General features: G+C 34.5%; 9 protein-coding genes and 1 long non-coding RNA gene across 45 annotated transcripts; 3 read left to right on the forward strand and 7 right to left on the reverse strand.

Moving 5' to 3' along the window:
- Positions 1-4,481: 4,481 nt before the first annotated feature.
- LOC18440782 (transducin family protein / WD-40 repeat family protein) lies at positions 4,482-29,925 on the reverse strand. Of its 3 annotated transcripts, XM_011627478.3 has the most exons (19): positions 29,460-29,925; positions 28,938-28,965; positions 24,823-24,923; positions 24,133-24,336; positions 23,311-23,554; positions 21,970-22,145; positions 21,762-21,844; positions 19,899-19,971; positions 18,872-18,937; positions 18,695-18,737; positions 13,904-14,046; positions 13,451-13,663; positions 12,867-12,951; positions 9,378-9,672; positions 7,058-7,310; positions 6,468-6,702; positions 6,079-6,293; positions 5,238-5,407; positions 4,482-5,010 (listed from the first exon to the last, which is right to left on the reverse strand). In XM_011627478.3, exons 1-18 carry the CDS (start codon positions 29,583-29,585, stop codon positions 5,255-5,257), a joined length of 2,736 nt encoding a protein of 911 aa, XP_011625780.1. In that variant the 5' UTR covers positions 29,586-29,925; the 3' UTR covers positions 4,482-5,010; positions 5,238-5,254. The 3 variants fall into 3 exon arrangements, with proteins under 3 accessions (XP_011625780.1, XP_088703844.1, XP_088703851.1); XM_088847718.1 differs by lacking the exons at positions 23,311-23,554; positions 24,133-24,336; positions 24,823-24,923; positions 28,938-28,965; positions 29,460-29,925 and adding an exon at positions 23,132-23,247; XM_088847725.1 differs by lacking the exons at positions 21,970-22,145; positions 23,311-23,554; positions 24,133-24,336; ... (1 more) ...; positions 28,938-28,965; positions 29,460-29,925 and having other exon boundaries at positions 19,899-19,931.
- A 3,417-nt stretch (positions 29,926-33,342) lies between these two features.
- LOC18440781 (glycosyltransferase family protein 28) lies at positions 33,343-40,250 on the forward strand. 11 transcript variants are annotated; one of them, XM_088847758.1, is made up of 6 exons: positions 33,347-33,691; positions 35,937-35,967; positions 36,650-36,837; positions 37,189-37,370; positions 39,126-39,225; positions 39,851-40,250. In XM_088847758.1, the coding sequence occupies exons 3-6, from the start codon at positions 36,780-36,782 to the stop codon at positions 40,105-40,107; spliced, it is 597 nt and encodes a 198-aa protein (XP_088703884.1). In that variant the 5' UTR covers positions 33,347-33,691; positions 35,937-35,967; positions 36,650-36,779; the 3' UTR covers positions 40,108-40,250. The 11 variants fall into 11 exon arrangements, with proteins under 11 accessions (XP_011625777.1, XP_088703884.1, XP_088703909.1 ...); XM_088847783.1 differs by having other exon boundaries at positions 33,349-33,691; positions 36,650-36,976; XM_088847771.1 differs by having other exon boundaries at positions 33,370-33,691; positions 36,650-36,976; positions 37,174-37,370.
- Positions 40,251-49,207: 8,957 nt separating this feature from the next.
- Positions 49,208-54,673, forward strand: LOC18440779 (myosin heavy chain-like protein). The gene is made up of 2 exons (XM_006850917.4): positions 49,208-49,572; positions 53,555-54,673. The coding sequence occupies exons 1-2, from the start codon at positions 49,494-49,496 to the stop codon at positions 54,394-54,396; spliced, it is 921 nt and encodes a 306-aa protein (XP_006850980.3). The 5' UTR covers positions 49,208-49,493; the 3' UTR covers positions 54,397-54,673.
- A 2,538-nt stretch (positions 54,674-57,211) lies between these two features.
- Positions 57,212-61,441, reverse strand: LOC18440778 (Ras guanine nucleotide exchange factor K). Its single transcript, XM_006850916.4, has 3 exons — positions 60,467-61,441; positions 59,302-59,587; positions 57,212-57,445 (listed from the first exon to the last, which is right to left on the reverse strand). Exons 1-3 carry the CDS (start codon positions 61,439-61,441, stop codon positions 57,309-57,311), a joined length of 1,398 nt encoding a protein of 465 aa, XP_006850979.4. The 3' UTR covers positions 57,212-57,308.
- Positions 60,721-68,380, reverse strand: LOC18440777 (molybdopterin biosynthesis MoaE family protein). 2 transcript variants are annotated; one of them, XM_088847790.1, is made up of 2 exons: positions 67,460-68,301; positions 60,721-60,834 (listed from the first exon to the last, which is right to left on the reverse strand). In XM_088847790.1, the coding sequence occupies exon 1, from the start codon at positions 68,297-68,299 to the stop codon at positions 67,490-67,492; it is 810 nt and encodes a 269-aa protein (XP_088703916.1). In that variant the 5' UTR covers positions 68,300-68,301; the 3' UTR covers positions 60,721-60,834; positions 67,460-67,489. The 2 variants fall into 2 exon arrangements, with proteins under 2 accessions (XP_088703916.1, XP_006850978.2); XM_006850915.4 differs by lacking the exon at positions 60,721-60,834 and adding an exon at positions 66,062-66,232 and having other exon boundaries at positions 67,460-68,380.
- Positions 68,381-71,572: 3,192 nt separating this feature from the next.
- Positions 71,573-81,373, reverse strand: RPN13 (regulatory particle non-ATPase 13). Of its 6 annotated transcripts, none has more exons than XM_088847799.1 (14): positions 81,251-81,373; positions 80,643-80,691; positions 79,768-79,860; positions 79,567-79,626; positions 79,349-79,387; positions 79,176-79,250; positions 79,022-79,088; positions 78,850-78,940; positions 72,985-73,103; positions 72,767-72,790; positions 72,540-72,634; positions 72,378-72,455; positions 72,240-72,294; positions 71,573-71,862 (listed from the first exon to the last, which is right to left on the reverse strand). In XM_088847799.1, the coding sequence occupies exons 2-14, from the start codon at positions 80,679-80,681 to the stop codon at positions 71,714-71,716; spliced, it is 984 nt and encodes a 327-aa protein (XP_088703925.1). In that variant the 5' UTR covers positions 80,682-80,691; positions 81,251-81,373; the 3' UTR covers positions 71,573-71,713. The 6 variants fall into 6 exon arrangements, 4 of the variants coding, with proteins under 4 accessions (XP_088703925.1, XP_011625775.1, XP_088703926.1 ...); XM_011627473.3 differs by having other exon boundaries at positions 72,240-72,302; XM_088847800.1 differs by lacking the exon at positions 81,251-81,373 and adding an exon at positions 81,017-81,242.
- A 9,550-nt stretch (positions 81,374-90,923) lies between these two features.
- LOC18440774 (Pseudouridine synthase family protein) lies at positions 90,924-99,775 on the reverse strand. 13 transcript variants are annotated; one of them, XR_016041393.1, is made up of 10 exons: positions 99,442-99,766; positions 98,825-98,875; positions 98,422-98,527; positions 97,619-97,800; positions 97,141-97,255; positions 94,872-94,963; positions 92,959-93,284; positions 92,761-92,830; positions 92,623-92,685; positions 91,621-92,248 (listed from the first exon to the last, which is right to left on the reverse strand). XR_016041393.1 is itself a non-coding variant. In XM_088847805.1 (10 exons), exons 1-10 carry the CDS (start codon positions 99,585-99,587, stop codon positions 92,063-92,065), a joined length of 1,368 nt encoding a protein of 455 aa, XP_088703931.1. In that variant the 5' UTR covers positions 99,588-99,766; the 3' UTR covers positions 91,621-92,062. The 13 variants fall into 13 exon arrangements, 9 of the variants coding, with proteins under 9 accessions (XP_088703938.1, XP_088703931.1, XP_011625774.1 ...); XR_016041391.1 differs by having other exon boundaries at positions 97,123-97,255; XM_088847805.1 differs by having other exon boundaries at positions 97,110-97,255.
- Positions 99,776-105,226: 5,451 nt separating this feature from the next.
- APEM9 (3-phosphoinositide-dependent protein kinase-1) lies at positions 105,227-118,415 on the reverse strand. Of its 6 annotated transcripts, none has more exons than XM_088847831.1 (8): positions 118,271-118,415; positions 117,431-117,538; positions 117,071-117,165; positions 116,492-116,573; positions 108,103-108,180; positions 107,693-107,981; positions 106,193-106,569; positions 105,227-105,608 (listed from the first exon to the last, which is right to left on the reverse strand). In XM_088847831.1, the coding sequence occupies exons 4-8, from the start codon at positions 116,542-116,544 to the stop codon at positions 105,479-105,481; spliced, it is 927 nt and encodes a 308-aa protein (XP_088703957.1). In that variant the 5' UTR covers positions 116,545-116,573; positions 117,071-117,165; positions 117,431-117,538; positions 118,271-118,415; the 3' UTR covers positions 105,227-105,478. The 6 variants fall into 6 exon arrangements, with proteins under 6 accessions (XP_088703957.1, XP_011625772.1, XP_088703959.1 ...); XM_011627470.3 differs by having other exon boundaries at positions 116,492-116,656; XM_088847833.1 differs by lacking the exon at positions 118,271-118,415 and adding an exon at positions 111,289-111,361 and having other exon boundaries at positions 117,431-117,539.
- A 4,896-nt stretch (positions 118,416-123,311) lies between these two features.
- Positions 123,312-126,927, forward strand: LOC110007807 (uncharacterized). Its single transcript, XR_002282011.2, has 2 exons — positions 123,312-123,608; positions 126,548-126,927. It is a non-coding gene; the product is annotated as an uncharacterized LOC110007807 (long non-coding RNA).
- Positions 125,446-126,554, reverse strand: LOC110007806 (uncharacterized). The gene has a single exon (XM_020671140.2). It carries the CDS (start codon positions 126,528-126,530, stop codon positions 125,544-125,546), a length of 987 nt encoding a protein of 328 aa, XP_020526799.1. The 5' UTR covers positions 126,531-126,554; the 3' UTR covers positions 125,446-125,543.
- Positions 126,928-142,659: the final 15,732 nt, after the last annotated feature.

Genomic DNA, 142,659 nt, shown 5'->3' on the forward strand with positions numbered 1-142,659 from the left:
CTTTATTATGATATATAATTTTGGTGTCCAAAATTCGTAGGATAGTATAAGAATCTATGTTTTAATCTCTAATTATAAAATTTATGCTATCAAAATGGTTCAAATTAAGCAAATGTATAAACACGAGAAAATATTGGAAATGAACGATCGTAATATGTTGCAATAAGTACCCTTTGAAGGACTTGAAATCTCTCTTTTTCTATACATCTATACATCGAGATGATCAATTGGATGTTTTTTCAACATCAAAACTTCATTTTTCAAAATATTTTAGAGGTGCAATTTAATTCTACATTTTAAGGTGTCAGCCTTATATAGAATTTTCACTTTATTTTTATTTAATATATATAGGATAAATAGATATCAAAATAATTTATAAAAAAATTGGTTAAAATCTTGAAATCATAAATAGCGATTTTTATATTGTTGTTATAAACAAAAAGAAGTTTATATGACTGAAACTAGTTAAAAATAGAAAATTAATTATTTTTTTCAATTAAAATTTATAAATTTGGCACTACTTTTTTTACTCTAGATTTATATTTTTATCGGCACAAAATTACAAATAATAACGTAACACGACAATAAAAATAATGCCCCTTTTAATTATCATTGCATTGTGAACAGAACACAAACAAGTGTTAAAACTCAGAAATTCCAACGTTTATAATGCATGAAGAGTTTAACATATTATTGATGAGAATAACTTAATTTTATCGTTTAACTGAATTAAGTTTATAAATTTGAGAATCTTTTTTTCCTCAGGCTGCAGATTAAAGTTTAATTACCACATAGCTATAAAATCTTATATATGTCTTTGTGTGAGTACAAGCATGATTTTCATTTCTACCATAAAAATAATGCCCCATTTTAGAAATTAATCTAAAGTAACAATAGTACCCAATTTTTTTTAAAAAATGGTTAAATTGAACTTTGTTAAACAATAATTTTAATCAGCATTATTTTCTAATTCACAAATAATTATTAAAAAATTTAAAAAAATCAGCATTTTATAGTTCTAATTGTAAGGTTATATATTATTAAAGTTATTGATTAAGATTCAAATTTAGATTATAGTACTACTGGCTATTTAATTTTTTTAATTATTGGTTTTGATTCGAGGAACACAATAGCAATATTGAATTAATTGCCTAAAATGCTAGATAGATTATCAAAAACATGTGTGATTTTATGTAGGGTGCGGCTTGTATAGAGCCAACGCTCTAAACAATCAAAGTAGAGCACACCTTCAAATACTGTCGACAAATTTGGTTTCAATTCTGGATATCCTTGTGATAGCCTTAAAATATATTTGCATATCTAATCATAAAATTTACAGCTTCAAAAATAATGTAGATCGAGCATATATATATATATATATCAAACCTGGAAAATCATGAAAAATTGACGGTCAAAAACTGCATTACAATATGCACTATTTCCAAAACGTGAATTCCATTTTTTTCTCCTGCCCATGGATCTTGATGGATGATCAACTTGAGGATATTTGGGCATCAAAACAATTTCTTCTAGTGAAAGTTTTGAGGTGCTCTCTAATTTAATTGTTTAGAGCCTCGGCTCTATATAAACTTTTTCCTTTTATGTAATCCCAATAAAAATAATTGCTCGGTCATAAATTTAAGTTTATATAATTGCAATATTAAACTAGATAAGATTTATAAAATAAAAACAAGTTTAATAAGATTTGAAAACTTAAACTTTTAAAATTTAATTTATAATTATAAGTTTAAGCTCATGTAGGTTATTAAATAATTTTTAATAATTTGATATTTTAAAGTTATGCTTATAAAATGAAATTACTTCCATTGAGATTAAAATTTACTGTGCTCCTGAGTAAGTTTATTAAATGACATCTCGTAGTTGATTTTAATAATACTATTATGAAAAAAAAAAATTCATAACATAAATGGGTTTCAAAGTTTAGTTTTAATGCTACCATGCAAATAAAGTTATAAATTTGATGGCATTTTTTTCTTGAGATGGAATTTATGATTTTAAATTCATACTTTTTTAGTGAAATTTTAGATTGCAAAACTATAAATTCTTGTTATTTTATTTTTTAAAAAAATACAATAATTAATTTAAAATAATAGTAGTTCTGAAACTTTAAACAAATAAACTAATTAAAAGTTTTGAAAAAAGAAATGTGTTATAGGATACACTATTTTTAGGACTTAAAATCATATTTTTATAATACAATATATTTATACATCCACATATATCAAAATGAGAATTTTCAGCATCAAAGCAACATTTTTCAACAGGTTTTTAAGGTGCACTTTCTTTGTTTGGTATAAGGTTGGCCCTTTATATAAACGTTTTTCTACGGTTTCTCGATAAATTTCAAAATCCATTTTAATGTGTCTACTTCTTGGCCTATTTGAAATGTGAATAATGGGATATCTTAAGTTAATAAAAAATATGGGTTAAATAGTTTGAAATTTTCAGGCAGTTTAATAATAAAAAATTAAAAAAGAATGCAACCTCTAAACATTGATTAGAAACCATCCAATTTCATACCTAAGTTTTTAAGAGCCGAAATTCAAATTTACTTTCTAAAAGCAATCATATGATGATTAATTGGATCCTAAATATAGAGTGGAAAAAGTTCTCCAAAGTAGCTCTTTCGCACGATAAAAGTGAGTACACAGTATGATCCGCGAGAGTACGCTAAATACAGTAAACAGTCACGTGGTCAGATATTCTTAATTGCTTAGACGCTTAAAACAAATAACGAAGTTGTCCTCTCTCATTTCTTGTTTTTTCCCTTCTTTATCGAATTGTTCCTCACTCCCTCCATTTTTTTACCATTCTAAACCAACCTTTGAAATTTCAGACTAACAAATCTTTCCCCTTTAAAGAAAATAAGAAAATTGCTGGAAGACTGGCTTATTTCCATGTGCATGCATTTCATTTCTATAAATGCATGGTGGCGTTTGGTAGTTTTGACCAATTATACTTCAAATGAAATTATATAGTGTTTGGATGCCTTATCATGACTTGCAATTATTTATTATTATCATCCACGTTTTATCTCAACTATTTCGATCGGCTACACGAATCATGTTATGTTATTCTGCTCTATCAAGAGCTATACTCTCAATCACACCACATGCCATCATATATCTTCTCATTACTTCCATCTATGTCTACCTTCCATCCATGTCTACCAGTACGGTACATCACTTATGAAGAACTTCTTAGCATGAGTATGTAATATTGATCTATGATTCACGAAAAGATATAGCAAAGTTTTATGTTAGTAGCCTGACACAACCCTCCTTTTTTTAAGCTTGGAAGTAGCATAACCGGTTTGAGACTAGCCATGGCAGAATTATCATGGCTTGCAACTCGCATATTTTGAATGGCTTGATAGTGGCAGTGATAAGATTATAGCAGCACTGATGGCAGTGGTAGTGATGTTGGTGGCTGTGTTGTGATAGTCGTAGTGGTGGCAGCGATGTAACAATGGCAACGATGACATTGTGGTGTTGATGGTGACGAGTGATGTGGATGTAGTTTGGCAACAAGTGCACCAATGAGGCTGGTGGCCGTAGTAAACACTGCGGACAAGGGGGGTGGTGGTTGCAATTGTAATAACATAGTAGCAATAGAGGTGGTAGCAGTAAAGCATGTGTGGTGGTGGCGGCAGAAGTGGAAATAGGCGTGATGTTGGGGGCAAAAGTCAGGTCTCAAGGTGATGGATGTGGTGTTGAGAGCAAAAGCAACGCTCTCGTGGTGGTGGAGGTATATTGATGGTGGCGGTGGTTGTGGCGGTGTATATGGACCAAGAAATACATGTATAGAATTTGTGGATCAGTCATGCCCTCTTACTAGTGGAATGAAATCTACATTTTCTCATACTTATACTTGGAACCCATTTACAAATTCCAAGTGCATTTGTAAATACCAAATGAAATCCAAATATGTTGCTAATATACATCCATTTATTGTAAAAATGCAACAAAACGGTTTGACAATGCATTCAAACAGGCTCGTATATTAGGCAACATTCTGGTGATAAACTATCAATTACCCACAAGGGTATCATAATGGTGGATGGGTTAATTCTAGCTCCATTTCAGGCAATATGGATTCTAAATAATTGAGGAAAAAAGACAACATAATACCCCAATAGAAAGAGCGAATAGTCGTCATTTTTTACTTGCAATGTTGTTTAAAAGGGACAAAAAAAAGAGAGCATTTTAAGCAATTGTTTCATCGAAGATGTATGAAATGGTTATGCACTTCTTCACACTAAATGCAGATTTTCTCAGGACATTACATTCAATGGGCACCTTTGATTCTTTACCACTTTGTTTCCGCACAAGTTCGGAACTGCACTCAAAGCGATTTCATACAATAAGTGGTCCAAAGCTATTGGTTTTGAACTGCGTTGATTCTTTACAATGAAAACAAGGGTATCTTAAAAAAATAAAAAATACAAAGAGAGAAGCATAAAATGTAAAAATACACTGGGATATTTTTTAATAAATCAAAAGGGCTGTCTATGTGTGTGTATATAATATCAAGAACAGAACGCCAATAAGCCAAAATTCAACAATAAATAGACTTTGCCCCGATATACCCTTATACATGGTACAAAATTTTCTTGTTCGATGCAATCCTCATTGCTAGGAAAAAAGAAGTCCGGAGTTGTTGCAAGGGCTCTCTCTCTCTCTCTCTCTCTCTCTCTCTGTGAACCCTGAAAGTTTCTCAATCTCTCACCAGTTGTGAACCCTGAAAGTTTCTCAATCTCTCACCAGTGCAAAGCTATCTTCGTTTTCCTTATAGGAAGTGTGTATGTCTGTATGCAGAGTCATGTAGTGTAATTATAGTTCAAGTTAACCAGCATGATTTAGATCCAAACTTTCAGTCAATCTCGATCCTGCATCTCGCAACCAGGCTCCAAGCGTGAAGTACATGCGTGTATCAGCCAAACACGCTTGCGTGGTCGTCAATGACCTTAAAAGCTTCTTCTTCTTCCAGCTAAATAATAGTAAAAATAAGATAAAAGGCCCAACTGGAAAATATCATCATGAAATCACCAAATGCCAAGTCTCTCTCTCTCTCTCTCTCTCTCTCTCTCTTGCACACACCCATGCATATGACAAATGCAAGCAGACAATATGCATGCATGACTGCACGTCCAATTATCCAAAAAGACAAGTATTAGACGGTAGCAATTAACAAGAATTAAAGCATCAGAAGGTTACCTCGTTTAATAGTTGTTTCAAAAAAACTGGGAATTGCTGAGAAATGTTACCATACACCTTGTACTCTGAAACATTGTGTCAATTTTCTGCCAAACAGAAGCTTGAATTTCCAGAAGTTTCTGTGCTTTCTTCTGCAACATGGCATGGCGTCTCACTGTTTCGCCATGTATCTATCAAACCAGAAAAGTTAAAAAGAATGGAAATCAATATTTGTGGTAGGCTTCTTATCTCTCGAGACAGTTCAATTTGGAGTACAAATAATGAATAGAAAAGTAAAAGGTTTACATTGAAGAAGTGACTCAATATAAAAGAGTACATATTAATATATCTATCTATGAAAAAAATGTAGTGACTTAATATAACCCACCAGAATTGCGGGGAGGTAAGTCATATTCCATCTGAGAGAGCAGTCTCAACCAAAAACATATAAGTTTCCTTACATAGATGTTTGATACACATTCTTTGAATGATTATGGTGATTGGTGGTACTCTTTATAGTTCTGGAATGAATATTTTGATCAATTCATGAATTCAAAAAGTCAAGAAACTAGTAATTTGAAAGAAAGTACTTGGTCATAACTTCAGCTCCAATGATCATTCATGAGTAGTTATATAATTTAGGGATAAAAGGCTTACAAGCTAATCAGATTTCAGCCACGTACAAATCTAAAGTCGATATACTAGATTCAACATTGAGAAAAACTTTAACCGCTGCTTCAATAAATCCAAGGGTAGTTTTCTAGTAGCAACATGAGACTCATAAAGAATGAAATATTTTAGCTGTTCACAAGCCCCATATTGATACATTATATATATAATGCATACATTACATATACAATACCTTCAGGAAAACTCTAATCACAGCCTGAATGAATTCAAAGTTGCTGCCATGTGAAACTTCCAGTATAAAATAATCCAAAAGTAATCCAATTGATAGCAGTTCTGGTCTTTGCTCAGGTTCTTGAATATCTTCATCATCAATGATCTGAAGCATTCGAATCTCCATGTCCAGAGTTGAGGGAGAGAGATTCTTAATGTAGTCTCTGAATTCATGAACTGCCATAAAAAAGGGTATTGATAAGTCAAATGATCAGGCATTAATGACAATAATTTTTCATAGATTGTAATAGTAAAAATCCTTGGGACAAAAAGTAATACCATACTTTTTTTTTTAAAGAAAAAAGAATTACCCAATACGAGTATGCATAACATGTTAACAAGTGCACTTACAGGTCTTCGTCTCTGAACACGAGTGCAGGAGTTGCACAAATAGAGTTGATGATTCATGTTCCCACTTACTATAAGGTCGTGAAAGCCCTTTATCATTTTCTGTCCCTTTCTCGCTCGTACTGTTATCAATAGAACTAGGCTTAAATGATACATCACCAGAGAGTGAAGGAAGACTGGGCAAGAAAAATGGAGCTTTCTCTGGTTTCTTAGGCGGTTCAATGGGCTTATTTCGTATCTGAAGATCAGTAAGAAACAAAATGAACAAAAGTCCATGAAGAGATAAAGTTCATGGCGGACATTAATTTATCATAGCCAACAGGGAAAGCTATTACTAACAGCCAAAAAGAAAAAGTGAGAAAGTAATCAAATACTTCTTTACATATTTTATTACTATAACAATATTTCCAGAACTAAGATTGCATGCTGAAGTCTGAAAGTAAACAGCATTCAATCATTCCAAGAAACAAGAAGTTGTCATTCTTTCAATGGTTAAAGTAGTTTGATCTCCCAGATTATATTTGCTCGCTTCTCCCATTTGGTAAGATAACACGGTCTTAGCATAACTTCCTGTGCAAATAAATGTCAGATACCTTTATGAGGTCAAGATTGATGAGGCTTTGCCATTGGGCCTTGGGCAGTAAGGACAGAGTAACTAGATCAGGAATTTGAGAGTTAGAATATGGAACAGAAGTTTCAGTGCCTTCAGATTTTTGCTCATGAACAGTGTCGATGTCCTCGGAACCTTGTTTCGAAGAGACAGTAGGCAATTGAACCTTCACAACCTCACTCTTACTACCAAAGGAGTCCACATTCAAGGAGCCACAGTATAACATTTGATTAACCCTGATACAAGCCGATAAAAGTGAATAAGTGAAAACCAAATAGACATACAAATCAACATTGCCTTCAATAAAAAAGGAACAGCACACATGTAGATGCATAAAGAACTGGGATTAACAGTAACAGTACTCAGAAGCCTATTATTTATTTTGTGTATCCATTTTAACAAGATAAGAAAGAAGCACGACATTAGCTGCTTTGTCAGAATCCAGAAAAAAATAAAAGTTGTATTTGTTTTAATAAGAATTCAGGTAATTGAGGATAAGCTATAACTAAACTTGGCTAAATTGAGGGAACATTTTTAATAATGAAATTGAGGGAATTTCTTTTTTCTGCCATTCACTTATATTAAGAATTACCAAACCAACTTATTCCAAATGTAAGAGAAGTATTTTTTCTAAAAGAATATGACATTCCATTTTATTCAACAATGCTAAGAATAATACAACCAAAAAGTCCCAAAGCCATGTCTACAAGGTAGAGCTTGCCAAAGCACCCACAGCCTCAGAATACATACACAACATTGACTTTCCTGTCAAACATTCAAGTCAGAGAATATCCAGACTTTCTGCTTCTTATATGCTGATAAATTGAAGTTGAAATGAAAAGGGTTTTGGGGTCATACTGGAAGCACCTAAATTAATGAGAATCAGGGTAACCAACTCGTTTATATCAAATGGGTTGGCTTTGCTTAAAACAGTGTTGCAAAAGGCGGATTTGGCCACCAAGGAAGCCAGGCTGCCACCTAGGCTTCCCTAAATGAGAAGGGGTTGGGGGTGTTGGTATATGTAGCGAGAAAGAGAGAGAGAGAGGCCTCAAATCGAACAATGAGAGGAGAGAGAGCACAAGGGTCTGTGTCTCTGAGAGAGAGAGAGACAGAGAGAGAGGCGCCTAGCATTGATCTCGAAGGTTGTCGCATTTCTTCTTCTTCATATATGCAGAGAGTAGAGAGAGAGAAGAGAGCATATGGGTCCGTGTGAGAGAGACAGACATCGCATTAAAAACTCAGAGGTCATCTTCTTTTTCTTCTTCTTATATGTGGACAAAGAGAGAGTATATGGGTCCTTGCACACGCACGCATGTGTGTGTGTGAGACAGAGAGAAGCCTCACTCGATCTGGCAAATGGCGCCTGGGTGAGCACCCTAGTACAACTCTGCATAGTATGCCCACCTTGGCCCATTTGGTGAGGATGGCTCCATGGCCCACCTAGAAGGCCAGGAGGCACATTTCCTTCACTGCTCAACAAGGAAAATCGATGCTAGTTCAATATATATGGTTAGTTAGAATGACTAGGCAAAAATTTCAAATCTGATCTGCTAAGCTTGCCAATCCATTTTATTTGGCCAGCGTGTTTTTATCCAGAAGTAATCATTAGACTAAGTTGTACATCTTCATCTGGCACTTCAAGAAACTTCACAAGAGATCTTTAGATAAGAGGCGACAACTCACGAAGATTCCTTCAATCCCTTCCAATGATTTTTAATAGCTAAGTATTAATGTCAGCAAAGGATAAGTAAATGGCTTTTGCAACCACCAGAATATCATAGGTCTTCAATATCATGTTAAAATCATGGAAATCACGTCATGTACTCCATATCCATCCAAATCCGATGTTTTTCAAATGCCATCTCTTTTTTTCTTTTTTTTTGAAAATGTTAACCGTAACGCCGTCTCTTCTTCCAATTTGAGTTTGTTATCATTCATGAAGCAGCTAAAATTTCCATAGTAGTCGAGCACCCAAAATAAGTCACAAGTGAGTGAGAAACATGCAAAAATACCTCAACTGATGGAAAATAAGGTATAATTCGATGGTCTATGCAAACCACAGCCCATTGGGTCATCACCATCCAATGAATGATGGACGATGAAAAGAGAGCGAGGGGTCCACCAGTTGATTTATTTTTTTGGTGGGTCCATTCTCCCTCCATCCCCGACCACCATTTCAAAGGACAATAACGACCTAACAGACTCTGGTTTTCCCCCATGGTCCAATGTATTATGATTTTCTTTAACTCCAATGATTACTACAGTTTCATTTCAACAGAGCTACCTGGACTAGTGCTACTCACCAAGTGTAAATTCCAATTTGATCGACATGCGTAGTTGCTAAAATATCCATTCTTGGAGACAGTGATAATGCTGTAATAGCCACATCAACATGTATCGCATCGATCTGCTTAGCCCTGATCACATCCCATACTCTAAGAGTTCCATCCATACTTGAAGACAAAAGCCATTTCCCATCTTCACTGAAACATAAGTCAGTAATACGGTCTGAATGTCCCTCAAATTTCCGAACCATCCTAACAGCAAGAACATCATATAAACGAAGAACCTTGTCGTCTGCGACAGTGGCCAAAAGACCTGTATCATGGTTCACAAACCCTTGTAAGAGGAGTAAAGTATGGATAACCATTTTCTTTTCACGCTAATCTGTAAGGCATATTACAGTGGCCCATGTTATTAAGAATACATAAAGTGAGATGTTTATTATTATGACAAATATCCTTTCCAATGCCAACTTTGTCCAATTGATTCCTAATTTATGCCATTTGACACCTTTTGTCTATCCATTTTATTAAGAATACATAAAGTGAGATGTTTATTATTATGACAAATATCCTTTCCAATGCCAATTTTGTCCAATTGATTCCTAATTTATGCCATTTGACACTTTTTGTCTATCTATTTATCTTTATCCTTAAATTAAAATCTTGCTATGTATCTTACAACACATTTCCTCTCTAGTGCTGATTCTGTCCTCTTGATTTTTACAATATATCAATTTGTCACATATATCTCTTTCCTTATTTTTTAGATAAGTTTATTACGATTTTGTCAAGGACATATTTTCCTCTTTATTAGTGAATTATCTTCAACTCTATCTTTATGTCTCCAATAGTATGAGCATCCTTAAACCTTTCCCAAACTCTCTGTATTTCACATTCTAAATCCTCATGAAATATAAATTTGTGTGTGTGCAAGAGTGTTATTATAATAATGATCACCACATATACTGGATTTGTCTACAGGTCCCTTAGTTCGCATATTTCCTTGTAGCTTTTGGATTTTGAGATGGCACGTGGTTGAAAGTACAATATCTATTAATATAAATATCTTATAAATTATACATATATAACAATTGTTAACATAATTTAAAAATTATAAATACCAATATTGGATCTATTTGTAACCCATATAGTTTGTGTCTTTTCTCACAGCTTCTGGATTTTGAGATGGTACGGGGTAGAGAGTGCATTATTTCATTTTATTTTGAAATTAGATTGCGAGGAATTCAAATAATATTAGTTGTAATTTGTAAACCATATGTCTTAGGACTTTGTAGATGGAAAAATTAAATGTTGGTATATATACATATACAAGAGTGATTTCATGCAACGGTTGTATAGTAACATAATGAAACAATCTTCAAAAACCATATTAGAGCCATTTGTTTGATCCAAATTTTAAAATATACACTCTTTTCATTCTAATGAACAATTGCAGAAAGAAAAAATTGAAAACACAACCTAGAAAGTGTTTTTTAGCCCAATTAACATAGGCCGTCCATTTTGGTGAGATGCTTAGATGTAGGCCTTAGAAGAATCTTTTTTCTTTCCAAATTTTTTAGATAACTTTATTATAATTAAATTAATGTAAAAAAGAAAAAAAATGATTTTGAATTCATAAAGGCCTAGATCTTGAAATTCACCAAATGCCAAATGGACAGTCTAGATTCATTGTTGGAGGGCACTCATTTTGACCATATTTAGGATGTAAATTTTTTTTTTTTTGGGATTGAGTATTGAGATGAAGAGAGTGTGCGTGCAAAATTTTGGGTCATACAATTACCACAAACATAGTTTTCTAGAAGTGTGGTTTCATTATATTATAATGGCATGTTGACATGATATCATTTCCCATATATATATATATGGGCAATGATTTCATACAACGGTTGTATAGTAATATGATGCAACAACCTTCAAAAACCATGGTATGGCCATTTGTTTGATCCAAATTTTGAAATATACACTCTTTTCATTCTAATGAACAACCACAAAAAAGAAAAATTTGAAAACACAACCTAGAAAGTATTTTTTTAGCCCAATTAATATGGACCGTTCATTTTGGTGACGTGCTAAGATCTAGGTCTTAGAAGGATTTTTTCATTTCCAATTTTTTTGGATGGTGTTATTATCATTAGATAGACAATGGTAAAAAGAAAAAAATGATTTTGAGTGTATAAAGGCTAAGATCTTGAAATTCACCGAATGAATGGTCTAGATTCATTGTTGAAGGGGACTCATTTTTACCATATCTAAGGTTCAAATTGAACTTTTTTTTTGGGAATTGATTATTGAGATAAAGAGAATGTGTGTGCAAAATTTTGGATCATACAAATACCACAAACATGGTTTTCTAGAAGTATCGTTGCATTATACTATGATACAACCATTGCATGAAATCACCGCCCTATATATATATATATATATATATATATATATAGGGTGCGGTTTGTATAGAGCCTAGGCTCTAAACAATCAAATTAGAGCCTACCTTCAATTAGTGTCGAGAAATGGGGTTTCAACACTGAAAATCTGTGTGAGATGATCAATTTGACGATATTTGGGTATAAAAACAATAACTTCTAGTGAAATTTTTGAGGTAGGCTTTAATTTGATTGTTTAGAGCCTCGGCTATATATATATATATGATGATAACATACAAACTAATAAATTTAATATATGTAGTGTAAATTAATTATAAAATAAAAAGTCTGAATGGCAGTTTGGTTAGATGGTCTGACTAAGGGTATAGCCCTTGATAGAGTGGAATGGGGAGCAGGATTTGTGTAGCTGATCCCAAATAGTTGATGACGATGACAATGATAGTAGGTTTGGTTGGAGTTTAGATTGGTCACCCTTTCCAATTTTTTAGGCATAATATTGCTTTCTCAAAGAGGTTTTATTGGAGATATGGGAAGAAGTGAGGTAGGTCTCTCGCTAAAACTCTCTAGGATCCTAGAGAGAATCTAGGATATTTAGGAAATGAGAGAGAGAGACTCTACATTCCATCCTAAATCCTCATATCTTTATAGAAGTTTCATATTGTAAGTCAATAAAGTTCGGTAGTTGATTTTGTTACATTCATCGCTTTTCCTATTTTTAAGAAATTTTATTTTGATTTAGATTTAGGAAACATAACCAAAATCATGGAAAGGGACGAAAGAGAAAAGATCCTTAAATAAGGGAGAGGAGTGCCTCCTCTTTTCTCCCTAGGTTGTGTTTACTCAAGCTCTTAGAGATCATTATATTTTATTGTTCACTATATTTTTATAAAAATTTTTTTATCAATATTACATTACATAAACCCTTTTAATAAGACCCGCAAAGCAAATGCATCTTACTGGTTTTAACTAATTGAAACATGAAGGCAATCATAACTTTTCACAGCCACCATTGCAAAGGCAAATACCAATTGACCATGCCCTCTGATTATCCTATTCAGAAAATATAACTATCATATATAAAGGAAATGAATGGGAAGAGTAGTACCGTTACTGCGATGATAGACAAACTTAACGACTGGGCAGCCAACTTCCCATCTATGTTTCACTTCAAGCCCCTTAAAGTCCCAAACCTATATACAAAGAAATAATAAAAATAGATACAGATCAATGAACAAGTCGAAATGAACAGTTGAAGTATAGTTTGAGCTAATACTTATGCTGCTACATTATATAAGGTACTACAAACAAGCATCACACTTATAACCAAGGCAGACATATTTAGAAGAAAACAAAGTGTACAAACACAAAACCCTGACTTTTTGGTGTGACGGGTGATGGTAATTACTAATGACAGAAAAATACACAAACAGGCACATGTAAGTGTATACAACAACAAAAGTGAGCCAAAATAGTTCTTCATGCATGAGGTAGCACTTGGATCCACAACAGGAGAGTCGAGCGGTATCCATATAAGTAGCAAAACTAATTCAAGATGTCAAGGTAATGTAGATAATAACCATTTTCTGACATCAGAACTGAAGTATGCCGCTGAGGGCTAAAAAAAAAAGAAATATGTATGTGCTGCAAAATAAAGAAACAGCACAGTTCTAGTAAAGAATGGTCCTTGACCTTTATATCACCATGATAACCTGCACTTATCAAATGACAGTTTGTGGCATCACAGGCAAGGCTGACTACTTCACCATCATGAGCCCACCTTCTTTGCTCGTAATTTTCCACATAGCTACCTCGTCTTTCACCAGATTGTAGATTAAATCGTTCAATCCAACCACCTTGTGTTCCCAGCACAGCAAAGTTACCACATGCACTGACTGCACACGACTATAGGAGACAATTCAAAGTCAGCTAGATAAACTATAAATTACTGAAATTTTCATCACATAGAACCATTCAAATAATCGATAGACAGCAACGGAGAGAAGGAGACCCACCAGAAGTGAAATGACCCCATTGATGGGTCCCACTCTATCCCAACCACTATTCATCATATTGATGAACCTAATGGACTGTGGTTCCCCATAATCCATTGGACTATTGTATACTTTTCCCAAAACCACATACCTTGACAGGCGTTGGGTTGTCAGGGCATGATGGCTTCAATATGTGTTCTCCCAGCACATAGTTCTGAAGGCGCCACACATATGCTTGTGGTGTATCCATGTGACAGGTTACAACGTTACACCAATCACGTTGACGGATTTCAGCTTTATTTTGCATTGGACAACAAACATAACCGATTCATCAAATTGAATAAAATAGTTTGCAACTCAACCAGCATGTTAAAAGAAAAAAAAATGCCCCAAGAAAACAACAGACAAAACAAAGTCCACATATAGTTGTGTGTGTGTGTGTGTGTGTGAGAGAGAGAGAGAGAGAGAGAGAGAGAGAGGAAAAGAAATGCATATATGAAACTGAACCTATAAACTATATCTGGGACATTAATAAATGTTTATAAGTGAAGCTGCAGATTTCAGAACATGCCAAAAAAAAAAAAATACATTGACCTTAGAAAAGGTTCACGCTCTTCTTCATTTTCTTTTCATGTGACAATGTAATATCAGGAACCCACTGCAGTTTCGTTGCAAACTAGGCTGCCTCACACATGAAGCCTTCACACCTTACATTTCTGTCTTACAAAAAATAACCCACTCTCCTCTCATTCCCATAGACGAGACATCACGAATAAATTCAACACGACTAGAGACTAGAAAAAAAAACGCCCCGCTTCCAGCTTTATGTTTTTGTACCACTTGTTCTTTAAGCATTCAAAATCCTAAGCCCGGTCCATCCTACCATGCACTTTTTCCACAACACCTTGTTAGAGAGCATAAACCAAATAACTTTCTCTGACCCCCTTCTCTCATAATTCAGAACTTGGAAACTAGTATGCTATACAAATTCTCCTGTTTGGGTGATGTAACCATGGCAGACATATATCAACACACATACAATAGATTCGACACACATACGGAAATATCCCTCTTCTCATTTATGAGATATCGATTACATCATTTTAGAGATTTAATCTTCTTTGTTGTTTTGAGTAGACCATGTGAAAGTGGAAAATGTCTATGGAACTTTGAAAATCCATGCATTCAGCCAATTAAGGTATGGTTGATTATTTCTTGCTGCTCATAATGAAATGGTGTTTTAGTAAAACATAACTGGGTTTAGTTCTCCATTCCTAGCCGGGTTGCTGAATTCTCTTACTCATGGCATGAGGAATCTAGCATGCGTACCCGTGTTAGACAATGACGCACATACAGGTGTCCAGGAAACATAGTTGCAAAGGAACAACCATTCTGACTAATGCATTGAGGTTGACAAAAAGAACAAGAACTCAAAAACTTGTACGTATGGAACTCTGAAGATCATTTTCAAATGTTATTGGAAATTTCAATGCACACAGTGAAACCCATGAAATCATTAAGCTACATGACAGTACATATAACATACATTTAACTTGTACGGAGCCATTGAGCTCTCTGCAACAAAACCACACACATGCATCTTCTTTAAATAAATCAGGGATAAGATTGGACATTAGGGATGTCAATGGACCAGGCTGGGGGAAGGACCTTGCCCTGCCCAAGTCTTGGACAATTTTTTTAAGGCTGGCTGGGGTTCAGCCCCAGCTCAAGCCAAATTTTATTTTTTTGAGATGGGCCCAGGCGCGGCTTGAATGCCTATAAGAAAGGCTGTGCCGGGCCCTGCCAGCCCGACCTTAATTTTTTATAACCCAGAAAAGGACACCTTATACAGCAACTTCCATCGCCTTCTATTGATTTCCTCTCGCTCTAACCTCTCCCTCTCACCACTGTGGTACTAAAGAGGAACATATAGAACTATTCTGATGCTCTAAAATTATTCCTCGGAAGAAAGGATGACGAACTAACTGATGAAAGTGGGGTTGAAGGATGGAGGAAGAAAGGGAATGGAAGAGAGAGAGCATGCAGAAATGGAAGAGAGAACAGGAGAGAGCGAAAGCATGCAGTAAAGTAGGGTTAAAAAGATGGAGAAAGAGATATATTTGAAGAGAGAGAAAAGATCAAATGAATGCTAGAGAACAGGAGAGGGAGAAAGTAGGGCAGCAGGACGGGTTAAAAGGTTTGAGCAATGGAGAGATTGGAAGATGGACAATGCAGGGACAGAGAGAACAGAGAGAGAGAAAGCAGCGAAGTGGAGGAGTGCGGATAAAAGGATGGAGAAATCAAGATTACAAGAGAGAGAGAGTAGGTGCAATGAGGAGTGGGGTTAAGAGGAGGGAGGAAGAGAGAGAAAGCAACCAGACTAGAAGATAGAAACAACAGTTGAGAAAGTAAGTAAGGCATATCTTGATTGTTGGGCACCCAAACTGCCTTCCTTTGGATTCATGGTACCTGGTTTGGGAAATCGAGAAAGCTAGATGCTTCCTTTGATATTTTCAGCTTAGCAGTTGCAGCTCCCATTGTATTCTTCCTTCCTTTTCCACTTAGAAGCCTATGAATCTAAGTAATTTGAGCTGACATTACTTTTCTTGAATTGCTAAAACTTGAACCCAAAAAGGACAAATTGAGATATTAAATTTGGGGACATTGCCAGAATTAGATTTTCCCTTACAAATTTAGCATTTTTGTTTGTTCCAGCACCAATTGTAGGTCACCATCCAACCCATGAAGCACTGGAGCCACAAACACTGCCTTTTCCAAGATGTGGTTATTAAGGATTGAAGCCAGGCTGTTACCAACACCATAATATGGGGAATCAAGCTGTTAACTAGCTTTGCCCTTCCTACTTGGCAAGGCGCACTATATGTTGTTTAAACTGAAGCTAACGAGTTTAGAGAAACCCAAAATTCTCTCTCTCTCTCTCTCTCTCTCTCTCTCTCTCTCTCTCTCTTTCTCACTCACTCTCTCTCTCTCTCTCAATCTATTACACCCAAAATGCCGTGAAAAACAGCGTCTTAATCCATCTCTAAATTCATTGCTTCCTCTGATTTTTGCAGTTCAAACTAGAAGCAGTGAAAATCAGCAGAAGAGGCTTCAGATCTGGATGTTACAGAGAAATAATAGACGGGAAATTGAATTGGGAAGAGAGAGAGAGAAGTTAATTTGAGAGAGAAAGAGAGGATGAAGAAAATTTCACAGAAAAGAAATGATGGTAAGATGCCAAGATATGAGAGATAGAGGAATATGAGCTACCACATCAACTACAGAGAGGGGTAAAAAGTGACATAAGGTGACCAAATAGGCATATCCTGGTCAATTTTTCAATTGGACTATATGAACTACAAAAAAATCTAATTTATAGACCATACGATATATGATCTACATATATAGAATGCAGAAATGTCAGTCGGGGTCAGGGTCGGGGCAGGGCAGGGCCCAAAATTTAAAACAGGTCCCAAAGTTCGGCCCCGGCTCAACACGAGGACCTTAAATTTTGGCTCAAATTCGACCCAAAAAGCAAGGCCAGCCCAAAAGCCCAGGGCCCAAACCGGCCGGTGGCCAGCCCTATTGAACATATCCCTAAAATGTAGATCAGGTTACAAATCATGGGCCTGTTTCGATGACAATTAATTTTATTAGACTATCTTAATTAAAATTAATATATATGGATCATAATTATCGGCAGTGTTTAAAAAAGAAAGGATAAGTGACTCACATCAACCATCCAGAAATTTGATCTCGATTGGAAGATTGATAGCTTGAATTGGTGATCTGGCAAAGTGAATCGCCCAATAGAAAAATAAATAATATAGAACAAAATAAAAATTGAAAAATAATAAAAAAATAAAAGGTGGGCTGGATTGGCCAATTCCTAGCAGGAACAAGTCGGTTCCTAAGATATGGTGGGAAACAGACCGGTCCCATCGATTCCCAATCCAGATCGGCACTTTTAAAACCCATTTATCAGGATCATACCGGTCATCGAACCAGTGAGGGGTCAAATCCAATCAAAACCGGTTCAATCGTCGCTCGAACCGGTTGGACTAGATTTTAACACAATATAAAAAAAATAAAAATACAAGCTTAAAGTATGAAAATGAAATATATGAGAAAAAAATCTCTAACTTTGTTTAGCCAGTCGAACTAGTCAAAACAACGGTCCAACAGGTCAAACACTACTTTTGACCAATTTTCGAACAAACTAGGTTTTTGCTTGAGAGTGGACCAGCCAAGGCAGCAGTCCAACCGTATGGCTAGGTGGTACAATCCAATCTTGGTAACAATGCTCTGGATAATGTTATTTTGTTAGTTGTTTGATACTTTTCATGTATTATGTATAGTATTATTTGATTATTTAACTTTTTCGGCAACTTCCAACGATTTTTAGCTACTTATAGACAAAAATATGTGATTTTCAACAAATTACTTTGAATAAAGTCAAAACAGCTTTTCAAAAGATAAGCTTATATATATATATATATATATATATATATATATATATATATAGATTGTGTTGTTTTTAAAAGATAAACTTATATATATAACTGCCTAAGAGTTTATCTCTATTAATTTTATGATAGATATCATCAAACAACAGGTAATTCACTATCGGAATTAATTTAATTGAAACAATGAATTATTAGTGATAACGAGTACATCCAAGCAGGCCGCATTTGTCAAGAGCTACACATCGATCCTAAGAATGCAACCAATCAAATATATAAAGGTTTGCACCATGTACCATATACACCCAAAATGCATAAAGCTGAAGAAATCAGTATTTAATTGCAAAGAACATCATATGACCATATTATTACTACAGCACAGGAAGAATGTGTTACCGTTTACACTACCAAAAAAAAAAAAAACAGGAAGAATGTGTTGCATGTAATAGATTTGAAGTCAATTGATAGGGAGAGCGTACCAAAATCAAATGATATTACAGGCTTTAACTTGATCTCCTCTTCCTGAAAAAGAATGAAATAAGCGCATCTAAACAAAACAGCCTTTATCTAACTCACCAAAATGAAAGAAACAGCATTCTATTCAATAAAGAACTGTACGCACAAAACTAGGAACAAAATTTCCCCCAAATCCATACCTTCAACTTAAGCCTTTTGGCCCTCTTAGACACATGGCGCTGGGATAGCTCTCTACTTTGATGATCCTACTCAAACACGATACATTCCAATACCCATTAAGGTTCAAACTATTAGAAATGGCATCAAGCATATTATTTGAATATTAAACGAAAGCAAGGAAAGTAAATACAATTTGACGAAACTATTGATTTCTTGGGCTGTAATGAAACGGTTGGCATGCACAAACATGTTCAGATCTAGCATCATTCTTATCCACACTATGCCTGTCATCACTAGTTTTGCAGAGTTCAGTGCAGCATTTTCACCCCATGTTTTTACAATGGCACAGGTGAGCGAACAATAAGCTCTATACCTCTGATCCCATCACTACTCCAAAGTTAAGAATGCATGTTAAAAAGTAAAACGGAGTCCAGCTCCTCAGAAGCCATTGCCACAGATCCCCATACTTGCATACAAATTCATACAGATAACAGCTTGGAGAGTATGTCCATTTAGTTAAGTTTCTTATTGTCTGGTTTGCACAGCCAACAACATCGCTAAGGAAGTGAGTTCCTTAGAAATATGTGAAAAAACAATTTTTTCAGAGTTGAGAGCTTTTTGGTGGGGTTTCGTTAATGAGCAAGGTTACAAAAGGGTGCTTACTTGTAATGGTGAGGGGGGATAAGCTGAACAGCTTTTCACTCCTAAATGGGTAGAGAGAAAATGGCATCATTCCTTCCAAATGGGCCCTTATTGAGCTCTAGTTAATAAGGGAAGCATAGTTATGTACCATTGTACCATCAATACTCTAAATTTATGTTTTACAAGTGCGAACAAGCATGTATGCAGACAAATGTCGATGCATATTAATAAATAACCAGGAATAGTAGATATCATGATCTCAAGTAAATCGTGCTAGAATAGTCAAAGATGAATTGGCAACTAAATAAATATCTTAGGCCCTGAGATTGATGCACATTGAACAGGCTAACTCATTCGCATGTCTTAATTTATGTTTTCCACAAAGAGAATGAGAGAATTTGGCACCTGGGAAATGGACAAAAATCGGAAAGCACGGTCCTGCCCAGCAGATAACAAGTGTCGACCATAGCCATAAAACCTAAAACGAATCAGAATAGTTCCAAGAAAAAAGAGCATGTTACTCATCTATTTCAGTAGAACAAAATGCAAAACAACTAAATCAATATTGACCAGCATTTTACAAACAAAACCAGCACAAATATTTAATTCCAGGTCCTCCTGGGAATCAATAATTCACTCAGATTTAGCAGAGATGCTCCCACTGCCCACAATTTCAAACAATGCCCAAAGCAACTGGCAGTAAACCAATCCAACCTTCAGCAGAATAATGTAAAACCAGAACACTATAACAGCACCAACCCTAGAACCCACTAAATCAGTCCATAACAGCACTAAATCAGTCCATAACAGTTAACGCATTTATGTTGAAATTATTTATAAAAGAAAGAGGAAATATGAAATATCAGCATTTGAGAATAAATGAACCTTCCTAAACCTAAATAGTTATATGCCAATCCAAAACACTTATGCAGCAAAGGAAACACCCTTGAAAGAGGCAAAACATACAACCATGGAGAAAAAAGAAGCAGCAAAAGATAATTATGTTGTCAATCACAATGAAGGTCAATCAGCAATATCAAATTAAGTGTCAAAATGACTCTCCTCATAAGGAATGATTGACTTTCCTTCTAAAAATATTCCAATATAATCTTGAATTCTTTCCTTTCAGGGGAGGTATCCAATATAATCTTTTTAAAAAAAATTAGCAAAGTTGACTTTATTATATTATAATGAAGTGCTACAAGTTTTTGACCCCTATACAAATGAAGGCAGGTTGTACAAAAACGAATTACAAGGCTTTGACCAAATACTCTTGCAGTAATCCAACTAAATCCTGAACATAATTATCTTTGAGCCCATGAATTACCAAAGCAAACACCAACATGTGTCTTTGAGCAAATACTCTTGCAGATTGAGTTGCAGTTATTTGTTCACCAAATATCAAGTACAAGAACGACAGAACAGATTACAATGTTACTGAAACCTGCCAATCAGAACCTAACTGTCACAGGGATCAAATTGGAGTCAAAGTATCAGGAGCACTCAAAGGCCATAGATAATGGCACTACTCTCCTCCAAACCTCCCTCTTTCCGGTATTGAATTGGGATAACCAGAAAAAAAATTCTAAATATCAGAACACTTCTCTGGCTCTGAAACCAAAAACCGAAAAGTTAATGGTAGGAAAAGAGCCACAACCGTCCTGTTACCCATGCATCCATTCTCTAAATGGAAGGTGCATGGGACATGATTCCCTAGACCATATCGGGTCGCATCTGAATCTGGGTCGGCCCAATCCAACCCAACCAGTATATATACACATAATACATATTTAAATTATGTCAATTATATATTATAGAGATTTAGCTCACATTATATATGTTTAATAATTTTTCATATATAGAGCCAGATCTAACCCCGTGGGTCAGCTCCAGAACCAATTGACTTGGACCCAACCCCAGTCCAGGTCAGGGCCGGGTTGTGATTGACCCAGACCCGACCAAACACATTTATAGTCCTGCTTACAGGCTAATGCCAATCCATCTATCCTTATTTTTCCAAACAAAAAAACAAGACAGCCTTTGAAACTTGACACGATGGATAGCCCAGGGTATTGAACAACAAGAATAAAATTGGGCCCATGAATTGGGGCGATTCCCTAGCATTGCCTTCTCATCAATTGATCTCAAAGTGTTTTTGTTTCTTCTTTTCTCTCTTTGGTAAGTACAGGAATTATTGGAAGCAGGAACAAAAAGTTATTAAGTACCCTTCTAGAATGATATACGAAGCTTAGAAACATGTCAGTTCACCTTATGCATAGAGGAGGAGCACTATGGCCACTTCGAAAACGTAGAAGACGTGCTTCCTGATCACTTGTATCAAATATCCACATCTGGTAATAGTGAAAAAATGTGAATAGTTCCGAATACCAGTTAAATAGACTTTACTAACAAATGAAAATTAAAGATCTAAATATAACTATCAGCTACTCAAGACAAATATAAATAAGGACCTCACTTTTATAGAATTGTCACTTGAAGAACTCATGAGGACAGGCTCATTGGCAAAGAAGTGAAGTGACACTATTGAGCTGTCATGGGCATCTTTTATGACTGAATGAATCCTTCTTTTATCAAGATTCCATATACTTATCACACCAGATGAACCCCCAGATGCGAGATGGGGCTGGCCATCTATCAAATGCAATACCAGCATGCAAAATTAGATATGAAGTTCAAGAGGAATCAAAGACTTAAAAGTAATAATCACTCATTAGATCACAGGTATAAATAAATCCGCAGGCATTGAGATCCAGCTCAAAAGGGTAATAGGGTTATATTCAACAATCTGGCCCCAAACAGCAGTTGTCTGTCTTAGTTCTTTTAAAGGAAAATACATGATGTAAATATTTGACTTTACTATAATAGTAAATAGAATAAGGGTTTGTCTAGAGTTAACAACCCCTCAAAATACAAAGGTTAAAGTTAGAGGAGGTTGTGATGGGTGTATATATCAAAACGATGATTACTTTTTGTTTAAAAAATTATTTTAATAGGTAACATAACTATTAAGCAAGGGCAAATTTGAAATTTTTACAAAAATACAATGGCATTTTGGAAGTTAGTGCCCTGGAATTTTATTTGTAGAGTGCCCTTGTCTTTTAATAAAAATTTCAACTTTACCCTTTATGGAGATTACAAAAGTATCCCTTGTCTTGTAGTAAGATTTACAAAATTGTCCTTACTTAACGATGAAGATATTACGAAAAGTAAATTTTTTTTAAAAAATAGACTACAGAATTAGTAAATCCACCATTCACAACTCTCTCTATCTTTTAACCTTTATAATTTGAAGGGTTGTGAAGTTTAGATTATCCCATAGAATAAATATACACATTTTTCTTGATAGATAGAACAATGGATCCATTAGGATCCCACCGAACTACATCAGAGAGGAGCTCAGACAGGTTCTGAGCCATTAAGATGACAACAGAAAAGGAGGAACAGAAGAACAGTTCATCCATTGAAATACAGCTAATCTGATCAGTTTGGCCAAAACTAGAATTTAACTGGCGTAAACAGTCCCATTTCCAATGGATAGCCACAAACCCATAAACAAAATCCTCAACAGACAACATTTCTACTTTGTTTCATAAACCAAGCCAATTCATAATGATCACCTTGTTTTGGGCAGGTACGTCAGCTGAGATTGAATCCTGGACATTGTGAATTTAATACTAATCGTTTCTAATGCCTCTTCCCTTTAATAAAAGTTTGCACATACTGGAATCAAAGACTGCAAAAGCATCTAATTAGCACAGCTACACCAGAAGTAATACGTGAATATTATGGACTTTACCTGTCCGAAAAGACAAGGCAGTCACAGCACCTCTAGTAGAATGGGTGAAGGAGACAACTTCTTCATCATATCGTAAATTGTGGATGTGGACTTTTCCATCTGCACAACCCACTGCAACAACATCGAGGGCAGATGATGAAACACAGCAGTGAACTGCTGAATTCCGCCCTTTGAAGTCATAAATTTTCTTCTGTGAGCTTATGTTCCAAAGCTGCAAGGAACCTTCACTGCTCCCAATAACAACCTATACAGCAATATCATTCCACAACATGTCAATAAGTCCTCTCTTACAAAATAATTTGAGAGAACCATTCAGATGACAAACTGAACATAATAATTTACTTTAGAAGTCAGGAAAAGCAATAACAACAAAGATTTTGAATATTGAAAATTATTTAATGTGGGGGGGGATCATAGCCGATCAGTGTGTTCCCTATAATTTCTTCATATTTTTGGGTGTTGGGGGACCAAAAATCTGCAAATACATTTGTTTTTCCACCCAGAACAGGAATCTGCCAATCTGATGAAAAGAAATGGATTTGGAGCCCTAAAAATGCTCCATCTTGGATGCCATCAAAACATATGAAATGGATCGTCCATTTCAATTGGACCCTATAGCAGTCAAATTTGCAATGTTTTACGAGATCCAAATCCCTTGCTGTCGTTGGAAATGGAGTTGCAGGGGCTTAGAGCGATTTTTGGGTTCTCGATCATCAAAAAAAAGGATTTTGAGGAGCCACAATGGGCTTGCATGTGGTGGAGATCATCACATCCTAACTCCACCCTTCTAATGTACTACAGAAACACGGTACAAGAGTTTACCTTGTTCAGATAAGTGTCTGGATGCATGATGCAACTTGGAGAAAAATTTTGTTCCAGCTGGATATGCCCTACTGGGGCAACACTATTTTCAAGATCTTTAAATGCCCATATGTAAAGATTACCTCGAATGTCCAGGCTCAGAATATGGTCACCAAACAAGAGCAACATATTAACCTTTTCGTTATGCTTGATCCAAGTGGCCACCTGATGAAGGCAGAGTTAATTGCATTAAATCAGGAATAATTAAATCGATGAAAAAGGCATAAAAAATAAAGATCCATATATTAAACTAGTAAATCTAAAAATGTTGTTGCATGATTTAGAAGTGTTCTTTGGTGTGAATGGCATTCATGGAGATGCATTACTAATACCACATGACAATGAACAAATAAGACTTGCGCTAGAAAGCAAAGCTTGCCCAAGAGAGGTTAGAAAGGGGCTTGACGAGAGCCCCAATATGACCCTCGCACTAAAACTCCTAGAAATTGAAAAGAGAATAAGTTAAGGGTGTGTTATCAATTCAAGGATGGGATAAAATTCCTGAACGTGGAAGACGCTATTTTATTGATCGATTACATACAGAAGATTTGACCAACTAGGAAAGTCATTCTTGTGAAACATGATTCAGACATATCAAGCCATGAATGCTAAAGACGAAGCCATTTAGACCTGGTAAGATAGTTTACAAACCTTATGAGCACGCTTGAAAATTGCAATCTCATTCCCAGTTGCAGCAAATGTGAAATCACGGTAGGATGCAAGAGCTCGTATTTTTTTTGGCAATTGAGGTCCTTCAAAAAGAATTTTCATGACAACAAAGAATTAATATAGGCACCATTTTTTAGCAATTTCATCAAATAGCAACTCCATGAAGCAAATACAGGATAATATACGTCATGAAACTTTATGGGTAACTAGTTTGATAATTTACATTTCAGATTCATTCAATCATATGGGTCTTTCAGATACATCTCCTATACTCATGAGATAACACAATTATTTCGTAATTGCTGAAGCAGGCAAACCCTGAACTAATTGAAAACAACAGAAGTTAAACTCGATTGCAACCAAGATGATAATTCTGATGCAAGGACCTTGCGTGTGATGGTTAGCATGTTGACATATGAAGCACCATGTCCCAGGCACAAATCCCACAGCAGACCGACCCAATTATAAAACTGGAATGCAGCTCATCTTGGAAACATTTCCTCTGACCCCTTTTCTTTTTCTTTTTTATAATGTCAACCTTTAATATATAAGAGAGAATAATACACCAATCCACAAGCAAGGATGCTCAAAGAAGAGAACAAACAAAAAGCAGAATCAAAATCCTGTTTTAAGAGGTTATAGTGAAGCACAACAACCTAGGAAAACAGGTTGATTCGAAAAATACGAGGAAAGGCCAAAAAACCAAAACAAAAAGATCTAAACGTTAGCCATTGCCGCAACTTCTTTAGCTAGGAATTCAGCATCCTGACTTCCTTCCCTGCAAGTATGCATCCACACGACGGACATATTCCTGCAAAGATGATCAATCCCGTCAAAGGCGTGTGCCAAAGACCAAGGAGGGGGTGAGGAAGAAAGACTTTGCCCAGGTAATGGTGTTTTTGGAATCACCCTCCACTACAAGCAGTGATTCAAAAAGTGGATCGCCTAGCGCCTAGGCGGCCAATCTGGGGCTGCCGGGCGGCCACCTAGGGCCTGCGCCCCGCCTAGGCGACCACCCCGCCCAGAGGTGGAAATTTTTTTTTTTCAAAGTTGACAAAAATTGATCAAGACATCATCCATTGATATTAGATTTAATTTTTGATGTTTTATAAATCTATTGGGGGGTTTTTTAGAAGATTTTGAGTCCTTAGAAGCATCTTTGACTGGGCATCCTTTCTGGATTCGACCAGGCCGCCCAGGTTCTGGGCGCCCGCCTAGGTGCTGGGTGGCCTGGACCCCCCAGGCCACCTAAGACCCGCCTAGTGCTTTTTGGAACTATGACTACAAGCGAATGCAGGTGAAGTGGTTGAGTGAGTTTGAGGCCGTCCAAGAGAGATAGTGCTTTAGCTTCCATGGAGCCGTTGTGGCTAATGTGTTTAGATGTTGTAGCCACAGTAGTACAGAGGCTGTCTCTGAGGATCTCCTATCCCTGACAAGCCAGGGTTGCCAAGAGAGCACCGGTCAAAATTCAGTTTTAAGATGCCCGGAGGAGGGGGTTTCCACAGGGAAGCCCTTTGCAGCCGTGATTGATGGAGTTTAAAAATATTTGTCCAGTCTTGGCTGAAAGCCAAAGCAGCAACTCCTTTGAAACACTGATGATTGGTTGCCCAAAAGATTATCATGGATGGAGACCAAATAATTTGATCTTGACCCGAGAGGGAGAGGAAGCAAGATTGAAGTTCTGCAGACAAGGTGGCAAAGTTTCCAATATCTAGGTTCGTGAGAGTCCTTTTGAAGACTGGGTTCCAAGAGCGGGATGAACCAGCTGAAAGCATTTCTTGGGCTACCGTAGCCTCTTGATTTCTAGCCAGAGAAAAAAGATCAAGATATCTATCCCTAAGAGGAAAATGGCCTAGCCAAAGTTCGTGCCAAAAAAGGATGTGGTTTCCTGCTCTCGGGTGAAATCTTATGTGAGATTTGAAAATAAAGCTCAGAAAATAGAACTCCAAATACCAGATGACCTATGATTTGGTCAATGTTTTAAAAAACGGTCCGCTTAGTGCCTAGGCGGCCTGGACCAAAAAATCTGCCCGGCTAAACCCAAGCAGCCCTACACGGGCGGATGTATCTGAGCGTCCGCCCAGGGCGGATGTACCTGGGCGGGCTGCCAGGCGGGCTAAGCGAGGGTGCCTAGGCGAGTGCCCAGGCGGGCTAGGCATAGGCGCATAGGCGGGCTAGGCGTTTCTCATTTTTTCAAACTTACGGGGAGCTCGAGGTTCTGGGCGCCCACCTAGGCATTGGGCACCAGGGCAGGCCACCTAGGGGCCGCCTAGTGTTTTTTGAAACCTTGGATTTGGTCTAAGATCCGGCAACCAAGGAGAGTTCGGGAGATGGTATTTGTGTCTAAAGACATCAATCCACAGCTGGTTGTTTAAAGTAGACAGTCTCCAACACCATTTGCCCAGTAGTGCCATATTTTGAGTTCTGAGATTCTTAATTCCCTCCCCTTTATGTGGTTTGGCAAAGGCAATTTTCTCTGCATTATCCTCAAACCATCACTTATGAAATTAAAAAGAAAAAAAAACTGTAATCCCAAGCAATTTCCTATTATACATTATAAAAGTTATAGGCTTGTATAATGAGTCTTTTCCTATAATGTATTATACAAGTTATGGGCTTTGTTTCATAACTTGAGCTCATTTCAAAAAGTCCCTTTTCTATCAAATTACAAAATTTCTCCAGATAAATTATGTGCACAACCATTTTTCCAGAGGCATATGTATTTTCGCAAGTTTGTAATAATTTAAAACTCTTTTAAGCTTCATTTGAGAGTTACCCACTTAATGGCAAAAGTTACTGAGTTATGCGCCTATTGGCTAGTAAATTGTTCCATGTGCCTTAAAGTGCTGGTGATATGAGATGTTTTAGCCAAGGAAAATGGTGGTCCTCTGTTTCATTATCCCTTTTTACTTATTAGTTGTGTTGACATGCCATATTGAAAGTGTTTCAAAAAGCGCTAGGCGGGTCCTAGGCAGCCTAGGGGTCCAGGCCGCCCAGCGATTAGGCGGGCGCCTAGAACTTGGGCGGCCCAGTCGAATCCAAAAAGGATGCCCAGTCGAATAAAAAAATGATATATAGTATAAAAAATAAAAATTAGGTATTCAAGGCACTTACTTTGATTTTGATTGCTCAATCTTCAAACTTTCAAAGATGCTTCTAAGGACTTAAAATCTTTTTAAAAACCCCAATAGATTTATAAAACATCAAAAATTAAATCTAATATCAACAAGTGATGTTTTGATCATTTTTTGTCAACTTTGAGAAACCCTTCGATCCTAAAGAAATCACCAAAAACTATTTGGAGGCTTTCTCTAAAATGGGCTCCGTAAGTTTTAGATTTCAAATGAACTTAAAACCATTATTCTAACCCTTTATATTTTAAAAAAGAAAATCAATACCCAAATAAAAAAAATTCGCCTCTGGGCGGGGTGCCCGCCTAGGCGGGTTCCGGGCGCAGGCCCTGGGCGGCCGCCTTAGGCTGGGCGCTGGGCGCCCGTCTAGCCGGGTTCCGTACCGCCTAGGCGGCCGCCCAGGAGCTGCCGCCCAGATTGGCCGCCTAGGCTTGGGCACGGACCGCCTACGCGCTAGGCGGTCCGCTTTTTGAATCACTAAATAACTGTCACCCTCCTTCTAGAAAAAAAGTTAGAGAGAAAATTAAACTCCACACAATCTCACCGAATTGGACAAAAATAATTTAAGCATCACTTAAACTTAATGCCATAATATCCAAAGCATGCATTTGGAACCGGTTAGAAAAAGCATGATCTATCAATATTGAACCTACAAACAAGTAATAAATGAAATGATAATGGTTACATGGAGCCTCTAAGTTCACATTAGTGATGAGGCAAACAATGTCAATCAGCCTAAACATACAGAGAGAGAAAATCCTCGATCATAAAACTATCGCCATCAGTAAAATTACAAACATAACATAAATATCAAACTCAATCAACCTAAACATACAGAGAGAGAATACTCAATCAGAAAACTATCCCAATCAGTAAAACTACAAACATAAAATAAATATCAAACTCAATAAAAACGCACGCACCATCAAACTAAACAAAATAAAACTGAAGAACCAAGAGACTCACCAATAAGCACCAAATTCAGTTTAGAGCACTGCAAAAAAAAAAGGCAGCAACCATTATTTTGCAGCATAAATAGTACAACCAAACAGCTCTGTACATGTAAACCTCATTTATAATTTACAAATATAGCATTTTTATTGAAGCAATCTAATTTATGCAATGTGCCCATAGTTATAGACATAGTAATCTCAAATTCAAATTTATGAGATTATAATTTAGGCCAATGCTCACAAATATGGCAATCTTAAAATAAAATTTGTGAGATTCATCCTCAGGCAACGAGCTAAAGATCCTAGAATGCAGAATATATTGCGCCAAAAAATTGCAAATCAACCAGGAAACCGCTAGTTTCCAAATAAAAACAGGTGCCGTTAACCAAAAATGATAACCCTAAAAACTCAGCTATCTCCTAGAGATAGTGAACCATATCAGGCTTTCATATTTAATAGAGGAAACCAATAACAATAGTGAGATATCGAATTCTCTATAAAAATAAGGGGAACAATAACGGGAACAAAAGGTTACATCGTAAATTTGCCATGCTTTTCCAACGCTGACAGTTACAAAAGTCTCTGTTCCCAGCTTCTGAACTGAAAACGGAACACCAGTAGTGATGTACCCAATTGCTCTATAAGGTTCAAAAATCCCCATCAAGGTCGAGATTTTCCAGTAACAAAAGAGCAAGACTGTAAATTTTAGAGTGAGAGAGATAAATTAGAGAGTAGAAACCGGAGCAGGTATCGTTCTTTAGGGTTTTGCAGGGACGAAAGTTTGAAGTTTCGCCTCAGCTTTTGACAGAGACTGGAGGGAAGGAAGAGAGACGAATAGAGGGGGAAATTTTTTCAGTAGGGTTCATGCCTTGTATTCCCGATTTGCCCTTGTTTTGGACCGAAATTACGGATATTGCCTACAAACGTCCTTCCCTTTGGGAAAAAAGGTTTCCTGGACCTCTCGGACCAGTGTTCGCAAAATCGTATAAGAACGGGTAACTGAAGTGGTTCAACCGGTCTAAAGGGTAGTCAAAAAAGTGTTTAAAAAATAAAAATAATAATTGAATAAAACATAAAAATTGTATTTAAAGCATGATTAAACGAAGCACATCTAAATGAAATTAAAAATTAATAAATAAAATATATTTTAATGAATCGATTTGTATCCAGAAGTATTTTGAAATTTTTCAAAAAAGATGAGAAAATACAAAAAATAAATATTAATTGTCAAAACAATTTCCAAAATTTTCTAAAATGATGAAACATATTAAAAAATACATTACAAAGAAAAATATTTATTTTTTTAGATTTTATATAACTTTTTTCAATTTTTTAAATACCCGACCAATCACCAAAATCGGCCAAAATTGGAACCAACCAGTGGCCATTTACGATTTAATCGGGCCAACTAGGAGGTTAAAATTTGAACCACCCAATTTTTCCTACACTATCTTAAACATGTAGATTACCTAAAAATTAAGAGAAAATTACGTACGGACATTTTTGGGAGGGGTCAATTACGAAATGGACAGTTATTTGTCCGAAATAACAAGCACCACCTCTTCTCCTATGCATAGTAATTAAGAGAAAATTATGTACGGTCACTTTTGAGATGGGTCAATTACGCAATGGGTAGTCATTTGCCCTAAATAACAAGCACCACCTCGTTCTTAAGTTGATTTTTGGATAATTCAATTACTGGACAAAAAGATGGCTAATTTTAAAAGTTAAAAAGTTATCCGACATTTCAAATACCAAACATGAAATAGGTTAATTTTAGTTGTTTGATGTTTGATGATTAACAATGCAAGCCCTTAAAAAAAAAAAACGCACAAGTGCATTGGTTGTCTCTCTACCCAAGGACAAACTTTGTCATTTCAGCCAAGCAAAAATAAAAGGGAATGGGAATGGTTGTGTAATGCCCAAACTTTAACATTAGAAGTAGAGAAGTAGCGATAACGGTGGTGCCCCTCACTCCAATTCTCAATGACCCACATGCACCCTCCTCCTGCAAACTACCTCTACTCCCCTAGTTAAAAACCACATCTTTCTCTCTCTAAGTTTATCTCTCTAAACCAACTCGAGATTTTAAGTTTCTCTCTCTAAACCGCGTGTATAAGTTCTAAAAATCAAGTAAATTGTAAATTTTGGTTTCTCTCTCTAAACCTCATGGACAAGTTCCAAAAATCAATCAATTTGTAAAAAAAAATTATACGATAAAAGAGAGAAAATGGCAAAAGATAAGTGAGAAACATGATGTATCAAATATCCCCATGATCTATAAACTGCAGAGGGGATGAACAAATTATAAGCAATGAACAACAAATATTTAAAATTAACTCTCGTCAGTCCAATATTTGAAATGTATGGTATTTGTAATGTATGGGTAATTATTTTACTTTAAATAGGGAAAAGATGGCATTAACCCATTAGCTCATATGAACATATGAGTTCAACGGTCCAGATTGAATCTGGACGGATCTGACGATCACGGATGTCTGGTCGTACTTTAATTTTATTTATTTTTCTACATATCTAAATCACTTGAAATTTTAGTTGTGTGTTCTTCTCATCAAGACGCACTTAATAAAAATATATAAAAAAAAATTATTTGCAATAAACAAAATAATCAAAATACCCCCTGAAACATTTCGGTGATATTTTGGTCAATTTATTTAATGTAAAATATTTGTTTATATATATTTTTTGAAGATTCACGTATTTTTTATGAACACGTTCCTGATTTGTATTTATATAAAAAAAACTAAAAATTAAATACTATCGGACATTTGTGATTGTCAAATCGGTCCAGATTCAATATGAGATGTTGGCTTCGTATGTTCATATGAGCTAATGGGCTAATCCCATTTTTTCCCTGTCCCTTTGTAATGCACTTTTGGACCATCAAATTTCAAGATTTTTAAGTTTTCATAAATCTCGATCTAAATTATTTTTGAAGCTTTAAACTTTATAAATAAACATGAAAATATATTTTAAGGTTATCAAAAAGATTTCCGGTGTTGAAACCATATTTCTCGACACTATTTGAAGGTAGGTTCTAATTTGATTGTTTATAGCCTAGGCTCTATGCAAACCGCAACCAAGGTAAAAATCCTTTACGATTCCAAGTTGTTCAGCATTTCTATTAGTTATCAAGCAGGATATTTATGTTATTATGCTAATGCCTCTTTATAGGGGTGACAACATGTTCGACCGAGTTCGTGTCGACTTGAACCTAGACCCGACCCACTTGCTTGCACATGGTCCCAAACCCGGTCTTATTTAGACCTAGACCTAGGTCAGCTCCAAGTCATTTGGACCGAAACCCGGGTCTAAAAATTCTATTAAACAAATATTTTATATATTATTTAGAATATATAATTTACATAGTTTATATACTTTATACTGGGTCATGTTGACCCAATTTGGACCTACCCGACCGAATAAGGGTTCATTGCTGGACCCAACTTGGGTTGGGTTATTTGGACCTAGACTTGACCTGTCAGGTCCAAACATGGACTCGGACCTAGACATGGTTGATTCACAACATGATTGCCACCCCTGCTGTCACGACCCCGCTCTCTGACCCCTACATAGGGTGACAGGGTACGGGATCGTGACACCTACGTCTTTACAATTTTTTTTCTCTAAAGTTCTCATTACTAAATACAGGTAATTTATAATTTTTTTATATTTATAATAAACTATAAAAATTTAATGGAAAAAGTTTATATAAAGTTGATACCTTACATTGTAGAATTAAGGTGCATCTCAAATTCATTCAGGAAAATATTGTTTTGATGCCGAAAAAACCTCTAATTTATCATCTCAACATGGAGATATAAGAATATGAAGAGAATGAGAGATTTCAAATCCTAAAACTAATACATCCTGCTACACATTATCTTACTGTCTATTTTTAAGATTTTATATTTATAAATTGGGTGCATTTGGCATACAGAAGCATTCGTAGGTGTAGAGGTACGGTGGCCTTCAAATTTTAGCATGGTATATACTTTTGATGTAAAATGTTATTAGGATTATCTCAAAATCTATTTTTATATCTAATTATAAAATTTTAAAATTTTAAAATGGTTAAAATCAAGTAGATCTACAAACATATGAAAATCCTGAAAATGGATGGTGTAGATAATATGTTGTAAAATACAATATTTTTGAGACTTAAAATCCTTTTATTTTTCATAGTTATACATCTCGATGTCGAGATGATCAATCAAAGGGTTTTTCAACAATAAAAGTACATTTTCCGATGGATTTTTGAAGGGCATCCGTAGTTTTATAGTATAAGGTAGGATCCTTATATAAATTTGTTCCTTATAAATTTGCTTGATGTGAAGTATTTTTAAAGTTTAAAATTTTATAGTTGGAGATAAAAATAGACTATTGCAGCATCCTAAGAATTATCGATATCAAAATTACTTCTTCTAACAAAATTTTGAAGATAACACTTTACTTCTTGTTTAAGGTTGCAACTTCGTGCAAACCACTTCCAAATTTTAAAGCAAAATCCCAAGGGCGTGTTTGTTGACTAGGACTTGTTGGTTTGGAAGCACCGTTATTCACTTAAATGATGTTTTGCCCTTATACTTGACTCATGGCTCGCACCTTACAATGAAGTTTTCGGCCCGTCGGAGCTTAAACACAGTGACCCGAACACTGCTGTGTCTTACTTCCCTCATTCTCTAAACCTTCCCCACCAACCAGGCTTCTCTCTTCCTTTTTTTTTTTTCATTGAACTTCAATAAGGTGAGTGGTTTGAAGCTTGATAATTTTTTCTTTCGTTATATTTTGTCGATTTGCTTTAATTTGAATCCAATTTGGGTAGCTTGCATTCATTTGGACATGTTTGTACTCTGTATAAATTAGACGATTTTGTTTCAATGCTCTCCAAATAATTGATGGATTTTTTTTTTCAGAACTTTTTTATATTAATGGGGTGCCTATTCAGAAGAGATTTTTAATCGGATTATTTACGCATTTTATTTATTTATTCTGGTAACCAAGTATAAATTATATATCAGAAATGGTGGTTTTTGAGTTATAGAAATAGAAAATTTTGGACCTCTTCCTTTTGTACTTTTAGAGCACAAAGATTATCACTCCTGATTTACGAAAAATGCTTCATATGTAGGGGAACTTCTTGATGGGTACAACTGTTCGTAAGAATTACTCCAATATTTTTTTTCCCTTGGTTTTTTCCTCCTATTTTTTCCCGAGGTCTATAATATTTCAGTTTTTTCATATTTCAATTTTTTGTTTTCCATGAGTATTTTATTGAAAACCTTCATTTTATTATTATTTATTTTGATTGGTGTTGAAATTGAAAATCTTCTAACTTGTCTAATGTGTATCCATAGAGAAATTATCTAATGGGAATCTCTGTTTTCTAACGACTGATACTGATTTAATTTCCTTTTTTTGATAATGCTTTTAACATTTAATTATTCCTGGTCCATTGTGTATCTAGTTTAGAATTCCTTCTTTTTTTTTTTTTATTGGCTGAATGTAGTGTTGTGATTCTCAAATTTGGTTTCTTTTTTATTTATTTATATAACCTGCTTAACCTATCGATAGGGAGTTGGAAGAATCAAGCCATAAATTTACCTTTTGGATGCAATAAAAGAAGCTTTTTATTTTTTAGAAGAGCTATTCTTATTGATAAATGGGAAACATCTCATTTGAATATTTTTCTCAAGAGAGAGAATGCATTCATGGTTCTTTTAAAATTGTTGTCATAGGACAAGAACTGTGCGTTGAAGTCCGGTATTTGTTTGGTGGCTCTTGGTATTGATTCTGCTTCTTTCTTTTTTTTTTCTGAAAGTGAACTTTTCTTTATTGATTGCACCAAAATTTACGTGTATGGTATCTTTCTGGACAACTATTTTTGTTATTAGGCTTTTGCTGTAGCCATGATTTTTAAGGGTGATGGTCCAAAATCATTGGAGCTTTTTGTAGAGAAAGTGGTATTTGGGGGTTTATTTGTCTACCCTGAACCTCATTTGTTTGCCCAAGACTGCAAATTGGACTTATCATCAGTGCTTAAACCCTCTCTCTCTCTCATTAAAATTTAGATGCATGGGTTGAATTTCTTCACTCCCCACTTCTTCTTTTTTTTAATCACAGGCAATATGATTGCTTTATTAATTTGTGATTTCATTCATTGCCTTTTGCAATGTCAAAATTATGCACATGATTTGTTTGATGAATATTGTTGTTTAAATCAGCCATGTCTTGAGAAATGTTGGTGTGTTTTTCTTCTTGCTTTTCTCAAGAAGGGTGTCTGTTTACTAGGGGATCAAGAGGGAGAACTTTATATAAATTTGTGGTTTCTTCTCATTTTTTTGGAAATATTTGCCTGGTTTATTTGCTAGTGGATTTGCATCTTAGGCTTCTCTCCAATCAGCGGCTTAGGTGAAACTTCTGGTACCTGTAATTTTATCTTCTGTTGTTCGTGGGGTTATAATTTTAGGAGGAGCTAAGCTGATTTAAGTTAAGCTGATTTAAGTATGGATTTGAAATCAAAGTGTGATAATTGAATTGCTAACTATTTTGAATTAGTGATCAATTCTTTCATGTTTGGACTAGGTTTAATTCTGGGGTCTCTAGCTGTTGAATCTCTACATTCGATGCAAGTAATAATTGTTGGTTTTGCATACATGCATTGCATGGTATATTTTTATCACCATTTATATACGTTGGTGAATTTTTAAAATATCTAATGCTACATTTCTAGTCATTCAAAGCGTAGCGAGAATCTTGTATTCTGTTTGGTTAGTCTGATTTTATTTGTTGGCTTCTACATTGGGAGTGATATGGGGTTCTTTGTTTGTTTATTGCGGGTTAAGCATTCTAGGCCAATAATTTTGTTGCTTTTATTTTCTTTTTGGTTTGTATTTTTTTTATTTTAAACCAATTGGTATCTATTCATAATCTTTATTTGTGATTTTTATGTGATTTTCCTCTGATTCATTTTATTGTGCGTTTCTTTTAGGGTAACTGGAATACATAACGGATAAAAAGAGGTACAAACTATCCATTTCTTCTTTCAATTATGTTAACTTATTTTCTTGGGATTCTGTATTGATATCACTTATCATCTAAGTTCTGCCTTTAGCTTTTAGCCTGGAGCTGGGTTGGTTCTAAATTGTTTATATCTTGTTTTGTTAGATGCGTCTTAATGGTATTCCTTAATATATTGATCCTGAAGCTTCCGTTCTTATATGACCAGCTATTCTTCAATCTTAGTCAATTGAATTGAGAATAGTTTTCTGACATTTCAATAGGAATGAATATTAGGCTTTGGGAACGGGCTCTAGGCAGAGGTGGTAAGGGTGGCAGTGCGTCAACGTGACATCTAGAGTTCTGTTCTGATCAAGTCCCAAGTTAACATTACTAAACAAGAAAAATGTGAAAAGGCTTTCCACCTTGTATGTCGTTGCCATATGACATATTGAAATGTAATAGTTTGGAACACTAGCCAATGTCGCATTTATAAGATTTGTGCCAAACTCCTGGCTACAGTCATGTGTGTCCTCTGCAAAACCCATCTCATAACATCTAACGATGAATCGTAGTTGTCGCCACATACAGTGAAGTCCTCAGATAAGCTTCCTATGTTGACCCGACCATAACATCTTACTCGTATAACTTTAGTAATCATATTTCTTCATTACGCATAACAGAAATTTAATGTTTAGTGTGCAGATTGCAGGTAAAGTTTCAGTCTTATTCTATCTATCAAAAAGGACAAAAAAAGGAAGAAGACAGAAAAATGTTATCTAGTGAATCAGAAGATTAGACTGGGTCATCATTTTTTCCATTATGCAGCTCAACCATGGACATAATTGTGGATAAGAAGGGCAAGAGGGTTTCTCCTGATCAATTTTCTCAAGGTTTGAAAGAAACATTCAGGAATAAGGAGAATCATCGACCATAATTGAAAGGAACACCTTGTCATGCTGCCCTCAATCCACCTTCTCTACTGTCCTAGGAAACTCAGCCTACCCAAAGTTTTATGATGCTTGAATATATGTAGGAACATGAATATGAGCTCTCATGTTTATCTTCATCCTTTTTAGCTTTACTGATCTCAATTTTAGGGCCTGGAACATTCGAAAGACTATTTATTCATTGTTTTGCAATGCAATTACTCTTATGGTTTTATTATTTTTTCGTTCTTTTCTTTTATAGTAAATTAATGGAATATTTCTTCATTCTGAACTTGATAGAATGTGCTTATGAAGGAATGGGAGAAGCACATGGAGATGTACTCGCGAAGAAAACAGTATTTGTGACAGTGGGTACCACTTGTTTCGATGCTCTTGTCCAGGCAGTTGACTCTCAACTATTAAAAGCAGAATTGTTAAGAAGAGGCTATACCAATCTGCTCATTCAACTAGGCCGTGGATCATATATCCCATCTAAGGTTTCTCTATGACTCCTTTTATAAATGGCTCTTATATATATATATATATATATTTGTGTGTGTGTGGGGATGTGCGTGCGTGCGTGCGTGCATGCGTGTGTGGGTGTGCTTTTCCATTTGTTTGCTCAGACAAACACACATGCAACATGGTAATAATGTGGTAGAAAAGAATATCATGTGATGGTTAAGAAAGACTGCAGATATGCTGTATTGGTCATTAAATTGTAGTTAAAGTTGGTCTTGTATCATGTAATCCATGTTCAATCTTTTAAAACCTGGAACCAGGGTCCAACTTGGTCCCCTTCTGAACCAAGTCGGATCAGAATCTGTGATCAAATATAAATTTTTTAAAAAGAACAAATAAACTAAAAGAAGGTGCAAACTGAAACTCATTTTAAATCCGTGATTTTTTTAAGTTAAAAGAAACGTATTTTTGTTTAAATCTATTGTAAATCATTTGAAACCAAAAACTCTGTCTATACATCATTTTTCTGAATGATTGTAAACTTCTTTTTTCTTTTGCAAAAAAATGATTGTAAAATTCTGTTTTACAATCATTTTTACAATTGTCTATATGATTTCAATGATTAGGGGTTGGTCATAAAGTTTTGTTAGCAATCTCTTATATTACTTAAAAATTCGAGAGAAAATAGATTAAAAATAAGAGACATAAAATTTTATTAGCAATCTCATATATTACTTTGAGAGATAATCAAACTGTTCCAAATTCGAGAGAAAATAGACTAAAAATGAGAACATAAAAAATGCTAGATCAGGACGGAAGAGGGAAAAGAGCCTCAAAATTTGGAGCTTTTGATTTCTATAAAGGATCTTCTAGAGCAAAGAGAGAAGATCAAAATGCAACAAATTTGAGAGAAACCAGAGGAAAAACTAGAGAAATAAAAAAAAAAATGGCGGATCAGGGTTTGGAAAAGGGAAAGAATCCCCAAATTTCGCACCTGTGATTTCAGTAAAATCAGGTCTTGATCCTAATTATATTGTAAGGGATATTGCAAATCACTCTCAAATGATCAAAATGGGACAAATTTGAAAACATAAGAGGAAAAATGATCGAGAAATCATAAAAAAGGAAGTGGGCCTAAAAAGGGTTTCAAAATGTTATGAGCAGTGAAATACAGGAGAATGGGTTGATTTGTCTGAGAATTCAGCAATCCCAGTTTTTTAATGGATTGTGCTGTTTCGAGTAATGAACCAGGCAATTCTCGGGCTGATTTCCGATTCCATATGGGAATTGGCTTGGTATAACTGATTCTAGGTTGAACTGGGTGTACTTTTTTTTTTTTAAGCACTGTGCGTGCTATCAGAGAGTGAAATGTGGCCGATGTTTGTAGGGATCTTCAACTCTTGCTGGTATTTGTTACTAGAGGAGATGGTCCCTTATGAAAGCTACTTTTATTTGGTGATCATTAATCAAAGAAAAAATGAATCGTTATGGTCAATTATTAAAATCCCATACTTACACACTTGCATGGTTCGTGAAGGTTTTTCATCCGGGTTGGCACCCTGCTGGGTCCAAATGACTTGTGTGGGTCCAAGCCCGAATCACCAATTTTTGAAACACTGAATATTGGTAGTCCTTGTCCTTTTCAGTTTATCTTGTTTTAATAGAAAAAAATGTCTCAAATGCTTCCCCCTCTCTCTCTCTCTCTCTCTCTCTCTCTCTCTCTCTCTCTCTCTCTCTCTCTCTCTCTCTCTCTCTCTCTCTCGCGCATTAATTTAGATCTTTGTTTTCAGTCTGCGGGAGAAGATGGGTCCCTAACTGTTGACTACTTCAGTTTCTCACCAAGCATTGCTGATCACATGAGATCAGCATCACTTGTTATTAGTCATGCAGGTACATAAGTAATTTAGAGATGTAAGACATTGTACGCTTGCAATAGTTTGTCAATCAGTAACTTGATTTTTTGAACGCTGTTCACATTTTTCGTCAAAGCTATGGATTTAGTGATGGGCCTTTTTCTTTGCCTGATATGTCCATCTGCATATTTTATTGTCCAGATTGGGAGAGACCTGCATATTTGTGAATACTGGAAAATCTTCTTAAATGCTAATTTCCTTTCTAATATTCTGCAGAAGAAAATCTGTTCACTACTTATTATTCCTTCTGTAAAATATGTTGAAGATAGTTGATTCAAAAGGCATATTTGTCATATTGGAGAGAGATGCAAACTCTAAATTTTCTTCTCAATTGTTGGAAAAAGAATAGGGGCTCTTTTGGTCATCAAGAGAAAGAAACAGGTCATATTATGCGAAAGGGAGCTTAGATCAGAGGTTGTGTCTTGGTGTCTATAGGTTGGGGCATGCTTGTGTGTGTGTGTGTGTGTGTGTGTGTGTGAGAGAGAGAGAGAGAGAGAGAGAGAGAGAGCTACTTCTTTTTTTTCTTTTAAACCTAGGGAAGAATGTTGTCTATATGTATATTTGTTGAATCTGTCTGATCCATTATTACATTTTACAAGCAGGGTCAGGAAGTATATTTGAGACGCTACGCTTGGGCAAACCCCTTATTGTCGTTGTGAATACTGCTTTGATGGATAATCACCAGAGTGAGTTGGCTGAGGAATTAGCAGAGAGAAAGCATCTTCTTTGTGCATACCCTGATACACTCTATGAGACCATTCAAAACATGGATTTGGACACTCTCGTTCCTTACCCCCCTTCAAATCCAATGGCAGTTGCTAAGCTTATGAATAAGTTTTTTGGCTTCCCTGAGGATTAAATTTTGAACAAAAATCCTGATAAAATAACACAGATATTGCTGTTATTGAGAAGAATTGCCTGCATTTTCATCCAATCTGACCAGAATGGAAAACCTTGTTGTTGATCTCTCTCTCAGAATGAGATTAAAGATTTTGAACAAAATCCTGACAAAATAACACCAAAATTGTTAATATGGTCGAGAAGAATTACATGCTTTTTCAATCCAATCTCACTGAAATAGAAAAATATGTTGATCTCTCTCTCTCTTCCCCACCTTTAGTGATACCAATTTGTTGTGCGATTGGTTGAACCTCCGTTATTGTGTTCTATTGTTTTTATGAAGGTGTTTCTATCAAGGTGTTTTACTGGATGGATTCTTAACTTTTTGGACTAATAACAGTTTTAGAAGGTGTTGTACTGGATGGATTCTTAACTTTTTGGACTCACAACAGTTTTAGACGGTGTTGTACTGGATGGATTCTTAACTTTTTGGACTCATAACAGTTTTAGAAGGTACTGACATTGATTGCTTTTTACTGAGTCCACGTACTGTATGCTTGATCCATTGATCAACAACGGTTGAAGCTTATTTTGGGGGGTCAATGATATTAAATTCTCATACAGAATTTTGTTTCACAAAATATTTGTTGAGTTGGGCGTTTTTGAGGGGCTACGATATGAAAGTTTGTATAGAGCCGAGGCTCTAAACAATCAAAGTAAAGCTCGCGAAATGTGGTCTAAACAATCAAAGTAAAGCTCGAGAAATGTGGTTTCAATATTGGAAATCTTTGTGATAGTTTTAAAATATATTTTCATTTTTAATTATAAAATTTAAAGCTTCAAAAATATTGTAGATCGAGCAGATCTATTAAAATTTGAAAATCTTGAAAAATTGATGGTTCAAATATGCATTGCAAGATGTACTATTTTCAAAACTTGAAATTCATTTTTCTCATGTCAATGCATCTTGATGTTGAGATTGAGGAGATTTGAACATCAAAACAACCTCTTTTAGAATAAATTTTGAGGTGGGTTTTAATTTGATTGTAGAGCCTTGACTCTATATTAACTTTTTCCTTTTAACAAAGATAATATTTGGGAGCGAGATAAGTGATAGAAAACTAAAAAATTCAAAAATTATTTAAAATAATTCTTAAGTGGTTCCCAACTCCTTCTATATGTTGTTATCATGCAGGAGTATAGTATACACCCTCAACAAAAAACAACTCCAACCCACTCAAGCAGGAGAGAGAGAGAGAACCGGCTAAAACAAGAGAGAAAAATCTCGGTTCGCCTTCCTCTTGATAGAGAGAAAGAGAGAGAGATTGTTTCTCGGTTCTTATTCTTCTTAATTGAGAGAAAGCGTTATTATTCTTCTTAATTGAGAGAGTACGTAAATTCTAAGATACCAGAAAGAGAGGGTAGTTAATTCTTACTCTAATGTACCAGAGAGAGTACTCAATATTCTCACTCATCTGATAACCAAAAAATGAAAAAACAACAAAATACAAAACAAAACACCCCTTATCCAAAGAAATCCTGCACCCCTCTTCCGGCAAAAACCCTATCAGAAATCTCAGCCAAAACTGCGTTCACCGTCAACAGCACGATGCTTGATCCAACGATTACCGCCACCACGACCCCTGTGGTCCCCAAAACCTTGTTAAATCCTGGCCATTCGATCTCCCTTGTCTCCTCCAAAACCCCATCCCAAAACCCACCACCACCACTCGTATTGGCGCCTCCTATCGGCGGCGGCGCTTCCACTGCAGGCTCTTCTAGGGTTTTGGGCTCCTCTTGCTGCTCTTCTGTAGGCTTATCCTGAGCCAGTTGCCCACTGCTAGGGGTGGGCTGATCGGCCTGAGATGACCTTAAAAGAAGGAATGGGTTCCTTTGGGAACGCAGGGGTTTCCTGGGGGCAAGATGGCAATTTGGTCGAGTGTAGGGCAGGGGAAGGTAAGAAATGTAGGGTGGGTTCCATAAAGAAGGGGGATTTAAGGTTTGGAGGCGTAGACAGGAGGAAGTTAGGGCGTCCATTTTTCCTCTGGTTAGAGAGAGCGAAAGAAAGTGTGCGTTTGGGCGCGGATTTTGACTGTGGGAGAGAGAGAAAACAGTTTTAGGGTGCAGATTTACGAGAGAAAGTTTTGGGGGGTGCGGTTTTGATAGTGGAGAGAGAGAGAGAGAAAGTGACTGAGCGAGTGTTGTATTTGAGATGGTTGGCAATATTAAGAAGGTTGAAAAACAAGTTACAGGAGAAATTAGAAGAAAAGAAATTCTCATAAAAAAGTTGATTGTGGATGATGAGGTTCAAAATGGCACTAGTGAAAAAGGTTAATGATAATCTATATAGTAATATGATAACAAGAAAATTTGAAAAATATGTTTTTAGATTAGAAAAAATAAGAGAGAAAAAAAATGTAGGGATATAGACCTTATAATTGCATTAAGAGTGTGGATCAAAGGGTTTTGGTGAATGATGATGATATGAACGAACTATGTAGAGCTTATTTTCAAAAATTATTAAATGACAAACACAGTGGGAACACATCGATTGAAGGAACTCTTGGCATAAATGAGGGTGGAAGTTATAGATGCATTTATAGGAATAAGATAACGGAAGTGAAAGAAGCTTTGAAGACGATGAAAATATGAAAAGCTTTAGGACAATATAGTATCCGATAGAAGTTTGGAAGTGCATGGGGGAGATTGGCACTGACTGGCTAACCAAAATTTTAAAATAGTTTTATTATCATTAGATTAACATTGTTAAAAAAAAATTTAATTTTTAAATTCATAAAGACCTTGATCTTGAAATTCGTCAAATTGATGGTCTAGTTTCATTGTTGGAGAGGAATCATTTTATCCTTGGGTGCGAATTGAATTTTATTTATTTTTTAGTTTGATTATTAGGATGAAGAGAATGTACATGCAATATTTGGGTTTATAAAAATGCCACAAACGTGATTTTTTAGTAGTGTGGTTTCATTATATTACAATAACATGGTGGTATGAGATTATTCGCCTATATAAACATCCTAATTTATTTTTCAAAATTTAAAATAGTCCCATATATTTTATATTTTACATATGAATCCAACTTTTTGAGATCATAAACAATACTTTATTTTTGTATTTTTCTATACATATGATTAATGTCAAATTTGGTATGTTCCTACTTTTCAGTTCACCATCACACACATATAAATAAGGAAATTTCATGCGGGCTGGACCGCATTTTTACATATGCAGTCCAGAAAAGTGTAAAACATCTATCTTAAAGATGGATGCAAGTAGATGTTCCATCTAAAAACAATGATCCAAATGTTTTTTTACTACAATTATTATTATTAGTTCTTAAAGTTTATTAATTTTTTCATATTTATGATCTCCATATTAGAAATTACATATCCTTAAAACTTAAGTCTTAAAATTCATCTCAAAAATAGATTTATTAAGGGGCCTGCATTTCTACATATGCGGATTTGGCTGCATAGAAACTGGGTCCTATAAATAATATTAAAAATAAGTCAAAATTTTAAAATATCAAAACACCCCTACAACATTTAGGGTATTTTGGCAAGTTTTTGTTTGTTTTAAGTTATTTTGAGATATTTTTCTAAATTTATTTAATTTGAATTATTATTATTGTTATTATTTTCGATGTGTTATGGTGAGAACCATCACCAAACTAAATTAAGCTCAATTTGTTGTACAGAGATAATGATAAAATTAGAATGCACTATATGCTATAAAAAAAGTAGAATTTATAAATAAAATATAACACCTATGAAATTATATTTTAATTTAAAAAATAAATAGTACTTTTATACAATTATGATCAGGATTTTAAAACTCAACTATCCATATTAGAAATCAAATTCAGTGAGTGGTGATCCCATTTCTTCCCTTGAATTCCCTGATTTAATTTTAATCTACTTTGAACAATTTAATTTAATTTTAATTTTTAACCAACATTTCCCCAATTTAACAAATCTCTATCGGCTGAAGTTGAACTAGATTGTTAGAATAGGGAAAGGTTTATATCCTTTCCCTATAGCATAGAAGTTCTATCCTCCCCCTACCATCCAGCCGTCTAATTTTGATTAAGAGAGCCACTCACCGTTTGATCTTAGATCCGACATCTCAAAGTATTTTATTTTTAGTTTTTTTTATAGCAATTGAATGAATATGATATTTGGTACGTACCACTTTCTCAAAGGGCCACACCTATTAAAAATATTAAAAATAATTTTTTGATAAAATATAATAACCAAAATACCCCTTAAAACTTTTAGGGGTATTTTGGTCATTTTATTTTATTAAAAATATTTATATATATATATTTTTCACTAGTGTGAGTTTAATAGAGGAATGGACGTCCAAAAATTGATTTCAAAATAGCTTATAGAAAAATAAATAAAAATAAAATAGTATAGAGATGTGACATTATGATTGGGGCACTCTTAGCCCTCAATTTAGAATGGACATTTGGATAAGGGGGAGGATAGAACTTCTATGCTGTAGGGAAATCATAGAAAGCTTGCCCGTAAGAATATGGCTGAGAGGTCTAAAATCCAATTCCAAATTTTAAATGAAAGAGGAAACGGGATCCAAAACCCTATCCGTGCTTAGTATCGGTAATTATATCATTATCAGTCAATACAATATAGGAAAAAGTTGGGAATGGGGTTGAGACCATGGTGGTAGCGTCACTTGAACATTAGCTACCGGTCATTCCCACTGACACATGTGAAAACTACTAATTATTTCTAAAAACGGGTAGGGATCTGTATTCCCCACTAATCTACCCCCCCAAAAAAAAAGAAGGAAAAAGTTTATATAAGGTTGCAACTTTAAAATGTAGAATTAGAGATGCATCTCAAGAATCCATCGGAAAAAGGTTATTTTAATGTTGAAAAACTCTCTAATTGTTCATTTAGACATCGAGATGTTTGAATATGAAAAGAAAAAAAGATTTTGAATCCCAAAAATAGTGCATCTTGCAACACATTATCTAGACCGTCCATTTTCGAGATTTTTATATGTTTATAGATATGCTTGATTTTAACTATTTTTTGAGTTTAAAGTTTTATAACTAGATATGAAATAGATTTTGAGATAATCCTGATAAATTTTTACATCAAAATTACATGTATGATAAAATTTGGAGGTGCGCCTTGGATTGTTTAAAGTTGCAACTTTATAGAAACCACACCAAACATATATATATCGTAATATTTTTATGAACATCGCGCTTCCTATTGGCTGTAGCCCAACTAGGTACATGTTTACTGTGATCTTTTCATGCTTTAAGCTTTCATTAATGAGGGCATGTATACTCTTGTCGGAGTATATAATGTACATCTACTGTCGCATTCAAAAGATCTATTTGGGAGGACTTTTTTCAACATGAAATTTGAGGAAATACTAAATAATCACAGAAAAAGTTTATATAAGGCTAAGGCTATAGAGAATCTAACTAAGGCGCACTTCAAAATTCGAAGAAGTTGTTTTATTGTTGAAAAGATCTCAAATCCAATCATCTTGACCTTAAGATATATGGACGTAAAAAAAAAAGAATTCAAATCTTAGAAATAATGCATCTGCTTTATTTAGATTGTTAATTTTTAATATTTTTAAGTGTTCAAAGATCAGTTTAATCTACGCTATTTTTGAGGCTCTAAAGTTTAGGTGTGATTTGTATAAGGCTGAGGCCCTAAACCATCAAAGTAAAGCACACAGTGAAAATAGTGTCAAAAGATGTTGTTTCAATATTATAAATCTTTTTGATAGCTTGAAAATTTATTTTCATCTCTAAGTATTAAATTTAAAGCTTCAAACATAATATATATATTAAATTGATCTATAAACACTTAAAAATCTTGAAAATTGATTGTTTGAAAAGTATATTACACGATGCATTACTTCTAAGACTTGAAATCCATTTCTTCTCATGTTCATATATCTTGAGGTCAAGATTATTGATTTGAGGATTTTGGGGCATCGAAACAACCTCTTCTAGTAAACTTGATTGTGGTTTGTACAAGGCTGATTGTTTAGGTGCGTCTTAATTTGATTGTTTAGGGCCTCACCCTTATATGAACTTTATCTTTACATTTAATAGGGTGTGGTTTGTACAAGGCTGATTGATTAGGGCCTCACCCTTATATAAACTTTATATTTACATTTAATAGGGTGTGGTTTGTACAAGGCTGATTGTTTAGGTGCACCTTAATTTGATTGTTTAAGGCCTCACCCTTATATAGACTTTATCTTTAAATTTTATAGGGTGTGGTTTGTACAGGGCTGAGGCTCTAAACAATCAAAGCAAGGTGCACCTTCAAATAGTGTTGAAATATGTCATTTTAGTGCCAAAACTCATTGTGACAGCCTGAAAATTTATTTTCATCTCTATTTATAAAATTTAAAGCTTAAAAAGTAGTGCAGATTAAGCATATCTATGAACACTTGAAAATCTCAAAAATCGACGATCTAGATAAAGCATTACAAGATGCACTATTTCCAAGACTTGAGGTCCATTTTTTTTTTTTTTTATGTATATGTATCTTAAAGTCGAGGTGATTGGATTTGATGGTTGTTTGACATCAAGACAACTTCTTCTAATGAATTTTCCAGGTGCATCTTAGTTTGATTGTTTAGGGCCTCAAACTTATACAAACTTTTTTTAATTTGATAATTAAAGATGAAAGTAAATTTTTAGGCCATCACAAAGATCTTTAGTACTGAAACTCTCTTACGACATTGTATTAAGGTGTGACTTACTTTGATTGTTTAGGACCTAGCGTTATACAAACCGCATGCAGTAATCACTAAATGAAATAGAGTTTTCTACCACTTAGATTTCACCTTCTAAAAATTAGATAGTCTCGAATCAATCGTAAGACGTTATATCTTTTAGATGGTACAATTAGGAATTCTTTTATTGAAGTTAATCTATAGACTGAGGAAGTTACATCCCCAAAATTTTGGGTCTTAAAATTAAGTCTATATGGGGTTTTACTTAAGGGAGTAAATGGATAGTACACTCCCATATTAAAATAATATCCTTTGCCTTCCTAAATTTCTTTTAGGATTATTTCCCTCTCCCCCATAATCTTTAACCATTATTTCTCACATCCAAAAAATGGTTCTCTCTCATTGCAAAATGACTAAATAGTTAACACTAACTTTAATGTGCACTACATTCTTCTATGTTGTTCAACCTTGATCATTAATACATGCGTGCATTAGTAGGCTATGTACCTGTGCCTGAGCCATTGTTACGCAAGAATACCCTAGCTTCTCCCACAGTCAAAACGCATGTTGTATTTAACATGAAGAAAATATATATCAAACCACATTGACTAATTATAAATATCTCAGCACATAAAATATTACCAAAATATTACTCTCAACTTATGTTCTAAGACTTAAAATCCAGCTGATTCTCTATAGAGATAATAAAATAAAAAATATTAAATTAAATTTGTTGAGAATCACATGATTCTCTGATCTGGACGGCCATTGCTTCTAATCGACTTGTCCGGTCATCTAACAGAACATGGGAAGTCTCTCCAAATCTGACTGATTTTCAGTTTCATGAAGAAACCATATAGCGATCCTGATCTACAATTTTTAAAACCACGTATTCAACTCAGAAGAAAGTCTGCGACTTGCCCTGTCAGTTCTTCTTATTAAATCGTCCATGCAAAACAGACGTCTCCCCGATTCGGATAATTACATAACCACGTCAGTCAATCCAGATCCGAGCAAAACTGGATTGGTCTAACCCCAAGTAGACCAATTTACAAGGTGGGTCAGTCCCCTCCCGATCCTAATAGGATATTTTCAAAACCAAGATTCAAGTCACGTAAAAAATTTGCAAATCGTAGTTTGACGAGTGGTCCACATTGATGCAAGCAAGCCGCTTGTGTTTCGAAAAGCTTCTCTCGCATCTCTCGTGCTGTGCACGTGCAAAGGAGAGTGCGCGTCAAGTGGCCAGCTCTTCTTTTTCTCTCTAGCTGTAGGCTCAAATGCAATCTCAGGTGCTCTACGTTATCTAGATAGGGCCCCGCTCCATGAAACTAGACATGGGCCATAGAAGAGCCGGGCCAGGGCAGGCCAGGCGAGGCCGAAGCCACCGTGGCGTGACGGTAGGGTTGGACTCTATTTAATTGCCATATCCACTTCGTTTCGGTCAAAGTTTTTGGGTTTTTGGTCTAGACCAAAATGAAGCAAAGTTTATGCTTCGGCCTGCTTCAGTTTGATTCGGCTTTTTCGGCTGAAGCTAAAGCCGAAGCATGGAATTATTACTTTTTATTGAATTTTTTATTTTTAAAATTTATATTATTTTAATATATAAAAATATAATTTTTTTTTAAAAATTCCCAAGTCTTTTCTTCGAAATGACCCAAACGCCCAATTGCTTTTTTTTTTTTTCCAAACGGACGGACCGATGAAAACTCCAAAGCAAATGTAACAACACTGTATGATAGCCTTGGGCAATCCCCTTACGCAGAGTCCATAAAAACCAAAGCCGGGACAGGGCTAGGTACAGGGCCAGGGCCGGGCCTAGTTCCGGCTGCCCTCTAGAGAGCCCCCACCCTTCAAGGGCATTTTCGTCATTACATCCCATCGCAAACAAAGAACACGTTGCACCCCTCCAGCTTCATCGTGGAGGTCGTTTTCGTCCTCTCAAAATACCGAGTAACGAATTTCTGGCTCCTTAAAACCAAACCAATTATTTGTCTGATTCTCCAAATTAGGTTTGATAGTTGACACGTTAGCCGGAAAATCTCAACCAAACAAATTTCAAGAATAATGTGGTCATTTCCCCTCTAATATCAAGCGCCAAACAGTTTTTATTGCCAATAAAAAATAAAATAAAATCAACTTCCCAACACCCACCCAAGCTCAAAACCACAAAACCAGATTTACTTCCCATATTATAGTTTTAGTAATTGCAAGAGGACCCCACGGCTGATGAAAAGGTCAATGTTCCCATGCATTGCATGGTGAGACAGAAGAGAGAGAAAGGTAGAGAGAGAAAGTGACAGAGGGAGAGTGATTGATAGAGAGAGATTTAGATAGTTAGAGAGAGAGAGAATGCATACTTCATAGGATATGGTTGGAGGTGGTGGGTCGGCTGGTTAGGCTGGTTCTCCTTCATTCAATCCATATTTAAAATCTTCATCCAAAACTCATTCCCATCTCTTCTATTAATTGTTCTTCTTCAATTTGCTGCTGGTTTCTCTCTCTTTATATCTCTTCTTTCAATAGTTTCTTGGGCTATTGGATTGTTGCTCTTGCTCTATTGATCTGCAAAATATAAAATAAAAAAATAAAAACATTGAGGATTTTAGGAGGACAAGGTTGATCATAGATTGTTCAATTTCGCCGTTTAATATGAGCAAGCTTCACGCGAATTCGTCGCCAGAGCTTCTACCTTGTCCGAGGCCTGACCGAGAACGTGCGACTATGGAAGGTAAATTTTCTGTCTCTGCAGATTTGGAGCATGACCAAATAGATGAGGATTTCATCATCTTTTCATGGTTGTCTTCCTTTCTCTAAACTTTGGATGGTTTCAGTTTATTTGTTATGTTTTGTATTTTCCTTGATTTAAAGTCTCGCAGGATTTGGTTTACAGTTCGTTTCATATTTATTCATTTTTCTTTGTTCAATTATTGTGATTGAATCCATTTAGTCCCCTTTGTGTATATATATTCATTCTTTTTTTTTCCCTGCAACTGAAATTTTGTGTCAAGTACACAATGAATTTCTTTGAATTAAGTTTGATTCGACTCAAAATTTTGAATTGATTTAGCGAAAAAAATTATTTGAAAATTTCGAAATTCTATTCATCTCTTCTTTTCCTTCAACAGGTTTTTGGCCAAGAGTTCATTTCATTAAAATTAGTGATGTTTCCTTCTTTAAGAGGAATTATCATCCCTGATCGTGCTAGTTTGGCTTGTTGTTGGTTCTATTTCACCGTTGTTTTGGAACCTACACTTGGATCAAGACTCGCTAGGGTCTCGAGCCCAGTCATTCAGTTAGGATCCTGAGCCCAGTCATCCAGTTCCACTGAGCTGAGTCTGAACAATACTTGTCTGAGTTTATCAAAAAATAACAAATAGATGCCCAAATAAGGTGGTTCTAGGGCATTAATCCGTGTGATTTTTTTAGAGTCACTATTGTGGCTTTCACAAGAGGTTTTGTTGTATTTAAAATGTTAGGAGGGATGTTTTAGAATTTAAAAGTTTTTAAAATTAGTAAGACTAAGAAATAATATTTAGAATTCAAGTTTAGTAATAATAGGAATAGAAATAAAGAAGTAATTAAGATTCATGGTCAATAACTCAAGATACATAAAATAGATTGTTTTTTTATATCTAAGATCGATAATTCATGAGAATAGAGAGATTGAAAAATATGTCGCAAATAGAATTAAGGATGGGTAGGTGAAATGGAGATGTGCATCTGGAGGTTTTTGTGATTGCTACATACAATGAAGATCAAAGGGGAAGTTCCATACGACGGTAGTCAACTTTGTCACAACTTAGGTAGTCAATATAGTAAAATATTTTTTATAGGGGTAGTTTAGTGGAGAAGGGTCTACTACCCATAATAGAAATGGAACTCAAAATGTAACGGCTCTTCTTTGATCCCATTCCTTTAAAGTAAAAACAGTAAAAACTTAAAAATATGGTAATAACACCATCTCCCCACCTCCGTTTCATGGAGTTCTTGGTTATTTTAATCTTTACGCTTTAAGATCTTGCACATCAATCTCCACTGAACAAATTGATTGACAGTGCAAATGGAAGGGGATTGCACTATTATTGTCCACTTATAGAGTTATTGGACAGTTTTTCCAAATACAATTAAATATCATGGGAGAGTTAGGTAAACTTTAATTCGACTCAGACTGCAAAACTCACCTTGGTGTGGTGTAGGATCAACTTGATTTAAAAAGAGAGGAAGAAGAAACATGCTCCAAATTTTCTTTGGTTTAATAAACCCAAAAGTATACCATAAAATTTTTTATATTTAATACAACGGGGTTATTTAGTTTGGTTGTTGGATTTTTAATTGGATAGTTGGAAATGTACTATTGACCAGACTCAAAATTCAAAAGAAAATTTATCAAATTGACATATCTAAGCCATTGGCTTTGACATCCATTGAGTCTGATTAAATTATTACTTGTACTAAAAATGTTGTCTTTCAGTATACAATACCTTAATAAAATGTTCTTTTCATTGGGAACTATCGACATGTCTTTCGACAATATAATACACTAAAAAAGTCCTATCCTTTTTTTTTATTTTTCTTTTTATTTGGGGTTGTTTTTTTCTTTTCTTTTTTTGGTCTAAATAGTTAATCTAATAGGGGTGTTTTGACAAATTTCCTCCTTTCTTTTTTTTTTTTTTTTTTTTAAGAGGGGTGGGGTATAACATTTTAAGGGGCTAGAACCTATTACAAACTCATCAAGGGGTCAAAACATCTTAATTAACCCTAGCGAGACTACTTTTTAATATTCATTTCACTTAGATGGCTCTTAAAATATATTTTCAAAAATACTCAATCATTTATTTAGGATTGAGAATCTTAAAAGGATGTGTTTTGCTTAAGGTTTTAATGTTGTTTGTGAAAATAAGGTTGCAATATTCTACACCATTCATTTTATTTGGGTGAAATAGATTTGTCACATCTTTAAGACATTGTCAATACATGACATGTCTTTTAATATAGTGCCCAATCTACGTGCAATCTAAATCGTCTAAGTAAAATAGACGGTGTACATTATTGCAAATTTATTTCTACATATAGGGTTTTAACCTTATATAATTTTCTTTTTTTAATCTTAAAAAAGCAAGGCATTTGAGTTAGTTAAATACCTCTTCAAATAATGTTTTCAAAAAATATCTGAAGTATCCTTGTTCTCGATTGAGAACCTTTAATAAGCAGGGTATTTAAATTCTATCGAAAAAGGTTGCTTTAATGTTGAAAAACCATCTTAATTTATCATCTCATCGAATATGAAAAAAAAAGAAGGAATTTTGAGTCCCAAAAATAGTGTGTCTTGCAACATATTATCCAGGCCGTTCATTTTCAAGATTTTCATATGTTTATATATCCACTTGATTTTTATTATTTTTGGAGTTTAAAATTTTACAATTAGAGATAAAAGTAGATTTTAAGATAATTCTAAGAATTTTTGGTACAAAAATTACATGTTATGATAAAATTTGGAGGTGCGCCTTAATTGGATTGTTTAAGGTTGCTACCTTAGAAAATAGATTTTTGTAGTTTGGATAAGGCCAAGGCTCTAGAGAATAAAAGTAGGGCGCACCTTCAAATAATGTCGAATGATGTTGTTTCAATACTCGAATTCTTTTTGATGGCCTTGAAAATAAAATTTTACAACTTATTATAAAAATTAAAACTTCAAAAGTGGTGTAGATTGAGTAGATCTATGAACTCTTAAAAATCTTGAAAATTGACGGTCTGAAAATGCATTACAAGATGCACTATTTCGCAGATTTGAAATCCATTTTTTCTCATGTCCATACATCTTGAGGTCGAGGTGATTAATTTTACAATTTTTGGACTTCAAAACCACATCTTTTAGTGAATTTTTAAGGTGCGCCATAAATTGATTGTTTAGAGCCTCGCCCTTATATAATTTTTTCCTTAAATTATTGAACCCATCAAAGAGTCCCAACCAAGTACCTTTCCTTGTTCAGAGTGGGCCAAATTATTTAAGTACTCTTGTTCCTGGTTCTAAATTAGTGTAGGAAAAATCGATCGGTTCAAAATTTTAACTGTCCGGTTAGATCGGAACTGGCCGGTTCCAGTTTTGGTTGGTTTTGGTGAACTAATCGGGTATTTAAAAAAAAAAAAATAAAAAAAAATAAAATAAAATATATATATATATATATATAAAATCCAAAAATAAACGATTTTGTTTGTAATGCATTTTTAAATGTTTTCCATCATTTTGACAAAGATTGGAATTTGTTTTTTATATTTTCCCAATTTTTTAAAAATTTCAAAAATACCCCTTATCACAACTCAATTTTTTAAAATCCATTTTAAAAACTTTGGATGTGCATTGTTTAATCATATTTTAAATATATTGTTCATATTTTATTAAATTTTTTATTTTTATTTATATTTTAATGCTGCCCAGTTAAGGCCGTTTAACCTCGTCTGGCCCCGTGCCCCGTTTCGGTTCATTTTTTCCTACACTGTTACCAGGTAATTTGGGCATTATTTATAATGTAAATCAAGTTTAATTTTCTACAATTTCTGGAATGTCACTCAATTTCTTCAATTCGAGTTTTCCTGCGGTAAATTGGGTATTATTTAAAATGTATATCAAGTTTAATTTCCTACAATTTCTGGAATGTCACTAAATTTCTTCATGTTTCTTAGTCTTGATTCTGGCATCCAATGTGTATCAGGCATGATGATAGCTGCAAAGCACCTTACCAAATCGATTGAGGAAATAAATGGCAATGACACGGATAAGCGAGATCTCCTCGCTAACCTCACAACCCTCGTTGAAAATTTCAAATCCACCCTTACTGCAACCAGCCCCGACCGGCAGGGTCGCCCCCCGGCACACCACGATCCTGCCTCCTCTGAGCTCCGTCGCTGCTTCACAGATCCCCACGCCAAGCCTGATGAGCCCACTGCAAGACCCCGTGGCCCCGTTCATGAGGAGATCCAACGCCTCCGTAAAGAGCTATCTGCAAGCATGGCAGCTCGAAAAAGCCTCGAAAGGATGTTCTCGAGCTTAGGCAAAGAGAAAGAGATCATATCAGCCGAACTCGCACGAAAAGTTCAAGAGATTGGAGGTATGGAGGAGCACCTTAATGACTTAAAAGCGCAAAATGAGAAACTCTTGGCGAAAGTTCAGACATGCGCTAACGAGCACAAAGAGAGGAGGGGGAGGGGGGGTGGATCTAACGAGAAGGTTGCCTCTCTGCAGGATCGGAACCAAAAGCTCTCAGACCAACTGCTCAAGTCGCTGGAGAGTTACAGGACGTTGAAGAGAAGGGTCAAGGAGGTGCAAGAGGAGAATGCAAGGCTTAGTTCTCAAATAGCTAGCCAGGGAATTGCAGTTTCCGGCAAGGAGGAAGTGATTTGCAGCAAGGACACAGTTGGAATCACGCAAAAAGACACAGGAAAGTCACCAGAAGACCTCTTTGTCGATGACTTCAACTCTCATAAGGGGAAGGGGTTGGTAATGGAGAAGGGGTCCGGGGAGCTGTCGGCTGGTAAGCAGGCAATTGTCACATAGATGGTCGTAAACTCACCAATGTGGCTGAAATTTTAGCCGGAGGTGATGGTTTCGTCAGTGGCTGTGCCGGAAACTGGTCAGTGCGACAAGCTTTTGATGATTTTCATATGCTATGTCTAACTCTATGCATGATGGCTGGGTTTCTTTATCAAATGATCCAGATTTTGCGGAGCTAGAATGGGCGGTATACCGATGATTTCGAGAAATCTGAACCGTTCATTGTAATGTGGCAAGAATCCTTGGTAATTACCATTAATAAATTACGTCTATTGTACCATCCTCTATTCTCTATAAATGAAACTCAATTTTATTCTCGCCCTCTAAAAGGTGCAGCTATTGTTCAGGATTTTACCATCTTGAGAGTATAGAGAGCTTTCTATAACATGGGAAACTACTTTCCAAAAGGTATGAAGCGGATTACTCATAAATACAGTGTTATAACATACTTAGGAACATGTTTTCCCGGGCATCACTGCAGTGTCTACCACTTTCTCATGCAGTAGCTTTTCCAAAAGACTTCTTACCACTTTCTCATGGAGTAACTTTTCCAAAAGACTTCTTTCCCACGAAACAAAAGTACCACATGATAGTGGGAATTTAAATTGAGACGGGTAGTTGTGGTACTATCACCTTGACCTCAACCGCATTCCCGACAAATACTTCCCTCTTGACAAACACTACATCACTATCCATACAACTAAGTTTTAAATACAAAAATAAATAAATTTGATGCTACATTTATTCAAAAGGCAAGCTCTCTATGCTTCCTCTACACCATATAAGTTCTATCCTCCCTTTTATCCAACCGTCCATTCTGAATAGAGGGCTAAGATTGTCCCAATTACAATGTCACGTCTTTATACTATTTTATTTTTTATTTTTTTTTATAAACTATTTTGACACCAAATTTTGGACGTCCATTCCTCTATTAAACTCGTACTAGCAAAAAATAGAAAATAAATATTTTCAATAAAATAAAATGTCACAGTGCCTCCACGCCCTCCTTCCTGTTCACCCTTGGCTTCTCCTTCCTCACCTCCCTTGCCTGATTCAGAGCAAGCATACAAACTATTGTCCAAGAACCCATTCTGAGAAGGTATAACCTCTGTTTCATTGTTACTCAACTTGTAAAAGCCTGATGAAAGCCCAGCACTACTTTGTTGAGTCTTCCTCTTAAGAGAATTGAAGAAGTCAGACCGGTTTTGAGCCTGAGATGAAGCTCTCTTGTCCTCTGTCATCAATGTGACATCCTTTGGACGGGTAGATGACACGACTGAGACAGTGTTGCCAAACCTTGGGGGGCTATGGTTTCCATTCCTTAATATACCAGTGCCATCAGTTCAAAAGCTTCAAGGGGTATTTTGATCATTATATTTTATCAAAAAATTATTTTTAATATTTTTTATAGGTGCGCCCCAATGAGAATGTGGCACGTACCGAATTTCATACTCATACAATTTGTATAAAAAAAGCTAAAAATAAAATACTTTGAGACTTCGGATCTAAGATCAAACAATGAGGGGTTCTCTTGATCAAAATTGAACGGCTGGATGGTAGAGGGAGGATAGAACTTCTATGCTGTAGGTGAAGCATATAAACATTTCCCTTATTCAAAAGCTCCAATCTCTTTGTAAACAAGCAAAAACATATTCAACAAGATAAAGATCAATTACCATGCGAAGGTACATTATTATTGAGTTAGAATCGTCTAGGTATGTCGCTTTGCGTCATGTAATGCAATTAGGGCTGCCAATGGGCTGGGCCAGACCTTGGTCTACCCACAACCGGAGTTTTTTGGTGGCCTTGTGGAGGGCTTGAGACTGGTCCGGCCCAAATTCTATCATTAAAGCCCAAGACCTGCCCTACCCAGATGTAAAATTGAATCATGTGGGACGATGTCTAATTTTTTGGTGGGGCCAAGGGGTTGATACCAGCCCGAAAGATTATTAGGCCAAGTATGCTTGTTTGAGCTTAACCTGCGGGCCTTCGAGTGACCAGACTAGAAGCAGGCTTGGGCTAATCAACTTTACAAAAACAAGAGACGGTTCAAAAGTTGTGTGGCCCTATTTACTGTCTAGAAATTGTATTCACTAGGTGCATCCAATTCAATAAGGAAAATTGTTTCAAACGTCGGGAGACGCATTTCTAGATTTGCATCCCCTTAAAGATGAATGCAAATAGGTGGTCCATCTAATTGAAACTAACGGTCCAAATTTTTTCTTTATAAAATTATTATTTTAATTTTTTACAATCTATATTTTATTTATTTTTATATACATGATCTTCATGTTAAAGATTATACGTTATTTAAAATTAGGTCCAAAAATCCATTTCAAAAATAAACTTTTAAGAGAAGACTCGTCTCTATATGGACTCATAAAAACCGTGTCCATCCAATAATAGGATCATTCTGCAAACTAGATTTGATTTTGGAGCCACCAAGTTATTCAAAAGGGCTCATGCTTCTCATGTACCTTTTAACACTAAGGCAACCAAACAAGCTCAACAAGACATCACCATCAAACCCCTTACTCTTATTGAATATCAAGCAAACAAGGCCCATGCTCTTTTATGGCAGCATTGTATAGCACAAAACCTTTCTAGTGGCCTCCATATACATATATGTGCCTGGGATTCGGTCATCGTTCAATCTTTAATCATACAATTATGAGTGAGCTGAAAATAATGTTTTTTACTAGTATCAATAATTTTTGTTAAGTTACTATTAATATGAGACATTGTTGTCAATTCATTTCTAACCGTCAATCAAAAATAAATAGCTTTTTTTTTTTCTAAACACATATGTGCGTGGAGATCCATGTAAAGCTCATTCATATACACTGTATAACATGTTTACAACCATTGTATAGGAGATTGCTAGGAGAGAGAAGTAATGGAGTAGTGCATCTCCTCTAAGAAATAACCACAACTTTGCTCAAAATCCATAACACCAAAGAGAACTCAAAGGCAAAGATTGTGTGAAGCAGGCCTCGATCCAAAGTGAAACCAAACAAGGTGATACCTCCACTGTTATGTTGCAAGTAAGAAACTGGCATAAAACAAGGAAAGTTAGAACCCTCCAATAAGGCTAAAAATGTAGGGAAGTTAGCATGATGCAACTAACTTATCAATTATGGAACATTTTATCTATTTTAAACTATTCAAGCAGTATATGATCATGTGTAGAGAATGGGGTTGGGGTCGTAGTGGTTGCATAACTTGTGTCTCAGCTAAAGTCTAGGCTTCTATTCTCACCTAACACATTAAAAAACCACTAACCATTTTTTAAAAAAATTGATAGGAGCTCATCATCCCCACTGAATTACCAAAAAAAAAAAAAATGATCACGTGTAACTTTAATGGGTTTTTTTAGATTAAATTAAAAGATATACAAAATGTTAAATAATTCATCTTTACAATTTGATAAATTTCCCTAAAAATATAATAGAAACTGGAAGTACAATATGACATGACTATATAGAATCCATAGTCATGTCATGCTTTGATGAATCATGGAGTGCTCTCTCCAATGCCGTCCACCTTTATTTGGATGATGATTACATTATGATCATGGAGAATCAATGGTCTTATAGATTATCTCACGCTTAAAAAGGAAAAATAGATATTAAATTGATCAAAATTTGAAATTAAAGATAAAAGGGCAACTAATGAAAAAGTCCCTTTTTCAAAATTAAAGAGTAATCCCCATTTTTTATATTTCACATGGGTGCAGTTTGTACAGAGCCTAGGCTCTAAACAATCAAATTAGAGCCTACCTTCAAATAGTATTTAGAAATGTGGTTTCAATATTGGAAATCTTTGTGATAGCTTTAAAATATATTTTCATCTTTATTTATAAGGTTTAAAGCTTCAAAAATAGTGTGGAACGACAAATCTATGAAAACTTGAAAATTTTGAAAATTAACGGTAAAAAAATACGTCACAAAATACATTATTTCCAAAACTTGAAATCCATTTTTTTCCCATGTACATACATCTTGATGTCAAGATGATCAATTTGAAGATACAACCTCTTATAGTGAAATTTTTGAGACAGGGTCTAATTTGATTGTTTAGAGCCTCGGCTCTATATAAACTTTTTTCATTTCAAGAGGGTCCCTTTTTTTCATTGTTTTTTATTGTTGCCCAAATTAAACCATAGTCTTTTGTACTTCAAGTACTGGATCACATGTAAGACTTTATTTTTTCTTTCCAAAACTCGTTCTTGAAGTAAACGGTCGAAATCCTCTATATTTACTAATTTTGTTCTAGAACCTGTGTATAGTTTCTAGTATTGGACTGGCTACGATGAAACATACGTAGTCCAATACTAGAAATGCCTTCCTAGCTATTTGCCATATATATATATATATATATATATATATATATATATATATATATATATATATATATATATATATATATATATATATATATATGATCAAGTGCTTCAAGTATTGGACAAGTTCAAATGGTGAAAAATGTGGTTTGGTACTTTAAGAACCTGAACTACTTGGGAAAAAAGGTTGGCTGGTCACTGGGCACTAGAAGTGCCCGGTTGTTCTAGTTCCGAATCTACAAAATATAGAGGTATCTGTTACTGGAAGTGTTAGATCCCCAATAATATAGAGAGTGTCTGGTACTTCAAGTAGCTGATCGACTTTTGAAAGAAAGTCTTATATGCAGTCTGGTATTTAAAGTACTGGACTGGGTTATTTGGAAAAATAAAATAAAAAAGTGACAAAAAAAAAGAAGGAATGGGGGACAAATATTCAACAAAAAAAATAAAATAATAAATATATATATATATATATATATATATATATATTTATTTATTTATTTATATATTTTTAATTCCAAAAGAAAGAAATTTATATGCACATTTGAAATTGAAGCTTGTCTTACCAAAGGCTTGCCTGACCTCAAAAGAAGAATGTAGCGATGGTGAGATGAAGAGAGCATCTGGTGACTCCGGGTCACTTGAATTGTTCGTAGCCAGAAAATTCTCACCATTGATTGGCGGGGCCGATGGTTCCCCGGAATTTGAATAAGACCGTTTGGTTTTTGGTTCCAATGTCATTGATGCATGCCACCTGGTCGCGATCGACACTATACCTTGCGCCCGGTGCGTGATCTTTGCTGCCCCCAACAGACACAAAAATACCCCACAAAGCTGGACAGCCGAGCAGACCTGCCAATCAATGGAAGTTACCATAAAGGTACGGTGCCTAGCAGTCTTAGATTAAAACTGCAATTTACTATGAGTTCTTTGTTTTCTTCTTCTTTTTTGAGACGTTAACGGTGGGAATGGAGGCCGGGACGTTATATTGAGGTATCCGCCCCCTAACCAAGGAGACGTTATGTTGAAGTATCCGCCCTCTAACCACTGATGCCCCAATTCTATTGCCAATTTATCCTGTGTTCTCTAATTTTCACTTAAGAGGATGCAGTTTGAATAATATTAAAGCTTGAAACCAAGAGTTTGTTAGTCATTCCCAAAGCATCGACCCTAACATTTTTGGAGCCAAAACTAAGGGGACACCTCATGCCTCATTATCTAAATTGAATGTTTGAAAATTCGGTTTGTGGGACTAAGCTAAACCAACACCCTGGGAACCGGACGAGTTTCACCGATTCTCACGATTTTATTGCTAATATTTTTAGGACTCGTCCGAGTCAAGTTGCCTAACTTTGTTAGCTTGAGTCCTTGCTTTAAAAGTCTATATGCAACTATCAAAATGCAATGAAATTTAGACCAAAACCTATGCATATAGATTGGAAAGTCACCAGAATTTACCTAGAATTGGAAATCACCAGAATTTATCACGTTTGGTTCGCGTGAAAATGTTTTCTAACATGAAAAAATTCTCTCACTGTCAAGTTTGATAATATTTTCACACCAATTAGTCTTAATGCATCTTTTCACACCAATGGACAATTAATTGATGTAAAAATATTCCTTCATTTGATCGCATGAGATAATTTTTTCATACGACTCAAGTATGCAAGAGAAACATGAGAGAGAGAGAGATTGGCTAGACTTTGGAGAGAGAGAGAGATGCTTGCTTACCAAAAGATCACCAGAGTTGAAGAAATCCTTTTGAAACTTGGATGAGAACACCATTATCAGGGCCCCCAATTGGCTCACAGTTATGGTCCCCAAGCTCCCCAATATAAACCCCCTACACCTGTGACTCATAACAGAGAGCTGCCTCCTTATTCTAACATGCTCTCTAAAAATAACCCCAACCTCTGATTCAGACCCACCATCCTCTAACTTTTTCCTCAGACCTTGTAACCTCAATATTTGCAGCTCACAAGTGAGGCTAAAAAGAACACAAACTAGCAAATAAACCCCTGTTCTGTAAATCCAAGAAGCCAAAACGAATCCAAAAACCACCCACTTAGCCGCGAAACCACCTTTCAAAATACCAACATCTGTGCATGAAAAAAACACCACCTTATGAGCAAGTTCAACTGAAAAAGAAGGTAACAACATGAAAGCCAATCCCTTGAAAGCCCTTTCGAGTTCGCTAGAGTAATTTCGTCGAATTTCATGTGTATCCTCAGCTAGCTGGTCTAGGAAGAGAATCTTTCTTAAACCATGTTTTCTTACTGATCTAGAAAGGCTAAAAAATGCTATAGCAGCGAGCCCAGACTCAGGCAGCTGGACCCATTTCTCTATGGCTATGGCTCGAGATGGGGCTCGAACCAAGACCAAGCTTGTTATTGGTACAACTAATGTAAAGACACAGAAAGTGAGCCATGAAATGAGTTTAGTTGGTTTTGAGGATTGGTCTAAAGCCCACCATCTTAGGCTCATTCGAAAGTTGTAGAGCTCGTCATCATGGAATGATTGCGATCGAGCATAGCAAGATCGAAGGAGGAGAGGGACTCCTGCTAAGTTGCCAGTATCTGGTCGGATCCCGACATGATTTTCTCCAGAATTTTCATGGAGCATCTCTTCGGGTGGCCGGAATTTGGCATTAGGTGGCAGGAAATTGACAATTGCTCCGCCAGAAAAGTTTGATAAGTGGTGAGCCATGAAGTGGTGTATGTTGGGGTGGAGAGAAAGAGGCTTTTTAAAGGGGTTCATGTGAGAAATTAGGGGCCCTGTCACTTTTTACTTTTGTAGGTCTCAAATTTACTTATCTCAAAATTGTTTAGAAGTTTGGCTTTCCACCTTTTTTTAGTACCCTTTAGAGTCAAGTTCGTTAAAATTCAAGAAGCTAACTTACTTTTGCCTATGCCTGGTCTTTGATGCCCATTTTATTTTTACTTTTGATGAAATTTATTCTGAGAATCTTAAAAGAGAGAGCTTTCGGACCGACTCAAACTTTTAAAAGAGCTAAGAAATCTATGAATACCAGCTGCATAGCATAAGAATCTGGATTTGTCCTTTGAATCAATCAAGAAAAACTGGATAAACGACACATTTGTTTTTTTAATTTTTCAAAATTTACGAGCTGATTCAGAATCACCTAAATTAGTTTGTACCCTTAGGGTCCCCAATTTCTAATAGCTTCAAACCAAGGATTCACCTCGGGTTGCTCAGAACAGTGAACCCCCCAGTTCATTAAAGGGACTTGGGCAATTGATTTAGAGGATCTTTTTTATTTCTTTACTTTTTTTTTTGAATTTTTTCCTTTCTTAACCAGGCGATATCAGAGGGTCAAAATTGGCAAAGCCGACTTGGGAATCGACGATTGAACTTGGATAGCCGGGCGCCCAAGTCAGTGCAGGATTCCTTTTTCAAAATAAAAAAAAACTGATTTATCTTGGAACTAGGAAAATCATGCAGTTCATGTCAACAGAAGAACCCATATCATATTGAGATTATATCGTTTTAAGTTATTTCAAAGAGCAAATGACAGTACTAAGTTTATAGGAGATTAAGGAAGGGACGACTTAAAATTAGAACTCTTTCGTTCCCGTGATACAACACGGACTCCTTGTAAACTCCTGTCTACCGGGAGTTGTGGAAAATCACCGAAATAGCCTCCTCTTTTGCCAAAATTACTAAAGTGCCTCCATCTGTTGGAGATAATTACCAAATATTTCCCTGAACTGCCAAACAAGCCATGCATATCTTTAATGTCATTGTGTGTGTGAGGAGAGAGAGAGAGAGAGAGAGAGAGAGCTCTACATGACAGAAGTTAGTATGTGAGAGAGTATTGAGAACATAGGAATTGGGTTTGGGTCAAGACAGTAGAGGCTGCCTTTTTATACCACAACATATCAAGTTCCATTCCTACGTAACCTTGTCAAAAAAAAAAAAAAGAATTGTATTGAGAACCTGCTCAAAAAAATACTTCATGCAAGAGGTTACTGAGAGAGAGATTCTTTGGGTAGGGTTTTGCTCAAGTACTATGGCTTTGTGGGTAGAATTACTGCAAATGAAGCAAAACTGAGATCTCTCCTTCAAGGAGTAAAATTGATTAAAAAATTTAATAAAGCAGTGGTGGAAGGCGATTTGATGATGTAATAAAATGGTTAAAGAAGGAGGTGGAATATCCTTAGTCTCTACATGAGCTGGTTAGGGAAGCAACTGAGGTATGTAATAGTATAAATATGTCTTTGGTTCATGCATACGGATAGATTGGCTAAAGAAAGTGTTAATGCTGATGTGTTAATGGAGTTTTGAGGTTAGATTGGTTTTTCTCGGTTTTTTCTCTTTTACTGTTGTAAGGTCCTTTTGGCTCGTACCCGATGGAATTGTGGTTTAAAGTGCAATGAAAATTGTTACTATACAAAAAAAAAAAAAGAGGTTAGTGAGAAAGAGAGTGAGTATTGAGAACTTTGTATAAGAGGTTAATGAGAGAGAAAGAGAGAACTTAATGTAAGAGGCTAGAGAGAGAGAGAGAGTATTGAGAACTTCATGTAAGAGGTGTGTTTGAGAGAAAGAATAGTAAGAACTTCATGTAAGAGATCAATGGGTGTGTGTGAATGAAAGACAGAGAGAGTGTGTGTTGAGAACTTCATGTAAGAGGCTAAAGAGAGTGTGTGTAAAAGTATCTTGAATTTCATGTAAGAGTCTAAAAAGAGAGGTATTGAGAATTTAATGTAAGAGGTGAGAGAGAGAGAGCTCTTCCTGTAAGAGGTTAAGTCAATTTACAGTTTACCACTACCATGAAATAGCTACAGCGCAGGAAAATTCATAAGCATCAGAAAGGCAGGTGCATAACCTTGCCTTGTCTCGTGATATTCTCTCTACTTTTGAGTGGCTCTCTTTTACACCGCTGAAGAACAAACTAAGGGGTGTCAAACTTTCTCATGCTCTTTGAGCCTTTAAACCACCCTCTTTCACTAAATTTTTTAAAGTCAGCCTCTTTCACCATATTTCTTTCCCACCTGTCTTCAAGAATCTCTACATTGTATTTAGGGCTGTAAACGGGTCCGGTTATGCATCACGTTGACCCAACCTGGGCTCTGTCCTCGATATAGGCCAAGGTCGACCAGGATCACAGATATTATGAAGATCATGCGAGTCCCCAAGCCCATTAAAAATTATAGGCTGGATAGCTGAGATTGAACTATCTCAGTGTCTTTGCTTTGAAGGAACGCTCTCATTGGGGGAGTTCTTTCAGACAAACTAACTGCTTTACAATGTTTGTTTCATGGAAAGCTCTTTCCCAGAACGTGGCTCTTAAAGTCCCATCATGCAATTTCATACTATTTTGCAGGATAGCACACCTCTATACCTATTTACATATGAAAGTGCTTTCTTAATTGATGGAAAGCTCTCTCTTCGAGACAAAAGAGCCCCAAGCATCAAGTAAGGGGCAAATTTGGTCATTTTTAGCCTATTATGTTTATTCTCTTGGCATGCTTAGTCAGGTGGAGTTCTCCCCCAATTTTGTGGGCAAAATGATTTCACAAAAATAAAAAATAAAACATTGTGTATTGTATACATCGACAATCGAGATGGAGTGATAGAATTCGAGTTATTCGGCCCATATTGTTCTATAGGCCGAGTAGCTCATAACGCGCACACAGACACCTAGACCTGGTTAGAAGTAGGCTGGACAAGGAAACAAACTTGGTCAGGTCCAGTTACTTGACCTCCAGTCAGGTCCAAACCTAGACCAAGCTTGGGTCCACTTACCACCCCAACTAGATTAAGGTTGCTTACCTCCAGTAGGAATCATGCTCCAATGTGTGGACCATATTTGTTTATGATCTACCCATCTTGCTCCAAAGTTTGGATCACATTTTGTGAATTTACTCTTTCATGCAAACATAGAAAACCCTAATATAAGATATTCCTTCCGAATTTTGACAAATTTTGAACTTCGTTTCTGGAATGGAACATGCATACGTACACAATGTTATGTTATATTTCACATCAATAACTCTACAAAACAATTTTTTTTTTTTTTCAACTGTATATAATATAGAAAAAATATCTCCATATTTTATATTTTTAAGTTTCATTTCTTGATAAACCCAATATTTCAAAAGATATCTTTCTAACCTCTAACCACTTTAAAACTATTTTTTAACCTAAACAAAATCAAAAAAGATGTGCTAAACCCAATCATTTCTCTCTCTATTTATATACCTCAAAACTTCTCTCTTACTCTCTCTTCTTGTGTCTCTCATACTCTCTCTTGTCTCGTGTCTCTCCAAACACTTCTCTCTCTCCTTCAAATTACCTCTCACCTCCATGAAACCTTCTCTCTCTCTTTAGAAATTTGAAAAGATAGCTTTTAGAAAAGACATATCTTTTTAGATTTGTTTGATCTTAAAAAACATATTTAAATTAACTCACGGGGTTAAAAGAAATAAAATCTACAATTTTTATGTCCCAATATATCTTTTAAAACCTTGGGTTTATTGTGAAATGAAACCTAAAAATATGGAGTATGGAAATAATTTTTTTATGATATATCTGATCTTGAGATGATTCAATCGTAACGTACTTCGAACGTGTGGATGCAATTTCTTTATACTACAGATTTAAACAATTGCCATTTTTGTAAAGATAATGGGAAAAGAAAGAATTGGGAATTGTCATTCTCCATTTTGATGACCAAAATACTATGTTCTTAGTGTTTCGAGCTTAAATCCCTCGAAAACCAGCACCGCCGCATGAGTCAGCGGATGCATCGAATACTTATACTTTACTCTCGCAATTATGCAAATACAATGCAGCCTCTGAACATTGTAGTACAAATATCTAAGAGAAACTAATAAAATTTTAGATCCTAGCCTGTTTATTGACCAAATGGAAATAGCTCATGGTTCCTCTATCTCATCAGTAATTCTAGTCCCCTCTCTTCACTCATCACTCACAAATGAATCCTCATTCCTCCGGGTTTCATTGTTATCTGCCAAGTACGGTTGTGGATAGGTATGACTCATCACATTCTCTTCAGGGAATCTGGTTTTTGTGAGTCAGCCCATTCATCCATTCAGGGGTCGATAATCTTGACCATGGTGATCATGAATACGGAAAATTAAAAAAAAACTTTGAAATTTGAAGATGGTGGTTTTTGAATTCTTTTGCCCCATTAATTTACATTTTTATGGAGGCACCATCTTTGTCACAAATGGACTACAACCCACGTTTGACGCATTGGGGGATGCAGTTCAACAACATCCCCAAGTCATGAAGAACTTCTTTCCCATGCTCCTACTTACAATCAAAGGGCCCAATAACCCATTTCAGACAACTTATATCATATTGATTTACCAATACTAATATACTGTTATTTCATAAAGAAAAGATAATATGCATATCAACGATAAATTAATTCAGATAATATCCCATTTCTAATCAACACCTTAGTTGCTAATGTGACCCTTCTGGTCTGAATACATGAGGCTGGAACATCTGCATTTTTTGTAAACAAGTAGCAAAATGAGAGGAAATAGGAGTTGAGGTTGGATACATATTGAAAACTTAAAAAACAGGGAAGAAATTACAATTGTTCACAAGTAGGATCAAGAAAACACTAAACCTTTGGCTAGAAACTAAATTCTGGAGTTATTATATGACGACAAAACGACACTATGGTCACACTAAAACCATGCAGGTTCCAAAAGAAGTTGATGCTCAGTATAGTGTTACATGGACATTGACACAAGTACTAGTGCTGATCAAGTCTCGCAGGTGTCTATTACTTCAACCTAAAAAGTTGAACATTTAAAATAGAGAATACATTACAATGGTTCGCAAGTACGATCAAGGTAAGGAAATCACCAAACCTTTGGCTCGGAACTAAATTCTGGGGTTATTATGGCAAAGGGACATTATGGTCACACTAAAATCCCAGAAGTTTTGGAAGAAATTGATTATCATGCAATGGCACATGGCCAAAGACATGAGTGTTGGTGCCCATCAAGTTTCGTAGGTGCCTAGTACTTCGGCCTAAAAATTCGATATAGCTAGATATGTACAATCATTTTGGAAAATGAAAATAAAATATTCTCTAGTGAATTCACATGTGAAGCAGTTGGAAAGGTAGTAGGTTCACAAATGCAGCTCAACATCCCTCGACTTCAAACCACAAATTGAGCATTTCTATTTCCCGTTTTTTTTTTTTTTTTTTCGTATATTCAAGCGTTCTCACATATCAACATGTGTACAAGCGCCGACAATTGTCAACACATGACAAGAATCATAAACAAGAGCGTCTAAGGAACCCTGCTCTATGACACTTATTACCCTTTTTTAATGTAATGTTCCTATATATATATCTGCAAGTGTTCCTAATTTGGGCAAAATAAGGAAATTTAACCCAAATTTGTTAGAATCAGGGCCTGAACCCACCCTTTATGAAATTGAGGCTGTTGTTCTAAGAAATTTGGGCTAAATTGATTGCTTTATGCAATGATTGCATAAAAATATGTGAACTTCTAAGGTATAATGATGGTACAATCTTCTGCAACCCAAGTATGACCAGTTCAAAAGTCAATGAGCATAAAAATATCTTAGGTATAATGATTGTACAATCTTCTGCAACCCAAGTATTCAAAAGTCAATGATAGAGAAAAAGGGATGAATAATTTCAAGTTTCAATTCATTTCACGTATATTCTGGATAAGAAAATTTACATACCAAATAACACAAACGCCTGGGTTTGTTCAATCACATATTTTCTCTCTCTTTGTCGTCTTCTTTGCCATTTTCCATGCCTGAGCTCACCCTCTCCTTATGCCTGCAACAACTCGAACGCCCGTAATTAGGGTTTCCCCCGCCTTCATCCAACCCTAATTGCCCATTATCATCTCCTAGTCCCCCATCCCCAAACCCCAATTTCTCAAAACCAGGTTTCTCAGAACCATCACAGGCCTTCGCTTCTTCTGATAAGCCAAACTTTTTCAGGAAAAACTCGGAATTCTCCTTCCAAACCTCACCATTCTCATAAACCTCCTTCTTCCAAATCGGAACCCTAGCCTTTATCTCATCAATAAGAAATTTACAGGCATTCAAGGCATCAATCCGATGAACCGAAGAGGCTGCAACGAAAACACTATCTTCACCAACTGGTACAACACCAAGCCTATGAGCCAAGGCAATGGATTTGATCTTCCATTTTGACCTAGCAGATGAGCAAATGGACCTTAACTCTCTAATGGCCATGGGTATGTAGGCTTCATACCTGAGCTCAAGAACCCTTTTTCCATTGAAACTGTCTCTTGTTGTACCAGAGAAGGTAGCAATGGCTCCAGAGCTAGGGTTTCTTACATGGTTGATGTATTTTGTGAGGTCTAATGGCGCGTCTTCAATGATCTCCACCAAGTCTTCTCCCTCTGGTGTCGACATTAATCGATTTTGGCGACCCAAGGACTTATAAGGAGAATTTATAGTGAGAGAAGATTTAAATGTCTCAATTTTGTTAGTAAATATCGAAGTTCCCAGGCACCCACAAGGGATCCTGCCTGAAGAAGTCCACATTTGGTCAAAAGTTGCACATTACCACTAACTATTTAACATTTTGCACATTACCACTAACTCAAGAATGTGTGTTTTACTTTTTCGATAGGTAATTTGAATCTAAATCGAGATATATTGGTAAAGTGTTCAATTATTCATGTTTTATAGGGAATTTGATAAATTTCTTAAAAGCTACGTTTATGCAAGTTGTACCTTGAAAATTTATAAAAAATAAAATGCTGTTTCCTATGCTGAAAGACCTTTCAATTGATCATGTCTATATAAAAACGAGATTCCAAATAATAAAAATATTGTATCTTATAATTTATATCTGGATTATTTATTTTCAAAAATTTTAAGTATTTATGGATTTGTTCGAATTGAGCTATTTGTTTAGCTTTAAATTTCGATTTTCAGGTTAATAATCTTTAAAAAGGATAAAAATATTTATTTGAAAAAATATATTCTTATCGTTTATTTTTAACTTCCACATCTGACCCAAGAATTGAAAATATTACTTGTAAGCAAAAAATCTACATTTTTTTTATCTTACAACCCCTAGACCCCTTTGACCATAAATTTTTTATTCAAACAAACGCTTAATTGGCACTCTATTTAAACTTCATCTCTCTCTCTCAAAAATTTCATCTCTCTCTCTCTAAAACTCCATCTCTCTCTCTCTTTGCTTCTCGATGAGTTTACTAACCAAGGGATTTAGCTTGAGCTCGAACATGAGCACACCTTCTTATATATGAGAGAGAGAGAGATGGAGTTTTGAGAGAGAGACGATGATGTGAGAGTGAGAGATGGGGTTTAGGTTTTAGAGAGAGATGGAGTTTTGAGAGAGAGAGACAATGCTACGAGAGAGAGAGTAGAGTCATTTCATAAGTTATTGAGGTCAATAATATATAGTCAAAAGGGTTTAAGGGGTTGAAAGATAGAAAAAATGGAACTTATCAGTAATATTTTCAATTCTCGGATCTAATGAGAGAAGTTAAAAATAGAAAATAATAAAATATTTTCTCTAATATTATTTTACTCTAAAATTCTTTTCTTTTAAATTGATAATAGATCTACGACTTCTAATTTTGGGTTCAATGTTTTCAACAAATCCCTCGTGTTACAATTGGGTCTACCTGGACCACTAAAAGGTTTTCCAATTTATATCTCTATATCAGGGGAAGGATTGCACCCTTGCAGTACCAAATTGTACACTTGATCCCAAGGACAAAACACCGTTACCATGTGAAGTGCTTGAACCTGAAACTTTCAAATATCCCTTCATGTCCAATTTTAATATGGATGGAAGATCTAAAAGCATTTTATTCCTTCCCTAAAATCGATTAAATACAAAAGGAGTATTAAAAACTTTTAGGCCATAAGAACCCCACTAGTAATTAAAAAACCTTGTACACACTGGCTCTGACTCGCCGAGTTACTTGACCTAATCGATCAAGAAACCTACTCCTAGGAGTGAGACTAGTCTACTCAATTCATAAAAGGAAAATGCTTTCATGCAGGCTCGACCGTGTTTCTACGGTATCCGGTCTAGAGGTATAAAGCATATAACTTAAAAGATGGATGCAAATAGGTGGTCCATCTAAAAACAATTGTAATTAATATTTCTAATGTTTTTTTAATGTAATTATTATATGTAGTTTTCAATTTATTTTCATATCATGATCGCCGTGTTAAAGATTATATACTCATAAAAATTAGGATGAAATTATATTTAAAAACTATATTTATTGTCAAACCCGTATTTTTTACATATGTAGGCTTGGCCATATAAAAACAGGTCTTTCATAAAAGGAAAAAGGAAAAAGTTTATGTAAGGTTGCAGACCTTAAAATATAGAATTATATATGCACCTAAAAAATCTATTGGAAAAAGTTGTTTTAATGTTGAAAAGACCACTAATTGATCATCTCGACACTGAGAAGTATGAATATAAAAAAAAAAAAAAATTGATTTTGAGTCCTCAGAAATAGTGTATCTTGCAATACTCTGAACTATCTATTTTCAAGATTTTCATATATTGATTTTAACCATTTTTGAAATTTAAAATTTTATAATTAGATATGAAAATAGATTTTAAGATAATCCTAAAAATTCATTTCAACAAAATTTCATGTTATGATAAAATTTGGAGGTGCATCCTAATTGGATGGTTTAAGGGTGCAACCTTATAGAAACCACACCCTTCATAAAATACTAATATTTTTAAGAGAAATCTAATAGCATACACCTAACTTCTCAACTTTGTCAGATTTTACCTATTTTCAAGATCAGTCCATTGGCTAGAAAACAACCCTTGAATTTTCAATCGAAATGGCGCAATGATTTCATGCAGGATCTACTGTTTCTTGAAATTGAATATATTCCCCAGTGAACAAGTAGACAAGAAACTGTAAAGCTGATGTTTCTCGTTGGAAAAAGTACATAAAAAGTTGATGTTTTCTCATTTTAAGACCATCTGCCTCTTCGAAGAACAAAAGGTCCAAAGATCCGGCCCTCTTTCTCTGCGTAAAAATTAAATGGGCCTTGCCTTTCTCTATCTAAATATTACTATGGGCCTCCCTGTATCTCTCTCTAAAGACTAGAATGGGCCTCACTCTCTCTCTGACCTATTCCCAGTCTCAAGATTGGGAACCATGCGAATACGTGATTGCCGTCAAGTAATTGGTCTTTCTTCTCTATTCATTTGAAAATCACTTATAACCCAGACAAGTCTTACTCTCTCTCTCAACATGAAAATAAAAAAAAAGCAAAACATGGCGCATGGTTTCCAAACAGGCTACTCTCTCTCTAAACCCCCCTCCCAAGCTCCTCTCACACACAGACACAGGCATATACATCATGGAAATTATGCAGAAATCATCGAGTACAGTGAAAATAAATTTAAGAAAATTATCAAAAATATATATATTTTTTAGATTATTAAAAATAAACCTCAAACTTTTTAAAACCTCATCCATATCCTTGTTCTCTACCATTTGCATTTTTTTTTATGAAGATACTCTTCATGGTAATCTTAAATCCGTGAAGGCATCATGATCAACCTAGAACCATAATAGAATTTCAAACACTATGATGATTATTGGGTTACTGGCAGAGCAATGTAAACCCATACAGAGGGGCATATGAGCATATGAGCAATTGTTGTTATAGCCAACAATTCTACAAACAGATGTTGCATTCTATGTCGGACTCGAAAACCATACAGAGGGGCATATGAGCAGAAGCCATCTAAGCAAAGAATCAACTCAAGAAAACCATAAAGAGAGGGGCATATGATTTAATTTAATAATTTTAAAATTTATTTTCTAGTAAAAAAATCCAACAATGTAAATCTGAATTTATCATAAAAACACATAATGCACAGTTAAACTGCCAAGAATGCTTCAACTGTGTTTGTGGCTTATAAGTTCTATGCTATTGACCTTCATCCATTGTATCATTGGCACTACACCTTTGAGATTGGCTATCTTTGCTCTCATCTTGCCGAGATTCACTCCTGGATTCCGACGTTTTGGTAACAGTATCATCCAAGGCATCAAGAAAGGAAAGCACGGTGAATTTATCTGCATCACAAATGTAATCATTAGCTCAGCCACATAAAAAAGTCTCAAAAAAAACAATTATACAGCATCAGGACGAGACAAACAAAGCATGAGTGTCGACCCTATGGAGATGCAAATATTCACACCAAGGAAGTTTTGCATGTTCAGAATTCGTTACTTTATATTGTTTGTTTCATTTTCTCAGAACCGTCTGCTGAAAAGTTCTAAATTATGCATGTTGGATCCAAAAAATAGTCATTAAATGCACCATTAGAGAGAGCAATGAAACATATAAACCAGAACAAGCCATCTCTCACCTTCGAAAATGGTTATTTTGCAAACAGAAAATACAACTTCAAAACTACACTATTAGAGAACAATGCGTGTCGGTTACTTACATTTGCTAGGGTCAATTCCAAACTGGGACAAATCAATCTGCCCTGTTCTAAGAACCTGCATCTCTAACAATTAGAAAATAAAGATTATAACTGGTGGCAAAAAATGATTCATCAAAGAAGATGAATGCAAAGCCTCACATAATTGAAAGATTCAACTTGTTGGCGAAAAGGTGGGCTCTGGAACAATTCCATAAGAGCATCAGGAGTCCATCGGCCCTGTAAAACATGGAACCAGTTAACAGAATATAACACCACCAAAAAAGTAAGATTTCCAATAAGTCAACAGTATGACTACCATACCTCAGGCAAAAAAGATTCCAGCCTTTCCTCCAATGGCAATGTTTCCACTACTGGTAATATCAAATCTGGCTTTAATATATCTCCTAAGCCAAAACCTGACCATGTTAAGATATAACTCTACATTAGAATAAACATATCTTAACCCGAACCTGGCAATGTCTTAAAGTTAAATCTTTTCTAAGAGTAATATGGATATCAGTCGCTCAAGTTGAGAATAAGTCACCTACCTATATCTTGGGCTGCCTCAGCATCTACAATAGAGTTCAAAACGCACGTCAAAGATATCATACAGTGCAAGCAAGCTAAGCTCTCAAACTTATATAAGAGGAAAAACAGGGTTTAGTTTCTCCACCCATGTTTTTTAGCCCGCCATCCCAAAACATGGATAAAAGTGGTCGAAAAATGAAGTTATTGAGTGGAAACGAAAAACAAGATAAAACAGTACCTGTGGATCCAATACTACTGAGTATTCTCTGTAGATCCGCTAAGCGTACAGTTCCTGATGGAGGATTCATATTGCCAGCTGATTGTGCAACCAAGGCAGAACTATCCAGATTTGTTGCACTGGAAATGTAGGAAAGGCCAAAAAAAAAAAAAGAGCAATTATTGACTCTTGCAGAGGTAACAAGTAGACTAAGGTATTAGTGCACTGAGTTAGGGGAGTGGGAGAGGATGGGTGTTGGCAAGAAAATCAGGAAATATAAACCGTCCTTCAAATTAATGACTGAATAAGAGAAATATCCTTCATCATAATGACTTAACAAGAGACATCCTGATCTTCCTTTCTTCTTTTTATTGGATCGGTATGGCACTAATCTTTTCAATTTCACAGAGAGGTGCTTCTAGTTTTATTTGATGCCACAAATTATAGCATACATAGCCAAATGTGGAAAGGGGTATTCATTGGTTACATTCTGGAATTTCAGCAACCTAAAGCCAAATCAGTACTGCACTAAAGAATATCCAAGATGGTCAGAATCCAGTTTTTATACAAGAAAGAGTACATAAAGACTCTAAATTCCCCAAAGTCAGTGCTCATCCTTGGGCACTAAACCAGCCCAGCAAACTTGATAAAAACGCATTTCATTTTGAGGCAACAGGCAAGTCAGTTTATTTCACATTTCTGTTTTGGGTGCTAGGGAGGCTTCCACAAGGATTCCACGAGTGCTAGGTAAGTGGGGTCCATATGATAAGTTGGATGGTCAAGTCAGGTTAGGCAAGGGAAGAGTTGAAATATTTGAGTGGGTGTAGGCCCATGTGAATTGAGTGAGTGTAGGCCCATGTGAATTGATAGAGCCGTCAAATGGGAGAAAACATCATGGATTGAATATGTCAGAAGCCAAGCAATACACAACGATGATGAAACAGTAGTAAAAGGATACAATGGAAACAGTATACATGAAGTAAGTTTCACAGAATGAAAGGAATTTTTTTGTTTACGAGAATAATATTCTTAAGATGCCATTTTTGTATACCTTTAAACTGGCCACAATCAGGGCTTGGAAATTTTTGCCAATCTAAGTATGAAGGATAGAATGGTTTGATGACTTTGTGAATTGCGAAGGATGAGTTGATTGACGTAGAAAGGCAGCTTCACATGGACAAATAGCCTCGTGGATCTGGTCGTAATTAACCTGGAAGAATACTAACATTGGATCTGCATCTCCCTCAGAAGACCTCCTTATGCAGGCCTCAGTGCCTCACACCACGCCCTGATTCTCTTGAATACAGATTACAGACAAAACTCTTAAGGAAACCAACACTTCGAAACTCAGTGAGTCAGCTCAGAACGTGCCAAGAATCACCTTGGGACCTGGATGACACTTGACGGAGTACCTTAAGATTCCTTCAAGACTATAGCTTTCAATACTTCGATGACAAGACTCACCCAAGTTGCTTTGAGACTGATTCGAGTCTCATCAATCCAACTCGGATTTGGGATCTATCATGTCAAAACCCAAATCCGTATGCTTAAAACTAATTGAAAATACCATTCAGAATCATAAAGTGGTATATGGGTTCTTAGTGTGTGTGTGTGTGTGTAGAGAGAGAGTGAGAGAGAGAAAGAGATTGGTTGGGATATATGCAAGGCAGAAGACTTTATTAAACAATGTACGCTGCTAAACCACAGCAGAATGTAGTGGCTTAACAAAAACTGGCAACCACGAACCACTCGCTCTCTCCTAATTGGAATGAGGTACCTGAGATATACAGTAGTGTTTCTAGGCATGAAGGTCTCCACCTAAAGTTGTCCCTTACAAGAGAATTATACAATTAAACATCATCATTATATATTAATTGTTAATTTATATAATCATTATTAAATCTGACTTTTTCTTATGAGTATACGTAATAATAAATAGCCTTGTGAGATATATCTTGGCAGTCTATTTACTTCGTTAATAAACAGCACAAATGGACTTGTCACCCGCAATCATAGCTTATATCCTCATTTAACAATAAAAGAAACAATCCAGTATATCTCATTCTTAAGGATCCCGAATGGTCTTTCAAGGGATGAGAAACTGATGAATGCCGACTCAATCATTCGATTAACTTAGAGTCATAAATTATTCCAACAGTATAATTGGGATGCTCCTCTTGCATGGCATCTCTGGTGGAGAATGAAAACTGGGTGAGCATCTGAAAAGAACTGCTCATACATCCAAGTTCTTCTTCTTTTTTTTTTTCCTTTTTTATTTCCCTATTATATAGACCCACATTGGGAATTTATTCCACAACAGAACATCAGATAGCTTCGATTGAACCAGCTTGAATTTGGGGACATTTTTACATGTCATCATTAATCATAAAATTGTTTTAACGCTGTTGTCTGACAGCTGCCCATATAACTTGGATAAGCATCCGTGGCCATGTACCATGTTTCGAGCATTTGTCAAAGGCTGTTGAAGCCAATAAATCCTTCAAAGTACCTACTAGATCTCTCCAAGGGTATGACTTCTCTCTTTCTAGCACAATATTTCGATAAGAACAGCAATTGTCCTCTAGTAAAGAAAAAAAAAAAACCATCTATAACACCTGTTTCTATTGGTATTTGCTTCAGTGACTTCAAATAAAATAAAATAAAATAATGCAAGGTAGCCTCTAGTTTGCCTACTGCGCAAACCTCAAGGGATAGAAACATACATATGTTTTGTGTGGGAGAGTGGAAAAACTTTCTATGGCTATGGTTGTCCATTCTATGTGCATTGACCAACCATCAACTGCATGTTGAAAAGAGGGGTGGGGGGGTTGGACATGGCAATTCTCAATACATTTTCATTCAACTCCTAGGATCAATCTAAATTTACAAAATTATATTTGGATCTCAAAAGATGCTCCAAATCAGTTACCATCTTAACAGCAATTCTGAACCATTCATTTGTATGAAAACAGGTTTTTTCTCACAAGTGGGACTCGTCTTCTTCTTCTCGAGATTTTGGGGCTTATTTCCCCTTGATCAAGCGATATTAAGCTTCCCTCAAAAGTATTCATGCTCAACAAGAGGCACTTCTCCTGCAGGTATCACATGTCATTGTATTTCCTTAGCGCTAACTCTGGATGGGGTTTATCCTACCCAACACATTTGTTAGCATTATTCACTGGATGAGCAGCCTCAAGCCCTCTAACCCCTCGTTTTTCTCATATTCTCCCCATGCTCATGTACAATGTCCTAGTCTCCAATGTCGTAGAATTAGCCTTAGGTGCCATATGTATGGACCTCAAAGCTGCCAACACTCGAGGATTTATTATCATGCAGACCTCATTAATTTTTTTCGTCATTACATTCAAAACGGCCCAAGTTTATGTCGTATGATTGAAGAATCCGTCTTAAGTCATCACACTTCCATACTAGGCTCATAGAACTCTGTAGACCAAAATCTTTTAGCTCATAGTACTCAAAGGACCAAGCATATGAAATCCCTTGGTGAGAACTATTGACCTTCTACTTATAACTGTGATTTTGCTTCAAAATATGGTGGAGGAGGCTGTGGCCTTGGCATAAAGCTCGTCATCTATAGGAATTGCAGCAATTGGGGCTTCTGCTACAATGACCGAGATATGGTTGTCTTTGTCCATAACAGATACAAGTGTAAGAAGTTCCAAAGCCAAAATTGGCCTTTAAGATACAACTTGTTCATATATTATTCATAGATTGGTGGAGGTGGGGTCTTAAGTGACATACAACACTTTCAAAGTGAACATTTTAACAAGAAATGTTAAGTGGTGCCCAAGTTTAAAGTTTCTAACATGGATGCCATATCTGTGGCATGTCGAGACGTGCCAAAAGCCATGGACACGTTTCCATGTTATGCAGGTTGCGCCTAGTTAACTCCCTCACAAAGTATAAAATTGACAATACTAGTAAGAAAGCATAAACAATAATGGTATTATATATATATGGGTTATGTTAAGGTGCTCACACTATGGAGTAATTTATCATTGTACACAACAATTTTGGACTCCTATATACCTTTGTTTTGTACATGGAGAATTTTTTTTCATAAGAGTATTTTTGGTCATTAGGAAGGGTGTGACATCATTCACATGAGGTATGACATTATCCACATGGGGTATGACATCACCCACATGGAGCATTCAATGACACTAGTGTGTCCATGTGGGTGATGTCACACCCTATGTAGATGATGTCACACCCCTCCAAATGACAAAAAATACCCTTATTAAAAAATTGCTCCATGTACAACACAAGAGTATATAGGTGTCTAAAATTGTTGAGTACAATGATAAATTACTCCATAGTGTGAGCATTATATATATATATACACACACACACATAGATACACATACACATGCGCACACACAGACACACACACACACACACACATATATATATATATATATATAGAGAGAGAGAGAGAGAGAAAGAGAAAGAGAAAGCGAGACAGGTATGGGTCATGAAAATATGGCTTCCGCATGCTTTTCCTGGAATCGCATCATGATCTCTCTCTCTGTCTCTCAGCGTGTGTCTTCCGTGCGTGCTGCTTATATATGCGTGCATGAATATAACATATATAGTAGTGAATGGATGTTAATTAATAAAAAAATAATATTTACTATTTAATACTTAATTAAATTACATAATTAACAGAAAGACTTTTGCACTGTGTGAAGATGGAAATTAGCTAATTGATACCTTTGCTATAAGATTATGTTATAGGCCGAAGAGGAATTGGCTCCTACACGAGTGCATCACAGCTTGGGGGTTAGGAAAGAAGTGGGAAGAGAGAATTTAGAGTGAGTTAGGAGTTCTCATTGGATTATAATTTCTAGTGCTGTTTTAGTTAAATATATCCCTAATTGGTTGATTAGGATTCTGTAATGGGATTGGGAGCCGTGGTCTAATTATAAATCTTGATGCGATTAGTAGCCCTAGGCTCCTAGCTAGATTAGGATTTCTAGTAAAGTGGGGTTCCTAGGAGCATTGTCTTCCGCCAATCTGGTTAGGATTTCTATAAAGATTAGGGATGTGACAAGAGCAGATTTTTGGGCATATTGAGGACTCCTCAGATATGAAGGATTGAAAATCATGAATGGCTAAATATAGTGAAATTCATTATTATTAATCAATTATTAATTAGATCAGGCCCAAAAATGTCATCATCATTAAAGCCTTTTCCCAACTAGATTCAGGACTCATGGAAAGTTTTGGCAAAATTTTACGTTGGCTGCCTGCCTAACACAACCCACCTCCCTTACTCGGTCTTGGAACAAGTTAAGGGAAAGTTTAAGGTCCTCACCCTTCTTGGGACATGCCCGGCCCAAAAATATACATGTGTGAAATTCATTTCATTTGTTACTTAGGAATAGATTGAACTAGATCCGTGTAAGAAAATGAACTAGAAAACAAAGATTCAAGTCATTTCTATAGGCTAAAATCACAGCTCACAAGAATATTTCCCCTCTTTGGCTTTGTATCCACTCACTTTCTACTTCCCATCCACCTCTTCCTCTTAATGATTGCAAAGGTTTGCCAATCATTTTCATAGCTATCATGTTGTGGGCACAATATATAGTGACTGTGATTACAACAACCAATAAGACCAAATAATCATCATCTAAGGTAGTTTATCAAAGCATGTGAAACAGACCTATCTGATGAGTAAATTGAATACACTATGAACTTTAATAACTACATCTTGAACCCATTTTAATGGTCAACACACAGTTCCAAAGAAGATCATATAAGTTTCATTATAGTTTGTTATATTTGGGATTTCATCAGGACATCACATGAGCAAAATTGTGAAAGAACCAGGAGATAAACATCTACCGTGGTTGAATTTACCTTGATGAAACCTCATTTCCCCCTATGTCTTCTGACATTGCCGAATTGTCCAAAGGGGCAGAAGATTCGGGCTCCTCTTCATCAGCAAGATCTGTCAAAGTGAAAAACAATGATTTTGACCCTAAAAATGACAGATTATAACCTACAATAAAAAGAAAAATGCTCTTTATACCTATAGGTCGATTAATGTAATAGTTCACCGAGTTGCATAGCCCTGCATCAGCATCAGATGATGGCTCCTGTATAAAAATTCAAATAATATTTATCAATAAAAAGTGATGATATTTCTTTGTCTAAATCATAAGTCTTCTAAAATCAGTTCAAACCTGCATCCAAAAGAAGAACTTCCTATTATCAGTATTGAATTTCAAAATATACACTCTTCCGGATGCCTGAGGGACCTGAAGCATCCACGCAAAAAGATATTCCTTTCATTAGTCTTTTATAGTTGAGCAAAAAAATATATAAACAACTAATGTACCCATCAAGTACATTATACCTTCTCAAAAATTGCTTCATCAGGAAATACGATCTGATCCTGTGAAGAATAGAGTCAAGGAATTCACAAATTCGATGGAAATTGTGTTGGTGTCAATATAAACTTCATGTACTACAACACTTAACAGTATTTCAAGAGATATAACAATTGAAAAATTGTAAATAACTTAATATAGTTAATTTCAGGCACATGGAATATATTAACTAAAGTTGGGATACATCTTCAAGTGAGTTCTGTGTCCGGTCAATCCATTGGAAGTGCACCAATCCTTCCTCGCCCTAACATATAAGGCATTTCTGATGAATTAGTCTCTAACTAGATGAGTTGCTTCTGGAATAAATAAATAAAAAAAAAAGAGCAATAAAAAAGTAATACAACAAAAAAAAGCAAAAAATGTAAAAAAGTTTACATAAACACACCCTTGCTATACGAACTAGTCCTTTACGAGCATCTGGCACCACCCGAGTCCCTTCCATAAACATTTTTCCAGCCCGAAACACCAACAATACCTCCTGTATGTAATCGATCATGAGATATCATATGAGTATTAATAAAAACAAAAAGGGTACCAAGAAAAAATAGCATATCAAAAATTTCTGACAATAAAAAAGTAGAAATTAAAGGTATGAAACAAAAATAACACCAAAACCCAGATGCTTGAATGAATAAGAAGTGTTGGACTTCATGCATAACGAATATCTTCCATAAACTCATATTAACAAACACAATGAATTAGATTTTATTACAAAAATAATAATAAAGGAAAGAAGCAAAAAATTAAATAAATAATAATATAACATAAGAAACATAAATGTGCCTATTGAATAGTGAACGTTAGACTTTAGGTACATCAAATAATTTTTGGGAACTCAAATAAATAACTGGAAAGAACTAAACCTTCTCAGCAATAGCAAATTAGTTTAAACCGAAATCATGACCATAACATTAACAAACAAAACAACCGAAAAAAGGACTGGGAAAAAAAACATAGAAAGAAATTGAACTGCAATAGCAAGGCCCAAACAACCAACAACTGAAATTGAAATTTGGATATGTCAAATCCAGTGTAACAGCCAAACCATAACAAATAAAGTTAATGAAAGAGTACAAGACAAGATTCTCAATATGGTTTGAATGATCAAATTAAACAAGATATAAAATTCAATTTTAGACACCTTGCATGTAAAGCCTTAGTTCCTTTTCATTCTACAATCTTACGAAAAGTAAAAATAAACCAAAACAAATGATCATGAAATGAGAATTAATGATGTAAACAAAAACCAATAATCCTCACTGGCATTACGGGCAGAGGCTCGGCAGCTGAAGACCCCATGATATTAAACCTAGTAATAGAAAAAAGAAATGAGTGAATGAACCGTGTGCAACAGTCATCAACAATTTCATATTTATAATCAATATCATACTCTTCATTAGCTTTCATTATATATATAACCAACCTAATTTCTCCTAAGATTTCAACCTAATTGCTTCTAGCTTGAACCCAACAAAAAAAAAATGAAGAAACTAGATCCCAAGTTCCCAGTTTCTCAGCTTTAAAACCTAATAAATATCCAATAATAAAAAATCCATACAACTATTTCCCAAGAAAAAATTGTGATAACAAAAAAAAAACTAATAACAAACCCATTTATAAACTCCCACTTTTACCTCCTGATCCACCAATAATCTATTTATGAGAAAACAATGAGTGACAATAAAATCAAAGCAATCTTATCTCAGATATCTCAGACATTGTGCATTCAAACGTCGAAATCAAAAAAATAAAACAAGGGTAAAATTTCCATTGCATGATGCAATAGGTGAAAAGCAGAAGTTAAAGGCCTTCTCTTTCTTTCCTCTCTTTTTTTTAAGGAAAGCTTGAGAGAGTGAAACCGATAGTACCTCTATGCCAAAGAAGTTCAGAGATGTGACCCAGAAAAAGCTACTTTTGTGCCCTTTGTTTGTAGAGAGAGAAAGTGGAGTGCTTAAGAACTGATGTGCAGTTCTGGAGTCTTCTTCTTTAGTGAGAGAGACAGAGGGTTAGAGGGAAAGGTGCTTAATACCCAAAACACGGTTAGAGAGAGAGAGAGAAACACCGGCAGGCGCCATGCCAAAACACGCTTTATTGGTAGAGAGAAAGAGGATATCCTTACGGGAAAGTACAAGGAACAGAAGTATGGTAACAGAAACATGGCTACGAGGTTATCACCGTCTATGCAACGGGTTGGACGGTGATGACGGGATCGACCCTCTACAAAAATGGTCATTAGTTGATCTGGACCTCTATCTCTGACCATCACCGTTAACTAGCTAGTTATATTGTTGGTAATATTTAGGGTCTCAGAGATCATAAAAGATTTTATAAACTTACACTTTACAATATAGGCATGAAAGCCTGGATCGAGAGAGAGCAACTTAGACGGCGGCGATCTAGACGGCCAAGAATGACAGATTTATTTAATTTCACAATATTTGTGAGCCTCGATTTATTTTTTTATTAGAGTGCTTATAAATGAGATGCACATGTGTGCAAATTTTGAATTATGTCATGCTCCTACTTTTGATAAATAAACACTAACATGCAACACTGGCCATTCATTTTTGAATTATTAGACTTATATTGCGAGGAAGCTGGTTTGCCGAATCTTTTTAAACATATATATTGGGGAAAAACTATAAACCTCATACCATTAAAGTAAGTCGCATATCAAAAATCCTTTAGAAGAGTCTTTCAATGTTGGAGAACCCTTTGATTGATCATCTCGACCTTGAGATACGTGGATATGATAAAAAAAAAAGAAAAAAAAAATTTTTGTATCATAAAAATAGTACATTTTGTAACAAATTATCTGAACTCTATGTTATCAATATTTTTAGGTATTCATAGATCTACTCAATGCGATTTTTCAAAATTTTAATTTTATAATAAAAGATAAAAATAGATATTTAGTACCTCTAACCAAATTTTAGAGGTGGACCTTAATTGTACAGATCTGGCGCCTTAAACAAACCTCACCCATACGTTAAGATCATTATCGTTGCGATAACACCAACGCGTCTAGCCCATAAGATCATGCTCCGTTGGGTCTATACTATAGTAATCAATTTCTGATCGGTCATACTAGTCATGTTTTTTAATGGATATCCCTATACAGAGCTAAACAACTCATTGATAATATATTTCGTATTTTATTATAGGGTGCGATTTGTATATAGTCGAGGTTCTAAACAATCAAAATAAAGTGCACCTTTAAATAGTATAGTATCGAGAAATGTGGTTTTAATACTTGAAATCTTTGTGATAGTTTTAAAATATATTTTTATTTTAAATTATAAAACTTAAAAATTAAAAAATAGTATAGATCAAGCAGATCTATAAAAACTTAAAATTCTTAAAAATTGAAGGTCTAAAAATGTATTACAAAATGCACTATTTCCAAAAATTGAAATCCATTTTTTTTCTCATGTCAATTCATCTTGAGGACGAGATGACCAATTATAGGATATTTGAATATCAAAACATCCTCTTCTAATGAAAAATTTGAGGCACGCCCTAATTTGATTGTTTAGAGCCTCGTACCTATATAAACTTTTCCCTTCATTATATTTATATTATTTTAGACTATTATGTCTATAATTTTTTTTGGAGGATTATGGTGAGTTGCTCAGATCCTCCTTTGGTCGCTAGTTCGAATTTGACAGGTTGGATTGTTCATAATTTCCTAATAATTCAAAAGACTATTAATTTATTTTGTCAAAAAGAAAATGAAGCACTTCGTTTATTCAGAAAGATTCTGGAAAGTTTTCAAGTGCATTTTTAAAACTGAAAATAATACATAAAAAGCATGTATGGCTTGCCAATTTTGTAAATTTTAATATAAAACGTATCTTATAAAATTATAAGTTGTCATTTTCAAAATTTTGATATTTCATAGCCACTTTTTTATATGTCAGAGGTGCTTCTAAAAGTTTTAATTATATGTGGATTTGGAAAATTGTTTGGTGCAGCCAAACAATATACCTATTACTATGCAGGCCAGAGATCCACACTACCCATCAAAACAAAGTCTCTTAAGTAATAGTCCTCCAAAAAGAAAGTAAAATCAAGCGCTTAAATATTTTCTCTATAAAAATATAATTTTTAATTTTTAAATTTTTTTTATTTTTACAAATTAATAATCTTCATATTAAATATAACATATTCTCTAAATATTAAGATCAAATTTTTTTTCAAAAAAAAATTATTCGAGGGCCTAAATTTCTACGTGTGAGTCCATGACCCGCATGATAACCTCATCCTCTTTATTTTAGTGAGGGGGTGAACTGAGCTGCTTTATTATAGGGCACATATACGAAGACTCGAGTTGTTTTGGAAGAAGAGCACTATAGTAATATTGGCTAAGACAATGCAAAAATTTTAAAGGATTGTACGTTATGAGGCTATTTATTATTAGTATAATGATGTCACAATCAATCATAACCATTAGATGTCAAATTTGATGATGGTTTAGGGTTTGTCATGAAATTTGAAAATTTTATTTTTGAACTTTGAATCTAGTCGATTATGAGTATTCTTACCTCTTTATATTAAAGTAAATAATTTTTTTTATATATATTTTTTTAAAGGTGTGGTTCGTATAAAGTCGAGGCTCTAAACAATCAAATTAGAGCCTACCTTCAAATAGTATCGAAAAATATGGTTTCAATAGTAAAAAGTTTTGCGATAGTCTTAAATTATATTGTCTTTTTTAGTTATAAAATTTAAGGCTTAAAAAGTAGTGTAGATGGAGCATATCTATAAAAACTTGAAAATCTTGAAAATTGATGGTCCAAAAATGCGTTACAAGATGTACTATTTTCAAAACTTGAAATCCATTTTTTTCTCATGTCCATGTATCTTGATGTCGAGATGATCAATTTCATTAAATTTGGGCATCAAAACAATCTCTTCTAGTAAAAGTTTTGATGTAGGCTCTAATTTGATTATTTAGAGCTTAAGCTCTATATAAACTTTTCCCTTTTCTAATGGGTGTAGTTTTGTATGGAGCCAAGGTTCCAAACAATCAACATGAAGTGCACTTTCAAATAGTTTTGAGAAATGTGGTTTTAATACTGAAAATCTTTGCGAGAACGTTAAAATATATTTTAATTTTTAATTATAAAATTTAAACTTTAAAAAATAGTTTATATCGAACAATTCCACAAAAACTTGAAAATCATGAAAATTGACGGTCAAAAGATGTGTCATAAATCTATTTATTTCTCTTGCCTATGTCGAGATGATCAATTTGAGGATATTTAACATCTAAACGACCACTTCTAATGAATTTTTTGAGGTGGGCTCTAATTTGATTGTTTAAAGCGTGAGCTCTATATAAACCTCTTTCCTTTTCGAAATTCTAATACGTAAACGAATGTTTATTTATAAAGAAAAATATTCAATTTAATTCCGTGTAATCAGCTGTCTCCATTTCCATTTTCTTACTTCTCGCGAAATATTTGATGAGATTTCGGAAATGGAATTTTCATTAAGAAACTTGCAATATATACAAAAATACCTCTCTCTAGAAAGGAAGCTTTCTTTTCTCTGCAATCTCTCATAGACAAGCTCTGTTTTAAAGAATATATATTTATATATATTTTGTCGTTCTCTCTCCCTCTACAAAAGGGAAGGTTTCACTCTGTTTAACGAATATACATCTGTTTTTTCGATTTGTATATTCCTCGTAGTTTGTTTCTGTCTGTTGCAGGTGCCTCTCTCTCTCTCTCTCTAAACTATTATGCAACTCTCTCTCTCCTCCCCTCTCTCTCTGTTATTGTTTGTTTGAGAAAAGCAGGTACAATCGTTAAGGACTCTAAATTTTCCTTTTGTTGCCTTTTTATGCTTTGTTTTACCATTTTGATTGGCACAATGTGAGTTATCTTTTAGAGAGTTTTTTTTTTTTTCTTGAGTTGAGCATTATGACTGTATGTTACAGATATGATATGGAGTTTTGGGCTTCTGTGTCATGTCAATGATTTTGATTTACTTTTTTTTGAATATTTGTGAGAGCTTTAACTTGTTTTTATTTAATTGATAATTTTCTTTTTCTGGGTTAGTGTCTCCCTTCTATTTTCTTAAATGGATGTTAAATCAAACTGGTTAATAGTTTTCTTAAATGCTTCACTTCTCCCATTCTTCTAAGTTCTAATGATTTCAGTTTGTTGATTAAGAATTTATGAAGATTTTGAAGTACTTTCTAAGTTGAATACCAATTTACTTTATTGAACTCTAGTTTTCTCTATTTTTGGTTGGAGTACAATTATTGTAATTACTAAGTTAGCTTCAATTCTACTTTATTAAAATCTCATTTTCTCTATTTTTGTTACATAGTAGATACTATTTTTCCAAAATTAATAATTTTTATTGTATATTTATGGTTCAAGTCTCATGGTTTCTCTCATGCGTGTTGGTATATTTTACTCTTCTTTTTAGTTGCTTAGATTTCTTTTTCTACTCTGTTTTTTTTTTTCTTTTTTAGGCATATTTATTGTGATTTGTCTGCTCTCCCTCAATACCATAATTAATATTTTATTGTGTTTTATGCTCTTTTATATTTTGAAAATTTATCTCTTGTCTCTGTTCTATGTTTTTCTTCATTTTGTAGTATTTCCCATGTATTTACTTGTTTTTCATTTAAATTACAGAAATTTACACCCTACCCCTAGATTATGGACTGCTTTCAAAAAACCAATATTTTTTTGGAAATGTCAAATAAAATACATACTCTTTTATTCTTTTAAAGAAACCCCCCACGTGGAATTTTTATTTAAAGTGTTTTTGGACCAAATATTTTTTTAGAAAAGAGAACAAGATTCTCCCTCTTCTACATTGTGACTTCCTAGAAAATAATTGTGCTATTTAAAATAGGGAAAAATATTTCAGGATGTTTATTTCCCTTTTTAAAAGGTAAAGAATATGTGTTACCTTATCTTAACAAATTTACTAGATTTATCTTGAAATATTTGTTCTAGGGTGCCAATTTTGATGTTTTCTAGAGGATTTTTTTTTTCATTTGTTCTGATGCTAATTTTTTAGAGGGGTGTTTTGGTTCAAAACCCATTTGAAAACACATGTGAGAGGTTTGTGAAAAAATAAAATGCAGGCTTTATTTGATATATTACCAAGAGAGATTGGTTTTTCTTTAGGCGGCTTATAATTTGGGGCAGGACATAAATTTAAAGGGTTTATGCTAAGAATAAAAATAAATAAATTATGGGTTTGTGCTTATTTTCTTCTCACTTATGTTTTTCTTTAATTTGCTGTTTCATGATTTTGTTAAAGCATATTCTGTTTATGTTGCTAAATTGCACCTTTGGTTGATCAATGCTATATGAGTTTCATTCTTGTACTTTTACATTTCTAATTTGTGAAGTATAATGCATTCTTGCATGAAATGCCTTCTATTGATTTACTTTTTCATGATTGAGATTCTATTTTATTTTTGGAGAATTTTAATCAGAATGAGATTTATTTTTCAATTCTACTCTCAAAGCATCTCAGTTGCTTCTATTAACTAACCCTGGCTTGTTGAAGATGTGATTTTTTGATAGTTAGCTGCTAATTTTAGCTAAGGTAATCTGATGAGGAATGCATGTCCTTTCATGGATATCTAGGAACCTTCATGAAGTGATGTATGCATGTGTGTTTCTTAAAATAGTGCAAAATAATCCTTAGTTTCTCAGAAGTAACCAGAGCAACTCAAGATAGATAAGTTCAGACTTTTCATCATTTACCCAAATGGGTTTTTTTGTCTATCCCAGTGCTATACGTCTAGCATTTTCTGTCATTTCTGGTTTCGTTTGATCCTTACTTTTGAAGGTTAAAGTGGTTTGTTTAGGTCACAGAGGCTTGAACATTAGGTTTCAATATAAGAACCCACATTTTATCAGCCAATTCATCTGATTTCTTATTTGAGAATGAACCAGAAAATTGTGGCTTATAAAATGGGTTTAAGGTGCTTGTTGAGCTGAGTAACTCGGGCACTTTTGAGTGGACTCGAGTTGTGTATGTGCCTGAGAATGTTTCACTATTGCCAAATCAAAACATTATTGTTAAAAACAAAAAAAAAATCAGCACAAAGCTAAAAAAATCTTAAACAATATGAAAAATCCACAAAAAAAGAAACAGAAAAAAAAAAATGTATATAGAAGAGGTAATATAGGAAATTTAATTTTTAGCTTGAAACAATTCATAAGACTTAAAAAAATGGAACAAAAAATAAAGCATATTATAAGGAAAATCCAAAATCATCATAAAAAGAACAAAGATTATATAGAAACATATTTTTGCATCATTTATTGTTCATTTAGTAAAAAAAATTATTAATTTTTAAGACCTTTACAATAATCCCAAGTACACATGGAGAACTCGCCTCGGCAGGGTTCCAAGGCCGAATTGATTGGCTGAGGACTTGGCTGAGTTTTAACACTGGTACATTGTGTTGAGGGACCATTAGCCCAATATTTTTCTTTTCCTTCATAGCATCCCCTTTCTGTTGAACTTCCTGTTCATAATCTTCTCTCTCTATTGATTTCTTCTTCATAATCTTCTCTCATCTCTATTGCAGATCAGACGAAGCTCCCCAGAAATAACAACATCATGGGTCGTCCAAACCAGAGAAATGATACATTTAGAAAGAGAAAGAAAGGCCTAAAGAAGAAAGCCTCAGAGTTCTCTATTCTATGTGGAGTAGACACATGCCTCGTAAGCTTTAGCCCCAATGGAGATCTAGATATATGGCCTGAAGACAAGTCTACTACTTGCATGAATGTAGTTCAAAGGTATATGAGCTTACCCAAAGAGCACAGAGAAAAGAAGACGTTCAATTCAACAGGCTTTTTGAAAGACAAGATCAAGAAGGTGCAAGAAAGCTCCACTCATTGAGGTGGGAGAACTCGGCAATTCTCTATCCATCTTGGGACGATCGACTCGACCACATGAGCGTAGAAGACCTTGCAGCTCTTGCCGATTGACTCAACGCAACAATTTCTTTTGTCAGAGAGAGGTTGAGCATGGGGAATGTGGGGGTGGTACAGAAAATGGAGGAGCAAGAGGTTAGAGAGATAGAGAGGGGAGAGATGATAAACCCACACTTGTTGAATCAACTACTGCCATGTAATTTTCCTGTGATGAATGTTGAGCCCATATCAATGAAACCCAGTGAGAATTTGGGCCGGCATGATGGTCTTTACGGGACCAGTGAGAATTTGGGACTGCATGAAGGTGTTTACAAGGCAGGAGAGATGGAGCAATTTCAGAATGTGAATTTTGGGGTGAGGCCCTTGATGGGATTTGACCCTAAAAATACTATGCTCACACCACTTTGAATTGTGTCCCTTTTAGAAGTGATTTCATGGGTCAATACCAGGTAAAAAATGAAAGGGAGAGAAATATACTGATCAAGAAATTGTATGATCAAGAGCAATATAGCCATGGCCACTTTCTAAGCCACTGCAATAACTACAATTATAACAATGTGCATTTGCCCAGTACTGATAGAAAGAACTACATGGGCCTTCCAAGTCAAAGTCATCAGTTCTTTGAGCTATACTGTAGTGAGCGGAATGAAGAGCTGCTTGCTAGACAAATAGTACAGGAGGGTTCTTTTTAAAAACTTATTTCTCAAATAAAGAATGCGGAAGTTGAATTTTATCTTTTTATTTATTTTGGTGAATAGTTAAAGAAATGCCTAATCTTGGGATGGCTTTTAAATGACTGGATTGACATTCATCAATGAATTGATATTGTTTCTTTCCATGTTTTGTTGATTGCAGATGTCCAAATATTTGATGTACACAATTGCACATAAACGCGACTGCACATTTTTTGAGATGTAATAATTTTCATATATATAATATATGGAAAAAGTTTATATAGACTGAATGCTACAAGACTTGTCTACTTTTAGTACACAATATCCCTTATCCATCAAATGTCAAATCCAATATTAAGGGATATATTATTGAAAAAAAAATCTTCTTTGGATTTTGAGCTTAGTCAATGATATAATCCAAACGGTCTGAGTTTATATCTAATGGTTCAGATTGATTATAGCTTTCTTGTATCAATAATAAGTTTTATTTTTTTATATTTTATTATTATAAAGGGACATATCTGATCATCCAAAATTCGAACACTTCTGTTTGATCTAAAGATTTTTATTCTTTTTCATGCACATAAATAAGGCATGTGATATTTTTCCGAGGTTGCTTCCCTAGGTTGAGGTTTGATTTCCTACAACTTAAATCTGATAGTCCAAAATATGAACATTTTTTTGTTCAATTTAAAGGGCATTATTCTTTTAAAGAAGAAGGTTTCTTGCCCTTTATTGCCTGACAATAAGTACTCTTTATTTTCTGTATAATAAAGGGCGCTGATTCTACGAGCTAGCACACTAATGGCACCTTTAGATTATTTAGTTACAAATCATGCTTATACCAACACAACATTTATTGTTTTAGATTGTTAAATAAGTAAGGCAAGTGTTTTAAAATCTAGGTATTTCTGATTCCCATAGCTGAACCAGATGGGTATTCGTTGGGACAGAAGCAGCTCGGGAATGCTATGTGTTCTAGCCTGCTTCCCTCCTAACCCCTTTTATATATTTATCACTTTTCTTTAAGCTCATCTAACACTTTTGTGGGTCTCTATTTTTTTTTTTTTTTTATCTTATTTTTGGATCACCGATTCAAACCGATCGAGATCATCAATACATCTACTGATTTGTGAGTGCATGATCCACCCCACCAATATGGGTTTTGAAACACTGAGCAGGAGTAATTGCTTTATGCATGACAACGGTTGCCTGTATATCCAATTTCAGTTAAAACTCAATTCGTACTGGCAGCTCAAAAATAAATTTTGAAAGGGAAACTTTCTTTGTGACCCCAACTATCGTGACCCTACGTCGGAGGAAACTTTATATGTAACCCCAACTATATATAAATTGTACGTGACCCTACTTCTGAGCCATTTGATCTTAATAGAAATATGATGCTCAAGGGTCAGCTTGTGACATTGTGACTCAAGCCTCTTAGCCATCCACTCAGATCTGACGAATATGATCAAGGTTCACAAATACTATATATTGGCAGGGCGCCACGAAATGCTTTCCCAATTTGAAGATGCTGATAAGGAAAAATTCTGACCGGAGAAGCCCACATGGTAACCCGGATCATATAGTTTAGGTGGTCCAACCCTCATAAAACCTAAGCGGATTTTTACATATTCAAATTTCTGATTCACCTTATTACTATTCCAAGACAAAAAAGTGCATTTGAGCTCTGATAGATGGAAAAAGTCTATATAAGGTTGCAAGCTTAAAATGTAGAAGTAAAGATGAGCCTAAAAAATCTATCAGAAAAGATTGTTTTAATGTTGAAAACCTCTTAATTGATCACCTCGACATTGAGACGTATGAATATGAAAAAAAAAATATCTTGAGTCTCAGAGATGGTGCATATTGCAACACATTATCTTGACCGTCCATTTTCAAGATTTTTATACGTTTATAGATCTACTTGATTTTAACCATTTTTGGAATTTAAAATTTTATAATTAATGATGAAAATGAATTTTAAGATAATCCTAAGAACATTTTTCTCCAAAATTACATGTGATAAAATTTGAAGGTGCGATTGTTTGAGGTTGCAACCTTATTGAAACGACACCCCTGATAGATTTATGGTCTCTTAATTGACTTATTTAAGTCTCCTGGGGGGGGGAATTGATATGGAGCGCTCTTCAAGCTCCAAACCACTTTATCTCCTTTCTGAGGGGGGGAATTGATATGGAGCGTTCTTCAAGCTCCAAACCACTTTTATCTCCTTCGATGAAATTGCTTGATCTTGGAGGTGATTTAAACATGATCCGAAAATTTTTAGACCAAAATGATTACCCCACATTTTTGGGGAGCTCAGCTATGTGATGTAGGGGTCAAGTTCATCACGTAATCTGCACCCTTTGTTCTGCATAAAAAACAATCAAAAGGAAGACACCAAAAAATTCAGAAATCGATTGGTAGAATTGCTGTGCAGGCTGGTGATCTAGGAAACCATGGACTGGCAAATACGCGATTTGACTGATTCTCCAGTTTGAGAATCTCAGTCTACTTAAAAAAAAAAAGGCAAAATAGTAGAAGATGCTATATGTGATCCACTGCCGAGTAGGACTGGTTCCTAATACTTGCCAAGTACCGGTTCATCTTGGAATAATTTCCTATCTCGATCGGTGAGTTTAAAGCCCTGCTTAGAATGCTAAATTAACCCATTACAAAGGGTCCAAGAAACACAAATACAAACTTCTTCCCGACAAGTATTGTTCTCTCAACTTAAACAAGATAAAAAATATTCCTCGCATGGCTCCCATAACAGGGAGTGGATCATGCATTGTTTGTGAAGTATGGAAATACTTGAACAAAGGCTTCTCCCCTGAAAAATTGAACTAGGTAGAAATAATTTAATAAAAAGCCAAACTTATAAAAATAGATATACCCTCTCCGTCTAAAATCTAAACTTCTCACAAATATTGGACTCTCTGATGAACGGACCAAGAAAATCCCAGACCAATTCAATCTAGACATTCTAGATGCAATCTCTCTCTCTCTCTCTCACACACACACACACACACACACACACACAAACACACACACACAAAAGTAAACTGGTTGCTGCTCATCGAATGAATGTGTTTCCTGGCTTGAAATCTTCATAACCAACATCCACAAGGCAAAGGCCATCCGGAGGAGCTGGAGGTGCAGTGGCTCGCCTACATGTTGCATCCATGAGCCTAAGCAACACATCATCGCCCGCACCAGCAGCTGCCTCTCTTATTGATGTTGCTACAAGAACTCGAACCATCTACAAATACTCATACAACACAAAAATGGGAGTTTATACATCAGGAAGAGAACACCAAAGGATGAAACAATAGATCACTGGATAATCTAAATCTTTAGATTCACTGAAGATATGAAAAAGGAAAGAGAGAGATCACAGAAACCAATGCATCCTAAAGGTCTCTAATTTTATGATTCTACAATCCTATAACAGGGGATGCCCCTCTAGGAGAGCTTAACATTCACTCGGAAATATACACCAATAGCAAGCCAACTGGAAAATATGTTCTTTTCTATTATTGGTAGAAAGTTGGGAGTTGGGACTTAAACCTTGGGAATTGGTGAAGTAATTCCCATGTGCCCCCAAAAAGAAACAGAGATATATTCAAAGTATACCTTACGCAAGAACCTATTTGCTACCAGTTCCACGCACATGACTCCTAATCCATTGCCATCAACCTATTAAAGCACAGTCAGTGTTTGGGCAGGTAGAGAGAGAGAGAGAGAGAGAAAGAAAGAGAGAGACGCAAGAACCTCATCTGGGCAAGGTAGTCTGGTTTCAGCTGCTCGAGCATGGTAAAGGAAGCACTCTGTGGGTGGACCCCTGACAGCAACAAAGCAGTTACTGAGTGCTCCCCTGGAAATAATACCCGTCTCTCTTTCTCCGTCTCAGAGGATATCATGGCACTTGATAGGAGGGAGAAACGGGTGAAAGGATTGTGAGTCACTTACTCATTCCTTGAAGATTTAGTATCCCTTGCAAACATTTTATAGGACAATAACCTCCCTTCCAACTGTCGCAGAATTCTATCAACCTTGCTAACACTGAATCTCATTGGTTTACTTCTCTCAAGATAGTCCTCATCTACCATTATTGAGCACCCATTCTCTAGCCCATTTTCAACCCATTCTTTCCTTTCTTCATCATGGTTGTTGCACTGAATAAAACCACCACCTATGTTTTCAAGGCCCAGGCTTTCCTCTTCAACCTTGAGAGGGAAAATGTATAAATAATGCCTCCATTTAGCTGAGAAATTAGGATGGAATGCACGTGAGACCTACAAATATGCACACATCAGCAGCTATATTTCATGAATCATGATGAAGAGAAAGGAAAATAACATAAGGAGAAAAATGACTGCAAGATAATGAAACACCAACGCATAATTGTAAAAACCAAAAGTGGAAATAGACATAATCAAAACATACATAGAAGCAACTTAATGAATATATTAGACTTATTAACTTGTATCCCCACAAGAAAAAGTTTGTCAGTGTTTGATTTATATACCAATATAGTGCAAGCATCAACAATACATTGGGCTGAGAGGGTAAACAAAATTTGCGGTTCCAAATGGATAGGAATATTTTTCTAGGATGTAAATAGGTAAGCTGACAGAATGGTTGATGTGCTCCCCAGAAACGAGTCTCTATAGTGAGCATGATCACTTAAGATTCACTCCCACAGTCCCACTGTAGTAACAAGACTAACAATCCACTTGAGCTATCCATCTAATTACCAACCAAAACAATATATATATGTATATATATATATATATATATATATATATATATATATAGATGGGAAAGCTTTCTATGCTTCCCCTAGAGCATAGAAGTTCTATCCTCCCCTTTATCCAACTGTCCATTCTGAATGGAGGGCTAAGATTGCCCCAATCACAATGTCATGTCTCTGCACTATTTTATTTTTTATTTTTTCTATATAAACTATATTGACACCAAATTTTCGACGTCCAATCCTCTATTAAACTCGCACTAGCAAAAAATATAAAAAAAAATTTTTCAATAAAATAAAATGACCAAAATACCCCTGAAAGTTTCAAGGGGTATTTTGGTCATTATATTTTACTGAAAAATTATTTTAAATATTTTTTATAGATGCGCCCCAATGAGAAGATAGAACACACCAAATTTCATATTCATACAATTTGTATAAAAAAAACTAAAAATAAAATACTTTGAGACGTCGGATTTAAGATCAAACGGTGAGTGGCTCTCTTGATCAAAATTGGACGGCTGGAAGGTAGGGAGAGGATAGAACTTCTATGTTGTAGGGGAAGCATAGAAACCTTTCCCTATATATATATCTTTTGGTATAACGAGCAACAAAAGCTAATTAATAACCAAAACAAAAAAGAAAATTCCAAAAAGAATACATGAACAACCAAGGAAAGCATAGCAGTAAGGACGATTGGATAAAATCAAAGAAACATGTTAGGAAACATGGAAATACATGAGATCAGAATAAGAGATACGCACAAAACATGCATTCTCTAAAAATTTAAGAAATGGTATTTTTTATGGTTTGTGAAGCTCATTTCTAGGAAGGAGGGTTTCAGTACCATGCAGCAGCTTTGAAACCTTACATAGCGCAACCCCAAAATACCTCTGCCCCAACTTCCAATTTCTACTCTGATGCTCCGAATATTCCTATTATTTCATAGATGTCGCCATCTTGCAAATTCAAGGCAATTGCATAATAACGACAGCATAGGTTCCAAAAGTAATCAGAGTGCCACTTCCATAAAGTTTGCATTCCATGATCTAAAGGGGCTCCCTTAATTTCTTCTTGACAGCGTTCATTAAACAGGGATTACAGGACAATAACCTTAGTTGGACCTTACCTCAGAAACGTAGACAGCTCTCAGCTGTCCTGGGGCAACTGTGTTGATTGCGTGCTCGATTTCTTGAGTTTTGACATCTGTCCTCCAAGTATCTAAAACAAAACATCATATGCAAAGAAAACCATTCCAAACGGGTAAGCATTCAAAATAAAGTGCACAACTAAAACTTAACAAATAATGTCAGGAAGATTAAGACGCATGATATCTATAACTGCTGTAAACATAAGGAATACTCAAAAGATATATCATACAGGAAAAATAAAGGTCAACCACAACAAAATGAAAACTTCATTCATGAGGACGTGCTAATCATTTATGAGTAACAAATCAAGTACAGAGAAGTAAAGCTGATCAATACTGGAAAATTTTGAAGTTTGTCAAGAAAATAGCAATACAGAGAAAAGTTTCATATGGAATGACCATGTAGTGCATTACTTTTAGACAATTCACATAGCAGCACAGCCTTTGAATGTTACCTAGTTCCTGCTTACATGAACCACAAAATCCGACCAAGATTTTAAAATGGCAACCTAGACCTATAGTGTCCAGAGTAATATATATATATATATATATATATATATATATATATATATATATATATACACACACACATGGCTACTCCTATACATGGAGTATATACTAAATGAACTCAACATTTTTAGATACCTGGATGCCCTTGATATGTAATACAAAATTTTTCAAGCAAAGGCATTTTTGGTCATTAGGAGGGGTAGAATGGATATTTATATAAGAAGCTAGTGGCATTCTATAAGTGGTTAAAAAATAATTAATGCTTAATGTGAGCGATATCACACACCGGTGATGTTATTGTCCACTATAGTTAATAAATGATGTTATTTCTATTAAGAATTTCTACTTTACCCTTGACTAATTATTTAAAAGAAAAAGCTGACGTAGGCCCACTAGCCTACAGCTACATGAGCCCAATAACCTAGATTCAATTTGGGCCGATCTGACGGTCACAACCTCATTTCATATTTTAATTTTGTTTTTCTACAAATCCAAATCACATGAAATTTTAGGCGTATGTTCTTCTCATCAAGGCGCATCTAATAAAAATATTAAAAAAATAATTCGTAAAATATAAATTGATCAAAATACCCCTGAAAAGTTTCGAAGGTATTTTGATCTATTTATGTTTTCCGAATTATTTTTTTGATATTTTTATTAGTTTCTTCTATTTTTTAAGAACACAAGCGCAAAATTTCAAGTGATTTGGATTTATCTAAAAAACTTAAAATTCAAAAACCAAATGTAATCGTGATCATTTGATCGGCTCAGATTAAATCAAGGCCGTTGGGCTCATATGTAAGCTCTTTCTTTTTTTAAAATACTCCTAGACAAAAAGTTACTACGTTATAGGATCGGGGTATCAAGTGTCCAAAATTGTTAAGTACATGAAGTATATGCTCCATGTGTAGGAGTAGCCTAATAGAGCCTTATATATATATATATATATATATATATATATATATATATATATATATATATATATCATGTCACCACGCCATTACAAAATAATGAAACCACAATTCTAGAAAATCATGTGGTATTTGTATGGCCCAAAATTTTGTACACGCACTCTCTTCATCTCAATAATCAATCTAAAAAAAAATAACAAAAAAATTGCACCCTATATATGGTAAAAATAAGTCCCCTGCAACAATGAATTTAGACCTTCCATTTGATGAATTTTAAGATCTAGGCCTTTATGAATTCAAAATCAAAATTTTCTTTTTAATGTTGTTAATCTAATGATAGTTTATTTAAAAAATTTGGAAAGAAAAATAATCCTTCTAAGGCCTAGATCTAAGTATCTCACCAAAATAGACAACCTATATTAATTGAGCTAAAAAACACTTTCCAGGTTGTGTTTTCAAATTTTTCTTTTTTTGTGATTGTTCATTAGAATGAAAAGAGTATATAGTTTAAAACTTGGGTCAAACAAGTGACCTTAACATGGTTTTTGAATATTGTTTCATTATATTACTATACAACCATTGCATGAAATCACTCCCAGTATATATATATATATATATATATATATATATATATATATATAATACACATCATTCAAAATCAGAGAGTTCCATATATATTTTCAGTTAAAAACAATACCTACATGCAGTAAACATAATGAACAGTTGCAATTTAAAAGTAAAATAGGCCAAATCAAGAAGAAAGTGTGCATGTTAAAGTAGCAAACGTGTAACCCACAGAATGAACAGACTTGTTGAAGTGCTGATACCCCTTTGTCAGTTCGCCCAGCAACTGTTGCACAACCTTCAACAGGTAAAGATTTGTCTCTCAGCTGCTGAGCTTTTTTGTCATCCACAAATTTCCCAAGAACGCTTTCAACTGACCTGACGAAGTTAACCAGTTGAATGCCCAGTGAAAATTACATAATAAAACCATTTTTGATCACCGCACGATAGTAGTGCATTCACAATCATATGAATCAGTTACCGATAAATTCAAGGAAATTATAGTATACTGTTGTCCATTGGGCCATCCCTTCTTATGGAATGGACGTAATAGAAAGAGTGTTTTGTTGAGCAACTGTTGGGGGACATGTACAGCTCTAGTGGGTCACACTCTCTCATCATCATCATCCATCATTTAAACGGATGGCTATGACCCAATGGACTATGGTTTTGCCATAGTCAAACACATTATGATGCACTTTCCCTTCTTCCGAAGTATGAAAGAAATATCGTCGAATTTACCCTTGAACAGTTCTCAGGCCTGGTTGCTTTTGCCACCCATCAAAGGAACTCCCATGGTATGAAACAACTATTTTAAATGTCCTTCTTGCCCATCTCCCACCCCTAGAATCCTTGTAAGTCTCAGCTGATTCAATTTCCTTGCATGCATGAGTTTCTTCAATCACATCCTCAAACATATTTCCCTGTTAAAAAGAATGGAAGTTAAACAGGCCACATTCATAAGAAAATCAACAAATTCCAGTATAGCTTTAGAGTGATAGAACTCGATTGCAGAACTATATTATACAGTGTTTTCAGACTCGGCCGAGTCCGAATTACTCATACTCATCACCTTGGCGAGCCAAGTTACCCTACAAACTTGATGTGTATATAATTTGGATGTTTTTGGTAAAGATTGTTGAGGTTTTCTTGCCATATGCCATACTTTTATATTTTTTTGGATTTTTTAAAATGTCCCCAACTATAAGTCAATTTTTTTAAATCCATGTTTTGTATACCTTTTTAGGCTTATTTAGACTTTTAGGTTCTTTTTGGTTTTATTTGACCTTTACTATTTTTCTTTTATCTTTTAGATTTTTATTTTTATTTATTTTTCCAAGGGCTTTTGGGCACTGTACAGTAACCGACGAGTCCATTTGGACTTGCCCACATAACTTACCTCGGACAAGGGTGAGTACCTGGCCCAAGGCAAGTCTGAAAACACTGATATTATAGTTTCCCCATGTACACATGCATCATAAAACTAGTGGTTTTAGAAGAAGAAATTGCCGAAGGATTCTAGAGATAAAGAATTATGGACATACCTCAACAACGAACATGCTAGACAATGACAAACGCCGGTCTACCAAACAAGAATAGAAATCCACAATATGTTGCCATGGTCTATCATACATAAACTGGTAGGACTCCCTGGCAATAAAAGGATTTATTAAAAGAGATGGATGATTTCTCAACCTAATATATATATATATATATATAGAGAGAGAGATATAATGAGACCATTTACTTTTGGCACCGGGAGGTCACAATTACTTATAACCATTTGATGTGAAATTTGATAGCTTGGGTGTATCACAAAGTTTGAGATTTTTTTTTTGAACTTTGAGCTTGGCCAATGAAATAAATGCAGCCACCCAATTTCACATCCACATAGTCAAGATCAGTTGTGACCACCTTGTACCAAAGGTAAATGGTCTCATTGCATACCTTAGTAGTATGTTTTCCAACTGAAATTCTGGAGCAGGAAGAAAATGAATTCTTCAATGCAACAAAACAACATAAAGAAGTTGAGAAACTAGTAAAACAACCTAAGCGAATATCAAGCAAAAGCTAAAAATAATTCAGCACGAAATACCGGTGATTAACATGAATACAGGTGAGAAAAATAGGAATTACACTTTCTCAATTAAAATGACTTGCCACAAAATACATAAAAGAGATATTTGATAATTATATAAACCATGGTGAACATAAAGGAGTTTATCAACCAAATTCAGCATATTACAGAAGGAAGAGATTGAGAAGATCCCAAAAATCAAACAAATAGAAAATTTTTCCAGCTTGCAACTCTTGCAAATTGCAAAATAAACTAAAATTTTCAAAAAAAAATATAGAGAGAAATACTAGGGCAATAAGAAAGGTCGTAAACTACTTCAGTCAATCAAATACATAAGACTCAGAACACAAACATAATATTTTCACAAATACTACTGTTTCATCTCGATCTTCAATGGTGAACCCTAGAATAGAGATTGAATTTCTCTGCGTATACATACAAATCAAAAGATTAGGAGGAAATGAACTAAGAAAAATGAGGGGTTTACCTGGAAGTCCACCTGTTAAATTTACAGTAATCATCGTGCCCATAATGAACGTAAATTTTGTTACTGGAATCAGTTTCCATAGAAGAGGAGGCCCTCATTATTCCATTAATTACTGTAAATACTCCTCTTCTTCTAATTCTCAGCATATATCACACTCAATAAATATTAATGGCAGCCCGTAAAGCACTACTAAAAACGCCAGAAAATAGTCAGTAACTCTCCATTAATTTTTAGCTTCAGGCTCCAACCCCAGAATCCGGCGAAACGTGAACTTTGCCAGCCAAGTTTCGCCGGAAAAGTCAGAGGGAGGACTTCGAGTCAAATAGGGCGCGCTGGTATAATCTAGGACGAATTTGTAAATATCGCTTGGGGGGTAGTTTGGTTATTTTGGGCATATTGCGGTGACTTATATGTAATTTGTGGAGTTCTGTAATTGCTCACAGCGCGGAAAATTCAGTGGGAGACTTCTTTTCTTTATTGTGGATTATACTCCCGCGGGAGCATAATTTACATTTACTCCCTAAATAAGAAAAAAAAATTGAATTTTGAGTCCTTTTAGTACTCAGATCACACCCTCTAAAATTTAGACTGTATCTATTCAATATTGAGACATTATTTATTTATTTATTTTCAAGTGTATCTAGGGTGAAATTGAATTATTTTTTTATTAATAAGGGTGAAGAGGTTACATCCTTAATATTTAAGGTACTAAATCAACCCAATCAGCTGGCATTTTACATTTTTCTTAACGGGTTTTAAACCCGAGGCTTTTTTGAATTTTTGGAAAATAATTTTTATCGACATGATTAAATTAAAAAGCATATTTTTGACAAAGATGCTACTTTAATAAAATCATTTGCCTCAATTGACTCTATGAGTATCTGCAAATGCTCAAAAATAAAAAATGCTTGAGTCCTTAACAAGCATGGGTACCTGGATTGCACAACCAAAATAACCTTGGTTATATAAATTTTATGCCTAGAACAAAATATTTTTTAACAAAAATAATATATATTATAGTTTTGGAATCTCAAACAAGTCGGAAATAGCTTAGTCATTTATTTTGTGACTATTAAATTGAGTCAAATAACGTAAATACCTCAGCTTGATCCATAGTCCATGCAAATGATCAAATGCTATAGCCTAACAAAACCCTTTAATCATATTTTCTCTCATACTTTTGGGTGTACATAGAGGAAAAAAAAGGGCAGTAAAAAAAGACAGGAAAAAAAAAATGGAATATAAAGAATTTGAAAATAAATCAAATATAAAGGAATATTGAAACTGTTTGGTTTGAGGTAAGATTTCTCTAGTGAAGAGATATTTCTGATGATCAAGTCTCTCTCTCACGTTTGTTTCATTGGAAAGAGAGAAAAACTAGAATGTGAACACCACTACATAAAACAACATGGTCCTGGGGAAGTAGCATGGGGGTATAAAGCCCATTTTGATTTTCTAGACAACTTTTTTACTATTCTCTTTTTTTTTTTTCAACTTTTATATTAAAATATGCATTTCTAATAACTACCCCCGTAAAAAATAAAAATAAAAAAAGATCAAAATGCCCTCCCTTTAGTTAAAACGCCTCTCGCTCCTCTTTCCTGCCCACGACCTAATTTTTTAAAGGCGGTCAGGCACTTTATAAAGGTGGTCTCGCACAAAATTTTTGTGGAAAAATAAGGGATCTGGCAGTTTATAAAGGGGATCTAACAACCGGGTTTTAGAAAAAAAATGGGGTCCGACATTTTATAAAGGCTGTCCTGCATACTGATCACAAGGTCCGACAATATGTTCACTTGGTCCAGCATAACCATGTCCCAGTCCGGCAATATTGGCCTAAGGTTTTCTTCATGCAGTTGCGATACTTTATTCTCTCGGTCCTGTTCGTGAGTCCACATCATGTCTGGCCCAACATAATTTTTTATGTATGGGAAAGGCATTTTTGTCAAAAATATAACTTTTTGACTTAACGGTATTTGCTATAAAAACTCATTTTGGGGTAAAAATTGTGAAAAAAAAAAAACTTGAGGTTGTCTAAAAAGTCTACTTTTGAGAGGTTTTTGTAATTTTTTTTTAAAAAAAAATCCTTAAAAATATGAATATTATGTTCATACCCATGTTTCTTTATTTTGTTGTTTTCCCCAACTACTCTTTGAAAAAGTTACAAATAACCCCCAAGACTAGACTTTCTATGCAAGTTACCCCCAACCAAACTTTTTTCTCACTTTTTTCCCCAAAATACACTTTTCTAGCAAATACCCCTCCAAGTAAAAAACGTACATTTTTTTTAATGAAAATACCCTTTTTCCTACATAAAAAATTTATTTTTGGCCGGACATTCACGTTGGTTTACATGGGCTACAGGATTGCTCATTGACATTGTCGGACCGCTCTTTGACATTGTCGGACTGCACTTTGGGTCGGTTGCTGGACTGCATGGGCCTGTTGTTGGTCCACTCTTTAGCAGTGTCAGACCGTTCTTTGTCAGTGATGGATCGCCACTTCTACTGCCGGACTGCCACTTGTATTGCCGGACCGCCACTGTTATTTACCGGACCAACATTACACTGTCAGACCACCCTAAGAATACGTCTGACTGCCTTTTCGTGGGTAAGAGGAAATATAGGGATGGGTAAACATATGGGAGGGTAGTTTAGACTTTTTTTTTTTTTTTGCGTTGGGGGTATTTGCTAAGAATGTATATTTAGGATAAAAAGTGAAAAAAGAAATTTGGTTGGAGGTAACTTGCATAGGAAGTCTAGTATTATGGGTTAGTTATAATTTCCCAAAAATTTATTTAACCTACCGGCTAAAATTCCTTCAGATTTCAGAGTATCCATATTCTAAAAAGTTCTCTCAAAAAAATCCTTGACCTCCAACGACTCCATGTGAGCTTGTTGGGCTCCAAACAAAACTTCACATTTAGAAAATCCATTCTTAAAATCCGAAGTTCTTTGGGAAAGCCTTGGCTTCCACCAAGCCTCATAACTTTAAAAGGATATGTACGTAATTTTTCTAAAATTTTAACTATTACTAGATGTCACTATTTGCTAACATCCTTTTTATCAAAGAACATGTATACTATGCTCCTAGTGGAGCATATTGTACATCTATTTCCATGGGTAGAAGACCTATTTGGGAGGATTGTTTTTTTTTTAAATTGAGAATCACCTAAGAATTTTGATTTTCTAACACGTCGGTCTCACCTCCAAAAAATTGGACGGTATCTATTTAATCTTGAGACTATTTTCTTCAAGTGTATATAGAGTACATTTTTAAAAAAAATGAAGTTAGTCTATTGGTTGAAGCGGTCACATCCCTAAAAATTTTGGGGTCTTAAAGTAATTTTAAGATTGAATTTTACTGGAGAGAGTCAATAGACAATATACTCCAACGAAAGTACGAAATCTTTTGGCTTATCCAAATTAATTTAGATAATTTTGAGATTATTAAAAATGATATTAAATTTATTTCTCCCTGCATTGCAGGGCATTTGTATGGGTAGTAAATCGCTTATTCCCCATTGCCCCTAAACTCAATACTAGTATTGGGTATAGGCAGGAATAATATTTCATGAACTCACCTAGAGCACATTCCAAGAAGCCTTCAAAATGCTTTTCAGGTGTACTGGAAAATTGTTTCTTTATCTCCATTAGATATGAGACCAGCTTTGCTTTGTGGGGTAGAGTATTGGATGGACAAAAAACAATATGCTCATAGAATGAGTATAGCGGAGATGAGGTTGTTGAGATGAATGGGTGACAAGACAAAAAGGGATAAAATTTAAAATAAATTCATTCGGGAGAATTTAGGTGTGGTACCAATAGGCGATAAGATGGGAGAAAACAAACTTTGGTGGGCTGGCCAAGTTTGACGCCAATCAAGTACAACACCTGTTAGGAAGTGCGAGCTAGTTCAAATGGAAGGACTAAAAATGATAAAGGATAGGCCTAAAAGGATATGGTTGAAAATAATCCTAAAAGATATAACGACTTATGACCTCACTAAGAGTATGACTTTTAATAGAGTATAGTAGCGGACCAGGATTTATGTAGCCAACCTCAATTAATTAGAAAAAAATTATGATGATGATGTCCCCTTGACATGAGACTATTTCCATATGAGATTCTAATTAGCTTTGTAGTCTAAGTCATCTACTTTGGTATTCCTCTAGAGGATTTCCTTTATTAGATAGATATAAAGATTTAAACAATGAAAATTTTCAATAACGATTGAAAAACACTATTTTCCATGTTCATGGGAAATAATTTCACAAACAAGTAATTTATGATTTTTTTCATATTAAACAAGGTTGACCTTCCAAGTTACACGGTATCAAATATATTTATATTTTGTTTGCAAACATTTTCTTGATTTTTTTATGAGTGCACCAATAATAATGTCACATACACATTAATTATGACCTATAAAGATGATTAATATCGACAAATAATATTGTTGGCTAACCCTTAACTATAGAAGCAAAATCTAATAGATGTAGGTCTTCTATATAAATATCTATGTAAAAATCCTTTAAAGTAATGTGTGAGTTTAAAGATACGAAAATATAACACCTATAAGGAAATCCTAGAGTTTCCCATGGACAGATTTATGTCACTTTTCTGCAATTTCAAACCCCAAGCCCAGATGAGAAAGGAAGGGAGTTGTATTACATTGGCAGCCAACGAAAAACTTTTGATACATCCCTATCATAAATAACCGACCTCCACCGTCATTGTAATATTTATGCTCTTATAAAAAAATAAAATTAATAAAATTTATGCTCTTATAAAAAATAACATCCTCATATAGTTGGAATAAGACTATAATGATGATTTGTCACTTTTTCAAAAATGAAATCTCTCTCGTATCGTTTTTGATAAAAAATGATCACCCCCTCCCTTCTCCTAGGCATGGTCTCACACTTTAATTAGTCCATCTCTCTTGGTCTCAAGTTTCTCCTAAGGGTGAGATTTCCATTATGGAGTGCAGTTGGCATAGGCTTAGGCTTTACAACAAAACTAAGGCCGCACTCTAAAACCCCACTAGAAATGCAATTTCACTGTTCGATACTTAAACCAAGGGTTCAAGTTCAATACTGGTTTTAATTATGGAATTTGAATCTCCAAAAATAATGCAGCTCTCACCAATATACAAACGCCTAAAAATATATAGTTCAAATAATATGTTTCCAAAACACATTATTTTTAAGGCCTGGGAAATTTTATTTTGTTTGTCCATAATAATAGAAGTTGGGATGATCAATTCAAGGATATTCCAGTGCTAGCACTGCAACATCCTGAGATTTGGTCTTCACTAAAATGTAATCACTAGAAGAAAAAGTGAGCATATATGGAAGTGCAAGAGTGAGCCTTGTTATTGCTTGATTGAATACCAGTTTCCAAACATTCAAACTTAAGATTTCTTTTATTAGAGAAAATTCTGCTAGCCAAAGCCACCTGAAACTCCAAAAAACATTATAACACCAGTATGACCCGATTTCACATCTAATGGCTAAGAGTAATTATAACATTTTTGTACTCGAAGAAAAATCTTAGTGTACTTTGCTTCAGTCCTTTCCAAAGGGTCTATACAAAATGGTGAAAATTGGGTGAACTCAATCTCACAAACAAAACCGAAAAGTCCAAATTTTGACCTGTTTCCAACCAAACAAATGCATGATCAAACTCTTTCTTGAATATAATCCAAACCATCCCTTGTTTGATTAAATGGCCAGGATATGTACTAAGGACAAAAAAAAGAGAAAAGCACACCCATGTTTCTCTTTTTCTCTCAATGGTGATTTTCTGCATATTTATGTGAAAGCTTTCCCACTTTTACACTATCTCCATCATCGGATTAAAGAGAAATAAATGACAAGAAAAGGCCTTTTTTATGCAATATCAGGTTCCAAATTTCTAAGGTAAGCTCCATCATTCTGATAATCACAATTCTTTCTTATTTTTTCTTCGGAAATAGGCAAAGAAACTAATATAAGAAACAAAAAAAGGTCACCCCATTTATATTCAGGTAGCCATCACCTGCTTCCTCGTGCAGCAGCAGGAAGAGGCTGAACAGCGGCAAGAGGATTCACATGGACGGAAAATGCAAGCTGCCAGGCATCTACTAGAGCCTTTCTTAAAGCCAAAGCCTGCTTCACAATGGTGCTGAACCAAGAATCAAGCAAAATACTATAAATCAATAAATTCTACAACTTTATCATTAGAAATTCATTTGTATGAAGTCACCCCAAAAGAGTATCATGCCTTCAGGTATAACAGAAAAGGAAGAAGTGCATGTTGTTGCATAGCACTAAAATTTTGAAAAATTGGGACATACCTGATAACATACATATCACAATTTCAGATTACTTTCCCTAATCAGTTTCAGCGATATTTTTCCAAAAATTTTCGCAAATCACAACAATACTTTAAAAGTATTGAAAATAGATGTTGTCTTCCTAATATAACAATAAAAAGTTGAAGCTGCCATCCCATATTCCAAAGCACTCAAAAATATATGTACTAAACCACCCCCTAAAATTTCATGTTGTTTGTTGCTCTCAAAGATTAGATAAAGAGATTGATAAATAACATGTTTTTTGTGTTTTACGTCCTCTAAATATGTCAGAAAATCCCATGCCCTTGTGTGAATGTGTGTCGAGCCATGAATGGGAATGCATTTGCAGGTCTGGAGATGATGTAAAGTTTGTAAGAGAAGCGTCAACTTATGAGGATTAGAGGAATCTTACCGCTTTATGATATCGTGTTTCCTATGGAAAATGTAGTAAATAAAGAAGACCAATGATCCCCATATTGCGATCTTTCCATGAGCGGCCAGTAAATGCATGTAACCAAACTTTGCATTAATTTTACGGAACCACATGTGTAATGCGTATACAGGCTTCTTTAAAAGCACTAAAGACTTATGGTTGCCTCCTGAAATGGATCCACAATCATTTCCTGTGTGCCTTGGAGGTTTTGCCTCAACAACTCCTGAATACCCATCCCCTCCAGATTCAGCGAATCCTTTACCAGAAATGGCAAGACCTCCCTTTCTCTCAATCTGCTGAGCTGAAGAACTGGCTTCACTAAGAGAAGCAGCAGCGTGTAATTTTCTCAACATTCCCTACAGAAATAAGTAGCATTCATTGGTCACTGTTATTTTTTGATGTAAGCTGGGCATTCAGATGGAAAGCCAAAGAAGCACCAAGAAGATGGATTTATCCGTAAATGTTTAATGGGTTCATCAAGGAGAACTGTGGCAATATTATGTTATAATAAAATACTAAAACCATACAAATGGCAGCACAAATGAGAGAATGCTGGTGTCTTTCTAGTATGGTTGATATACCATGCAAATACCCAAAATGGATAACTTCTTGTCATCTTTGATAGGCAGTGAAGATATAGATACTGCAAAACCAATTGCTAGACCCCAGATGTAAATATCCTGATATCCAACATGGATAAAAAAGATATATTATCGAGTACCATATACAGTACAAATTCATGAAAGAATAAAGACTAAGATATAGAGCAAATTTTGGCATCGTTTAATTACCTTATTATTTGCACACTAAAGAAGATAAATCCTCAGGGTCCTAACATGCAACCAGAGAACTCCAATAACTTGAGACTATTAGCACATGTTTGAATGTACTCATTATCACTGATTATTCACTGTTTAAATAAAACTAATCATGATAATAAATTATCTGTTCTTTGGCAATGTCCATCATAGAGTTATCTAATAAACTTATGGGCAGTTTCACATATGAGTTCATCGTTTGAAAAGCCGTTTTAATTTATTCAAAGTAATTTGCTGAAAATCACATGTTTTTACAATACATAGCTAAAATGGCTGAAAATCACCACCATCATCGTCATCAAAGCCTTTTCCTAACAAATTGGGTTCAGCAATGGCTGAAAATCACCAAAGAAGTTAATAATATATGTAATACAAGGAGCGTATGTCCAAAGTATTATATTATTTAGGATAAGATAGTTTATTCCAGATATAATTAATTGTCATCGAAACAGGTCCTTAATATACAATGACTCGAAACCACAACAACCAGGTATACAACTGTTAACCTTCATGAAAATTACCAGGTATACAACTGTTAAAAATAATGTGCAAGCAAAGCCGCAAGCAAATTTGGTTTAATGCCCACAAAACACTCGTTTTGGCAATAAATAGAAGGATGTCAAGAAAAAGAAAAAAAGGTTGGAAAGATATTAGCTTGTACCTGCCTTTCCTCTTCCAATATATCAGCATTCTCCAACCATGACATCGCATGCTTAGCATTCTTCAAAATCCTCCCATGAAGGACAACAGCATAAAATTCTGCAACCTTCAAATACTCTTCAGTTCTCAGGGAACACTGACGAATATATTTCTGAGAACATGAGTTTTCTGTTTCCAAGTTTGCAAGGACATAACAAGATAGACCTTCAGAGTACTTCCATTTTCCAAGGAACTCCTCCAAGGTCACTCGAAGAGATGATGCACATCCTTCTGATATTTGCAAGCACGCTCTGATAAATCACACCAAGAAAATCGACGACATCTAGATTCAAAATATTTTACAAGAACTAACAATCAAGCAATAATGGAAACCAATGCTCATTATACCCTTATAATAGGTTTTAAGTATACCCGGTAACAAGAGCTTGAATAGGAATGGCTGTCACTGAACCAAACAAAACTTTCAACTCATGCAACATCTCTTGAGTCCTGAATTACAACCAAGAAGAAGGAAAGTAAATCAAGTTTCTACTTCCATATCACTTTTATAAAGTAACTTGGAAACAAGAAAATGCCATGAGATTAAAAATGCCCTAAGTCCTTGGTTTCCCATGAGATAACACTAACTATTTATGCTAATATTTTCAAGAAGTACCTTCAACAATTATTAATACAGCAACATAACAATGAGCAGACCATGATAGCTAAAGGCAAAAGGAGACATTTGGATGCCAATAGAAAAACAGTTCTCAAAATGATCTCCACTTTTGTGAATAAATTTTTTCAAAAAAGTTAACTTTCAAAGTTGATTAGAAAGGAATGTAAAACAAAAGGCATCAAAAGCATTAAATTACAATGGGGTGCAAAGTGCAATGAATCTAAAAAACACAGTTCATCTCTAAAGAACCCACCTTTGATGGGAGAATCTGTGTTCATGTTGGCTTTTCTATAGATTTAATGAAAACAAACCTCCATAGAGCAGATAGACTCTAATTTTCATGAGCAAATAAGTCTTCCTTAGCCAGGACTTTCTCACAGAACAAATGCACAATATTCACTGAATCCACACAACTACCGTTTTCCTTAGCCAGGACTTCCTTAGCTTTGACCTTCTTGAGTTAAACGTCAAAGATCGAAGAAGCAAGAGCCTCCTTAATTACAGCATCTTGTTCTAGTCCTGAAAAAGATTTGATCTGAGAATTGAGCCTTAATGTTAACCACGGAGGCATCTCCCTATACCTGATTCCTGTACTATGAATGTTTCCTTCGAAATATAAAATCATTAATTCACCACCACAATCCAACCTTACCACTCTATGATTACCCCTAGAATCTTTTCAGGTGCTTAGAGTCATCTTGATCCATTCCTCTACCGCTATATTTTTTTTTTTTGAGAAATGTTAACTTCTGTAAAGACAGTAAATTATATATATAGGAAGAACTACAACCAAAAAAGTATAGAGAAAGAGCAAGACTGCTCATAGGGGGAGAAAGAGAGAAGTTCCTAATTAAGACCAAGACACGGTCTCTTGAAGGCCAAAAGGAAAGAACAAAAGATAAATAACAAAAAGAAAATCAAAACCAGAAAAAATCCTAAAAGACCAATAAAGCCAAAGAACACTTAAAAAGCCTGACGACATAAGAAACTGGAAAAACACAAAGAGAACTAGAGGTATTATGGCTCAGTTTGTTGATTGGCATCCCGAGGGTGTAATGATGAGCACTGTGAAGTACTGGGCCTGATATGATTGTAGGGGTACTAGCAGGTACCAACTAAATTTGAAGTCCTGTGGGCAGGGAGTTGACGAGCTTCCTGTCCTGATTTTGAGGGGCATTTGTCCTTACTAGCAACAGTTCTTCAGGGTACAGAGTCGCACAGGAGTAAGAAGAGAGAGAGAAAGAGAGAGAGAGAGAGAGAGAGAAGAATGAGAGGGATAGGATAGGCAGACAGAAGATAGAAGACAAGCTCAGCAAGTGAAAGGCTGAGTGGGGGAGAAGATGTGAGGAAGTAGTGGAAAGGAAAGGGGTAGGGGCAAGGGGGAAAGAGGGGTAAACCAAATAAATAAAATTGAAAGATGGACTTGACAGTTGGGCTCTTGTTGCAGCACTCCTTCACAGCAGAGGGTCTTCGAAGCATGGAAACCTCTCAGGGGTCAAGGGAGCAGTGAGGGAGAAAGAATACATGCAGGAAAGTTCCAGCTTCTTCACAGACCTAAGAGGGAGAAATAAAGAGAATAGAAGACCTCAGGAGGTTGCCATGGCTTAATTCGTGAGGGAGAAACGACAGAGAGGGGGGACCCCTCTCTGGGGGCGGGGGGGGTGGGGGGATAGGAGCATGAAAGAAAAGGATGAAGAGCGCGAGAGGAGATAGAAAGGTTAAATAAAGTGAGGTTAAGAGGATAAGTACAGAAGACCCAGGTAAGGCAAAGAGACTAAAGTGGGAGAAAGAGAAAAGTAGCAGAATAGGTAAAGATGGGTGGGGATGGGGTACATGGTTAATAGGGCTGGGGTGAAAGTCAAAATATCAGGGTTTATCTTTCCTTCATTTTTTTCCATTTTTTCCCCTTTTTTCCCCCTGCTTTTCTTTTTCTTTTTCTTCTCCTTTTTTTTTTTTTTTCCTTTTCCTTTTTTCCTTTCCCTTTTTTTTTCCCTTTTTCCTTTATATTCTAGGCTCAGATGGGGGTAAGACGAAGGAGGGGAGGTTAGGCAGTTTGGAGAGAGAAGATTGAGTGTTAGAGATCCTAAGGGTGAGACAGTGCACCTGGGCCCCAATTGATTCCTTTTGCCAGTTGATCAACTTCTTGAAGATGACCTGTGGTAGAGAGCTGCACAAAAAGTGGATGTGCTAAAAAATGGAGTCGAGCATATCCAAGGAGGTTCCTGCTGGTGTGTTGCCCAAACTATACTATTTCTGGAGTCTGACTCGATAAATGTCCCTTCTGCAGAAGACCCTATTGCTGCCACATGTTTGAGACCCTCAGCAACGCCAAAGCCTCCGCATAAGTGGAGTCTTTGAAACCTATAAATTCAGACAAAGTCCACAGGGTCGTAGATGAATCTGCAAGAAAACCCCCCCTATTCCCAAAGGTCCAGGGTTCCCCAGGGAAGATCTATCTACGTTTCTTTTCAGGAAAAAGGAAACCAGGTGGTGGGGGTGTCCAGAGAGGCTTAGGTCTGTTGGTAGAGGAGATAGGGATGGAAGCAAAAGTTGGTATGGATTTGGCGCCGAGGGACATAAGGGTTGAGATAGTTTCAAAAATGGATTGCTGAGTTTTGAGGGTTCCTCTGAAGGGTCTAGCATTTCACTCAAGCCGCAAGCTCCATAGCAAAGCTGCAACAGATAAGTGCCACAGTTTTTTCCCTTCTTTTGAGAAAGTGGGGTGGAAAGGATTCAAAAAGGCTATTCAAGGTTGGGGGGGAGGGGGGGGCCGTTTGTGACCCATTGTAAACCACAAAGCTTAAGTAATGATGACCATAATTCTATACTATAGAGACCTCACAGGGATGGGAGATATTCTCCTCCTCCTCAAGACAGAATGCAACGGTTAGGGAGAAGGGCACCCCTAGGTTGAAGTTGGTCCAAAGTTAGAGTTTTACCTTGTAGGAGTATCCTACCATGCCCATGCAGGAACACAACTGACAATCCTATATTTGCATGCTCCCATAAGCCCTGAAAGATTGTAAGCAATCACATTAAGAGCAACCCTATACAATGGTGGGCCCAGCATAAAATCAAGATCAAGCCAAAGATGTAGAATGTGCGAAACAATGAATTCCTTGCTCCTGCCATGAGCTCGCAATAGACCAGGTGGTCAAAACCCATTCCGATCATATACAAAATGGAAAACTAGAAGACCATTTTTTATCATGATTACCCATGGGAATCATGCCTTATACAGTCAGCCGCCCAAAAGCGGCCACAGCGCAAGATTGCAAACCTCCCCAATAAAATATTCCTACGAAGTAAGAATGAAAATCCCCACTAAAAACCACATAGATACGCCAATATAGAAACCTAAGTAGCCAAATCATTCACAAATGAAGGAACCAAGGTTTCTCATAGAAGCTGTTTGTAAGTACTTTTATAGGTTTCGTTGAAGGAAAAGCTGAGAGGTTTTATATGGACCTCTTCAATATTGATAGTTTACCAATTATGGATGGATTGACCTGGATTAAGATATATCCAAATAAGAACATTGCTCCATCGTCAAAAACACAATACTTCTCACTTGCTTTGGTGTGTAATGGAGGAACGAATTAATAAAGTGGCAATACCTTGCACCAATTTAAATCTACATACAAATATCTCTCTATTGCTTTGCAATGGGAATGGCCAGCTTATATTCCTTGGGTGTAAAAATGAATCATGAAACATTGACAGAATCTCTATTTTCCAAGATAATCATCTTTCTTTATTCGTTATTCATTATTCAATTCTCTCCCTAGTTGACAATTTGAGAATAATGGGTAATAATTCTCCTATACAATAAGTGGTAACCCAAGTTAAATTCATGGCCCACTTCAGGGTCAGTTGATGTCCCTGAAGCATCCATGACCATATCTCATGTCAATCCTTCATGTCCCTCAACCTCATCATCATCAACTAACCACTCCATAGCATGGTCCATATTTTTTTATCTGATGGGGTCTCTCTTAGCAAACCTGTCCTTCAAGAATTGATTGTACTTGACATAGACTAGGTCATTGAGCCTCTTTGATTCAAGCATATTCATTTTCTTTATATGAATCTAACAAAATCAAATGAAACTAATTAAAAAATCTAATATCTATGGTTCATGTATTATTTATAAAATTATACAAATTACCCTTACGGCCTTACCCCTTCAAAAGTACTCTAATTGCGCTCACAACTGGATGAAAAAGTGGTTAGGTTTACGATCCGAATGGCCAACTTTTATAAATTTGGAGAACTACACCCATGTTGGCTCCACCAATGGGCTGCAAAGATAAAAAAAATCATAAATAAATAATAGAATTACTTGATTACTTGAACTTGATGAAGATGAACTTAAGAATATTATTAATACCTACATTAATTTTGGCCTTTGCCTCATTGCCATTGGGCTCCCAAAAGACTTTAGTGAGCACTTGTAATTTATCAGCTCATCAGCGCATATAATATCCTGTATATCAGGATCAGGGACTAGCACCTCTACACACTCATTAAATCCATTCATAATTGTGTCATTTGTTTGCATATCCTTGTCAATATAAAAAAAAGCTAGATTCAAATAATGGCCGATGTAGCTGCCTATCCTACTTCTCATCAATAATCTCCCAAACATGCTTGTAGCGGGTTTCTTCATCATTGAAATTTTGGGCTATCTCTCTTTTGCATTTCTCCACAGCATCATATATGTAGCCCATAGATGGCTTGTCACTATCAACCATGCGAAAGACTTTGACAGGAGAAAAAAATACCTTAACAGAGTCATTTACCCCTCTCCAAAAAGCCTTAGAAAGTATAATATTTCTCACCTTCTTCCCAAACTGATCCTTAACCACTTGCATGCTCTCCACTCATCAGAGATAAACATTTGCCTCAACTGCACTCTCCTCAAATGTTTGCTATCTAGGCATAAGTACCAGGTCGCAAATCTCGTGACCCCAGGCCACACAATCTTTTTCTTCTTTGTAGAGGTGCGCATCATGTAGAGGGTGAGATGGTGGCTATAAATGAAATTTGTAACTAACTTGGCCTTCTTCACTGCACCTGATATCTCGGTTAAACCGCCAAGAGCCTCAAGCACGAGGTCTATACAATGTGCTGCATATAGTGTCCAAAAGATTCTAGGATAAGCTATTCGCAACAAATTAGATGCAGCAACATTTGGAGCAGCATTGTCTGTGACAACCTGTACAACAAGATGCTCCCCAACCTCCTTGATTCCCTTCTCTATCACTTGAAATATGTAATGGGCATCATGGATATGATTAGAGGCATCAATACATCTCAAAAAGACAGCCCCTGCAGGACAATTCACAAGAAAATTCATCTGACTTCTTTTCTTCCTATTGCTCCAAGCATCAGTCATAATAGAAACCCCATACCCATGCATCCTTCTTCTAGAACTTCCTTTGTGGCATTTGCTGCCTTTTTAAAAAAAGGCTCTGAAAGCTCATATGGGGTTGGGGGTTTCATCTCAGAGCCAAATTGGCCAACTGCCTCTATCGCAGCATAGAAGCTGCTTAAGCGAGCGGTATTGAAAGGAATGCCCGCCTCATAAAATCATGTAGCAAGATTATATGCAGCTCTATCTCTCTCTTCCTTCTTGATTCTATTTTCAATGGTGGTTTGCTTTTTTGTTTTCTCTCCTGCACCTTAGGGTCAGGCTGAGATAAAAAACTATCCATAGGGCCTATAACCCGAGGCTTCTTAGTCTCAGAACCAAAAGCAATTACAACTCCCTTCTCCTTCCCCTTCCCCTAATAATAGATTGCTCAACCTCTTGACATCCCTCCCTTTCCTCATCACTACCATCATCATCAAAATTAACCTGAACCCCAGACTTAATATCTGCTATAGAGGCAAATCTCTCATCTTTTTTCAATTGCAACATGTTCAAAAAATTATTTATTTCATCTTTAACAACATCATGAGTCTTTCTACATGGGGCAACATCCCCCCTAATACCGGTAAGATGTTTCTTGAACCGGTTTATGCCCCCTTTTGTATCCTTTTCACAAAACTTACATTTTATACAATTTTTACCATTAGGATCTAGGTTATAGTCATATTTCCAACTGGGATCACCACTCCTATTAGATCCCAAAGAAGGCATCTAAAAAATAATGCAAATTACTAAAGCAATAAAAAAATCACTTACTTTGAGTTTGATTGCTCAAACTTCCACCTCAAATATGTTTCTAAATACTCAAAATCTTTTAAAAAAACCCTAATAACTTTACAAAACATCAAAAAGTAAATCTAATATCAATGGGTGATGTTTTGATCAATATTTGTTAATTTTGAGAAACCCTTCAATCCTAAAAAATTCTCAAAAAACTAGATTTTTGGGGGCTCTCTCTCTAAAATTGACTCCAACAAATTTTAGGGTTCAAATGAACCTAAAACCCTAATTTTTGGAACTTAAAAACAAACAAAAAAAAACCAAAATTGCCCCTATCAAAATCAATTTTCGCCCCTGGGCGCCCGCCTAGGCGGGTTCCGTACCGCCCAGGGATCGACCGCCCAGATTGGCTGCCTAGGCTTTTCGGACCGCCTAGGCAATGGGCGGTCCACTTTTTGAATCATTGCCCACATTAACAATTAGAATACTAGAATAAATCTTTTAAATTTCATCACATTTTCCTTGATTAGTACAAAATTTTCTCTCACTTCCCTCATATTAAATTTTGAGTTCCAAAGAACCGGATTAAATTTTAAATGGTCAATATAAGGTATATTAAAACTAAAGCTAAAATGTTTTTGAAGTTTCTTGTAACTATATCTTCTATAATTTTATTTTTGCCGACTTTGCATAGGCTTCAATGGGTTGAACATTGAAAAACCAATTAGTTTCAATCGAAGTTTTTTTTTTTTTTTTGTTATGATTGTATGGAAAAAATTTATATAAGGATGCAACCTTATAATGTAGAACTACGGATGCGCCTCAAAAAATCCATCAGAAAAGGTAGTTTTAATGTTGAAAAACCCTTTGATTGATCATCTCGACATCGAGATGTATGACCATGAAAAATAAAAAGATTTTAAGTCTCAGAAATAGTGCATTTTACAACATATTATCTACACCGTCCATTTTCAATATTTTCATATGTTTATAGATCTACTTGATTTTAACCGTTTTTGAATTTTATAATTAGATATAAAAATAGATTTTGAGATAATCCTAAGAACATTTGACATCAAAATTATATACCATGATAAAATTTGAAGGTGCACCTTACCTCTACAGCTACGGGTGCATCTGTATGCCAACTGCACCCTTCAAATAAAGCACTCATTGTTTTTTTCTTTCTTGTTTCTTAATTTATTTTCCCATGTACTGTTGTACATCCCGAAGGTTACCAAAGGTTAGAGAGCCATAGAAACTGTACCTTCTTTTCGAATACCTTAATACACACTTAGTACTAATGAAAGACAATAGGATATCCTTCTAATCATTGGCATTCTTCAAAAAATTGTTGATCTAACGGACGGACTTCTTTGTGGCATTATATCATTTTTCTTTCCACAACTTGTTTCTTTCTCAAGACTGCATGCAAATAATTTGTGTGTGTGTGTCTATGCATGTGGAAACAAAAGTTTAAAACAAACAAAAACCAGAGGGGTGTTTGATTACTGGAAGCCTCAGCTTCCAATACTGTATCAATTCCTGTGTTTGTTAAACAGGAATGTAATGCTGTTTTGGAACCTGCAGCTTCCAAAACAGAGTACATTTACGCTTAAATTTGGAAGCCGCAGTCTCCAAGCTAACCCATGGAAGCGGTGGCTATGGCAACTGCCTCTTCCACCAGCCAAGCAGGCCCCAAAAGTTGACAATACTCATGAAAAAGGTAATTATGGCAGCAGAAATTCCACAGCTCTAGAGTAAAGCTTCATAATAATAATTCAAAATAGTCTATACAGAAAATGCAAAGCCTCCAAAAATCCAGAATATGTCAGCTCTCATAAACAAACAAGCATTAATACATGAATTCAATAACTATCAGAAAAAAAAGGAACCTCAAGGAAAAAAAATAAAAATAATAAATGAATTCCTCCCATTCGAAACTATCAAATTTCATCAAGTACATCAGAAAAAATTGAATTGGGTACCTTCCTAACTCTTTGTAGGACTGAATAAACACCATTGCAGCCGATTCTTTCATGTCATCAATTTCCAAATTTTCTGTCGACTCTGAACAATTAACATTGCATAGCTGTTTTATTATTGATGAAGACAATGAAGCCGCTTCCTCAAACATACAAGAGACAAGAAAACTGATACAAGGAAACCAAGAAGAAAATCACTTTATTCACCAAAACAACGAAAAACAATACTTCATTACATTTTTTAAAAATAATGACGAAATTGATGTGGCTGGATGCATATTAGTGTGACAATGGCCAAAAATGTCGCACATTTCATATTTATTTCAATATGTAATCATTCACATACTAATGAATTGCATTTTATACTTTATATGATGAAGTCGAATCCAGTCATATAAAGAGATGTCAAATGAAATAGATATTATCAGATGCATGATGCATAAAATTTCCATTAATTTTAGAAACTATTCCAATGAGAAGAATAAAATTAGACTATTATAGCCCCTTTAAAGAAGACAATTGGGTTTAAAAAATAATTCAATGTTTTTGGACATAAAACTCAGAAAAGGGTTGGAAAAGTACCTTTCTGATAGCTCAATTTGTTCCCAATTTACTACACATGGAATGGAAAAATCTATATCCGATTCAACGATTTCTTCAGTTGCATGTGAGAGAGACTGCATCATGATCATGGACAATACAGTTTTAATGTAAAAGTTTAATTCTGAAAGACTGCATCATGATCAAGAACATAATAATTCCTGTGCAGCAATTATTTTAATGAAGGATTACACAGTTTATCTCGAAACATTCTCCATCAAAATCATTGAGTTGCACATTGAATCAATACTCTTAAATCCATACAAGAAAACAAATATGAAACTCGTGATCATAATAGCATTTAATAGAGAAAATGAAAAAACCTATGAAGAAGGAGATTACATTAGCATCCATGGCAAGCCGGTCTCCACTCTTGTCAGTTAAGATGTTCAGAACCAGCTCCTCAACCTTAATATCCCTCTTGGTGTTCGTACGCTTCTTCTCTGAAGCCTGTGAAAGTACCAGAAAATCCCCATAAAACAAATAAAATGATATTGTAGTATAAAAGCTTAGAAGGCAGTACTGACCAACTTTAACTGGGAAAAATCATAGAGGAGAAACCAGAAAAGTCACAGAATACTGGGATATATGGCGAGTTTGGATGCAGGGTTAAAAATTCTTTTCAATAAAAAAACTTATCAGTTTTCTCAGGCTCATCTTAAATTTACTGGAACTTCATTTCTATGAACCGTTTGGCCGTCGGAAGAGAGTAGAGAAGTAACCTTTTTTCTCTTTCTAAAAAGGAGAAGGAGGAGGCATGCTCTCCCATTTCTCTCTCCTAAAAATTCTTCTCACAAATCTGCTGCCGCTTAACGCAGAGCACGAAAGCCCTAATTTGCAATTCAATTAAGGGAAACCAGAACACCCGAGTCTCCAATTTTGTTGGGGAAAGCATGAAATCCTAAAACCGCTATTCAATTTGCAATCCTCCATTGAACCATGAACTGTTTTAGGTCAAACATCTCCCCTTTATTTTGACACATTACCGCTGCATTCGCAAATTTTATACCAGGGATAGACATTGATAATTAAATTGGAAACCGTCTTAGTTCTCATCTCTCTCTCGATTCTACAAAGCCGTGATAAGGGTTTTGATGTTGAAGCGCTGGAGAGAGAGGTTTGCATGTTATAGAGAGAGAGAGACAGAGAGGTTGGCTTGTTGTAGAGAGAGGAGATGTTTACCGTGGTGAGAGTTGCATGGGCAGCGGAGAGGTGCTGGAGGCCGTGGGGCGAGGAAGGAGATTGACTCCGATTTGTTTACCATGGATGCAGTTTTTCTAAGGCCCAGGCATATGAAACAAAATGTGTAGCCTCACTGCAAAAGTTTTTTAGGAACACACAACAGGTTTCTTTTGTATAAGGGTGCGGTTGGCATGCGGATATCTTTTGTATAAGGGTACGGTTCGCATACCGATGCATAGGTAAGGGTACGGTTTGCATACGGATGCATAGGTAAGATGCAACATCAAATTTTAACATGATATATAATTTTGATGTAAAATGTTTTTAAGATTATCTCAAAATTTATTTTTATATTTAATTATAAAATTTTAAATTTTAAAAATAATTCAAATCAAATAGATCTATAAACCTATGAAAATCTTAAAAATCGATAGTCGGATAATATGTTGTAAAATGCACTATTTATGAGATTTAAAATCTTAGAAAAATTACTTAGTTATACTTTACGTTATTACAAAACTATCGAATAGTTTCTGCTATTACCTATCTGTCTATTTTTTCACATCGTAACGAAAACTTAAACGTTTTTTTCATGTCATAACGAAAAAAATTTTAAAATACAATTTTACCTTTTTTTGGTTGTCGAACAACCAAATTCAAACCGAAAAATTCAAAAATTTATGTTGCTGAAGAACTAAAAATTCAAATTTTTCAATTGTTAAGTGATTCAAGAAGTGAAATTTTTTTATTAAAAAATTTCGATTGTTGAAGAACAGAAAATTTTAACTTTCAAGTTCTTCAATAACTGAAATTTTTTTCCATACGCACTCCCCTTTTTCAACAATCGAAAAATTTGAATTTTCAATTGTTCAACAACCAAATTTTTTTATTATATGTACTACCCTTTTTCAACAATTGAATTCAATGGATTTTCAATTGTTCAACAATTGAAATCCTCTATACCCTTCTTTAACCACGCTTTACCTGTCTTTGCCATTTAAACTCTTCCCGATGTTTATCTATGTAGACTACTCATTGTACAGAGAATGGATAAACATAGATAAGAGTTTAAACCAATATTTTAAAAAACGCCGAGTCGAACCGGACTCTCCCGGTTCGACTTGGGAATCGCCATGGACGGATCGAATCAGCGAAAAAAACGGGAATCGTTCGGTTCTAGAGAGAACCGGACGATTCCGTACAGTAACTTGCCGATTCACTGCGAGTCCGTACAGTGAATCGACGAGTCCCGTACGGTTGGCTTTTTTTTTTTTTTTTTTTTTTTTTTTTTTTTGTTTGTAATCCATGATAGAATTTTTTGTAATACTTTATCGATTTTTTTGTAATCCATGATCGAATTGTTTTTTTTTTTTTTTTTGTAATCCATGATCGAATTTTTTGTTTTTGTAACCCATGATAGAATTTTTTGTAATCCATGATTGAATTTTTTGTTTTTGTAACCCATGATAGAATTTTTTGTAATCCATGATCGAATTTTTTGTAATCCATGATCGAAATGTTTGTTTTTTTTTCTTGTAATCCATGATTGAATTTTTTGTTTTTTTGTTTTTTTTTTGTAACACATGATAGAATTTTTTGTAATCCATGAACGAATGTTTTGTAATCCATGATCGAAATGTTTGTTTTTTTTTTGCAATCCATGATCGAAATGTTTGTTTGTTTTTTTGTAATCCATGATCGAATTTTTTGTTTTTTGTTTTTTTTGTAACCCATGATAGAGTTTTTTGTAATCCATGATTGAATTTTTTGTAATCCATGATCGAATTGTTTTTTTCTTTTTTTGTAATCCATGATTGAATTTTTTGTTTTTTTTTGTTTGTTTTTTTTGTAATCCATGATTGAATTTTATGTAATCCATGATCAAATTTTTTGTAATCCATGATTGAATTTTTTGAAAATTTGTGATTTTTTTTTTTTAATCCATGATCGAATTTTTTTTTGTAATCCATGATAGAATTTTTTGAAATTTTTTGATTTTTTTTTTTAATCCATGATCGATTTTTTTGAAAATTTGTTTTTTTTTTTTTTTAATCCATATTATTCAAAGAGAAAATGAGAGAGATGGTGATTCTGAGGCCACTCTATCCCAGCCATATTATTCACATATCGAGTCCCAACAACAACAGTGTAGAGATGAGCACGGCAGTGCAGGTGAGCATGAAGGATAGACAATCTTCAAGGATTTTAGATTGGGAACACAACAAAACACTAACACTCAGGGATTTGGGAATAGTCAGACGCCTGCTAATATCGATGATTCGTTTTTAGATCGAATCGATGAATTGTTAAACGAATTTAATCAATGGCACCAGCGTGACCAAGAAGAACAATAACGTCGTCTATCATTTTATTTTTAGATCATATGTTACTAATTTTATGTTTTATTGTAGTCCATGTATGTTGATATACTTATTCCATGATAATTCTATGTTTATCCTTTTGTGTGATGTAAATTAAATGTTGAATGGCGGTTCATGCAGGGAAAGAACATATCAATATTCGCATATTCATTCAAAAACATGAAAATTCTTAATGGAGTACCCTCATTTCTTATTTAATTCCTAAAAAACAACATTTATAATGAATTTTAATAATTTTTTCGGATTTTTCTTAAGCTTTATTATGACCGATTCACCCAATTCTCGATCCGGATCGCCGATTCACCGATCCGGATCGCCGATTCGCCTATCAAGATCGCCGATTCACCGATCCGGATCGGTTTTTTGGGAGCCCGATCCGGGTCACCGATCCGTTTTTTTTAAACCAATGGTTTTGAAAACGGATCGGTGACCTGGATCGGGCTCCCAAAAAACCGATCCGGATCGGTGAATCGGCGATCCGGATCGGGAATCGGGTGAATCGGTCAGAATAAAGCTTAAAAAAAATTCGAAAAAATTATTAAAATTTATTATAAATATTGTTTTTTAGGAATTCAATAAAAAATGAGGGTACTCCATTAAGAATTTTCATGTTTTTGAATGAATATGCGAATATTGATATGTTCTTTTCCTGCATGAACCGCCATTCAGCATTTAATTTACAGTATTTCGTGCTCATCCCTACACTGTTGCTGTTGGGACTCGATATGTGAATAATATGGTTGGGATAGGGTGGCCTCAGAATCATCATCTCTCTCATTTTCTCTTTGAATAATATGGATTAAAAAAAAAAAAAACAAATTTTCAAAAAAATCGATCATGGATTAAAAAAAAAATCACAAATTTTCAAAAAATTCTATCATGGATTACAAAAAAAAATTCGATCATGGATTAAAAAAAAAAAATCCCAAATTTTCAAAAAATTCAATCATGGATTACGTAAAATTCGATCATGGATTACATAAAATTCGATCATGGATTACAAAAAAAAACAAACAAAAAAAAACAAAAAATTCAATCGTGGATTATAAAAAAAGAAAAAAACAGTTCGATCATGGATTACAAAAAATTCAATCATGGATTACAAAAAACTCTAGCATGGGTTACAAAAAAAGCAAAAAACAAAAAATTCAATCATGGATTACAAAAAAAAAAACAAACATTTCGATCATGGATTACAAAAAAAAACCAAACATTTCGATCATGTATTACAAAACATTCGATCATGGATTACAAAAAATTCTATCATGGGTTACAAAAAAAAAAAAAAAAACAAAAAAATCGATCATGGATTACAAGAAAAGAAAACAAACATTTTGATCATGGATTACAAAAAATTCTATTATGGGTTACAAAAAACCAAATTCGATCATGGATTACAAAAAAACAAAAACAATTCGATCATGGATTACAAAAAAATCGATCAAGTATTACAAAAAAATCTATCATGGATTACAAACAAAAAAAAAAAAAAAAAAAAAATTCCGTACGGACTCGCCGATTCACTATTCGGACTCGCCGATTCCGTACAGTGAATCGGCGATTCACTGTACAGAATCGTCCAGTTCTCTCTAGAACCGGATGATTTCCGCTTTTTTAGGCGATCCGGTCCCCTTTCACGATTTTCGAGTCGAACCGGGCGAGTCCGGTTCGACTCGACGTTTTTTAAAACGCTGGTTTAAACCCTAAGGTCTAGAGAGAACGGATAAACATGTGAGAGTATGGATAAATGTTTAAACCCACACCTATGTTAATCCATTATCATTCTATACCTTATATTGGGTGCGTTTAAACCATAGTTAGCAAGTCGGGAACTTTCAATTAATCGGCTTAGCTTAAAATCGAGAATAAATCATTTTATTTTAAAAAGTTGGATGAAAAGTTCTGTTATAAAATACGAATCGATAAAAATACTTCCTGTAAAGGTATCGCCAATATATCGGACTAGGCTCTAAAAATCGAAGTAAAAAATCAGATAAATTAAAATGTTAGAAATTTTGAAAATAAAAATTGCAATACAATTTATGACATCTTTCTTCACAATACTCCCAAAATGGAACTTTTGACCTAACCATGGTATCTTCTTTCCTGTATTTTAATAAATAAAAAATATAGAATATATAAGTCAACATATTAAGGGTTCATGCTCTTTATAAAAAATAAACTAATGAGTTCATGGTAAATACACCATATGAATTCTTCATTAAATGCTTTAACAAGCATCACACCTACTTAGTACATACCAAAAAAATACATATAAATTTTTACATTAAATACTTTAAAAAATATCATTCCTACTTAAATACATAGCAAAAAATAGACCACATATTTTTTCACATTAAAATAAAGTAGATCTATAAACATATGGAAATCTTGAAAATAGATGATGTTGATAATATGTTGTAAAATGCATTATTTTTAGGACTCAAAATCTTTTCATTTATCATAGTCGTATGAGATAATCAATCAAACGGTTTTTTAGCATTAAAACTACCTTTTCCGATGATTTTTGAGGTGCATCCATAGCTGTACAATATAAGGTTGCATCCTTACAAAAACTTTTTCCAAAATAATCGAGAGGAGAACACAAGGTAAAGGTCGTAGCTGTACAATATAAGGTTGCATCCTTACAAAAACTTTTTCCACAATGTAAACATAAAAAGGAAGGCAAACTGTAAATCGAGGGAACAAAGGCAGAACGGCGAACTCATCTCCCCTGTTTTTTGAAGGTAATCACAGTTTTTCAAAGAAGGTAAACAATATATGGTTTCATATCTCTCTCTATCTCCCCTGTTTTTCAAATAAGGTAAACCCTAAATCGAATGACAAACTCTACGAAGTGGAAGAAGAAACCCAGAAGGTAAACCCTAAATCGAAAGGGCAAATGAAGCGTTTCAGCAGCTAAATCGAAAGGGCAAATGAAGCATTAGTCTGATAAGGTATTTGTAAGGCAAATGATTTTCTTTACTCATTATTTTCTTTGCAAAATCATACTGAACACTGTATTTTCTTGATGCACACTGTACTTTTCTTGCTGCACACAATTTTTGTAGGGCATTGAAATCATGCTGCACACAGTATTTTTTTTGCAAAATAACCACTGAAATATGCATCATGCTGAAGTTAAAAAGCAAAATAAAAAACAAAATCATACGTTTCATTTTCGGATTTTTTTTATGGAAATAATTTGTTATTTTAGAAATTAGATAGATTAGGAAAATAGTTGTTTTTCTTTCTAAAAACATGGCAAGTAATAAACGCGTTTCTTTAGTTCCTCATAAAAACCGCGTTTTTTAACGGTATTATGAAAAAACCGCGTTTTTTGGCTAACTTTTAAAAAAGCGGTGTTTAAAACGTTTTTTAAAAAATCTCCGATTTTTTGAAAAATTCGTCCATTAATAGCCGAATTGCTAACTATGATTTAAACTCTTCCCTATAGAGTTTAAATGGAAAAAATAGGTAATGCGTAAGGCGTGGGTGAAGAAGGGTACGCAGGATTTCGGTTTTTCAACAACCCAAAAAAAGGGTGTACATATGGAATAGAAATTTATGTTCTTAAAGAACGAAAAATTGAAAATTTCCGCTACTTCAACCACCGAAAATTTTGAATTTTGGGTTTTTCAAAAACCAAAATTGGCCTTGAATTATGTTGTTCAACAACATAAACCGATTTAAAAAAAGGTAAAATTGTTTTTTTTTTTAATTTTCGTTATGACATGAAAAAAAGGGACAAATAGATAATAACCGAAACTATTCAGTAGTTTTGGAATAACATAAATTATAAGTAAATTATAACAGATATATACATAATTTTTCCTATTAGATAGCTTAGAATGAGTCATAAATTTTGAAAAGAAAAATAATATCGAGCTTTTTGTCTAATAAATGACACTTACAAATACCCATTTTGAGACATTTTTATACAAAAGATAAAGGGTGCCGTTTGTATAGAGCCGAGCCTCTAAACAATGAAATTAGAGCCCACTTTCAAATAGTGTCAAGAAATGTGGTTTCAATAAAGATAAAGGGTGCCGTGCGGTTTGTATAGAGCCGAAGGCTCTAAGCAATGAAATTAGAGCCCACTTTCAAATAGTGTCAAGAAATGTGGTTTCAATATTGGAAATCTTTCATTAGCTTTAAAATATATTTTCATCTTTAATTTTAAAATTTAAATATTAAAAAATTGTGTAGATCGAGTAGATCTATGAAAACTTGAATAACTTAAAAATTGACGGTCCAAAATGTGTTACAAGATGCACTATTTCAAAAACTTGAAATTCATTTTTTTCTCAAGTCCATGCATCTTAATTTTGAGATGATCAACTGGAGGAAATTTGGGGATCAAAACAACCTTTTCTAGTGAAATTTTTGAAGTAGGCTCAAGTTTGATTGTTTAGAGCCTATATAAACTTTTCCCAAGATAAATTGTGTATTTGTAGACAATCCCATAATGATATACTCGCGATCCAAAAGATAGGTAATAAGTCAATTTTATCTGAAAAAGTTTAAAGAAAAAATCGGGTCAATAATAAGAATTGCAGAGAATAAGGTAAAATATAGAATGGTGAATATTTCATATATGAAAATTATTACATCTCAAAAAATGTGCAGTCGTGTTTGTGTGCAATTGTGTACATCAAATATTAGGATATATGCAATCAACAAAACATGGAAAGAAACGATATCAATTCATTGATGAATGTCAATCCAGTCATTTAAAAGCCATCCCAAGATTAGGCATTTCTTTAACTATTCACCAAAATAAATAAAAAGATAAGATTCAACTTCCGCATTCTTTATTTGAGAAATAAGTTTTTAAAAACTACCCTCCTGTACTATTGTCTAGCAAGCAGTCCTTCATTCCTCTCACTAGACTACTGCTCAAAACACTGATGACTTTGACTTGGAAGGCCCATGTAGTTCTTTCTATCGGTACTGGGCAAATGCACATTGTTGTAATTGTAGTTATTGCAGTGGCTTAGAAAGTGGCCATGGCTATATTGCTCTTGATCATACAATTTCTTGATCAGCATATTTCTCTCTCCTGACTTCTCAAAATCCATGAAAATATTTCTCTCCCTCTCATTTTTTACCTGGTATTGACCCATGAAATCACTTCTAGAAGGAACACAATTCAAAGGTGGGGTGAGCACATTATTTTTAGGGTCAAAGCCCATCAAGGGACTCACCCCAAAATTCACATTCTGAAATTGCTCCATCTCTCCTGCCCTGTAAAGACCTTCATGCAGTTCCAAATTCTCACTGGGCCTGTAAAGACCTTCATGCAGGCCCAAATTCTCACTGGGTTTCATTGATATGGGTTCAACATTCATCACAGGAAAATTACATGTCAGTAGTTGATTCAACAAGTGTGGGTTTATCATCTCTCCCCTCTCTATCTCTCTAACCTCTTGCTCCTCCATTTTCTGTACCACCCCCACATTCCCCATGCTCAACCTCTCTCTGAGAAAAGAAATCATTGCGTTGAGTCGATTGGCAAGAGCTGCAAGGTATTCTACGCTCATGTGGTCGAGTCGATCGTCCCAAGATGGATAGAGAATTGCCGAGTTCTCCCTCCTCAATGAGTCGAGCTTTTCTTGCACCTTCTTGATCTTGTCTTTCACAAAGCCTGTTGAATTGAGCATCTTCTTTTCTCTGTGCTCTTTGGGTAAGCTCATATACCTTTGAACTACATTCATGCAAGCAGACTTGTCTTCAGGCCATGTTTCTAGATCTCCATTGGGGCTAAAGCTTACGAGGCATGTGTCTACTCCACATAGAATAGAGAACTCTGAGGCTTTCTTCTTTAGGCCTTTCTTTCTCTTTCTAAATGTATCATTTCTCTGGTTTGGACGTCCCATGATGTTGTTATTTCTAGGGAGCTTCGTCTGATCTGCAATAGGGAGGAGAGAGGATTATGAAGAAGAAGTCAGCAGAGAGAGAAGATTATGAACAGGAAGTTCAACAGAGAGAGGATACTATGAAGGAAAAGAAAAATATTGGACAAATGGTCCCTCAACACAATGTACCAGTGTTAACACTCAGCCAAGTCGACTTAGACTTGCCAATCGATTCGGCCTTGGAACCGCCAATTAATTCGGCCTTGGAACCCTGCCGAGGCCAGTTCTCCACGTGCACTTGGGATTATTGTAAAGGTCTTAAAAATTATTTTTATTTTACTAAATGACCAATAAATGATGCAAAAATATGTTTCTGTATAATCTTTGTTCTTTTTATGATCATTTTGGATTTTCCTTATAATATGCTCTATTTTTTGTTCCATTTTTTTTTAGTTGTATGAATGTTTCAAGCTAAAAATTAATTTCCTATATTACCTCTTCTATATACATTTTTTTTTTTCTGTTTTGTGTACTTTTCATATTGTTTAAGATTTATTTAGATTTTTGCTGATTTTTTTTTGTTTTTAACAATAATGTTTTGATTTTGGCAATACTGAAACATTCCCAGGCGCATACACAACTCGAGTCCACTCAAACTTACCCGAGTTACTTAGCTCAACAAGCACCTTAAACCCATTTTATGGGCCAGAATTTTCTGATTCATTCTCTAAAGAAGAGATCAGACGAAGTGGCTGATAAAATGTGGGTTCTTATATTGAAACCTAATGTTCAAGCCTATGTGACCTAAACAAACGACTTTAAGCTTCAAAAGTAAAGATAAAAAGAAACCAGAAATGACAGAAAATGCTAGAAAGTATAGTACTGAGATAGACAAAAGGACCCATTTGGGTAAATCATGACAAGCTTGAACTTATTTATCTTGAGCTGCTCTGGTTACTTCTGAGAAACTAAGGATATTTTGCACCATTTTAAAAAACACATACATACATCACTTCATGAAGGTTCCTAGATATCCATGAAAGGACATGCATTCCTCATCACATTACCTTAGCTAAAATTAGCAGCTAACTATCCAAAAATCACTTCTTCGACAAGCCAGGGTTAGTTAACAGAAGCAACTGAGATGCAAAAATAAATGATTAAAATTCTCCAAAAATACAATAGAATCTCAATCAAGAAAAAGTAAATCAATAAAAGGCATTTCATGCAAGATGCAATTTAGCAACATAAACAGAATATGCTTTAACAAAATCATGAAACAGCAAATTAAAGAAAAATAGAAGTGAGAAGAAAATAAGCACAAACCCATAATTTATTTATTTTTATTCTTAGCATAAACCTTTTAAATCTATGTCCTGCCCAAATTATAGGCTTCCTTTAAAGAAAGGCCAATCTTTTGGTAATATATCAAATAAAGCCTGCATTTTATTTTTTCACAAACCTCTCACATGTGTTTTCAAATGGGTTTTGAACCAAAATACCCCTCTCAAAAATTAGCATCATAACAAATGAAAAAAAAATCCTCTAGAAAACATCAAAATTGGCATCCTAGAACAAATATTTCAAGAGAAATCTAGTAAATTTTTTAATATAAGGTAACACATATTCTTTACCTTTGAACAAGGGAAATTAACATCCCGAAATATTTTCCCCTATTTTAAATAGCACAATTATTTTCTAGGAAGTCACAATGTTGACGAGAGAGAATCTTGATCTCTTGTTAAAAAAATATTTGGTCCAAAAACACTTTAAATAAAAATTCCATGTGGGGGGTTTGTTGAAAACAACAAAAGAGTTAAGTGTTTTATTTGATATTTCCAAAAAAATATCGGGTTTTTGAAAGGCAGCCCATAATCTCGGGGGTAAGGTGTAAATTTCTGTAATTTAAATGAAAAACAAGTAAATACATGGGAAGCACTACAAATGAAGAAAAACATAGAATAGAGACAAGAAATATATTTTCAAAATATAAAAGAGCATAAAACACAATTAAATCAAATTAAAAGCACATGAAATGAGGAAAATAGGCCTCAAACATGAAGGGTAGGAGATTAATTATGGTATTTAGGGAGAGGAGACAAATCACAATAGATATGCCTAAACCAGAAAAAAACAGAGTAGAAAAAGAAATCTAAGCAACAAAAAAGAAAGAGTAAAATATACTAACACACATGAGAGAAACCATGAGACTTGAACCATAAATATACAAAAAAAAATATTAATTTTGGAAAAATAGTATCTAATATTTACCAAAAATAGAGAAAATCAGATTTCAATGAAGTAGAATTGAAGCCAACTTAGCAATTACAATAATCGCACTGCTACCAAAAATAGAGAAAACTAGGGTTCAATAAAGTAAATTGGTATTCAACTTAGAAAGTACTTCAAAATCTTCATAAATTCTTAATCAAGAAACTGAAATCATTAGAAGTTAGTAGAATGGGAGAAGTGAAGCATTTAAGAAAATCTTCATAAATTCTTATTAAACAGTTTGATTTAACATCCATTTAAAAAAATAGAAGCGCGACACTAACCCAGAAAAAGAAAATTATCAATTAAATAAAAACAAGTTAAAGCTCTCACAAATATTAAAAAAAAAAAAGTAAATCAAAATCATTGACATGACACAGAAGCCCGAAACTCCTTATCATATTTGTAACATACAGTCATAATGCTCAACTCCAGAAAAAAAAAAAAAACTCTCTAAACGATAACTCGCATTGTGCCAATCAAAATGGTAAACAAAGCATAAAAAGCCAACAAAAGGAAAATTTAGAGTCCTTAACAATTGTACCTCCTTTTCTCAGACAAACAATAACAGAGAGAGAGGGGAGGAGAGAGAGTTGCATAATAGTTTAGAGAGAGAGGCACCTGCAACATAGACAGAAACAAACTACGATTGTGTAATATACAAATCGAAAAAACAGATATATATTCTTTAAAGCAGAAGGAAACCTTCCCTTTGTAGAGGGAGAGAGAACCAAAAAATATATATTCTTTAAAACAGAGCTTGTCTATGAGATTGCAGAGAAAAGAAACCTTCCTTTCTAGAGAAAGAGAAGTTTCTTAATGTGAAAATTCCTTTTACGAAAATGAAAAATAGAATGAGAAAATGTAAACCTTTTTATGTTTATTTATTTCATCTCTAATTTCTTTTATGTTGATCTATTTTTTCTATCTCTATGTTATACGGTATTTAAAATGCTCTAAAAAAATTAAAGAGAAAGAAAAGATAAATATTAAAAAAATAAGAGAGAGAAATAAGAGATAAACATAAAAAAAAAATAGAGATAAAAGAGATAAATATAATAAGGAGAAAAGGTCGTCGTATAATATGGGTTAGTTTTTACAGGGGTAAAATGAGTTTTAGTTTTTACGATACTTAACGTATCGTAATTGGCTTCTATAGTTTTAAGGTACTTAAAATTATGTAATTCTAATTGAAGTTATTAGTATTACGGTACTTTATTGGTATTACGTAGTTTTAGGGTACTTAAAGTGCTATAATTCTAATTGAATTATTGGTATTACGGTACTTTATTGGTATTACGGTACTATAAGTACCGTAATTCTATCAATGCATTTATGGTAGAAAGACTACCGTAAAGGGCATTTGCATCCAAAACATCGTAAAATTTGAGAAAAAAGGTGTGAGCGAGGTTTTAAGAAGTTTGGGTTTTTTTTTCAATTTTATTAAAATTAAAGTATACTAGGGATAATTTCTCTTTAAAATACTATATATATATATAAGAGTGCGGTTTTTATAAGGTCGCAACCTTAAACAATCCAATTAAGGTTGACCTCCAAAATTTATCATAACATGCAATTTTGTTGTAAAAAAATCTTAGAATTATCTTAAAATCTATTTTCATATCTAATTAGAAAGTTTTAAACTCCAAAAATGGTTAAAATCAAGGAGATCTATAAACATATGAAAATCTTGAATATGGACGGTCTAGATAATATGTTGCAAGATGCACTATTTCTGAGACTCAAAAACTTTTTTTTCTTTTTTTATGTTCATATATCTCGATGTCAAGATGATAAAATAGAAGGTTTCCCAACATTAAAACAACCTTTTTGATAGATTTTTAAGGTGCATATGCAATTCTACATTTTAAGGTTGCAACCTTATATAAACTTTTCCCTAAATAATATAATGAAGGGAAAACTTTATATAAGTATCTAAACAATCAAATTAGGGCGCGCCTCAAAAATTTCACTAGAAGATGATGTTTTAATATCCAAATATCCTCAAATTGATCCTCTCGACCTCAAGATGAATTGACATGAGAAAAAAAATGGATTTCAATTTTTGGAAATAATGCATTTAGTAATGCATTTTTAAACCGTCAATTTTCAAGATTTTCAAGTTTTCATAGATCTGCTCAATCTATACTATTTTTGAATCTTTAAATTTTATAATTAAAAATAAAAATATATTTTAAAGCTATTACAAAGATTTAAAGTATTGAAACTACATTTCTCGATACTATTTGAAAGTGCACTTAACTTTGATTGTTTAGAGCCTCACCTTATACAAACCACACCCTACAATAAAATATGGAATATATTATCAAGAAGCTACTATTTGAAGGTGTACTTAACTTTGATTGTTTAGAGCCTTGACCCTCTACATACCGGACTCTATAATAAAAAGGAAAGGTTTATATGCTTTCCCTACAGCTAAAAGTTTTATCCTCTCCTTACAATCCAGCCGTTCAATTTTGATCAAGAGAGCCACTTACTGTTTGATCTTGGATCCAACGTCTCAAAGTATTTTATTTTTAGTTTTTTTAATACAATTTTTCTGAATATGGAATTTAGTACGTGGCATCTTCTCATCGGGGCACACCTATAAAAAATATTAACAATAATTTTTCGATAAAATATAATGATCAAAATACCTTTTGAAACTTTCAGGGGTATTTTGATCATTTTATTTTATTGAAAATATTGTTTTTATATTTTTCGCTAGTACAAATTTTCAGGAGTATTTTGATTATTTTATTTTATTAAAAATATTTTTTATATATTTTTTACTAGTGCAAGTTTAATAGAGGAATGGACGTCCAAAATTTGGTGTCAAAATAGTTTATAGAAAAAAATTAAAAATAAAATAGTGTAGAGACGTGACATTGTGATTGGAGCAATCTTAACCCTCCATTAAGAAATAGACGGTTGAATAACGGGGAGGATAGAACTCCGTGCTCTAAGGAAAAAAAAAAGCTTTCCCTTTAAAGAATAGGCTAACTCTAGTGACTCTACTATGCTTGGGCAGTGCCATAATTCCTGTTCATTAAACGCTGACTCTATCATGCTTGGGCAGTGCCATAATTCTTGTTCTTTAAACGCTGACTCTACCATGCTTGGGCAGTGCCATAATTCCTGTTCATTAAACGCTAGTTCTAGCCTTTGTATTGGACATCCCATAATTTAGGACCATATATTTTTACGACACTTCGTAATCGTATGGGTCTACCCTAATTTTTTTGGTAAAACTCCTCAATTTCTTTCATTAGTTCTTATTATTTAGGGTTTTGTATGACTAACAAAGTTATTGAACCACAATTAATTACGGGGAAGTATATAATGAGACTGTTTACTTTTTGCATAAGGTGGTCACAATTAATTTTCTCAAATTATGTGACACATCTAAGCTATCATATTTCACATCAAATGATGGTAAGTATACAATCAGACCATTTACCTTTAATATAAGGTAGTCACAATTGCTTACAACTATCCTATGTGAAGTTCGATAGCTTAGATGTATCACAAAATTTGAAAAGTTTTTTTTGGAAGTTTGAGCTTGGTCAATGGAATAATTGCAGTCAACCAATTTCACATCTAATGGTCAAGATTAATTTGACCACCTTATACCAAAGCTAAACAGTCTCATCCTATACTTTTCCATATTTTTAATCTAAGGACTATATAATCCTCTCATATTTTTAATCTAAGGACTATATAATCCTTACCTAATAAATATCTATATAATCCTTTAACTAATAAATGTGTAAGATGATGATCAATAATTAAAAAAAATAAAAAGTTCATATAAGGTGTCATCCTTATACTGTACAAGTACGGTGCACCTAAAAAACCCACTAGCGAATATCGTTTCTATGCTAAAAAGTACGAACAGAGATTCATAGACATGAAAACAATGGGATTTATAGTCCTAAAAATAGTTAATCTTCTAACACATTATCTAGACTATCCATTTTCAAGTGTTTATAGATATGCTTGATCGTCAAGGCTTTGCTCTCTCTCTCTCTATATATATACATATATATAAAATACAGTAACTACAAAAATAAATAATAAATAATATGAATATTATATGATATTAATATATTAAAATTAATAGCATAAGCTCATAATAACAATATAATGATATTATATGGTATTAATATAGCATACTTTTGTTGTATTGCAATCACGTATTATACCGAAATAGCAGTAACACTAATTGATGGGATGGCAATTCATCATAAATATTCAAAATACAAAACACAATGAATATTCAAATAATAAAACTCGTGTGGTAAAAGGATTGGATCGGATAAATGCCTTGCAAGATAAATATTCCCTCATTTGAAGTGAATAAACAATATTTTTCAATTAGAAACTAACCCTTTCCAGTTAACTAGATAAAATATAATCATGAGTTTGTTTCTTCAATTCTTTTTTATTTACTCTCGAATTTCTACTTTCATGCCTAGTGATTGTTAATTTTGATAGTGTGGGTTTATACCACATTATAATTATTAAATCTTAAACTTCACCCTTATATTACCGTATAGTTATATTTTACCCAAAAATTATAACAAACACTCAACCCTCATTGGTTATAATTTACCCAGAAATTATAAGAGCACCCCACGGGCCTTTATTTTGGAATATCTTTTCATATTAAAATTCTAATTTTGTTGAATATTGATCAAAATTATAATTAAATAAAATAAAAAATTTAATTCAAAGATTTTTAATTTTTAAGTATTGTGTAATTATCTAAAATAAAAAAATAAAAAAAACTTAACTCAATTTTTTTAATTTTTAAACATTATGTAATTATCTAAATTAAAATGCTTTGAGGTGGCTACTTTTAAATTGAGAATATGAAGTGTTTTTTCAAAAGTTATCAAATATTATCATATTACTCAAATTTAAAATATTATAATATTAATCAATATTGTATAAGTAAAAAAACACTTAAAATCAATATGCCTCTTTAGTCTTCTCCATGGCCTGACATAATTTATCATCAATTGTAATCACCGAGCTTTTTTAGGTACTTATTTTTAACTTTTAGTTTTTTTAATGTTAGCCTTACAAATAAAGTAGAAGTTATTTAGAGAAATGCTTATAGAAAAAAAAGGAGAAAAAAACTTATCAAATTCCAAAGCATGTCATGTTATAAGCGTGTGATTCCAAATTAAGAATATCTTTTGAGAAATAGAATTTTGATTTTTTACTTTTTTTTTCTTTTCTTTTTTTTTAGTTCTTCTATATATGCCTCATGCTACTACAAAACACGTACAGGATTTCGCTAGTAAAGATAAATGATATCAGTATATACAATCCCTGATAATAAATAGTCTAAACTATAACTTATAATACACATTATTTTAGGGTGCAATTGGTATCAGGCTGAGGCCCTAAACAATCAAAATGAGACACACCTTCAAATTGTGTCGAAAGATGTTTTTAGTATTGAAAATCTTTGTGATAGTCTAAAAATTTATTTTCATCTCTAATTATATGATTTAAGGGTCCAAAAATAGTGTAGATCAAGCTCATCTATGAACGCTTGAAAATCTTGAAAATTGACGGTCTAAAAAAATGCATTACAAGATGTATTATTTCTATAATTTGAATTATATTTTTTCTCATGTTAATACATCTTGCGGCTGAGATGATCAATTTGAATAATTTTGGGTATAAAAAAATATATTCTTTTAGTGAATTTTTGCAATGCACCTTAATTTGATTGTTTAGAGACTCACCCTTATATAAACTTGTTTCTTATTTTTGAAGCTTAAAATGCTTTTTTTTTTTAACCTGCTGCAGCTCTATTGAAAACATTTTCAATTATCCTGAATAGAATACGCACGACTGTACATAAATCTCAAAAAAATTATGCCGCATTTTCTATAGAGCCGAGTGTCTAAACAATCAAAGTCGAGTGTACCTTCAAATAGTGTTGAGAAATGTGCTTCCAATACTGAAATTATTTGTGATAGCCTTAAAATATAATTTCACCTCTAATTGTAAAATTTAAAGCTTAAAAAATAGTGTAGCTCGAGCAAATCTATGAAAACTTGAAATTTTTGAAAATTGGCGGTCCCGAAATGTCTTACAAGATGCACAATGTCCAAAATTTGGAATCCATTTTTTTCTCATGTCCATGTATCTTGAGGTCGAGATGATCAATTTGAGGATATTTGGACTTCAAAACAACTATTTATATTGAAATTTTTGAGGTACACTCTAATTTGATTGTTTAGAACCTCGGCTCTAAATAAGCTTTTTCCTTTATGTTTTATATATGGTGATCACAATCATTCACATTCACTATATGTCAAATTGAGAGTTGTTCGGTGTTTGGTCTAAATATTCTCTACGCATGTTATCCATTTTTCATTTTTTCATTATAACATGAAACATTTTGGTGTCAATTTCCATTTCTTGAAATTGGTATATTCTCAAGTCAATGTTATGTTCATCCTTCATCGCCTGGTATTGCTCTTATGTGTTGCCGAGGCTATCTCGATAACCCCTTGTTAGCAAATCAGGATAACCCAAATCCCTACTTGATGTGGTGAGCACCCCACAACAATGAATCCAACACTCAAATAAAGTACCCAAGAACAGTATTGCGTGTAATACATTTGAAAGAAACATAAAAGCAAGAAAATAAGTAATATGAGAAATAATCAAATAACAACACAACTAAAAGTAGAAAGGGACACACATATTTACGTGGTTCACCTAAGATGGGCTACGTCCACAGGCAAGAGAGCACTGATGCATTCATTATCGAAGGAAAAAATTTATAAGCATGGGTTTTTGTAGAGATTACCCCATACATGAAAAAAAAAGTCAATAGAAATTTCCTACCATAATTCCACCATCAATCAAATCCTTGCTTTATCTCCATCAATCAATACCGTCGCCGCAAGAAAATTTCGATTAAATTAGGCCCAATGCAAAAGTCACACTGGTGCTAGGGTTTACAGAAGAAACCCCTAATATCTACTTCCAAGTTTCTCTACACTTTTTTTTTTTGTCTTTACAAAAGAGCTCCCCTACTTATACCCCACGTTTCTCTAATCTAAATGAGTCATAAAACCTCCATAAAGGCATTCTTTCACTTAGACAAAAAATACCCTATTAGGATGTGATTTTTGCATTATTTTCCCAAGAATCTCCATCTTGAAGCAAAATCACATAATTGCCGTACCAACTATATATTATTATTCTCCTTTTGAAAAACATAGTCAATTACTCTCTCGCCCAATAACTGACATGAGCATGTATTGCTCATCTTCCTTCATGCCTATGCTTTTCATGCAAACTCCATTCTTGAGGTCATCTTGCCTTCACACATACTCTAGATGAATAATACACACATTTACAACACCGATGCTTGATCACACCAAGATCTCTTGCATAAGTCTCTCCTATGAAGCTCTCTTTATGTTCATAACTTTGACAATGCTTGGCCATATTTCTCAAACTTTGAAGTACCCATTTCACCTCATTCTGACATTTTCTTTCTAAGCTAAACACAATCCATTCAAGAAAACTATAAACAAGTGAAATAACAAATTTTACAAGAATCATGGTAATAATCATAGTTAACATTAAAGTAGTATGAAACATTCTAATCACATTGGCCCTTCTTTCACCAAACTTTGAACATTGGTCCGAAGAAAATTCATGTGGTGTTTTCGGCTTCACATCCCATTGTAAAAGTCCCATATCTTTAATTTCTCCACTTGACGAATAGCTTCATTAAGACCTTGCTTTATGTTGTTAAGATCTTCAATTGCCAAACCATGTGCCTCATTTTGAGCTTTATCTTTTTCTGCAACCAAATTTACCATTTCACTTACAATTATGCTCCCTAATCATTTATATAAGTTTCATTATTAGGCTCCCTTCATCCTTCCTATCTAGATCCCACTTTGAAACTCTGAGTACTCCACCTTGCTTGATATAATTGTAGCCTTCCATACTAGAGAAGATAGTGAAATCAAGCTCTTCTTCAATCCGGCACATGCCTCACTTTTTTAAGTGTCTGAACCATCCCATCATACATCTCATACTGATCATCTTACTCATTGAATTATTTTTCATTTATACTAAACCTCTTTCACATGACTCATATGCATCAAACCATGATCTATGCGGGCACATATGATGTGTGGCTCCACTATCAAGTATCCAACTTTAATAGTACATGGGATTATATCCCCACCATCAACACCTCATCTTCAATATAACTAGATATTGATTCTTCAACTTGGTGAGCATCATTCTTAGCCTTACATTTCTCTTCCATTCCCAAACCGAAATAAGAGGAATTTTACCTTTTTCCTTGCCAACAAATTTTCTTTATGTGGTCAAGCTTGCCGCAAAAACCAACAACCTTTATCATAGGACCCATTCAACTTTGATCGGGTACTTGAGGAATCTCTTTATTGTTAGGATATGGATATCTCGGGTTCATATTGATATACATCATTATAGATGTATATGTATATATCTCTTGATAATGTTAGGTATTTAGAAGATAGAGACCAAGTTACTTGGTCATCAAGTTATCATATTATATTTATATCCTCTAATTGTGTGATTGTCCTTTATATATAGAGATAATCATTAATGTAAACATTCATAGGAAATATGGAGAATAGGAGATATGGAGATGAAGTCAACATCTCCAATTAAAGGCTATGTAGACAAGAAAATCCAAATTTTGGATCAGTCCAACTACTATGCAAAGGGAAATTATGGGTGATGATCAAGAGTTTCGTCTCCAGATGAGGAGATAAAGATGATCGAATTTCTCAATCCTAGTTGATGATCTAGTTTTTCGTTACTTGATCCGGTTTGATGATGAAGTTTGCTGTTACTCCATCTTATGTGATGATCGAATTTACTCGATCCTGTTTGCTCTAGATGCCTATGTTTCAATGATTGAGTTTTTCGTTACTCAATCATATTGGATGATGGAGTTTTCCGTTGCTCCATCATGTGTGATGATCATTTTCTTTTAAAGAGAGGAAGCTAAAAGAAGCCTCCGAGAAAGAAGATCTTCAGAGAAAAAGACCATAGAAAGAGAAAGTCTCTAGAAGAACATAGAGAGCCCAATAAATGTCTTTCTTGGAAGACCCTAAAGAAAGAAAGTCTCTAGAAGAAAGTAAAGAGCCCAAAAAAGGTTGTTTCTTGGAAGACTATGATAACCTATGTAATTTATCATGGATTTGATTACTACTCTTTTTTTTTTTTTTTGGCAACTTAGTATTGTTCAAACTCCAGTTGCTTTGTGTCAAAGCATCTTGAGTTTGTAAAGAAGTGTTAGGATATGGATATCTCGGGTTCATATTGATATACATCATTATGGATATATATGTATATATCTCTTGATAAGGTTAGGTATCTAGAAGATAGAGACCAAGTTACTTGGTCATCAAGTTATCATACCATATTTATCTTTTCTAATTGTATGAGTGTCATCTATATATAGATGTACTCATTGATGTAAATATTCATCCAAAATAGTAAAGATGTAGCATGTTGAGCTTTGGATCCGTGGATGTAAAGCTTCGACCTGAACCACATAAATGATGTGTTTTATCTTTTTCTTTCTCCATTCTCCATTCAATGTTTGTGCATGTATGCTCCCACGAATTCTAATATTTATAAACTAACCCATTCATGCAGCCGACATTTTGACACAAGGATATCCATCCTCGAACACATCGAATCATTCATCGATGCCATCTTTCAAAGTTCATTGGCAAGAGCTACACTACACATCGAGCCCAAATCAAGAGAATCTTTTTTACACAACTCAACAAAATAACAAGGTTACCATAAGATTCCGACAATATACAAAGTAAGGTGGCCGCCTTATCTTTTTTTTTAATGTTAAAAATCTTGATGTGAGCCACAAATACACCTCACACCCTCTTTTAAACTCTTCCATGTGGACCCACATACATATTACTCGTGTCAGGAGCAGCCCGACGTCATGTGTGGTAACCGTCTTATCTTCATCTTCTATTCTCACACCAATACTTTCAAGTTGACAAATGATATTATTAAACACATTCAAGTGTTTCGACACTTTTGTACCCTCTTTCATTATCAAGTAATACAAATTTTTTTTTAAGAAAATTTGGTTTGTGAGATATTTTATTTGATACAAAATTTCCAATTTTCTCACACTTTTCCCAACAATATTAAACAATATTTCATTTGCTAAACATAGGCAAATAGTGGCATATGCCTTCATATCAAGTTCATCCCAATTATCTTTGGTTATATTTACCGGTTTAGTTTTTTTTTCAAATAGTGCCATGTATTACCCTTGATGTGCTAATACATATTGCATTTTTAATTTCCAAATTTTAAAATTATCTTTTCCATTAAACTTCTCCACCTCAAACTTGTGAGTTGTCATTTTCTCAAAAAATACTATGCCACTTTGAGCTTTAATACCACTTGTTGGTAACCAAGGCTATCTCGATTACCCCTTGTTGCAAATCGGGAAAACCAAAATCTCTACCTGATGTGGTGAGCACCCCACAACAATGAATCTAACGCTCAAATAAATACTCAAGAACAATATTGTGTGTAATATATTTGGGAAAAATATAAAAATAAAAAGTAACTAATATGGGAAATAATCATAGAGCAACACAACTAAAAGTAGAGAGGGACACACACATTTATGTAGTTCACCCAAGATGGGTTACGTCCACGGGCAAAAGGGAAATGATGTATTCCCTATCGAAGGAAGGATGCATTCACAAACTTGGGGTTTTGAAGAGATTACCCCATACATGAGAAAAAAAGCTCAATAGAAGTTTTCTACCATAATCTCACAATCAACCGAATCATTGTTTTATCTTCATCTACTAACACCGTTGCCATAAGAAAATTTTGATCAAATCTGGCCCAAACAAAAGCCACAATGGTGCTGGGGTTTACAGAAGAAACACAATCTCTGCCTCCAACTTTCTCTACACTTTTCTTTTTCCTCTTTATAAAAGAGTTCCGTCTCTTACCCCCTACGTTTCTGTCTCTAAATGTGTTACAAAGTCTCCATAAAAACATTCTTTCATTTGGAGCAAAAATACTTTTGGTTTTGAGGGAAAAGTCATAAGTCATTAGGATGTGATTTTTACATCAACTCCCCAACATTATGTCGCGTCAAAAAAATAAATAGAAAGAAAAAAAAAAGAGAAGAGTTTTTTATTGGACACTTTCTTCTATTCTTTGCGCATTGCTGCATGTCTTTGTTGTCTTGAATAATATCACTTCTAGTAAAACTTCACCATTTTTTTGACTAATATATTATTTTTGGTCTTAGGGTGTATCGGTTTGAGGTGAAGCTTGACAATAATTGAAAGAAATAAAATTTGTTGTCGGTAATAACTATGATAATATCAGGCTAACAATGAAATTATTGCAATATTTTAAAACAAATGTTGCAATATTTTAAGAGATTGTATACAATAAGATCATTTACCTTTGATACAAGGTGGTCACAATTACTTATAACTATCTGATGTGAACTTTAACAACATGGATGTGTCATAAAGTTCAAAAATTTTTATTTTGAAGTTTGAGCTTGGTAAATAAAATAATTACAGCCACCCAATTTCACATTCAATGGTCAAGATTAATGTCCCAACTTGATCAATTTGGAGGAATTTGGGGCATCAGAACAACCCAGTGTTTTAAAAATCGCCGAGTCGAACCGGACTCGCACGATTCGACTCGAAAATCGTAAAAAGTGGATCGTATCGTCTAAAAAATCAGAAATCGTCCTGTTCTAGAGAGAACCAGACTGCACAGTGACTCGTCGAGTCACTGTGCAGAATCGACGAGTCCGTGAAGAACACGGGTTGCACAATGTTCTTCAAGGGATTCTTTGAAATTTGTCATTTTTTGATCATTTTTCTTGTTTTTTTTTCCATGTGATCTAATTTGCAAGCTGTAAACAGCTTTATTCAGCTTTTTCAAGGATTAAGTGGTTGAAAAATTTGGTGTTTTTGGATCACGAAACTTGCTTTTTTAGGGTTTCCGCCTTTTCTGAAAGTTTCATGCCAAATAGAGCATGAATCTTTCAAAATTTGTAGGCATTTTGATCGTAAAGCTGTGAATCGAAACCTTTTGTTACTAATTTGTGATAATCGTTGAGAAAAACAGAGTTTTTTGGAGATTGAAGGCTTCGGTTCACAAAATCAGGTAAGAAGTTTGGGTTTTTTTTTTTTTTTTTCCGCCATTTGATTTATTTCACGGCATATTTTGAACATAATGAGTTCAATAATTAGGGTTTTTAATCTTTATGGTGTCTAGTATGATTTAAAATTTTCAATTTTACGTAATCTGGTCAATTACAGCATGAAATTTGAGATGAAAACTGAGATGTCTGCGGAACCAAAATTCCGCTGTTTTTTTTTTTGTTTTTTCCGCCTTTTGATTTTGTTTTGATGATATATTAGAAATAATGTGTTAAAAATTTAGGGTTTTGATTCCTTATATTGTTGTTTATCAGAAAATATACTCAATTAAATGTAATTTATTCACTTAGAGGTGGATTTTTGAGTTAAAATCGCTTATGTAAAATGGCTCTGTGAAGAACGGAATTTTTTTTTTTTTTTTGTTTGTAATCCGTGATCGAATGTTGTGTAATACTTGATCGATTTTTTTGTAATCCATGATCGAATTTTTTGTTCTTTTTTTTTTTTTGTAACCCATGATAGAATTTTTTGTAATCCATGATCGAATTTTTTGTAATCCATGATCGAAATGTTTGTTTTTTTTTCTTGTAATCCATGATCAAATTTTATTTTTTATTTTTTATTTTTGTAACCCATGATAGAATTTTTTGTAATCCATGATCGAATGTTTTGTAATCCATGATCGAAATGTTTGTTTTTTTTTTTTGTAATCCATGATCGAAATGTTTGTTTTTTTTTGGTAATCCATGATCGAATTTTTTGTTTTTTGTTTTTTATGTAACCCATGATAGAGTTTTTTGTAATCCATGATTGAATTTTTTGTAATCCATGATCTAATTGTTTTTTTCTCTTTTTGTAATCCACGATCGAATTTTTTGTTTTTTGTTTTTTGTTTTTGTAATCCATGATCGAATTTTATGTAATCCATGATCGATTTTTTTGTAATCCATGATAGAATTTTCTGTAATCCATGATCGACTTTTTTGTAATCCATGATCGAAATGTTTGTTTTTTTTTCTTGTCATCCATGATCGAATTTTTTGTTTTTTTGTTTTTTTGTTTTTTTGTTTTTTTGTTTTTTTTGTAACGCATGATTGAATTTTTTGTAATCCATGATCGAATTGTTTTTTTTCTGTTCTTGTAATCCACGATCGAATTTTTTGTTTTTTTATGTTTTTTTTTTTTTTTTGTAATCCATGATCGAATTTTATGTAATCCATGATCGAATTTTATGTAATCCATGATCGAATTTTTTGTAATCCATGATCAAATTTTTTGTAATCCATGATCGAATTTTTTGTAATCCATGATTGAATTTTTTGAAAATTTGTGATTTTTTGTTTTAATCCATGATCGAATTTTTTTTTGTAATCCATGATCGAATTTTTTGAAAATTTGTGATTTTTTTTTTTAATCCATGATCGAACTTTTTGAAAATTTGTTAATTTTTTTTTGTAATCCATGATCGAATTTTTTGAAAATTTGCTGTACTTTTTTTTTATTTCTTTTTATCCATGATCGAATTTTTTGAAAAATGATGATTTTCCGAAAAGATGTGAAAATCGTGATAAAGTTTTGATTATCATGATGTATTAAACCCAATTTTTAATTTTTATTGTTTGAGTTTGCTGTAATTTTTT

The sequence above is a fragment of the Amborella trichopoda genome, chromosome 1 (genome assembly GCF_054954075.1).
Source record: "Amborella trichopoda isolate Santa Cruz 75 chromosome 1, AtrichopodaSantaCruz75HAP2 v2.0, whole genome shotgun sequence".
Classification (NCBI taxonomy): Eukaryota; Viridiplantae; Streptophyta; class Magnoliopsida; order Amborellales; family Amborellaceae; genus Amborella; species Amborella trichopoda.

Bases quoted from the DNA above. Each gene is read 5' to 3' on its own strand.
- LOC18440779 (XM_006850917.4), top strand. From the start codon at position 49,494: ATGAGCAAGCTTCACGCGAATTCGTCGCCAGAGCTTCTACCTTGTCCG. The intron at 49,573-53,554 runs GTAAATTTTCTG...AATGTGTATCAG, and splicing joins AGAACGTGCGACTATGGAAG to GCATGATGATAGCTGCAAAG.
- RPN13 (XM_011627473.3), bottom strand. From the start codon at position 80,681: ATGGGGTCTTCAGCTGCCGAGCCTCTGCCCGTAATGCCA. The intron at 72,456-72,539 runs GTATGGTAGTCA...CATGTTTTACAG, and splicing joins TGGAATCTTTTTTGCCTGAG to GGCCGATGGACTCCTGATGC. The intron at 72,303-72,377 runs GTGAGGCTTTGC...TCTAATTGTTAG, and splicing joins AAGTTGAATCTTTCAATTAT to AGATGCAGGTTCTTAGAACA.
- LOC18440774 (XM_088847805.1), bottom strand. From the start codon at position 99,587: ATGCTGAGAATTAGAAGAAGAGGAGTATTTACAGTAATTAATGGAATA. The intron at 97,801-98,421 runs GTATGTCCATAA...TCTTTTTAACAG, and splicing joins CTAGCATGTTCGTTGTTGAG to GGAAATATGTTTGAGGATGT. The intron at 97,256-97,618 runs GTAAATTCGACG...TAACTTCGTCAG, and splicing joins GGCCTGAGAACTGTTCAAGG to GTCAGTTGAAAGCGTTCTTG.
- LOC110007806 (XM_020671140.2), bottom strand. From the start codon at position 126,530: ATGGGACGTCCAAACCAGAGAAATGATACATTTAGAAAGAGAAAGAAA.
- LOC18440778 (XM_006850916.4), bottom strand. From the start codon at position 61,441: ATGGCTCACCACTTATCAAACTTTTCTGGCGGAGCAATTGTCAATTTC. The intron at 59,588-60,466 runs GTAAGCAAGCAT...ATTGATTGGCAG, and splicing joins TCAACTCTGGTGATCTTTTG to GTCTGCTCGGCTGTCCAGCT. The intron at 57,446-59,301 runs GTAAGACAAGCT...GTTTTATGCCAG, and splicing joins TGAGGTCAGGCAAGCCTTTG to TTTCTTACTTGCAACATAAC.
- LOC18440781 (XM_020671313.2), top strand. From the start codon at position 37,086: ATGCAATTACTCTTATGGTTTTATTATTTTTTCGTTCTTTTCTTTTAT. The intron at 37,371-39,125 runs GTTTCTCTATGA...CTTTGTTTTCAG, and splicing joins GATCATATATCCCATCTAAG to TCTGCGGGAGAAGATGGGTC. The intron at 39,226-39,850 runs GTACATAAGTAA...TTTTACAAGCAG, and splicing joins ACTTGTTATTAGTCATGCAG to GGTCAGGAAGTATATTTGAG.
- LOC18440777 (XM_088847790.1), bottom strand. From the start codon at position 68,299: ATGTGGACTTCTTCAGGCAGGATCCCTTGTGGGTGCCTGGGAACTTCG.
- LOC18440782 (XM_011627478.3), bottom strand. From the start codon at position 29,585: ATGGGGATTTTTGAACCTTATAGAGCAATTGGGTACATCACTACTGGT. The intron at 28,966-29,459 runs GTAACCTTTTGT...TTTTTTTTGCAG, and splicing joins AAGCATGGCAAATTTACGAT to TGCTCTAAACTGAATTTGGT. The intron at 23,555-24,132 runs GTAAACTCTTGT...ATTGCTGTATAG, and splicing joins CAGACACTTATCTGAACAAG to GTTGTTATTGGGAGCAGTGA.
- APEM9 (XM_011627470.3), bottom strand. The intron at 108,181-116,491 runs GTACCCAATTCA...GTTGTAATTCAG, and splicing joins TCCTACAAAGAGTTAGGAAG to GACTCAAGAGATGTTGCATG. The intron at 107,982-108,102 runs GTATACTTAAAA...GTGATTTATCAG, and splicing joins ATTCAAGCTCTTGTTACCGG to AGCGTGCTTGCAAATATCAG.